The sequence below is a fragment of the Procambarus clarkii genome, chromosome 24, assembly GCF_040958095.1.
Source record: "Procambarus clarkii isolate CNS0578487 chromosome 24, FALCON_Pclarkii_2.0, whole genome shotgun sequence".
Classification (NCBI taxonomy): Eukaryota; Metazoa; Arthropoda; class Malacostraca; order Decapoda; family Cambaridae; genus Procambarus; species Procambarus clarkii.
Window position 1 is genome coordinate 2498956 of NC_091173.1, and position 144179 is coordinate 2643134.

At 41.3% G+C, this 144179-nt stretch overlaps 1 protein-coding gene across 1 annotated transcript; it reads right to left on the minus strand.

Moving 5' to 3' along the window:
• Nucleotides 1–2435: 2435 nt before the first annotated feature.
• Nucleotides 2436–68822, minus strand: rin (ras GTPase-activating protein-binding protein 2). Its single transcript, XM_045748022.2, has 12 exons — nt 68687–68822; nt 60172–60281; nt 53887–54061; nt 47550–47672; nt 39689–39883; nt 36566–36604; nt 35760–35897; nt 35347–35631; nt 22421–22592; nt 22145–22248; nt 6933–7076; nt 2436–2819 (listed from the first exon to the last, which is right to left on the minus strand). Exons 2-12 carry the CDS (start codon nt 60264–60266, stop codon nt 2580–2582), a joined length of 1710 nt encoding a protein of 569 aa, XP_045603978.2. The 5' UTR covers nt 60267–60281; nt 68687–68822; the 3' UTR covers nt 2436–2579.
• Between the last annotated feature and the right edge of the window lie 75357 nt (nt 68823–144179).

Sequence of the window (144179 nt, forward strand, 5' to 3'; positions counted from 1 at the left end):
AAGAAAAATGAAAAGCAAGGAAAAGGAAAATATATCTGGCACAATTGGTAAAGACAGCAGCAGGAGCACAAGGCTGCAAAGGGACAGAGGACTGACCCAGGGAGCATCACACTCCGGCAGCCGCCCACCAAGCCCCCTCACGACGGCAATGGGGCAGACAGGGAAGGGGGGGGGAGGGGGTGCGCCACAAAACTCTCTCCAGATGCTCTACAAGCCTTTTCCTCACGATCTTCTCCATCACCTTGCAAGTTATACAATTTAGGGAACTGGCCATAATTGTATCTGTCCTTCTGGTATGCAAGTGGGTTTGTCATCCAGTTCCATGCATTCTGTTCCCCATTTTTAAATCTCTTTCGTCTTGGCATAAAAAATTATTTGGGTTTCCTCCAAATCCATCATCTTGCTCGCTACCCTGTATGTAGCATTCCATGCTTTTCACATGAATATATGGACAGCTGAGGTCATGGCATTTTCTGTCCTCGAGTGATGTTTTGCACATGTCAGGATGGAAAAACTTACATGTTGGTCCAAATCGACACTTTCCTTTCCCAACCCACTTATGGTAAGCCAATGTGGGGCAGTGCGGCAAGTAGTTGGTTTCAATTCACAAATGATGCTTTACAACTTAGGTGACATAAAACAAAAAAAGAAAAGAGGCTTTTATTTCTCACTTTCATTCTGCATTTGTCACAAAGATTCTGACCAGGAGGAGCTGCATGAACAGACCATAAATAAAGTTGTAGAAAAAGCATTTGAACTCTCGGAAAACCTTCAATTAAATAAGATGGATCCGAGAATTATCACATTCCCCAAAGATTCAGAAACGAGAACTTTTAGGGACTGAACTGAGTAGTTTCACCGTTAAAATTAAGTTATGGATGTTTTCCTTTTTAAAACTCAGTTATTTAAGTTTAATGCCACAAGAGTTACCAATAATCACAACTGGTTAGAAACTACTGCATTCCAGGTCATGAACTGAGCAAAATTATTTTCAGACATTTTTTTAGTGATTTCTCAAGAGGATGATTAAGCTCTGGACTTTGGGTAATTAATTATTAAATCCCTTTTGTAACCATAAGAAAAGGACAGTATCAAAGCTGCCTGAACATGCAATCACTTTCAGAACACTCCATAACTGCTCTCACACTATCTAAACTAATATCACATTTCTGCACATCCATCTTTAACATGGGAACTTGCCTTTAAACGCAACCAGTAACAAGAACAAGAACAAAAAACTAATACTGATTTGTACAATAAAAAAATCCATCTTCATTATCTGAAAATCATTGCATGCTTAGACAACCTTTGAACTAAATCCTTTGGAATGAAATATGTTCATAGAGTTGCAAGTGTTGATGGTGATAAGGCTATTTTCTCCTCTTGCATACTGTTTACTACAAATGTTTAAGGTGGTTTACAACTCACACGTGAAGTATAAATGCTCCACAATTTTCCATTTGGTGAAAAACTAGCACACTACAAAAAAATTAAAACAGGTCAAATCAAGTGTAAGAGTAGTGACCAGAAGTGACTTGCTACGAACAGTGTGACCTTCGACAGCTTCCCCCCCCCCATCCCAGGCCTTCACCCACCCCCATTACCTATTGTTTTTGTTCCTCCAGCTAAAGTACCTCATGAGCAGATATGTGAAAACTATAAATTTCACCCACAACATATATATATATATGTATATATATATTTGTATATATAATAAAAATGCAGATCTGTGCTTGACCAGTAATGGCTGTATTAAACAGGTTAATATTTGAGTGTAATAATGCCCACTGACAGTAGTGCTAGAAATGTAAATGATCTAGTGTGAGCAAGGATGATTGGCCAAGTCAGATGAGCATCTCAAAATTTGTCTCCATGCTGACTGTTGCAAGAAATTGCAATAAGCCCCACAATCACAAAATGTACATCAGTCTCAGCTGAAGTAAAAAAAAAAAATCCATATTTAAATATACTATCAAACTTTACTTTGTAAGAGAAACAAACAAGCATAAAAAGTTTTTTGTTTCAATTGTGACTAGTAGCTGTTTATAATGGGAATGATCTTGGTAATCACAAACAATTTGTTTTACTGCCAAATATGAGTAATTACTATCGAGACAATTTCATCACAACCATCCAGAGAGGAAGGTTCTTACTCGTACACAACAGAATCTATCAAGGGAGGCACTAGGTCTAAGTACAAGTCACCAGTGGAAAATGTTTGTATTCACAAAATGGAAATCAATTTGATATTTTAAAACAGTTACTGAGACATAGAAGAAACTAAATTACAAAAGAAGCCACTTAAGTTATTGTGAAGTTTCTGTAACATATTTCACTTGTTTCATCTGTCATCACCTCAAGCACCAGTATTTTCAAAGTGGCCACCGTTTAGTTACATATCAAAACAGTAACGTTCACCGAGCACACCATGAAGTTGTACAATGGCTCTATTGAGGTTAGATTTAGCAGTCCTGTTCTAGATATTTGGACCACTTATGCAACCATCTGCTAAGATATGCTGCACTGGACAGAGGTTACTTGTGAGTAAGAGAGGAGGTCACAGTGACTATAAATGGTCACTAACGTCGTTGGACAAAGCCACCTCTTGGTCCTCCGGGGCCACCTCGATTGCTGTCTCGGTTGAAACCGGGTCGGCCACCACCACGGCCCTGAAGCCCCCCTGGAGGACCTTGACGTAAGCCGCCACTACCACCCATGCCGCCACGACCACTGTTTGGCCGCCCCATTCCACCATCCATTCGTAGGCGCGCTTTCTTTTCCTCGACATTCAACCTGTGTTCACCATTGAGGTGAATAGGCTATGGAAAAATATGAACATGTATAAATAAATTGTATTAGCAACCTTATGCAGACATACCTGATCTATCCCCGATCTATTCAGCATAATTTGCAGATATGTACAATCCCACCTACACCATAAGATCATTTCTATAAAACAAACAGCAGCACTCTTAGGTGGCAACTACAGTACTGTACTCCCTATTTAGTCAAATATCCTACAATTTACCTCTGTAACATTATCTTTCAATCAGCCCTATATACTACATGCTGGTCCTTTTTAGTGCCTTCATTTGCCTAGGTTCCCTTTCCCAAGCCATCTCACTTGGCCTCTTTTAATTATTTGTTTAACCATGGGTTTATCTTGATCTTTTCTTCCCCATCTTTCCTGGATGGAATTGGCCTCCATGCATCTTGTGCGTCACATTTTATTTATCCTTCCCTCTAGCTCATCCTCCCTGAAGGGATCCTGGTACTTTCATTTAAGGATCAAAATAAGGTGCCAGGCCAGGACAAATATATAACATTGTCTTATAACTGAGTATTCAAAAGAGCTAAATGTCATTCAGGATACCAATAAGAGACCAAAAGGACATAATGTGAACGATATCAAGGGTATCAGATTATTAAAAGATTCTATAGAGGGATACTAAGAAAACATAATATGCGATCATCTTGAAAACTGGGACATTCTACAGTTCCCACGACCAAGTGGGACAGACAGTTCAAACTATAGGGAACAGGGTGGTGGTCCATTAGGTGCCCAGGAGTAAGCATGTGGGGCAAATACATAAATTAGAGCCATTTCCCATGAACTATTATGGTGATAGGAGAAAGGCCAGGGAATAGGTCATCTGTAATGCCAGACCAACAGCTTTGCTAAGCATTGCAGATGCAGAATAAACAATGGGGTAAAAACACAAACAAGTAAGCCCCTTTTGGGAAATGGAACAAAGTGCAAATGGTCGCCTTAGCAGCAGTGTCCACACATTCATCTAAAGTAATACCAATATGGCTGGCAACCCTGCAAAATGTTACCATTTTAAATTTGCTAGAAATAAAAAGTCATTATTGGATTTCAACCAGCACAAGATGGGAAAAGGTTAAAGGTCTCCAGAGCCACGAGAGCAGAGTCTACCATATTGACAAGGGGACATTAACGTTGGAAAATGCTGACGAAGAGCATGCTAAATTGCATAAAATACCACTGTGAAGATGCTAGTCTCTAGGGGCATGCAGCACATATAGGTTTGGTCAGGAATGACCACTAAGTATTCAACATCGTTGGCAGACTTAGATCCATTTGTGAACAGTGTTCAATGAAAAGGCACTTCATATCAGTAGTAGTAATAGTATAAACCCTCACCAGGTGGGACAAGGCCTCTCAAAAACCTTGTCAGTGGGACCTTCCGTGGGGAAAGGTTGGAACAACATACAGTATAAGGATATTGAAAATGTGAACTGAGAGGTTATCGTGCAAATGAGCCATTCTTACAGGAAAAGGAAGGTGATAAGATGAAACAGGGCCCTCCTGAGGGGGTAACAGTCAAAGTACAGCACATGTGAGAGGATCTTGATGAAACTATGTGAAGGAGCAAAGGCAGTAATGATTAAGAAAATCATGTAGTGATAAGATGCCAGTTTCAACAGATGTTCTGGAAAGAGGAAAACAAAAAGCACCAGAGATGAGGCCTAACCCAGTATGGTGTAGACGACAGAGTTGCAGGAGAGGTAGAGAAATATGGAGGGAAGACGTAACCAAGTTCTCAGAGAACAATAAAGGAGGGTGTCATCAGCCCCCTCTGGAAGTATGCAACAAGACTAAGGAAGGTAATGGCCTTAGAGCATTCAACTCAGAGGTGAGAAACATGGGGGACACACCAATACAAATTAATGTCAAAAATCAATCTATAAAGTTTTACAGAATCTTTACATAGAAGATTACCATAGAATCAGCTTCTTCTCACGTGTCTTTTCCAGGCCACACACTTAAAATGTACAGCCCCAACAAAGCTCGAATCCCACCTGGTATCGCACTTCCATGTGCCATGGGAGGAAGAATTAGGAACAGAGTGGAGGGCAGTATCTAATAAGGTGCTGTGAATATGCAAGGCTCAAGGGAAAGGCAGATGAGACAGGCTGGGAAGAGCAGCATGGAGAATGAAAAGATTCCAGTCCGCCGTATCAAACCACCGCCGAGGAAGAGAGAGGAGGGCAGAAATGAAAGGTGGTTATGAGGATGGGAATATGGTCACTTATGGGGTCATGAAAGGCTACATGTCAAGGCTATATAAATGGAAGAGCAGCAGCAAGTCTATACCAAGTCGGCTTTCTGGAATTCAGGCGAGACAATGTAGAAGAGAGAATGAATGCCTAAATACAGCCTGGGGTATCTGTCAAAGCATTACCCCAGAGGAAATGTCAACAATTAAAATGAACCAAAAAGAGCACAAGTGCTTGTAACGAGTCCAAGAGATGTTTAAGATTAGGAAGAAAAAAGTGAAATATTGGAGAGATAAATGGAACAGATCATATCTCATTTACCCCACAAAGATACAAGGCCCAGAGAAATGAATGTTCGACGGGAAAAAAGGAAAGGGACAAAGGGAACATCTTTCTGGATCAAGAGAGCAGTAGGATCAGCCCCTGGAGACATACACAAAGCGGTGAAAACTTTGAGATCAGAAGTTGTAGCCCATTAAAAGTAACAAAAACTACAAATATTCTATTTAAAACTAGACAGTGAAAATAGAAATAACAGTAAGAAGAAAAATAAAAATTTTGGGCAGAGAAAGAACACAGGAATGTAAGAGATCAAAATTAGGTTCAGTGAAATCAGGGTTGGGGGCATAGACAACTGTAGCTTCATTTGTGTCACCAACCTAACAGCATGCTAAGGCACGAAGAATGACCATTATCTTTTAGGAAAGGCAATGAGCACCCTTCAAACTCATACATGGCAAGAGTGGGCTCAACGGGCCAAACCACCCATGCCCAAGACCAAAGAGGGTATTATTAGCATCCAAAAACAGCTATACAAGCAGGACACACAGGCATTGAGGCTGAACAGAATGCCCCCCAGCCTAAACAGTCAAAGACTCATGAATAGTCCTAAGTGAAGCTCTCCACCCTGGTGACCTGGCCTCTGGGGGGGAGGGGGGGGGGCACACTCCAGAACATGCCAAAGAGGAAACATGTCAGTGAAGCAGAAGTACTTCACCTTCAGTGCTTGAAGAAGCACACCTGGGAGAGCACCAAGAGAACATTCAGCATCACGGCTGCCCACACAATAAGCCAGCTCAAAATACGCACATGAAGCAAAAACTAAAATCTAAAAGAAAAACGACCCCGACAGGAACAAGTGCAAGGATAGATGGCACTTAGCTTGAAACATGGGAGCTTGTCACATATGAAAGACCAGGAACAGTGTCTTAGCAGAACATCAGCAAAAGAATGGGCAAGGAAGATAGATCCATGCAGCATATTGGCTGCAAACAGGTCTCCAATATCTCATGTGATTCATTTGAATGGGTCAATATAGGCAAGATATTGGGTGCCATTTGTAGGATACACAACAAATCAGCAACTTGTGGACAATTTCCCATGCCCACAGACAGGCCAGGGGCAAGGCTTTCCTGGTGACTACCTGGCTGTTTACCTTCATGGGCCTCTAATCCCATACAGCCCTCACAACCACATTGCTTTGGTAACATCAACACAAACTTCTCAAATTTTCTCATTAAAGCTTTTGCTTTTGCTGTTATTCCGGTGATATTTTGTATAATTCCTGGTAGAAGGATCAAAAGTCACGGACCTTAGATGTTCACACTGGGTTATCTAAATGTGCTAATCACATTCCTACTTTTCATTGGATTAATTATACACTCAACTAGTGTTTGCTATAAGTATAATATATAACACCTCTATTCCAAGAAGCACAATTTGAGTGTGAGGCAATCAATGGTTAAGCCCTTAATTGACTATATGCACGTAATAAAGGTGTTCTATATTTTAAAGTACTGATATCTCGCCCATTGGCACTGAAGATGACAAGTGAATACAAAATAGCACCATTTTTTAACAAATTATTAAAGACAGTAATTATACAGTTGCTAGCCTTTGTGCCCACTTACCCTACTATGAAGAGCCTTGTTAACAGAACTTTCTTCTTCAAATGTGATGAATCCAAAGTTAGGAACTTGCCCCTTTGGGCCAGTTTTACCCTTGGCTGTATTTATGCGAATGTCTACAATCTTGCCAAATCGTGAGAACTCAGCCTGAAATACCACACAATTGTATGATCTTGAATAAATCTCAATGGTTTCAAGGTTATCAGGAATATGCTATATAAAGAATACCACACAGAATTACCTAAGTTAAGCATTAAAAAAAAAAACAGCATTGAATGTAATGAAACTCCGTTTTCTGAGCGTGACCCTTCGGCTCCCCAGAGCTATACCGGGCTGATGTGTATACATTACACTGTGGCAACAGTCAATGGAAGGAGTTCTAGACCTACCGGGGACCAGAGCCAGAACCGGGCCCCCTCGAGAGAGGCACGAGGAGCAATGGCCTAAAGACACCCCTGTGTAATTGGAAGCAGTCTTTGTCTGCCATCAACCAGGTCAGGCATGCAGAAAGGCAGGAATTCCAAAACAAACTACTGCTGGTCAAATAAATTGCAAACCGAAAGCCGAACTAGCAACAGAACTCCCCAATCAAAACCAAGAAAATTAGTATGACGTCACCACAAACCCCGCGCATCCGTCTGTGCAACCCCCCCCCTCCCCGGGAGGGTCCCAGACCTCCACGCCGACAACTCTCCTCAGTTCAGAGGCCGAGCGTCAAAAAACGCAAAAAAAACACCGACCGGAGGGAGGGATGCAGAGGAGTCTCCGGGTCTCACCCAGAAAATGGCGTTTTATTACATTCAACACTGGTTTTCTGTGGAGAGCCCCTTTTGGCTCCCCGGAACTACCTAACCAAAGAAAGAAAAAGAGGGACTTACCCGGGAGGTGGTCGTCACTCGCTCCTCAACTCCTCAAAGCAAGTCAAGAAAGTCGAGACAAATGACTGCAACCTGAGACCCAAGGCTACACACGCCCGAGAAGACCCAGAAACATAAACGAGATACCTTGCAGCCAGGAACCTGTTCGACCTCCATAAGCCCCGTGCCCGAATGTCAGCCCAGGATATATTCTAAAAAACAGCAGCCAAAGTCACGAACTTACGAACGTCGTGGGCACTGGGATATACCGCGGGCTGACTGCACCGAATAATCCTGTGGACGACCTGGGAGAACCGCACCTTGGAACAGGGAAGAAGGTAAACCGGGTCCCCTGCCACGGAGGCCCTGGCGCGCAGATACTGGCGAAGAGCCGCAACTGGACACAAAACATGATGCACCCCCGGCCGAACCAACCAAGCATCGACAACCCAAGGACCCCTTCAAAAAGCAGCAGACTGATTCTTCACCATAAAAGGAGAAGGCTGCAAACGAACGAAAGGACCACCAGGACGGAAAGAGCAGAAACCCGTGCCGGAGAGCATGAAACTCCCCAACCCGACCCCCAGAGGCCAAAGCCCTCAAGAAAAGAGCCTTAGAAAAACAGTCCTGAACCGAGGGGCCCCCACAAACCGAGGAGAGAGAAAAGAGGGCACCTGGTCCAACGACCAGGACGGCTCGGGCAGCGCCTGAGCAGGCTGGAGGTGAAACAACATCCGAGTACGCTTGTAAAACGGAGCAGAAGAGACATCCACCCCGAAAGCAAGCTGCAGGGGCTCCGCCAGCGCCACACGAAACGAGGCGACAGAATTTGGCACAGGATGACGGTCCTGCAACAACTAAGAAAAAGGACAGAACAGCCCAATCAGAATCGAAGACAACCTACGAAGCAAAAATTTGCCGAAAGGACTGCCAGGAAATTTCATACAGCCGTTTAGACAAAGCTCGCAGGTGGGACACCATCAACTAAGCCACCTGATCACCAAACAAGTGGTGATACACAAGCGTCAAAGCGACCAAATGCAAAGAGTGGAGAAGATCGAACCAGCCACGTAACGGATCGGACCGATCTGCTGAAAGAGGCGGAGCCGAGGGAAGACTCTTGGTTTCAGACATTGAGCAAGAAACGCCTGAAACCAAGACTGGCCCTGCCACCAAGGAGCCAACAGGACTACTCTCCCTTGATAAGTCTCCAACCGAGCCAGGATCCGGAGCAACAACTGGACCGGAGGGAAGAGGTACAGGTAACTCCACCTTGACCAGTCCAGCCGAAAGGCATCGACCCTGACGGCCTCGCAGTCTGGGAAGGGCGCCACATAAACTGGAAGACGCCTCGATCATGCCAGTGTGAACAGGTCCACCTCTGGGCGCCCGTACGTCTGGCAGAGCCAACTGAACGAGTCCCAGTTGACCGTCCATTCCGTGGAAAGGAGAAGGAACCAAAACAGGCCGTCCGCCAGGACGTTTGATACCCCCTGACCATGAACCGCCAGGAGAGCCAAACTCTGAAAACTCAACAGACGAGTCACCCGAAGCGACCAGCCCCAAAGAACCAAGGACCGCATAAAACCCCGTGGTTCAGGCAATGAACCACCGGGGAGCAGTCCAAATGGAGCCGGATCTTTGCTCCTCGAGCGACCCAAATCCTCTGAAGCGAATGCCACACCACTGCAAACTCCCTCGCCATGCTGTGAGCTAAACGGAAGGACGAACCCCACCGACCCTGGCTGGCCTGGTGAGCACTTGTCACAAAAGCCCAGCCGAGAGACGAGACATCCGTGAACACATCGAGTGAGGGCTTGGGGAGGCGCCACAGCATAGAACCCTGAAAAACCCACAGAGGAAGCCAGCTATGCAGCAGCCGTTGCAAGGCTCCCGGGATTCGAACCCATCGATCGCAAGGGCAGCAGATGGGACGACCCTGAAGAAACGAGAACATTCACCAAAGCCAGATCCGACCCAATGGATACACCAGCACAGCGAAGTTCAGGCTCCCGCACAGCCGCTCAAATAACTGACGTGTGACCCAGGTGGCCTCCAAAAACAGTCGGAAGCGGGACCGCAGCTGCAACAGCGTCACAGGAGGGAGAGACAAGGACGCTGTCCGAGTCCCACACCAGACCCAGCCAAGTCCGAACCTGAGAGGGAACCAAAAGGAACTTCCTCCAGATCACCATAAACCCGAACCCGGCAAGCTGGGAAAGAACCATATCCCTGGCGAGCAGACACGCCAACTGGCTGGGAGCCCACACCAGCCAGTTGTCAAGGTAAGCCACAACCTGAACCCCTAACAGCAGCAAACAAGTTACCACGACCTGGTAAGGCGTGTGAACACTCAAGGTGCCAGATTCAAGCCGAATGGAAGGCAATGAAAGCGGTAAGCTTCTTGTCCCACGACAAACCCGAGCCAGTCATGGAACCCAGGATGAATCGAGATGTATACAATAAAATTATAAAACCAAAATGCGTCCGGACCCGAGACACAGTAGTCATCCGAACGGAGGGGGCAAAAGTCCTATGGATTCAGACTAGACAAGTCCAGCATGAATCACAGATCTGCAGTCCCGTTTCGGAACTGAAAACAGGTGGAAGCCACCTGAGGGACACCCTGATCCTCCTGAAGGAGGAGCGACCCAATGCCACCACAGGTCGGAGGAAACGACCCGAAATTTCCACGAATCGTGGGACCAGGGGAGAGCAAACTATGGGAGCCTCCACCCCATCACCCCGTCAATGGGGCAACCCGCAAAAGGGCCAACGACCCCTATGAGAGCCCAACCGACGCTAAGAGCGATCACTGTGCCGGCCAGAACGCCCACGGCTCCAGAAGAGGTGCTGACCCCGAATCTGGCACTACTGGCTTACGATGACCGAAGGAACCCCGAGACCTGGCACAACCCTTCCGGGCAGGACCTCCATGGCCCTCCCAGAGAATCTACAAGTCCTACAAAGGACGAAGCCGCCTGCAGAAAAAGCACCACCACAGACTGCAAACAGCAACGTACAAAAAGGTGAGCTGCCAAAGCAAGCACACCAGACCCTGGCCTGGGACCCAGCTCCTCCACACCCAGCACGAGACAGTCCGAAGACAGCTCCAGCAGGGAAAAGAAGCGCAAGAACCGAAGCGAAGTGCCCACAGGAGCACAAATCCTCGGCCACCAGGGATGCCGAAAAGGAACCTGCACGTGAAGCCGCACCTGGCTGACATCATAAGGAAGGACGGGGGCGAACTAGCACACCTTGAGGTGCTCCAACTCACCCCCCAGGAAAACCTGAACGACCGTAAGCAAATCTCGCCACTCGAGTGCGCATTCCGACAGCATGAATGCCAAGCCCCTAAAGAAGAAAAGGCAGTCTGCCAGCCAGGAAGACTCCGGCACTTTGTAACGCACCCAATAAAGAAAAAGAGGAGCCAAACTCAAAAAGAAGGCTTCATTATTGAGGCGTAATCCGGGTCACGCAGGAGGTAAGGCGCAAGGAGCCTCCCACACCTTCCTCGGTAGGATGCGGGAAGCCAAAAAACCTCCAGAAGGAGGGAACCGAAGAACCCAAGGGAACTTGGACCCGAACCCGGGGAGGAGTTGAACTCTTAACAAAATCGTACAGGGAGGATGAAAGGAAAAAACCTTCCCCCTGTAACAACAAACCCTGCACTGAGGGTACCAAACACCCAAGCAGGGACAAGTGGGGCTCAGGCCCCCCCAAGTCAACTCCTCCCCAGCCCCAGGAATCCTCCACGTCAGGACCCGGGGCCAAGCCGTCCTCCAAACCCTTTGCCTTTGGAGAAAAGCAGAGTCTACCGGAAAAGCAGGGATGAAAGGGGCTCGTTGGCATGACCCAAAAGCTCGACCAGGAGGACCAGGCTCGAATGCCTCCGCCGCTGATCCGGAAGGGACAATCCCCGAAGCCACCCGAGTCTCACTACAGTATAATTCAGCGGGGCAGCTGCGGGGCATCCGGAAAGGCAACCAACCTCACACGTTGCTGCAACTTAATTTAATTTAATTAAATTAAACCATACAAGTAAATTAATGAAATAGAATTACCTAATACATTGTCGATAACTTCAACTTCAATTATCTCTAAAACTAGAGTTTCAACATTGAGTCGGCTTCAAAAAACCAGCATTGAATGTAATGAAACACCATTTTCTGGGTGAGTCCCGGAGGCAACCTGGAGCTATCCAGGCTGAATGGATATGTATAACTTTATGACATAAGTCAAAGTGCTAGGAGTTCTTGCCTACCGGGGACCACGAGGCAGAACCTGGCCCCCCTCAGAGAGGCACAAGGAGCAATGGCCTATAGAAACTCCCCCGTGGTTGGGAACATTCTGTGTCTGCCATTGACTGGGATAGGCACCCAGATAGGTAGGCGCCCCAAAACAAACCCCTATTCTGGTTAAAATATTGCTACCGAAAGCCAAACGAGTGGACAGAACACCCCAAACAAAACTATTTAACTAGCATGACGTCATCATGTCGCAGCACCACCATCTGTGTAACTTCCTCCCCCCCCCCCCAGGAGGGGAAAGGGGGAGCTCCAGACCATCCGCGCCGGCGATCCAACCAACAGTTCTTAGGCTGGATGTCAAAATACATGAAAAACGCCGTTGACCGGAGGGAGGGAGGGATGCCGGAGAGCCTCTGGGGCTCACCCAGAAAATGGCGTTTCATTACATTCAACGCTGGTTTTCTGGGAGGAGCCCCGTCGGCTTCCCTGAGCTACCTCACCACAGATAAGTAAAAGAGGGAAGGATCTGGGAGGCGGATGCACGTGCCCTAACCTAAAAACAAACCCACAGATAAAAAGAAAAAAGCCTGCAGACAATCCGGAAGGCCCGAACCCCAGAACAGGAATGAGAGAAGGAAGGGAACCCAGGCAAACCAAAATGTGACTATGACCCAGGGGCCAAGACACGACGTGAACAGCGAAGAGCCCCAACCGAACAACAAGGAAGCACCCCTGGCCTGACCAACCAAGCAGCAACCCAAGGACCAAACCGAGGAGAACAAAAATAGACTACCCTGGCCAACAACCAGCATGGCACCAGAAACGTAAGAGCAGGCCGGAGGGGAAGCAACGCCCAAGACAGCAAGCGGAACCGAGGAGAAGGGACAGCAACACCTAAAGCAAGCTGGAGCGGCTCCTCCAGCTCCACCCAATACGAGGTGACAGCACATGGTACCAGAAGACAGTCCCGGAACAACCCCGAAGGGAAAGACAAGACAACCCTATCAGAGCAAAGAACCCTTCGCAGTGATAGGAAAACCAGAAGGACCGCCAGGAAAATCACACACCGCCGCCGAGACAAAGCACATAGGTTGAAGACCAACAATGAAGCCACCAGTGCCCAGACAAGCAACGAGAAAGCGAGACAAAAACTGAGACGAGAAAACTCGAGGGGAGAAACGAACCAGCCCTGCAAAGAGGCGGAGCCGCGGGAAGACCCACAGGATCGAACCGAATAAAGCAGCAGGGTCCTCCAGAAAGGCAAAAACCAGAAGGAATGGCTGCCAGGGAACCAGGAACCCAACCCCAGCGAGTCGAAAGAACCAACCCGAGCGCGCAGAAACGCCCTGTCCAGGAGGAACCCCCCTCCCCCCAGGACCCCTAAACGACCAACAAGGTCAACACCGAAAAGCCAGGGCCCAAGCAAAGGTCAACAAGGAAAGCGGACACCACGAAAGAAAGCGCGAGATGCAAAGCGCAAAACAGCAACCCCGTAACCCAAAGGAACAGTGCAACCAGCTTCAGCAGGGAAGAACGACTCGTGCATCTCCGAGGGATACCTGAGGGGGAACTACGCAGGACGTGAACCGCAGGAAAACAAAAGCGTACGGTCCAGGTAAAGGAACAAGGAGGACCGGAATCCCAGCTACCCATCCCAAAAAGGAAACCAGTAGGGCAGGAGCGGTGGACCGGAAGTCCACAACTCCCCACAGACAGTGCAATACAGAAGCCTGTAGTGAGAAAGAAAAAGTGAAGGAACTCGGTACCAAAACGGGACACCAGGGCAGTCCCAAAGCTGAGAAGTGAACATGGACAGAGGCCCACCTCAGCACCCAACAACAGTACAGCCAATATGCACTGACCCAGAAGCACAGCCATGTGTAGCTTAGGAGGAAAACAGAAACAAGCAGGGAAAAAAAATGAAAACGGACAAAGTAGCTGCCGGGAACGCAATGTTCAGGAACTTGCCCGAACGCCATGCGTATGAGCGGCGTCAGCGATTGTATGTAATAGATCTAACATGAAATCCATTAATATGTCCGTAAATCAACAATGTATGGACTTCCCGAATAAAAATTCATAGCAAAATGTCGGATGTGGAAAGCACACGACCAACCACAAAGCGTGAAGTGGGAGGTTGCACGCACACAGAGGGACACCATGGATATCAGGGTGCTGCCAGGCACCAAAGATAGGCAAGGAAGGAGTGTCCAGAGCAGAGACCAAGCAAGGAAGGAGTGTCCAGAGCAGAGACCAAGCAAGGAAGGAGTGTCCAGAGCAGAGACCAAGCAAGGAAGGAGTGTCCAGAGCAGAGACCAAGCAAGGAAGGAGTGTCCAGAGCAGAGACCAAGCAAGGAAGGAGGACACAGAAGCATGGACCGAGGGAAATAAGTTGTGTCCAAACATAGGGAAAAAGCCCCAGGTGCCAAAAACCAAACAAAAAGCACCGAAAAGCAGGGCAGTGCCGCACAGGACTTTAACAGAGAACCAGAGCAATATTACAACACGTTCTCGCAAATTTAATAAGTCAATATTGACTTATTAAATATGTGCATAGGTGACATACTTAACATAATAGTTTCCCTTAAAAAGATTCATAGAAAACACCGACCTAACCTAACCTACTTAGTATGTTAAGATAAGCATCTTATTGCTTTGTAATTACAATTATTACCTAACCTATAATAGGTATAGGTTAAGTAATAATTGTACTTACGAAGCAATAAGATGCTTATCTTAAGATACTAACAAGGTTAGGTAAGGTCGGTGTTTTCTATGAATCTTTTTAAGGGAAACTATTATGTTTAGTATATCACCTATGCACGTAGTTAATAAGTCAATATTGACTTTACGAATTTGCAAGAACGGGTTGAATATTACAGGAGGAAGGAAATATAATGCACGTGGAAGGGATGTGGCAGAAGCAGACTCCATACACAGTTGCAAAAAAAAAAAAAAAAAGGCCTAGGGAATCAACACACACCCCGACTGACAGTCGAGAGGCGGGACCAAGAGTCGGAGCCCAACCCCAGCAAGCACAACCAGGCAAGTACCCCTCCAACAGTAGAGAACCAGCACCTGGCCGACAGAGTCGCCAGACAGTACAACCTTACCTGCAGAGCAGACACACGACCGTGCCACAACACACTCAAGCAGACCAGGAGCAACGCCAGAGGCCTGCCCGAAAAGGTATGCGCACAAGAGGCAGTAGGTATTGTATGTACTGGAACCCGAAGAAATATGCGAAGTCGAAGGGGAAAGACTTCCAGATGTGCGTGCCCAGCAGAAGACAAGGTGCAGTACAGAGGTGAAGGAGGCGCCACTCGGAGTAACCCCCACTCCTAGAAGCAGAGAAAAGAATGAAGTGATGTCCCCACACAGAAAATCTAAAACACCCCCAGCACCAAGAGGGCAACGACTGGAGGGAGAAGACAAGCGAGAAGCCATAGAAAACCTCGAGAAACGACGCTGAACACACGGGTACACCGCCCACCAACAAACTCCCAGCACGCGAGGTATGAACCACACCACTCACCCACCAGGCGGCGTGGTTCGTACACCAGTCGGACACACACACATCATAAAGACACAGACTGAAGAGACACAACACACAGACACCAGCAAGGTGTACGTAACGAAGACGAGGAACGTCAAAACAGGAAGGAGACGACGTGAAAACAAAAGGCGAAACAGAAGCTTAAGAAGACAGAGGGGGGCGGAAGAGAATCAACGAGCCTGAAAAAGGACAAGAGGGAACCCCCACCGGAAATCAACAGACGTTCCAAGAACATTGAAAGGTACAAAGAGGTCCGTGCTCCAACAAAAACCATGACAAGCAAGCACAAACGCACGGAGGCACATACGGACAAAAAGACACCCCTTATCGAGGGACAAGCACAGATCCCGATACAAAGGGAACAGTATCGCGATGGAAGTGCGAAAAGGATGAGGAAAAAGAGGTGAAACCCCCCCCCCCCCCCAGGAAGGACGGGACCGACGGACATGAAGGAACACGGAACCGAACCCAGGAAGGGGTAGACCCGAGCCAACAAGAACGCAGAGAGGTAAGGAAAATCCCCACTCAGAGGAACTGAAAGCCCTGCACCGAGGGAACAAAGATCCAAGTGGGGCAAAACGGGGCCGAGGCCCCTCAGGCAACCCCTCCCCAACCCCGGGAACCTGGACAGCAGGACCCAGGGCCGAGCCATACCCTCAAAGCCCCAGCCTCATAAGGAAAAGCCGGGGCAGCCGTGCAAAAACTAAGGAAGGGTCAGACACTAGTCAGACCCATGCGGCACGATATAACTCTTAGAACAGCAAAGGGGGACTATGAAGCCAGACTGCCCCCCCACCAGGCAAAAACAAAAGAAAACCCCCACAAGAGGACAACGTACCCAGGCGGAACAGAGCCGGCCGCAGTTATTGGTGAAAACTAGTTGTGCAGTACCCCGCGCTCCTACCAGTGATGAAAACCATCTCCTACCCAGAGACAAACAAGGGCAACAAAACCCCAGCAGACTCCAAGGGCGGCGCAGTACCGAGCAGTAAAGGACACAGCGGAGGTAGAACCCAAGGTGACTTGTGGAAGGTGGCTCCAAGCCCCAAGGGCAGTACTCACAGGGCACCTAGGGAAGAGAGCCCTAGGCACATGCAGCCCGAGTACCGTGGAATCTCACTCCTGGCTCACACCCTTCCGGTAGAGACAGCCCACACCACAAGGCATAGAATTGAAACAAAACCAGAGCCAGAGGCACTCGACCAGCCAGTCATCACATCAGCCAAGAACTGCCGGTTGGATCGCTGGCGCGGATGGTCTGGGGCTCCCCCTTCCCCCTCCCGGGGAGGGGTGGGAAGGTGTTGTGCAGACAGCGGCGTGGCGATGTGATGACATCATACTAATTAGATAATTTTGTTTGGGAAGTTCTGTCCACTCGTTTGGCTTTCGGTACCAATATTTTAACCAAAATAGGGGTTTGTTTTGGGGCGCCTACCTTTCTGGGTGCCTATCCCGGTCGATGGCAGACAGAATGCTCCAAACCACAGGAAAGTTTCTATAGGCCATTGCTCCTCGTGCCTCTCTGAGGGGGCCAGGTTCTGGCTTGTGGTCCCTGGTAGGCAAGAACTCCAAGCACTTTGACTGGTGCCAGAAAGTTATACATATCCATTCAGCCTGGATAGCTGCGGGGAGCCGACGGAGCTCCCCTCAGAAAATCCATTTTCTGATCGATTCTCACCATTTTTACTTTTAATGTGTGCCACGTCTGTTCTACAATCCTATTAGAATGGATTTTTCATAAACTAAATGTTTTGAGTTATAAATTTGGTGCATATTTCAAATGCCATTTTGACCATTTTTTTTTTTTACAATAAACTGAAATCTATATTTTAAATCTATTGAAATGAAGATCATATTATGCTGAGAGCATAATAACACTTCATGAACAACTGGTGATACTTATTATTTTTGCAGCTGATCTGAACATCTGAAATTTTCCATATTAAATTTTATAATTACTTCTTAATTTTCTTGCTTTGCAAGTTACGTTGATGATCATTTAGACAAAGTTGGAGTGTTTGCCCAGTAGATTATGCACCAAAAATTTGAAAGTGTTAGAACGTTTGAAAAATTTAACTTATGATACCATCGGGTCCTGCCGTATATATACGCCATGCGCAGTTTAAGGGTTAACAGTGTCTAACTCTCAAAATGACAACTGTACATACAACAATTGGAGAGCATCTGCATAATATACAGATATTTCACAGTTAACAATCCATATTTTGTATCTACTGAAAAATTATAACACAAATTTAAAAATAAAAATAAACATGAAGGCATAAGCTAACTAGGCATAAACAAACATAAGAATTAGGAAACATTGCAGTAGATGTGTTGGCTTTGCCTAGGTGGGTCCTCTTTAAATTCAACCCTTTCACCTATCCAAGCTATTTCTTAAACTAGTTAAACTGTCTCAATACTAGCCAGTTTACTGGCTTGCTTACTTTACTCAATGCCAGAAAGTCTATTCCACAACCTTTACTAAACCCGTACTCTCCTATATCTTTCATAAGTCAAAATTTCTCTAGATTGTTCCCATTACTGAGGCTCTGACCTGTTCCAACAGTTTCAGAAGCTGGTTTATATTCCTAACCCACTTGAAAACCTCAATCATCTTGTACCTTTGTTCAGTTTATCTAGAGTGCAAGGAACAGTTCACCGTGTCTTCACAGGAAAGGTCCCCACTACCGTGTATTAGCCTTCTTATCTTTCTGTACAGCAGAGTCGAAGTCAGGCTTACCAGTGCCAGACATAGCACAAGGATGCAAATTGTGCTTTTGTTGTTGCTCTTATAAAATCCAGCACACGATTGGCTTAATTTCCTACATTGAAGCATTACTGTTTGCTCAGGCTTTGAATGACCTAACTATGACTTCCAACTGTCAACTTTATTTGCCCTGGACTACTACAGATGCAGTATATATCATGAAAACTGAAAATGTTAACTGTTGGAGAGTTAGATGACAATCCAACAGGCATAATGCAACAAATTCCTAGGTAGTTTCAAGAACAACTCTCAAGACAACAGTGACATCATTAATGAACAAGTACAAACAATAACCCCTACCCCCCCCCCCTCTCAATAAACACACAAAATTTATGAACCAAGTACACTAGTGTGCACAGAAATAATAAGATACTATTACAAAACAGAAACATGGATGAATCAATAGGAATCCACTAGTTAAATATCTAACAAATGAACACAATCTCACACTGACACACAAACCAGATGAGGAGCATGGGTATGGGTACACACATACTTACTCTCGTCCTAAAATGTTACAGGACCAACAGAGGGAAAGCAATCCTCAGAAATGGTAAACAACTACCCTTACAAAGAACACCTAAGAAGCACAACAGCTGGGTTTTTGGCCAACAAGCATATCATGCCAAAGTCAATCCCAACTCACCCATATCCAAGCAACTAACAAAACCTGAGAACTGTTCAGGCTTAACCCCAGCTGGCAGCCTATTTCACTCGCCCACATCCATCCAAAAATGAAGCCTCTTCAGCCTGCACCCACCACTGCAGGTCTAACCTGTAGTCCATACACACATTAGGCCTGCATTTTTTTTACTAGAATTCATAATATAGAAAAATGTTGGACATTCATATATGAGCAACAGGCCAGTCCAGATGTATAGCATTATTTCAGTTTAGGTTGACTAATCTGTGCTCAATTCTCTAATATTCTGAATCACATCAGTGAGGCATATGACCCTGCTGACCAACAGGACTCTCATTCCTAGGTGATGGAACATTCATTGTCCTCTCCTCTGGCCGAAATACACACGCGTGCACACACATCACTATCTTGCCCAGAAATGCATAGACCACAGGACGGGTGGGCGGGTAGGGTGGTGGAAATTGGTAGCTGGCTAGAAGGCACGTGGGATGAGTAGGTGCATGGGCGGGCAGGCTGGCTGGGTGGACTGGTTAGACGAGTGGGCCGGCCGGCAGGCTGGGTGGACTGGTTAGGCAAGTGGGCCGGCTGGCAGGCAGGGTGGACTGGTTAGGCGAGTGGGCAGGGTGGATGGATGCATTGGTGGCTGACTGGGGGGCAGGCAGTATGGGTTCAGGTGTGCACGTAGGCATGGGTGGGTAGGTTCGGGCCGGTGGGCTGAGTGGGTAGGTTCGGGCCAGTGGGCTGAGTGGGTAGGTTTGGGCCAGTGGGCTGAGTGGATAGGTTCGATCCGGTGGGCTGAGTGGGTAGGTTCTGGCCGGTTTTCAGTCGGGTGGGCTATGGGCAGGCTGGGGTTGACTGGAAGGGTGTCAGGCGGACTAATACAGACTGGCTGTGGTCATGCCTGATCCATCCCCTCAACTCCTCCATCTGCACTACATCCTAAACCTCCCCCCCCCCATCTCCACACCTGAACCTGCCAGAAATATCCCCCACCTCTCCACCCGCATTTAAACGGTCAGTACGGGATTAACACTATGATTCCGATCAACTGTTAATGCCTAGCTGCCTTTGACTGGTTATGAATGACTCACTTGTGACTGCCTACCTCTGACTGGTTGTGACTGACTAGCTCTGACTAGATGCTGTATAACAGAAGCAGTGAAATTTGTGAAGGGAAAAATGTAACCACTGGCCTAGTGAGAGCAAGTGTGTCAACATATTAGCCTCCAGTTTAATGCGCACTGGACTCTGTAAACTCAATACTGTATTCCGGATTTAATGGCCAGTGACTAAATAAGGAGCCAGTTAACGATCTAAAATTCGGTCATTAGAACCGACGGAAAGGCAGGTCCTTAAATCGAGTGGATGCATGCATGCATGCATGCATGCATGCATGCATGCATATTATATATATATATATATATATATATATATATATATATATATATATATATATATATATATATATATATATATATATATATTATATATATATATATATATATATATATATATATATATATATATATATATATATATATATATATATATATATATATATATATATATATATATATATATATATATATATATATATATATATATATATATATATATATATATATATATATATATATATATATATATATATATATATATATATATATATATATATATATATATATATATATATATATATATATATATATATATATATATATATATGTCGTACCTAGTAGCCAGAACGCATTTTTTGGCCTACTATGCAGGGCCCGATTTGCCTAATAAGCCAAGTTTTCCTGAAATGATATATTTTCTCTAATTTTTTTCTTATGAAATGATAAAGCTACCCATTTCATTATGAATGAGGACAATTTTTTTTATTGGAGTTAAAATTAACGTAGATATATGACCGAACCTAACCAACCCTACCTAACCTAACCTAACCTATCTTTATAGGTTAGGTTAGGTTAGGTAGCTTAAAAAGTTAGGTTAGGTTAGGTTAGGTAGGTTAGGTAGACGAAAAACAATTAATTCATGAAAACTTGGCTTATTAGGCAAATCAGGCCTTGCATAGTAGGCTGAGAAGTGCGTTCTGGCTACTAGGTACGACATATATATATATATATATATATGCATGCATATATATATATATATATATATATATATATATATATATATATATATATATATATATATATATATATATATATATATATATATATATATATATATATATATATATATATAGCCGAAAAAGATAGGTTAGGTTAGGTAGTCGAAAAAACATTATTTCCTGAAAACTTGGCTTATTAGGCAAATTGGGCCTTGCATAGTAGGCTGAGAAGTGCGTTCTGGCTACTAGGTACGACATATATATATATATCTTTTATATAGGGTTATCTTTTATATATATATATATATATATATATATATATATATATATATATATATATATATATATATATATATATATATATATATATATATATATATATATATATATATATATATATATATATATATATATATATGTCGTACCTAGTAGCCAGAACGCACTTCTCAGCCTACTATGCAAGGCCCGTTTTGCCTAATAAGCCAAGTTTTCATCAATTAATTGTTTTTCGACTACCTAACCTACCTAACCTATCCTAACCTAACTTTTTCGGCTACCTAACCAAACCTAACCTATAAAGATAGGTTAGGTTAGGTTAGGTAGGGTTGGTTAGGTTCGGTCATATATCTACGTTAATTTTAACTCCAATAAAAATAAATTGACCTCATACATAATGAAATGGGTAGCTTTATCATTTCATAAGAAAAAAAATAGAGAAAATACAATAATTCAGGAAAACTTGGCTTATTAGGCAAATCGGGCCTTGCATAGTAGGCCAAAAAGTGAGTTCTGGCTACTAGGTACGACATATATATATATATAATATATATATATATATATATATAAAAGATAACCCTACTGGGAGTATCTAATTATTGCAAATTCTACATTGGAAATAAAATTACTATACCTAATATGAAGGCTTCAAAGATGTTAGTGGACTGTTGCATTAAGATTAACAATATTAAACTAAGGTAATTAGAATGATGATGATCCTAGGTAAGTGAGAATAAACTACAGTACCTTCAGTTCTTCCTCCCCTGCTGTGTGGGGAAGGTTCCCCACAAATATCTGTTGACTGTCAGGAACAGGAGGAGCTCTCCGTCTTTCTTCACCACCTAAACTCTCTGACAAAATAAACGGCAAGATTTAATTACTATTTTTAAAATATAAGTCATTTAGTGTTCATCACATTCTGAACAAATATTTGAGAGAATACAAATTTGGCAGGTAGCCAGTCCATTAATCAGTTTTATCCAGTTTATACCCCAGCAAAGCTATAATTAAAAGAATGCTAACCTAATTCTGAATTATCTTCACCGTTGGGCCTGAATGGGCGGTCTCTTGGCGGCCCTCGTCCTTGTGTGTTCCTGGGTGCCCGTTGAATAAATCCACCACCAGACTGGGGTGGATTCTGAGCAGGATTTACACCAGCTGCTGCTGTAGCACGACTGTTTACTTCAACACGATTCTGAAAAATGAAATCGACAACCACTGTTAGTTGTGATAAAAATAAATTGAAGAGATTGAAGAACATGTGAGGAAAGTGAATGTTGTAATGGAGGCACAGAGGGGAAAATCATACTTAACAATCTAGACTAAATTCTATGCCACAGTGAACAAAATAAGATAAGAAAGAACACTTCATCTTAGTAGACTCTCAATGCTTGATACAATTCTTCAGAAGATGGAGAAAGGCAGGGATAACAGGAAAGGTACAGTACTGAGCATGGGAGTCCCTGATACAAAATACAAAGGGTCATAGTCAGAAAGGATAAGGTAGGCCAGACCAAAAAGGAGTGGAAGTGGAAGAACTCGCCCAGAAAATGGAGTTTCATTACATTCAACGCTGGTTTTCTGAAGGAAGGGTCTCTTACTCCTCAACTTGAAGTCGAGATAACTGGTTACAACCGCCGACCCAAAGTAACACAGGCCCGACGTGGCCCGGAGACATTTACAAGGTAACGAGCAGCCAGGACCCTGTTCGACCGCCAAAAACCCAGCGCCCGAATATAAGACCAAGACATATTCCCAAAGACGGCAGCAAGAGCCGCGAACTTACGGACGTCATGAGCACAGGGATACACCGCAGGCTGGCTGGATTTGATAACCTTGCGAACGACCTGGAAGACCCAACCCACGAACAGGGAAGAAGGGAAACCGGATCAACCTAAAGCGCGTCCCCGGACACAGAAGCCCTGGCGCGCAAATAACAGCGAAGCGCCGCAACCGGACACAAAGCATGATGCACCCCCGGCCGTACCAACCAAACATCAACCACCCATGGACCCCTCCGGAACACAGCAGTCTCATTCTTCGCCATTAAAGGAGATGGCAGTAAGTGAGCAAAACAATCTCCACGACCGAAAGAGCAGAAACTCCTGCGCCAGAGGAGAGCATGAAGCTCCCCGACCCGACCCCCAGAGGCTAATGCCAACAAGAAAAAGAGCCTTGGAGAAACAATCCCGGACCGAAGGGGCCATAACGAAACAAGGAGACAAAAGATAAGCGAGCACTCTGTCCAAAAACCAGGACGGCTCAGGCGGCACATGAACTGGCCGGAGGTGAAACAAAGCATGAAACAGCTTGCAAAACGGCGCAGACGTAACATCGAAACTGAAGGCAAGCTGAAGCGGCTCTACCAGCGCCGCATGATGCGAGGCGTCAATAATTGCCCAAGTGTAGTTACAGGATGAGAGCTACGCTCGTGGTGTCCCGTCTTCCCAGCACTCTTTGTCATATAACGCTTTGAAACTACTGACGGTCTTGGCCTCCACCACCTTCTCACTTAACTTGTTCCAACCGTCTACCACTCTATTTGTGAAGGTGAATTTTCTTATATTTCTTCGGCATCTGTGTTTAGCTAGTTAAATCTATGACCTCTTGTTTTTGAAGTGCCAGGTCTCAGGAAGTCTTCCCTGTCGATTTTATCAATTCCTGTTACTATTTTGTACGTAGTGATCATATCACCTCTTTTTCTTGTCTTCTAGTTTTGGCATATTTAATGCTTCTAACCTCTCCTCGTAGCTCTTGCCCTTCAGTTCTGGGAGCCACTTCGTAGCATGTCTTTGCACCTTTTCCAGTTTGTTGATGTGCTTCTTAACACTTTAGTGCGCGCGGCACTCGCTGAAAAAAAAAGCGGGTTGTGCGCGCGGCGTTCTGGGCGCTCAAGCGTGAACACAAAAAAGTTTATCATCTTTTCACGCTCCTAACATCAATTCTTGAGCTACGTTTTTCATTTTGGTATCAATGTGTTGGCAATAAAATTCTCTACAAGATCATATGCATAAAATATCACCCAAGCATTTGCTATCCCACCACGAAGTAAATAAACACAAAGATGACTCGCCGTGACACCCAAACAGGAAGTAAATGTTCATACTCTTTCGTTTGTTGCCAGCCTCACAGTCATCCTACAGCGCTTATTTTGATTTCACTGAACTCACAATAAAATTCCCCACCCAGACATATGCCTATCAATGTCTAATTATGTTCCGCACGAGTGTGGGAACTGGGCGAAGCGTTAGCCGTGATTTCAGCAGCGACGACACTGTTGTGATGCAGCGCTTTGAAAGTTTAGACTTATTTCACTGTCATGACATTATTTCTCGAGCTACGTATTTCATTTTTATAGCAATGTGTTCGCAATAGAAAGTTCTATAAGAACATGGGTAGAATTGGCCAACAGATCGTCAAATAAATTTGCGGCGAATAAAATCTTACGCGAATCTTACGCGTGTTTGTACCCGTGAGCGTAAAAAGTTTTTACTTTGCTAATATTTTTTCAAGTTTATACTTGATTCACTCCGTTTTTTTTGTTTGTATAGTGTTCGGAATAAAATTCTCTACACAGACATATGCATATAAATGTAGAATCATGATCGTGGCCAACACAAGAGTGTGTGGAGTGCGCGATTACCCTCGTTGTGTCACCAATTCAATAGTCTCTCCTCTAAGTTTCAATACATTGCCGTTTTCTCAAATAGGCACAGTGCCTATTAGAGAAAACAAAAATTTAATGGCAAACATATTCATACAAACCCCAAGTCGATCGAGTAGTAAATACCCAATATAACACGGTCCGTAAATTTACGTCGTGATCCGACAAGCGGTTAGGCAAACCGCCCTTAAGTCCAAGTCGAAAATCCAGGAAAGTGTTAAGATATGGGCACCACACAACAGCTGCATATTCTAGCTTTGGCCTAACAAAAGTCAAACAATTTCATTAGTATATCGCCATCCATGTATTTAAATGCAATTCTGAAGTTAGAAAGTGTAGCATAGGCTCTTTGCACAATATTCTTTATGTGGTCCTCAGGTGATAGTTTTCTATCTAGAACCACCCCTAGGTCTCTTTCTTTATCAGAATTCTTTAAAGATTTCTCACATAATATATAGGTTGTGTGGGGTCTATGTTCTCCTATTCCACATTCCATAACATGACATTTATTAACATTAAATTCCATTTGCCAAGTGGTGCTCCATATACTTATTTTGTCCAGGTCTTCTTGAAGGGCATGACAATCATCTAAATTTCTTATCCTTCCTATTATCTTAGCATCATCAGCAAACATGTTCATATAATTCTGTATACCAACTGGTAGATCATTTATGTAGACAATAAACATCACTGGTGCAAGAATTGAACCCTGTGGTACTCCACTTGTGACATTTCTCCATTCAGATACATTGCCTCTGATTACTGCCCTCATTTTTCTATCAGTCAGAAAATTTTTCATCCATGATAGAAGCTTACCTGTCACCCCTCCAATATTTTCCAGAACAACCTCTTATGTGGAACTCTGTCGAAAGCCTTTTTTAGGTCCAGATAGATGCAATCAACCCAACCATCTCTTTCCTGTAATATCTCTGTGGCTCGATCATAGAAACTGAGTAAATTCGATACACAGGATCTTCCAGATCGAAAACCATACTGTCTGTCTGATATTATATCATTTCTCTCCAGGTGTTCTACCCATTTATTTTTTATTAGTTTTTCCAATACTTTCACTAATACACCTGTCAATGATACAGGTCTATAATTGAGGGGATCTTCCCTGCTGCCACTTTTGTAGATTGGAACTATGTTAGCCTGTTTCCACACGTCTGCTACGATTCCTGTACACAGGGATGCCTGAAAGATCAGGTGAAGTGGAATGCTGAGCTCAGATGCACATTCTCTCAGAACCCATGGTGAAACGCCATCTGGGCCAGCTGCTTTGTTCTCACCGAGCTCCTTTAGCATATTTTCCACTTCATCTCTAGACACCTCTATCCGCTCTATGTTGTTCTCTGGAATTCTTATTGTGTCTGGTTCTCTGAAGATTTCATTTTGTACAAACACACTTTGGAACTTTTCATTTAATGTTTCATACATTTCCTTTTCATTTTCCGTGAATCTGTTTCCCATTTTCAACCTCTGGATATTATCCTTTACCTGCAATTTGTTGTTTATGAATTTGTAGAATAGGCCCGGTTCTGTTTTACATTTATCCGCCATCTCTTTTTCAAAATTCCTTTCTGCCTCTCTCCTTACTACTGTATAGTTATTTCTTGCATCTTTGTATCGCTGGTATGTTTGAGGGTTTGGCCTCTTCCTATACTGATTCCATTTTTGTGTCTTTTGGTCTCTTGCCCTCTCAATTTCTGTCGAACCAATCCTGTTTTCTGGGCCTGCACCTCTGTTTTGGTATGAATGTTTGTGTGCCTTCCTCGTATATTTTTAAAAATTTGGCATACATTTCATTTACTTCCCTGCCTAGCAACAATTCTGTCCAATTACACATTAAAAAATTTTTGAAGTTCCCCATAGTTGCCTCTCCTTAAATCGAGTTTATCAACTGTTTCAATGTCCCCATTTTCTTCTAGATGATATCTTAAAGCATAATCAATGTCTAACAGGACGTGATCACTCTTTCCCAAGGGAGGAAGGTACTGGATGTCAAATATCTCTTCTTCTTTCCTGGTGAATACCAGATCCAGTACTGACGGTACATCTCCTTCCCCCATTCTTGTGGCCTGCTTTACGTGTTGATACAAGAATGTCTCTAGAATGAGGTTCACAAATCTGCATGTCCAAAAGTCCTCCGTTCTTGCTTCACAGGCCTCCCAGTCTATTGCTCTAAAGTTGAAGTCCCCCAGTATCAACAGTCGTCATTTATCTTTATCTGCTTGTACAATAATATCTCTCATGACCATTATGAGGCCCTCTCGTTTGTCATCCAGTTCTTCCTTTGTCCATGTGTTGCTCGCTGGTGGGCTGTAGGCATTTACAATTATCAGCTTATCATCCTGATTCCAGACCTGCAATGCCATTATGTCAATATCTCGAGGGTTTTCAAATATTAACTCTCTTACCTTCAGGTGTTTTTTCACCAGTACAGCCACTCCTCCTCCCTTCATAGTTTCCCTGTCACGTCTCCAAACTGAATAGCCTCTTGGGAATATGACTTCATTTATTATATTTCCTTCAAGTTTCGTCTCTGATAATGCGACAATATCTGGGACCCTAAGCTGGATTATATCTTGCAACTCCAAAGTTTTTGACCTCACTCCATCTATGTTGGTATATACAATTTTCAAGAACATGTTCCCTTTTCCTTTGCTCTTTACTCCCCCTTCCACTACTTGTCTTGTTGCTTTGTTTTTATGTACCATTTCACAAGCTTTCCAGTCCCTGTCACTTTGTAAAAAAAAGAATTTCTGTCTTTTTCATTTCTATCCCCATTTAGATGTTTTGCCTCAATTAGGTTCATGTGTGTGTGTACATTACATATACATTATATCAATATATACTGTATATGTATGCATGTATGTATGTATGTATGTATGTATATATGTATATATGTATATATGTATATATGTATATATGTATATATGTATATATGTATATATATATATATATATATGTATATATGTATATATGTATATATGTATATATATATATATATATATACATATATATATATATATATATATATATATATATATATATATATATATATATATATATATATATATATATATATATATATATATATATATATATATATATATATATATACACACACACACTACACACACACATACACACACACACACACACACAAAGATACCTGGAACTTTAAGAACAAGAGGTCATAGATATAAACTAGCTAAACACAGATGCCGAAGAAATATAAGAAAATTCACTTTCGCAAACAGAGTGGTAGACGATTGGAACAAGTTAGGTGAGAAGGTGGTGGAGGCCAAGACCGTCAGTAGTTTTAAAGCGTTATATGACAAAGAGTGCTGGGAAGACGGGACACCACGAGCGTAGCTCTCATCCTGTAACTACACTTAGGTAATTACACACAAAAGGACGCAGCAAACAAGTTTGTCCCAGTCCAAAAGGAAAACAGTGAAATGAAGATGAGAAACCCATGGTTTAATCAGAGATGTAGGTTAGCTAAGCAGCAAAGTAAAAGGGTATGGAGAAACTACTGTATAGGAATAACAGGACACTGGAGAGCAGAGAAAGATATCAGAATGCCAGGAATGAATATGTCAGGATGAGAAGAGAGGAAGAAAGACAATACGAGAATGACATTGCAAGCAAGGCAAAGACTCAGCCTAAATTGCTGCATAGCCACATCAGAAGAAAATCAACAGTAAAGGAACAGGTTATGAAATTAAGAATAGGGAAAGAAGGATTCACTACAAACGACAAGGAAGTGTGTGAGGAACTGAATAAGAAATTCCAAGAGGTCTTCACCTTAGAGCAAGGAGAAATCCCAGAAATAAGAGAGGGAATAGCAAACCAGGAACCACTGGAAGAGTTTGAGATTACCAGCGGGGAAGTAAGGAAGTGTTTACTAGAGTTGGATGTGACAAAAGACTATAGACCCAGATGGAATCTCCCCTTGGATACTAAAGGAAGGAGCAGAAGAACTGTGCCTCCCACTCTCCGTAGTGTACAACAAATCACTGGTAACAGGGGAACTGCCAGAAATTTGGAAAGCAGCTAACGTAGTCCCGATATACAAGAAAGGGAATAGACAGGAGGCACTGAACTACAGGCCAGTGTCCCTAACCTGCATACCATGGAAGCTGATGGAGAAGATTGTGCGAAGAAAGCTAGTTGAACATCTGGAGCGAAAGAACTTTGTAACATAGCATCAACATGGGTTCAGGGATGGCAGGTCCTGCCTCACAGGGTTACTTGAATTCTACGACCAGGCAACAAAAATCAGGCAAGAAAGAAGGGTGTGCAGACTGCATATTTTTGGATTGTCAGATAGCCTTTGATAAAGTGCCACACAAGAGACTAGTGAAAAAGCTGGAGATGCAGGCCGGTGTGAAAGGGAAGGTACTCCATTGGATAAAGGAGTACCTAAGCAACAGGAGACGAGTCAGTGTGAGGGGTGAGGTCTCAGATTGGCGAGACGTTACAAGTGGAGTCCCGCAGGGGTCAGTCCTTGGACCTATACTGTTTCTGATATACGTAAATGATCTCCCAGAGGGTATAGAATCGTTTCTCTCGATGTTTGCTGATGATGCAAAAATTATGAGGAGGATTGAAACATAGGATGATAGTAGGAGGCTACAAGATGACCTAGACAGACTGAGTGAATGGTCCAACAAATGGCTGTTGAAGTTCAACCCGAGTAAATGCAAAGTAATGAAACTAGGCAGTGGAAACAGGAGGCCAGACACAGGATACAGAATAGGAGATGAAGTACTTAATGAAACGGACAGAGAGAAAGATCTAGGAGTTGATATCACACCAAACCTGTCTCCTGAAGCCCACATAAAAAGAATAACATCTGCGGCATATGCGAGGCTGGCTAACATCAGAACAGCTTTCAGGAACCTGTGTAAGGAATCATTCAGAATCTTGTACACCACCTATGTGAGACCAATCCTAGAGTATGCGGCCCCAGCATGGAGCCCGTACCTTGTCAAACACAAGACAAAGCTGGAAAAAGTCCAGAGGTATGCCACTAGACTAGTCCCAGAACTAAGAGGCATGAGTTACGAGGAAAGGCTGCGGGAAATGCACCTTACGACCCTGGAAGACAGAAGAGTAAGGGGGAGACATGATCACAATCTACAAAATCCTCAGGGAAATCGACCGGGTAAACAAGGATAAACTATTCAACACTGGTGGTACGCGAACAAGGGGGGGACAGGTGGAAACTGAGTACCCACATGAGCCACAGGGACGTTAGAAGCAACTTTTTCAGTGTCAAGAGTAGTTAACGGATGGAATGCATTAGGCAGTGATGTGGTGGAGGTTGACTCTATACACAGTTTTAAATGTAGATATGATAGAGTCCAGTAGGATCAGGAATCTGTATACCAGTTCTTTGACAGTCGAGAGGCGGGACCAAAAAGCCAAAGCTCAACCCCCGCAAGCACAAATAGGTGAGTACACACACACACACACACAGTGGCACCTCTATTAATTAGTTTAATCCGTTCTGGCACCGAGGTCGTTATGTGGAAAACTCATCTTAACCCTCAAACCGCGCATATCATATATAAATGATATCGGTGACAAAACCGAAACCGCGCACATCATTTATATATGATTTCGTGTCTAGCGCTATAATTTAAACGCCCCGCCTGGGATAGGGGCAGCTATAGTACAGCCACGACCGATAGTTGCCAGATGCCACCAAAAAAAAATCCAGGCCAACATTCTTGGGTGTTACAGCGTCAGTATTGAGCAAGCCACCAAGGCTGGCGCACGCAGCACGAGCTCACAGCACCGCTGTTCAGCTTGTGACCACAGCATCACCTACAAATACCATAATATAAATGATACTGCTATTATTTAGCAGTGATAGTATTACTGAAGCCCCCTGACTGTGATAATTACCAGGATTCTGATAATAGCAGGATTGTGGTGATATTTAGCGCTGTGCTCCATGGAGGGAGGAGTAAGGCTGTGGGAGGGAGGGTTGTGGCGTCGTTTTCTGACTCTGTGTGGCCACCATTTATTGACTGCACTCACCATACCAGCTTAGTGGTTCGATATGGTGAACACAAATGTAGATACTTATATATAACGTGTGTATAGTGTGAGATAACAGCGAGAGGAGTAGGTTGGGAGCCGCCATTTTGGTGAGGGAGGAGCGTCGTCTGCACGACTTGGCATGGTGTTTACTGATGGCCACTATGGTCTTTGGGCACCATACCAGCTTATTTGTTCAAGTATGGTGAATAAAACAGGTAGATACTTATATATAATATGTGTATATAGCGTAATAACACCACAAACAATATTGTTGAAGGACAAATATTAGTGCGTCTGGCCTTGAGGGCGGCCGCCGATCAGCTGACTGTGTGAGTAGCTACGTCTTATGGCCTTTACTCACCATACAAGCTTAGATGTACAGTTATGGTGAACAAAACATGTAAATACGTATATATAACGTCTGTGTATAGTGAATAAATACAGAAAGAGTATTGCGGGGGGTGAATGAAGGTGAGTGAGGTGGTGTTGAGGGAGGGAGTGGCAGTGAGTGGCTCGCTGGTGTTTGGCGGTCACTCCTTGTTGCTTTTTGACTCACAAGACCAACTTAGTAGTTCGTTATGGTGTACAAAACATGCAAATACTTATATATAACCTGTGTATATAGTGTAACAACAGCAAAACTATTTGTTTATTGTTTTATGAACATAATAATTGAATCACTAATATGCAAACCATAATTTTGAGTACAGCGATGGTTCACACATTTTATAATATAAATATACCACAAGTCACTGTATGGAATAATAATACTGCAAAAAAACTAAGAAAAAATCAATCAGAGACATTGAAATAATTAGGTAATAATATATTTGTGGCAACTGCCGTCTGACAGCTCGGGCGGAGTAGACCTCGTCTGGCGAAGGCTCTAGCGAAGGCTCTGCCAACGCCCCTTTTCTGCCACACTTCCCTACCCTATTGCGGCTAAAATATGCCACCTACGATTTTTTTGTTATTTTTTCCGTGATCTGGGAACAAAAATGAACACTTCTATAAGACGAAAGAATTTTTTGGATTTTTTTTTTTTTTTGCGCCTGTGGGTGTGAATTCCATTTGGGCCCCTAGCGGTTTGAGGGTTAAGAAACAAATTTCTCCATTTAAAATAAAGGAAATAAATTTAATCCATTCCACTCCCAAAAACATCCATACTTGTATGACATTTTGTTATGTAAATATAATACTGCCCATGTAAATATAAATGTTTTGTTGTACTGTTTTCATGTTTACTTTATCTTATAAAGAGTAGTTGCTGGCTTGAGGGAGACGATGGGGAGGTGGGAAGGAGGAGAGGGGTTATGGTGTGGAAGGAGAATCCACCTCTGAGTCAGGCGGGCTCTCTCTTCTTGGGAATTTCACCCCACTGGGACCAGGTTGTGGTTCACTATCACTGGCTCTTCTTTTCTCTCCTTTTGCATGAACTTATCTATTGACAATTGCTTTTGTCTTTGTTTTAGGATGTTCCTAAAACAAGACAGCAAATTGTCATTAAGCATTGTGAGAATATGGTTTCTCAAGATTCTCCCACAGCTGACTGGAATGGCTCATTGCAGTGCAGAGACCTACGTGCACAAGCCCATCTCTCTTAACCCTGGATAGTGACCTGGCATGTTGGGTATCTCCAGAATGCCCACTTAACCAGGAACACTTGCATCATACGGAGGCCGCCGTATGTCCAGGCAGGAAGTAGATACAGGGAAGTTAAGCATACTTGCCACCAAGGGTCAATGAGTACATTGGTTGGTGCCAGCGTGAGAGACGCCTGCGAGGCGACAGTGTGACCCTGGGGTCAACTTCAACCGGCGCGATGGAGAGTAACAGCTATGACGTGGTCGTGACGTGTTCATGACGTCACCACTCCTACTGATCATCGAACGGTCATTATGATTGGTTCCCGCTCATCTACTGCTATGCTATTGGTCAAATTGTAACCTTTTGTGTCGTGTGCCCACGAGACGCTCTGAGCCTCAGGAAAAAGGATTCACGTGAGGGAGCCTTTACACAGAGGACGTGTCCTGTTCTGTCTAACGGCCAATAGACTGAACTCCGTCCATTCCTCAAACGTCAAGTTAACTCAGCGTCTTTTCGATACACCCACACTCGCTCAGAATCACGATTGTGAATATATTGTTCAGAAGCTTATAGTGACAAAATCACCAGAGCGAAACAGACTGGTATCAGGTAACCCCTGGTGACAAAGATCGTTGTGAGTGACTTAGAGTGAACTAAAGCAGTGCCGCCGCCTAAGTAACCTGTGTGTGACTTTACCACAAGTGTACCTGCATGGTACCATATAATAACCTGCAGCCGCCAGCCACTCTGTCCCGAGCGTGTAGCCTCGAGCGCCCGCCGCCGCCCTCACTGTACTACGTGACGTCACCACCTTACTCACCGCCAGTACCAGTGTGTATGTGCGTGTGTGTCTGTTAAGCATACAGCACACCCTACTGCGAGTACCCTCCGTGTCTACGAGCGAAACCAGCTATCAGGCCACCTACGAGTGCTTGTATAAATGTGCCTGAGTAAATAAGAGAGGTACCCCCACCTGTAAGTACAAGATCTTGTCATTGTTTTATTGTGTCTGTGTTGATCTGAGGTATCAACCACAGTTCTCATCTTCTCATACCTGTCACAGGGTATAGGTGAATCGACGGTGAATGCGTGGTATCACTGCATTTCACTTGCCTGTGAACGTGAGCTTCACATACACCACACATTTAGTTATTGTGTGACATTATTATTGTGCATGTTATTGCCTGTCCCATTGACAGTGCCATTGTGTTTATTGCATATCATCATTACCCGAGTATCCAGTTGGAACTCTTGTGATCCCTTTGCATACCGGCAGTTAGGTTGCCGTGTTAATGATTGGCTGTCAACTGTATTAAGTTAGGTGTTTCGTCTGTAGCATATAATGGTAATCATTCACTTGCTCCTGTCAAACTTTCAGTGGATCATAGTATGGCTGCCCTACACGTTCCTAAAGCCAAGAGCCTTAGGATCGTTTCAAAGGTCTAAGTAAGAGGGGCCTCGTAGCCTGGTGGATAGCGTGCAGGACTCGTAATTCTGTGGCGCGGGTTCGATTCCCGCACGAGGCAGAAACAAATGGGCAAAAGTTTCTTTCACCCTGAATGCCCCTGTTACCTAGCAGTAAATAGGTATCTGGGAGTTAGTCAGCTGTCACGGGCTGCTTCCTGGGGGTGGAGGCCTGGTCGAGGACCGGGCCGCGGGGACACTAAAGCCCCGAAATCATCTCAAGACAACCTCAAGATAACCTGGAACATGTTACTAAGCCCATGAAAGGAAAGTGTATTTTCAGGATATTCTCAGGATATTCTTTCAAGATTGAGGATAGTTACTGGAGGTGTGAGGAAGCACATGTGTGCCCCTCCCTTGTATGCATGGCATTTATCGAGTCTTCCGATATTCTATCAACATCATGTGTCGGCCGACACATTTTCGGGCAAAGGAGTTTTCTTGGCCGGCGCAGCAGTGGTTAAGTAAAGAAAAAATCAAGAATTTAAACAAAATACAGGGTACAAGACAATCAGATCTACCCATAGAAGGAAATCAACATAAAAAGGATCTGGGAATAACGACATCTGATAACCTAACATTTAGGGAGCATAACCAAGTAAATATAATGTCGGCTAGAAAAATTATATGAAATGAGAACACTGAAATCCAAGGATCCTAGCACAATGGTCATACTATTCAAATCACTTGTGCTGTCCCACCTTGAGTACTGTACTCACTTCCCCCTTCAGAGCAGAAGAGATTGCTGAAACAGAGGGAATACAGAGAACATATACAGCACACACAATAAAGCAGTTAAATTATTGGGACCATCTCAAAGCTCTCAATGTATTCCCTGGAAAGATGATGAGGTATCACACACAGGTACCATAGAGGTATCTCACACATACATACATACATGGAAAATACTGGAAGGCCAAGTCCAAAATTTGCACAGTAAAATAACATACTAGAGTGAACGATATGGCAGGAAATGCAAAATTGAGCCAGTAAAGAGTAGAGGTGCCATAGGCACAATTAACGTGTATATGTATTTAGCATATTGCTAAATTTTGTCTTCTCATTTATCACAAAAGTGTTAAGACAAATTTAGAGAACCATCACACTTTTTTATAGATTAAGATCAAGCTCATACAATAAAACTGAATGTAAATTATAATTGTACAACACTTACAAGCTGTTGATTGTGGTGGGGTGCAGGTGGTGTTGACTGTGTGGAAGGTGGGTGAGAGGCTGCACATGTAGGTGGTGGTGTGCCACCATATCCTTGATTGCTCTTAAACAAATTTGCATATGTTTTGGGTTCACTTGATACTGGTTGTTGAACTGGATCAGGCTGGGGAGGGTCTGGATCAGGGGTTTCCTTGTGTGGAACTGCTGGTTCATCCCAGGATGTGCTCTGGGGTTCTGAAGAGCCACCCCAACCGTCAGAGACAGGAGTACCCCAACCTTCATCATCCTTTCCAGAGATAATTGTCCTTAAATCACATTATTCTTTAAGCAGAAATTATACTTATCTCTGCAACTATAATATTCTACCACATATTTGAATTTAAATTAAACCTCTCAACAATTAGATTAAATCACCTTTTCTGGAGTAGGAGGAGCTTCGGGTACAATTTCTGTTGTAGTTGGTGCCGGAGGTGTTGGAGACAAAGGCGGAGCAACAATGGGTGCACTCGTCACAACTGATGCACAGCTTACAGAAGCTGGCACTGCTACAACCTAAATGGAAATATCTTAGATTGTCACCTAGTCTGTGAGAGGGGTTAAAATAAATATCAAAGTCCTGCGTATTTTGTGGCTTCATAAGCTGGAGGAGAAGCCATGTGGTGGAGTCATTGTGTCAATTGACACCATGCAAGAGTACAGACACACTCTTCACTTACTAGTTAACACTGGATGTGTAATTAAATTTACACACACAATTGTGTGCGTAAATTTAATTTGCACATCAATAACCAAGCATTTCTAACAAAAATTGGCAAATGATCAATGATCTGTGTGGCCAAGAAAATATAAAAATAACTAACATTTTGAGGTTTAAAACATGTAAAAACTGCACTTAAAAAATGGAGTTTCAACTAAAAAATCAATTGGGAATTATGGGTTTCCTTGAATTTATGATTATATAATCTAAATCTCATTTGGTCTTGTAACAGATTATTTAGACCACTATCATTTTACATAAAAATGTAAAATTTGTATATATTAAAAGAATACACTTACTCTATGTAAAACAAAATGAATCCTAGTCAAACACTTAAAGAAAAGTGCCAACTGGACATTATCCCAGAAATTTCTGAGTGCCAGGTCTGAAGGAGTAACTTAGTCCTCAACATTCAATTATCATATCCAAACTAAATTTAATATCACCATCTTGTGGTACTTACCTCCCTTAAAGTCTGTGATGTTTGGTTTCCCCACTCAGTCTGTGAAAACAAATTGTAAATTCAATAAACTAGTCAAATGTGTGTTCAGAATGTACATTCAAGAATATAAAAATGCACAGATCTGGCAATAACACATGTAATTAAAATATATGAAATAAAAAGCAGAATATCGAAGTGGGTACATGGTCTTATGCCAGATTATCTAGCAATACAAATATGAAATTAAAACACGTGTGAACAAATCACAAACGTAATTATCATAGCCAATCTTAACATGTACACTTAGGCTTGCATGTTTTTAGAACATGAGCAATTTTGAGATATACTAATTAGCAGATAATGTTAGGAATGCAGATAAAACGAGTTCGGCTGCGATGGATGGCGAGAGGCGATGGTTCTCGTCTAGCCGTACTTGCCTATTTGAATTTGCGGGAGATGAGCTAGGCTCCTACCTCTCAACCCTTGACTGGTGTATGGGTACCAGAGTACATTGCAGATATCATGTCTATATTTAACCCTTGAAGAGTGTATACCATCTTAACACTTTCGTGCTTTGGGCCCGTGAGCGCTGCACTACCCCAGGTGGGTTTGGGTGTTCTGCGGGAGGGCGAGGGAGAACGCGGTAATTCTGAAAAGTGTATACTCCTTTCAACTTTTGTCACCTCAATTCTCATTCTAAGATATTCAATTTGGTATCAATGTGTTCGCAACAGAATTCTCTACAAGTCTAAATGCATATATAAACTCCAAAAGCCCGGCTTACCACTCACAGCAAACAGAGAAAGTGAGAGCGAGTTACCTGGGAGTGTGCAATAGCAATAAAATGTGTACACACTCTTCACTTTGGTCACCTTAATTCTCGTTCTAGATCTTTCATTTTGGTATCAATGTGTTCGCAATAGAATTACCAGCAGGAGTATATGCATATAAAGTAAAAAAAATGCAGTGTGTTCCACCCTCCGACAAGATGAACGTGGACCAGAGAGAGGGCTACGCCAACCCAAGGTACCTCTCATTACATTAGAGCGCAGTAATACTGAAAAGTGCACATCTTTTCAACTTTGTCATCTCAATTCTCATCCTAGGTTATTCAATTTGGTATCAATGTGTTCGCAAAAGAATTCTCTACAGGACTAAATGCATATGAAGCCCAAACACCCAGCGAGAAAGTGAGTGTCTTACCCAGGAGCGCACAAGAGCAATAAAATGTAATTTTATTTACATTTACAAGAGCAATACTCTCTCTTCACTTTGGACATCTCAATCTTGTCCTAGGTCTTTCATTTTGGGATCATTGTGTTTGAAATAGAATTTCCAACACGAGTATATGCATATAATGTCCAAAAGCCCAGCATACCATCCACAGCAGAGTAAGTGACGGAGCATTACCCCATACAACGCCGAGCACTAATAAAGAGCAATAAAATGGTTATACTCTTTTCAACTTTTGTTACCTCAATTCTGGTCCTAGATCTGTAATTTTGGTATCAATGTATTCACAATGAAATTCCCTACAAGAGTATAAGCATATAAAGTCCAAAACCACGACAAGACCTTCCCGAAAATGCCACTACTTTATAGCACCAACGACGCAATGCTGCGTCGTTAGTGGAACTGCTGTTGCTGTTCGGACGACGCAATGCTGTATCGTTAGTGTTAAGAAGTTCGACTCATGGTGCACATAACACCCGTAAGATGTTTACTTAGCCAACATTCGAACCCCCACCCGCGGGCATGCTGTGTTCCCTATTGGTGCACGAGGTCTCATTTAAAACATCCTCTACCTTGAAAAGTTAAATGATTTTTGGGACACTTTATGCTGAAGGCATAGTTTTTATCAATATAAAAATACAACAAAAATCTTGTTTTGAATACTATTTTTTGTGCACATACAATAATGCCCAATGTACCCTTGTGCAATGCAAAGATTAAAACACAGTCTCCGTGGTGTAGTGGTAAGACACTCGCCTGGCGTTCCGCAAACGCTTTGTCATAGGTTCGTATCCTGGCCGGGAAGGATTTACTGGGCGCAAATCCTTAACTGTAGCCTCTGTTTAATGCAACAGTAAAATGTGTACTTGTAAAATGGTTGTAACAACGATTCTTCGCGGTGGGGATCGTATTCCAGGGACCTGCCTGAAACGCTACGCGTACTAGTGGCTGGACAAGAATGTAACAACTCTTGTATATATCTCAAAAAAAAAAATCAAAGTAACTAGTTTTCCCTATAAAAAGGTGTATCTATGAAAAAGGAAAAAATCATTATCTTACCATATTTTAGTCTGGGTCAACATTCTTTTTGCCACTAGGCATCAGTGACTCCCACACAGTGATGGGAGTCAAGCACAAACAAAATGTTTAATTATATTTTTCATGAGCTATATTTAAAACTAAAGAATTGTATGCAAAAGCATGAAAATAATCAAACCTCTACACGGTATAGATCTTCATGCTGGTCCAGGAACAAATAACAATCATCGTATGATTTGGGGATTTTGTGGGGATCAGCTGTACCAGAGCTGGAGGATGTCACACTTAAAATTATTTAGTGGCCCCCATAACAGCTGGGAGATACTATAGAGATACTGGAACTGGAGCATACCTGGCGAGGGTTTCGGGAATTCTCTACTCCCCGAGCTTGCCTTAGGACAGGCTCTATGCATATGGTCTATCCATATATCCGTATTAAACATGACACAAACTGTCACACGACCATAACTACATTTTATTAAGCCATCATACAATGACAGTAGCTGTCTAAATGTTAAAAAAAACGACTTAAAAATGCAAGAGGGTTAGACGTCTGGGCATCACCCAGATTGATTCCAACGTCTGGTATGATATAAAATTCCTTTCGATTGTTCCTTAACTTACTCCATATTTTGTTGCTATTTACTAGTGTCTCCCTGTTAGCCAATACCATATCTAATATACTGTATTGTATTTAGATATTGGATCCAAAATTGTATTTTAAAAGAAAATAGCCATCTGCCATTACTAAAAATTGGTCTGCCTTCATCTCTCAATTGGTCTCCCCCCCCCCATTTTTCTGTCTAATTTATTCTACTAAGCCTCTGGTCAACTACAATGCAGGCATTATTAATACCTGAAGATCACACTTACTGGAACTGGAGTGGGAACTTGTGGAGCTACTGGAGTTTGGGGAGCAGCAGGTGGTGTTGGTTCTGGTTCAGGAGGATGAGCTGACCCATTTACCGTCGCAGACGGAGCAGTAAAATTCTGAGGTGTCATTGGAGCTTCAATGTCTTCTTCAACTTCACTCCCAGCCTCATCCCCACCTTCTCCATCAATGAACACCTGACAAAACACAAGTCAATCACAAGGAATATTAGTAAAATTCATGATCATTTACTGCATCGAAAGAAGAAGCCAGATATTTAATACCACCCTACTGTAGTGGGCAAATATCTACGTATTTTTAGGTATACAGGATGTCATCCATAACTCGAGCTTTTCTCCATATATTATACTGTAGCATACTGTATTGTCAATTTCTGTCAAAATCTGACAGGTTTGAAGTAATATCCAATATCTGAATTACTGTGGGGTGAGTTCATATTCTAAAGATGTTTTCACTGTGAGTATTGTATAACATGGATTGTTATATTGTTCATTTATGATTTTGTTAAGGGGTGCTTTTATTTTGACCAAAAATCAAAAAATACTCTAATGGAAAATTTTTGTGAAAATCTCGTAGCTTCTGGCATCATTTGTGAAAATCTCGTCGCTTAAATAATTATCTTTTGCAAGTAAATAACTCCCCCCAAAGCAAAACTGTCCACCATTGTTGTCTCGTCATTGCGGCCATACCTGATTGTTCTAACAATTGGCATTTTCAGAAAAAAATCTGAAGACTATATAATATGCTCTTTTTATTTGTTGGCGACTTCAACATCGCCTCAGGCAAGAGGAAGGTTTGTATGTGAGGGGACCATCAGTCTTGTTCACACAGGGCGGAGCTGTGGTGCGATACTGCATCATAGGACTATCAGTCTTGTTCACACAGGGCGGAGCTGTGGTGCGGTACTGCATCATAGGACCATCAGTCATTGTTCACACAGGGCGGAGCTGTGGTGCGGTACTGCATCATAGGACTATCAGTCTTGTTCACACAGGGCGGAGCTGTGGTGCGGTACTGCATCATAGGACCATCAGTCATTGTTCACACAGGGTGGAGCTGTGGTGCGGTACTGCATTTCATTGCCTTTCGTGCTGTTCCTCTGGTGTTTTATTGCTATTTGTTATTGTTGACATTTTCACGACAACGTACAAAACAGACATGGAAGAGTAAAATGGCAGGAGAATGTGCACAATAGGAGTACAAGCAGTGAGGAATGAGTGACTCCTCCAGCTGGAGCATGGAGAGAACTGTTGAAAAGCTGATGCGACGCTGTGCCACACCGTGCCACTACACAACTACTCACATATAACAGTGCTGTTATGGCACTGCCAAGGCACATGGGTCAGTGCCATTTATGACAGAGGCAATGGCTGGCACTGCCATCTATAAAATTTCTAATATTTACTTGTTTTGTAAACCTCAGCACCCAAATATTACTGCACACATACAAATAAATGTCGCTATCATAACAGGTACCAATACATGATACAACAGTGCAAATAAAGCCAGTGTATTGAAATAAATCCTAAAAAAAAAAAAAAAAGCTTTGAATGTGATGAAACGCCATTTTCTGGGCGAGTACCCGGAGGCTCCCCGGAGCTTACTAGGCTGATGTGCTAATGTCAGACTTTGGCATCAGTCATGTGTATGGAGTTCTTATGGGCCTACCGAGGACCACGAGCCAGAACCTTGCCCCCCTCAGAAGAGGCAAGGGGAGCAATAGCTTATAGAAACCCCCGTGTGGTTGGAAGCATTCTATGTCTGCCATCGACCGGGTCAGGCACACAGAAAGGAAAGCATCCCAAAACAAACCCCTATTCTGGTGAAATTATTGCTACCAAAAGCCGAACAAGTGGATAGAATTCCCCTAAAAGCAACGAGCAAACAATCATGATATCACACGTCGCCACGCCGCTGTCTGCATAGCTCCCCCCCCCCTCCCCGGAAGGGGAAACCCCAGACCCCTCACACCGGTTATCCACCCTTAGTTCTTAGGCTGGATGTCAAAAACACGCAAAAAAATTGCCGACCAGAGGGAGGGATGCTGGGGAGGCTCCAGGTCTCACCCAGAAAATAGCGTTTTATTACATTCAACGCTGATTTTCTGGGGAAGAGGGGAGCCCCTTCGGCTCCCCGGAGCTAACTACCCCACAGAGGGAAAAAAAACAACTTAGGGACTTACCCGGGAGGCGGTCGCTGCTCACTCCTCATCTCAAAGTCGAGACAACTGGCTGCAACCGCCGACCCAAAGCGACACAGGCACGACTGGGCCCAGTAATGTTCACATGGTAACGAGCAGCCAGGGCCCCTGTTCGACCGGCAAAAGCCTTGCGTCCGAATGTCAGCCCACGACATGTTGCAAAAGACAGCAACAAGAGCAACGAACTTATGAACGTCATGGGCACGGGGATAGACCGCAAGCTGGCTAGCCTTAAGGAGGAGTTTGGTTCCAAAAATGCAATAAATGAAAACTCGTTCCATTTCAATCAAACTTTTTTGACAAGTTCTAAATGAAAAGTGTTTCATCTGGTCCAAGTTTCAGCATCGTAGCATAAATAGGAAGGGAGAAAAAAATATTGAAGTAGGTGTGAAAATTATGCCAAAATGGTCAAAAACGATTATCAAACAAAAGTGTCAACTGAAATCATAGCTATAACTCTTTGCTATCACAATAGCATATATTAAACAAATATTATAATTAGTTTAATTGGAAAAAAATTTAAGTTAAAAAAAATTGATTTTTTTCCAAAAAATTTTTTCTTTTTTTTTCGGACGATTTGCATAAAACTTACACACCTGACTGCACGTAAAAAAAAGGGGGGGGAGGGGGGGGGGGATTTTTTTTCTTGACATCATTTCAACACATATTGACCTACAACTTTCACATACTTGAGTACGAATGCCAAACAATGTTTATTACAACATACAAGTAAATTCATGATTTAGAACTGCCTTATTCATTGTCGTAAACTTCAACTTCAATTATATCTATAACTAGAATTTCAACTTACTTCAGTATCCAAAAATCTAGTTTCTGACTGATTCTCACCATTTTTACATATAAGTGTGCACAGCTGTCATTCTACAATCCCTATAGAAGTGATTTTCATAAACTCTAAATGTTTGGAGTTATAAATTTTTGTTGTCTAAATTTGCGCATATTTCAAATGCCATATTGACAATTTTTTTTTACAGTAAACTATACTGAAAACCTATATTATAAATATATGAAAATAAAGATCATATGGTATTCTGAGAGCATAATAACACCAAATGAACAGTTGGTGATATTTTTATATTTTTGCAGCCGTTTTCAAAATCTGAAGTTCTTAATATTTAATTTTATAATTATTTTTTATTTTCTTGTTTTTCAAGTTACACTGGTATCATTTAGACAAAGTTGGGGTATTTGCCTAGTAGATTATGCACAAAACATTTGAGTGAGTTTCAGAAAGCTTAAAAAACTGAGCTCAAGATCACACTTCATATGACGTTTTGTGCGGTTTAGGGGTTAGCTAAGCCACCTGATCACCATACAAATGGTGATCGATGTTGAGTCAAAAAGACCAGATGCGAAGACTCTAGGAGAGGATCGAACCAGGCACGTGACGGACCGGACCAATCTGCTCAACGAGGTGGAGCCGCGGAAAAACCTTCGGGTTCAAACACCGAGCATGCAGCACCTGAAACCAAGGCTGGGCCGGCCCCCATGGGACCAAGAGGATGACTCCCCCCTGTTAAGTCTCCAAACAAGCCAGGACCTGGAGCAACAGCGAAACTGGGGAAAAGAGGTACAGGAACCCCCCCTGGCGAAAGGCATCTACCTCGACAGCCTCGCAATCTGGAAAGGGTGCCACATATACCGAAGATGCCATGACCACGCCGACGCGAAGAGGTCCACCTCCGGGCACCCAAACATCTGGCAGAACTAACTGAAGGAGTCTGCGAAGAACGTCCATTCTGAGGACAGGGAAACGAACCGAGACAGAACATCCGCCACAATATTGGACACCCCCCGAACGTGAACTGCCAGGAGAGCAAAACCCTAAGAACTCAGCAGTCACCCAAAGCAACCAGCCCCAGAGCGAAGGACTGCATCAAACCCTAGCAGTTCAGACAATGAGCCACCGGGAAGCAGTCCGAATGGAGCTGGATCGTCTATCCACGGGCGACCCAAACCCTCCGAAGGGAATGCCACATCGCCGCGAACTCCCACACTGTGCTGTGGGCTCGACGGAACGACGAACCCCATCGCTTCTGGCCGGCCTGGTGAGCACTGGTCACAAAGCCCCAGCCCAGAGACAAAAACGACCCGGGTAAGGCGCTTGAAAATGCGAGGTGCCAAGTTCAACCCAAACGGGAGACAATTAAAGCGGTAAGCGATACGTCCCACAAGAAAACCGACCCAGTCCCTGAATGAATGGATGCATTAGAACGTGCCAATGTGTGTCCCGGAGGTCCAGGGACACCATCCAAGTGTTCGGCTCCAATAGATGCTGGACCTGGGACAGTAGCCATCCAAAAGGAGGGGCAATGAACCCAGAGGTTCAGACAGGACTGGGAACAGACGGGAAACCCAGTGTCGTCCTTTCGACCACGCCAAAGCACACCCACTCGAGATGACCTGACAGCGCAGGAGAAGAGGCCTGCCCTGCTTAATACCTGCTTGATGGGATTCTGGGAGTTATTCCACTCCCCAAGCCCGGCCCGAGAAAAGGCTTGACTTGTGAGTTTGGTCCACCAGGCTGTTGCTTGGAGCGGCCCGCAGGTCCACATACTCGCCACAACCCAGTTGGTCCGGCATTCCTTGAAGAAAACAATTTAGTTTTCTCTTGAAGATGTCCACGGTTGTTCTGGCAATATTTCTTATGCTCGCTGGTAGGATATTGAACAACCGCGGACCTCTGATGTTTATACAGTGTTCTCCGATTGTGCCTATAGCACCCCTGCTCTTCACTGGTTCTATTCTGCATTTTCTTCCATATCGTTCACTCCAGTATGTTGTTATTTTACTGTGCAGATTTGGGACCTGTCCCTCCAGTATTTTCCATGTGTATATTATTTGGTATCTCTCTCATCTCCTTTCTAGAGAGTACATTTGGAGAGCTTTGAGACAATCCCAATAATTTAGGTGCTTTATCTTGTCTATGCATGCCGCATATGTTCTCTGTATTCGCTCTATTTCAGCAATCTCTCCTGCTCTGAAGGGGGAAGTGAGTACTGAGCAGTACTCAAGACGGGACAACACTAGTGATTTGAAGAGTACAACCATGGTGATGGGATCTCTGGACTTGAAGGTTCTCATAATCCATCCTATCATTTTTCTGGCTGATGCAATACTTGCTTGGTTATGCTCCCTAAACGTTAGGTCGTCGGACAACATTCCTTGGACAATATTCCCAAATCCTTGACATGCAGTTTTCCTACTATGGGCAGATTCGATTGTGTTTTGTACCCTGTATTATGTTTAAGATCCTCATTTTTGCCGTATCTGAGTTCCTGGAATTTATCACTGTGAAACATCATGTTATTTTCTGCTGCCCAATCGAAAACTTTGTTAATGTTTGTTTGTAGTTTTTCAATGTCTTCAGCAGAGGTAATTTTCATGCTGATTTTTGTATCATCTGCAAAGAATGACACGAAGCTGTGACTGGTAATTATGTCTATATCCGATATGAGAATAAGGAACAGCAGTGGTGAAAGAACTGTACCTAGAAGTACAGATCCTTTAACTGCACTCGGACTCAATTTTATTTGATTGACTGTTACTCTTTGTGTTCTGTTCAACATGAAAAGAGTATCCAGCGTCCTACTTTACCAGTTATACCCATTGATCTTATTTTGTGTGCAATCACTCCATGGTCACATCTGCCGAATGCCTTTGCAAAGTCTGTGTATACAACGTCTGTTGTTGGCTCAGGGCTCTGCGAGCCCCGAGCCCCCCCATAGGAGGCGGGGTCACCCAACACCACCACAGGCCATTGGAAATGACCCGCAGACCCACAAATTGTGAGACCAAGCATGAGCGAACAGAGCAAAGCTACCCCCAATGACCCCGTCAACAGGACGAACCGCGAAAGGGCCAACGCCCCTTAAAAGAACCCGAGCTTCGCACAGCGTGAACACCGCGCCGACCATACGATGACGAGTCTGAATGTGGCGCAGGCACCGAAACTGGCACCAGTGGCCTACCACGACAAGTGGAACCCCTCTCCCTGGCACAACCCCTCCGGGAAGGCCCTCCCCCCGGAACCTCCGTGGGACGAGCAAGTCGGACATCGGACAACAGCTAGCAGGAGTTGCCTGCAGATGCTGCCCCACTGCAGAATCAGCAAACAGCAAGGGAAATAGGACAAAGACAATCTAAGAGCCAGGGGCCCAAGCTGATTCCAAGGAGGAAGCAAGCACCGCCTGCTGACATGCAAGCCGGGAGGCATAAAACAGCGACACCACATCCTGTAGGATTGGCACAAACAGCTTCAACAAGGCAGACAACGCACATGCCGCCGATCCCAAGGCACCAGACCCAGGAACAGCTCCAAGCAGCTCCATATCCTCCTCAAGCCAGTCCACAGACAGCTCCATGAGGGAAAAGAAAAGCAAAAAAGCAAAAACAAAGCCAGCAGGCCACGAGCGTGCAAGTCCTCAGCAACCAGTGCAGCTGAAAGGGAAGGAATCTGCACGTGAAGCTGCACGACGCCCACATCCCGAGGAAGGGCAGGGGCGAACAAGCACTCATTGAGCTGCTCAAATTCGCCCCCCCCCCCCCAGGAAAACCTGGACCACTATCAATGACTTACACCACTCAAGGGTGTGAGAACGACAGAGTATGCCATGCCTCCAAAGCAAAAACAGGACAGTCTGCCAGCCAGGATGACTCCGGAACCTCATAACGAATGCAGTAGGGAAATGGAAACCCAAACCTGAATATAGACGGATCCATGAGGCATAATCTAGGTCGCGCAGGAGGTAAGACACAAAGGCCTCCTGCACCACATGAGGCGGGATGTGAGGAAGCCGAGAACCTCCGGAAAGACGGGACTGAAGCACCCGAAGGGACACAGAATCGAACTCGGGGAGGGGTAGAAACCAAATCCAATTCTTACGAACAGGATGGAAAAAAAAACATGGGTTGTAACAGTAAGCCCCGCTCAGAGGGTAGAAAACCCCAGGCGGGGTCCAACGGAGCCAAAGTTCCCCAAGTCAGCCCCTCCCCTGCCCCAGGAACCACCACATCAGGACCCCAGGCAGAGTTATCTCACAAAGCACTGGCCTCAAAAGAAAAAGGCCGGCGCAGCCGTAGAAGCCGGAAGAAAGGAGACCCACTGGTCAGATTTAGATGCTTCAGCAGGGAGAAATGACTTGAATGCCTCTGTTGCTACCCCGGAAGGGGCATCCCCTGAGACTACCTGCGTCTCAAACCATCTAAACCCTACCCCAACCCCAAACCCCTCAGACAGTTTCGGAGCCGGAAGCAGGGGGGATGCGACAACCAAAGGCAGAGCCCCCACTAGGCAGGAAAACAAAAAGAATAAAAAAAATCCACAAGAGGACAGCGTACCCAGACGGAACAAAGCCGGCCGCTATGATAGGTGAAAACTAGCTGCGCAGTACCCAGTGCCCCTACCGGTGCAAACTGCCTCTTTAGTACTTACTATTTAGTACTTACCGAGCACCTAGGGAAGGTAACCCTAGGTGCATGCAGCCCGAGTACTGAAGAACTACTCCTAGCTCGCACAACCCCCTCCCCCAAAATCACCTTGCACACAGTGGTTATGTTGGCTATTATTAGCAGTGCCGCCCAGTGGTTAAATTACAAATTTTCACTATTATATTACTAACCTCGTCTTGATAGCGGAAGATGTCATTGTGTACATAGTACTTCTTGGGGGTTTGTGGAGCCAACACAAAGGTCTGCATGAACCGTCGCATGGGATTACCATTGTTAGACAACTCTCCTGTCACCTAGAAGAAAATCATTAAAATGACAAATAACAAAATTACACTAAAAATAGACATGAGTGCAGCCCATCAAGGATGGTATCAAAGGGGACCTATCCAAGGCATTTCCCCAAAATCAAACTAAATTCTGAATATTTTAAAACTAAGCTTCACCTATTAACCCTAAACCACCGCACTGCACAATGAGCCTTGAGGCGCTCAACGGATGGTGCACAACACGCCTCAGGGATCTCTGAGGTATAGCGTACTATTCAAAACTGGCGGTGACAAACCCTTGCGATAACAAGGGTTCGAAATGGGATGCCTGAGGGCCCCAGTGATCGTCCGCCATTTTGAAAAAAAATCCCAGCATGATCCAGGACCGTGGGAAGCCCGTGTTTCAAGGAAGCAACCACATCTGACGCATCGTCTACGAGCTCCTGGTAAATGGTCAGCCGCAGTCGAGGAAAACGACTCTCTGAGAACGAAATACGCGACATGGTGTATGATGGAGTGATGGATGATGATTTAGACTACAATCCAGAGAAATACCTAACACAGGTCTGACACGAGTGAGAGGGAGAATGAGGTGGAGTAGGTCGCGAGTGTGTACAGAACACGTGCCTCACCCGGCCTGCCTCGCCACCCTGGGTCAGCACTGCTAGTCACCATCGCCATGCGTGTCCTCTAATGCGAATTAATTAGCGATAGTACTTGAGATGAATCATTCTCGGGCTTCAGTGACATAGGCTCCAATATAAGCAGTGTTGACGAACCGAGTACGAGCAGCGATGGTGTTACTAGGCGGGGTTTTGCTGCCCCAACAACATGCCGAAGCAAGCGGCAGTGTGTCACGCAGCCAGAGGACAATGATAACAGTGTTCCCTCGACATCAGGTGTTTGTGGTAGGCCTACACTATGCAGAACACACTTATCTCCTGGCATACCTATACGCAGCTCTAGCACAAGACGACAGAGCTGTATTTTTGGTTCTCGTGGTGGTGATGGCCATGGTGTTGAAAACCAAAACCATGGTTGCTCTTGTGGGAGGATTATGAGACTTTTGTTGTCCCACAAATTCCAACATTTGATAATACCAATGTTGCTTTGACACTGTTATTCCCCTATACAGGAGATGATATGACTGAAATTGACTATTTTATGGCATACTGTATTTTGACAAGGAATTCATGGACCATCTCGTTGCAGACGAACAGATATGCTCACAGCCTCATTGACTCTTGGCATTTTACCCTGCCTCATCGCATGACACGATGGAAAGACACGGCAACTGAGGAAATGTATGTGTTTTTAGCGTTGTGCATGATGAAGAAACATTCTGGAAAAACATGTGCTCTAGAATTATTGGAGCAAAGACAGCCTTGTTTCATCCCCAGTGTTTAACAGGTACATATCATGTGATAGGTTCCTGCTGCTTCTCAGGTGCCTGCACTTTGAGAACAATGATAATGAAGACAGACACGACAGACTGTGGAAGGTGCGGAAGATTTTTTAGTGATATGCGAGGAAAGTTCCGTGACTATTTTGTACCAGGACAGAATGTGGTGAATGATGAATCGCTAGTCCTCTTCAAGTTATGACCGACGTTCAAGCATCCATCAAAGAGGCACCGGTTTGGACTCTATTCGTGCTATGTGACTGAAACTGGTATTGTCATGGGCATGATACTGTATTCAGGAACAGACCTTGACATACCAGGTCAAGATCCACATGGGTTCTCCGGCAGTCGTGAAAACACTGATGGAACCGTTGCTGAACAAGGAGCATATCCTGTTCACGGACAACTACTATATAAGCCCCTTACTGAACAGATTCCATTTTGACCACAACACTGGTGTATGTGACACTGTGGAGGTCCGGAGAGAAATGCCAGTGTTTGGCATTGGTATTGCAGTGGGTGATCGCCAGCTGCAAAAGTGTGGCAAAATCTTATCAGTGCACCGGAGGGACAGACGCGAGGTGAATGTGTTGACAACAATTCACACCGGTGCCATGTTGCACATTGGCAAAGTGCACTTTGCAACATGGTTCCCAAGATATAAACCTGATTGTGTCCTTGACTACAGCATAAACATGCAGCTAGTTGATAAATGCGACATGATGCTTGTTGACATTGAGTGCGTGCGGAAATCTGTGAAGTGGACGAAGAAATTATTTTTCCGCCTCATTGACGTTGCAGTGCTGAACCGTTTCAATATGTATCTCGTGAAATCAGGCAAGAGACCCCCAATATGTACATTCAGTGCTCCTCTAGTGTCACAACTTCTCGTAAGTTTGGGAAGGAGGGCTCTGTTGCAACGCACGGGGTGCCAGCAACACCACACCCAGTTCCTGACAGACTCGGGTAACGAGAGGCTCGGTGTACACAAGCTTGGTTATATGCCAAGTTTGTCCACAAACAAATGTGTTTGTGGACACATTTGTGATGCATATAACACAGTGTCTTGGAATAGTACGGATGTTCTACTGCCAGAATATTGTTAACGTGTTCAATATACATAGGATTAGCAAGAAAAAACAATAAAAATGAATTTGCAATTGTGCAGAAAGAAATGGTGAAAAAATATTCGTGGCAACTCGCGCCAAGTTGAAGCTGGCGCACAACTGACTCCGGGAGTCTATGCTACTGGTGACCACCAAACCGTGACGTCACATGCCATTTTCTGGACCCCACTGCGGCCAAAGTAGGTATTTTTTTTATTTTATTTCAACATATGTGATGATCAGGGAAGGGTATTTAACAATTTTAGAAGTCTAACAAAATTTTTGCTAACAATTTATTTCCTGCATGCCAGAGGATAGCCATATTTGGGGGCAGAGCAGTGCAGTGGTTAACACTTGTGTTGCTCAGGGCTAATTAGTATTTGTCTCACTCAGGTGCATACCAGAAAAAATTTCTTCCTAACCTGTTAAGTCGTGTTCCCTGACCACGAGAAAAATAAAAAAAAATCAATTGTACTTGCCGACGACGTAATTGAGCCGACAATATGGGCGATGACATCACACCCTGCACGAACGCTCATGCAAGGTGCGCCCCGGAGGCGTCGCGCGTGGTCTTCAAGCAGCCACAGTTGCCACAAATTTATTTTCGCATCATTATTTACAGTGTCTAGGCGTATTTTATCAGTAATATTAGTCACTAATTGTGTTGCATATAATGTTACATCATGGTCAATGTCAATAAATGTTGCATACATCAAGTATACACATGCGCACACAAATGTTTTCCATTATGCCAATATATTATTTAATCACAATTCCTCCTCGGCCTCGTAGCCTGGTGGATAGTGCGCAGGACTCGTAATTCTGTGGCGCGGGTTCGATTCCCGCACGAGGCAGAAACAAATGGGCAAAGTTTCTTTCATCCTGAATGCCCCTGTTACCTAGCAGTAAATAGGTACCTGGGAGTTAGTCAGCTGTCACGGGCTGCTTCCTGGGGGTGGAGGCCTGGTCGAGGACCGGGCCGCGGGGACACTAAAGCCCCGAAATCATCTCAAGATAACCTCAAGATAACAATGTTCATTATTATATTTACACACAAGCACTATGCACAGGTTTTTGCACTAGTACTGTACTTTTAGAAGTCTTGGAGAGAGTGGTACTCACTGAAGCAGTCGACAGTACATAATGAAACTGCACACGCTTCACGCCATATTTGCACCAGTTTACATTTCTGATCTCTCCTTTTTGTTGTTCTACAAACTAAGCAGTCACGTTGGCCTATTGCACGCTTCCCAGCTGGTGGCAAATGTTTTAGTCTGTGTGCTTGCAAGGCCTCCATGTGAGCGAGCCTGGGTGTAGCAGCATGCTGGAACACTAGGTTCATGATGGGTCTTTGTATGCCAGGGACATCTTTACCAAACTTTGCTAATAACTTTGTCCCAAGTGTAAAAGCAAACAAACGGAAACTTGGTTTACGTACAGTTTTCACCAGATACATATTACAGCAGTTCAGGCTGCTTATGTCAACAAGATGGAAAAACACTTTTCGTCCATTTCAATGTTTTCCGCACACATTCGACAGTGCCCACCATCATGCCAGATTTATCAACTAAACACATGATATTATAGTCAAGAACACAATCTGGCTTATAAACTGGTTCTTTCGTTACATGGTTCACCTTGCCACTGTTCACCTGTTCACCATTGTACCATCATGAACGGTTATCAGCATGTTCACTTCTCTCTTGTCTTTCCCCCGAACCGAGAGTATTTGATCACATTTTCGTAGCTGGCAGTCACTAACTGCAAGTCTACTGTCAAGCACTGGCATTTCCCTTCTTCGTGGCTTTACTGTCCCAACCAATCCGGTTCTATTTTCAATCAAGAACCTAGCTAGCAATGGACTTGTATAGTAGTTATCTTTCACCCACACTACCGAGAAACCATGTTTGTCGTTACCGGGAATGTCTACATCGCTAGCTGAATACAGAATCACGTGTAACACGTATCCTGTTTCAGTCACAAAGAATTTCAAGCCAAATCTGTTTCGTTTGGAGGGAATATACTGCTTGAATGAAACACATCCTTTGAAAAGCACAAGGGATTTGTCAATCACCAGCTTCTGTGCTGGTACGTAAAAATCTCTGAACTTTCCAATCACTTCATTCATATAGTGCCTCACTTGCCAAAGTCTATCATCCTCTGTCCGGTCCTCATTATTTACAAAATGCAGACACCTGGAGTATCTGAAACCTGTCTCGGGACATATATTTCCCAAAGAAAGGTGTTGGAATAGTCAGATCTTTGCTCCAATAATCTGTGATTGCGAGTTTGACACAGTGCTTCATCAACATACATATTGCTAAAAATACATACTTTTCACCTACAGTGGTGGTTTTCCAATGCTGCAATCGTGAAAATTCTGGTCTCTCTTTTCCAATGAGATGAGCCACATGAAGGTTCCTTTGGTGTACAATACATTCCATGAGCGGCTCATCATAGAATGCTGTAAAATAATCCAATTCGCACATGTTCTCTCCATTATCAGGGAAAAGCTCTGTAATGTCAACGTCTTTATTGTCAAAGGCAGGAATTCGAGGAATAAAACCAGCACAATCACTCCACACAAGCACACCTGGTGTCCTGCGAGACGCAACAGGGGCTCAATGGCGAGGAAGCGATGCACACCTTGGACCAGGAGCTGAAGCCCGTCTACGCACAGTACGGCTGCTACGTGCACATGAGGTGGAAGCACGTGAACATGAGGGTCTTTGTTCCTCATGTTCCATGCAGTGGCGCTTAGCTGGGCGAGACGCTGCTGACGCGACAAAATCTCGCCCGGTAACACCACTGGTACTAGCACCAGGCTCGGTAACACGTTTTGATTCCACGTCACTAAAACCAGAAAAAGAGTCACTTTCCTCTGACTCGTCACCCAAAATATCCTCAGACTCTTAAATAAGCACAGGAACTGTGTGGCCGAGGGTGAATTGGAGTAGACACTGGGCGAGGTGGCATGGGTGAGCGTGTAGGCCTCGCCATGGGAGGCGGCTGTATCTCATTTTCACTGTCCGTGCTACTATCATCGGTCAATTGTGTGTAGTTAGTCCCTATCATTGTCAGAGTCATCAAAATCACTTTCCTCACCATCAGAAAATAATTCACTGGTTATTTGCTCTTGGGTAAGTGATTGCGTGGTGCGTGCCCGGGAAGTGTTTGGCCGTGCGTTCGCCATGGTGACCGCTGGGTAACTGAGGCCTCCCATGCAATGGTAGCATGAGCTGAATTTTTTTACAAAATGGCGACTCTTTACTATAGCCCCTGGGCAGCGTATGGGAGCCCCCCCTCTACCCCGCAGGCCGTTCAAATCTTGCGCAGTACTCCAAAACGTCATATGATGTGGTGCGCAAGTTATTGCAAGTTACTCAACACATCATATGATGTGTTGTGCAGTTTAAGGGTTAAAGAGTAGTTATCATAAGTTGATCCTTTGGGTAATGCAGTAGTCATGTTTTAGTTATCACCCTGTTTTTATACAAATGATGCAGTGGTTAATATTAACCACTGTGCAAATATTATAATACATGTATGTGGATGTAATGGAGTTAACCTAGACCCATGAAAAACATGCTATGGCTTACTATGGATGAGGTTATCTTGAACCACTAGCAAGCCAATTATTGACAATTCAAAATTTGGCATTTCGTGCTAGTGTTACGACCACCACCTTACCTTCAATTGTTATTCCATCCAAAACTAGTATATAAAAAAATACCTGAATAACTACTCCATCACCAAGTGTAGCTTGAGCATCAACCATTCGTATCTTGGCCCGACAGTCACGGAAATTTAGTGTCTTGATCATCTCATGTATGTCTGTTTGGCCAATAATTGGTTCACTCATGGAATTGTGGCCCCCATGCATGAATGACGAATTGTTACTGAAAAACCTGCAATTAAAAGAAGAGTATCAAGAAAATATCACAGTACTACAAAACACAATACAAGGTAAACAATTTTAAGATGGCTATATCTAATCCGCCAAGACTGCTCATTAAGAAAAACGGCTATTTCCAAAATGGCAATCCACACACTACTGAAAAAGAATTACTGTAAAAGTAAATATAATAACTTTAATACAGCTGGTACATTAACCCAACACATCTTAATTATTAATATCCCCCCTGTTATGTCCATTCATCCACTTGTAAACCTCTATCATGTCACTCCCAACTCTTTACCTTTCCAGTGAATGCAACTTAAGCTTTGTTAATCTTTCTTCATATGAAAGATTTCTAATTTGGGGAATTAACTTAGTCATCCTACGCTAGACACGTACAAGTGAATTTATATCCATTCTATAGTACGGCGACCAAAACTGAACTGCATACTCTAAATATGGCCTAACCAGAGCTAGATATAGCTGAGGAACAACACCAGGTGTCTTGTTGCTAACGCTTCGATTAATAAATCCCAGTGTCCTATTTGTCTTATTATGAACATTCATGCATTGATCCTTTGCGTTGAGGTGGGAGTGAACCACATAAAACTGCTTTAAATGTCTTTAAAAATATTTAAATGCAGAAATTGAAGATTTTACCCCAGTTAATTCACATACCTGAAACATATCACTAACATGAGTTAATCTTTTTTTCGTGTAGTAACACCACTAAACAAAGCTTAAAAACACTTTCCTCCCCAGCGAACCCAAAATTAGGTCCGCCGGGGGTCACTTGAAAATCTGCAGTTAACCTATTTTTAAGTCTGACGAACAAATATTTCTATAAAATTCAATTCTTATCTGATGAACTTGGGGATAGTATGAACACGTTTGCCATAAAATTTACGTTTTCTCTAATAGCCACATAACCTATTTGGGAGAACGGCATTGTCTTGTATCTTCTTGATAAAACTATTGTATTGTTGACACAACAAGTGTAATTGATGAAGTTTCTTTATTTGGTGCCGGTCTAACGCACCTTGAGGTTATCTTGAGATGATTTCGGGGCTTTAGTGTGCCCGGTCCTCGACCAGGCCTCCACCCCCAGGAAGCAGCCCGTGACAGCTGACTAACACCCAGGTATCTATTTTACTGCTAGGTAACAGGGGCATAGGGTGAAAGAAACTCTGCCCATTGTTTCTCGCCGGCGCCTGGGATCAAACCCAGGACCACAGGATCACAAGTCCAGCGTGCTGTCCGCCTGGCTGACCGGCTCCCCAACCCTGTCCCCAAATGTCACACAAGGCATCCTTGTGTGATATTTTATACATATGTTCTTCTAGAACATTCTATTGCGAACACATTGGTACAAAAATGAAATACGTACATAGAAAATTAAGGTCAGGACAGTGAAAAGAATATTCACTTTTCAATACTGGTTTCGCCAATGTGCAGTAACGGGTAACACTTCGCCCACTTCCCACACTCTTGCGGGTGGGCCGCGATCATGATTCTACATTTATATGCATATGTCCGTGTAGGGAATTTTATTGCGATCTCAGAGATAACAAATTTAACGCTGTAGGACAAGTGTGGAGTTGACAACCCTGAAAAGAATGGAAACATCTCGTCGGTGTTTGGAGCTCACGGCTAGTGATCCACATAGTTCCTTTATTTGGTGGTTTAAATCACGGTTTGGTGACATTTTATACACATGTTCTTCTAGAACATTCTATTGCGAACACATTGGTACAAAAATTAAATATGTACATCGAAAATTAAGGTCAGCACAGTGAAAAGAGTATACACTTTTCGTGTTGCCGCTCGATCGCCCGAAACGGTGATTCCACTTCGAGCAAGTTTTGGTCCTGTTCGAGGAGAGCATGAAAGTGTTATCAGTGCATCACAACCCGAGCTGTGTTAAACACTGCACTGCACAGAGCACCGAGGCGCTAGATCAGGGGTACGCAGAGCGCCTCAGGGTGCTTGTAGGTATTGTATGGCGTAGGATTCAAAACTCCTGCGACTACACGGCGTTCACACCAGCTTCCTCAGGACTCTTGTAAACAGAAAACATTAAGTAAAAAAAAATTGTGAGCAACATTCCCAGGTGTGAGAACCTCAGTACCGAGTGATCAACCAAGGCTGGTGCAAGCAGCATGAGTATCCCATGCAAAGACCCAAAGACCTAGCAGGCGAAGATGGGCCACCATAACTAAAGTCAAACTACGTAAAAAAACGAGGTGCCGTATTCAGCCTGAAAGGAAGGAACGGAAGCGGTAAGTTTGCCGTCCCACCACAAAACCGAACCAATCCCAGAACCTCGGATGGATAGGGGCATCCTTAACCCTTTAACTGCGTAGCGCGCCTGCAGGGCCACGTCTGGGGTGCGCTACGCGCCTCCAGGTATTTGTATTTTTCACGTTTCCCCATTTTTCATGTTTCAACCCCATTCACATGGGGTTTACATCAGTTTCCTCAGGGCTCTTGTAAACAGACGCCATCTTTAAAAAAAATCGAGGTCCACATTCCCGGGTGTAAGAGCCTCAGTACTGAGTGATTAACAAGGCTGGCCCACGCAGCATGAGCTAACAGTACTGCTGTTCAGCTTGTGACCACAGCATTACCTAAAAAGTCAAAATATAAATGTAACTGGTATTATTTAGCCATGATAGAACTGTATTACAGAAGAGCCTGACTGTGATATAAAGACTGTGTACAATGTTCAGATATCAGTGAACACAATGCTTTTCAAGATGTTCACAGTGCTAGCCACAGCACACTGCCATTGTTTGGTCCATTTAAGAATCTTGAAACGACTTCTCATGTTCCTTTACAAAATGAATTTGTGGAAAATTAATCATTTACAAGATTTAGTGACCAGGATTCTGATATTAGCAGATTTGTGGTGATAATACAATATGCGTAGTATGGTGGGAGGAGGAATCTTGGTGAGGAGGGGAAGGAGGGAGGGAGGTAGCGTTAGCTGGCTGGTGTGGCAGCCACTCGTTTGAACTCACCATACCAGCTTAGTGGTTCGCTATTGTGAACACAAATGTAGATTCTTATATATAGTTTAATAACAGTAAAAGGAGTATGTTGGGAGAAGCCATTTTGGTGAGGGAGGTAGCATCATCTGCTGGTTGGTGTGTGACTTGTTATGCAATGTATGGATGCCATTGCTGTTTGGACACCATACTAGCTTATGTGTACAGTTATCATGAAAAAACATGTAGATACTCATATATAACATGTGTATACAGTGTAATAACAGCACAAACAGTATGATGGGAGGAGGAATATTGGTGAGCGTCAGCTGACTGTGTGGCGACCTCTACTATTGTCGGGACTTGCCATACCAGCTTAGTGGTTCGCTATGGTGAACATAAATGTAGATACTTATATATAATGTGTGTGTGTATATAGTGTAATAACAGCACAAACAATAAAGTGGGAGGAGCTATTTTGGTGAGGGAGGGAGTGACACGCTGTCGTCTGCTAGCTGCTGTGTCACTTGTCATGCAGTTTTTTGTGGCTACTGTGTTGTTTGGACACCATACCAGCTTAGTTGTACAGTTATGGTGAACATGTAGATACTTATATAAGTGTATAGTGCAGCAACAGCAGTATGTTGGGAGGAGGAATGTTGTCGAGTGATGTGTTGAAGAAGGGAGGGAGGTGGTGTCTGCTGGCTGGTGTGTGGCGACCCCTCTTGTTTGGACTCACCATACGAACTTAGTGCTTCACTATAGCGAACAAAACATGCAGATACTTATATATAATGTGTGTATATAGTGTAACAGCAAAAATATTTGTTTATTGTTTTATGAACATAATAATTGAATCACTAATATGCACACCATACTTTTGAGTATAGCAATGTTTCACACATTTTATTATATAAATATATCACACAACACTATTAAACAATATTACTGGCAAAAAAAAAAAAAAGACATTGAAATAATTAGGTAATAGTATCTTTATGGCAACTCCCACCCGACAGCGCGAGTGGAGCAGACTGCCCCGGGACGCCTACTCTGTCAACGCCTCAATTTTGCCAGACTTCCTTGCCCTATTGCGGCCAAAATGTCACCTACGATTTTTTTTATTTTTCCTGTGATCAGGAAACACATTTTAACAATCTTGTAAGGAAAAAAATCATTTTTTTATTTTCTTGTGCCTAGCAGTGTTGCAGGCTAAAATCACAAGAGCAGCCCACGGGTTAATGGAGCATGCATAGTGCTTTTTTTTTTTTTTTTTTTTGCAGGGATATTCCTGCACGGGCCCTAATCCTCTGGCTGGTCCACTAAGTGTTGCTTGTTTCTGTTTTACTTGGGTGGAGTATGATTATTTATGACTCGTATGGTCGCTTGGGCGGAGTATGAGTATTTATGACTCGTGTGGTCGCTTCAGTAAGATTTTGCCATATGTGTTTAACAATTTCTTCTGCTCTGTTGAATCTAAGTTGAAATCTTAATGGGTTTGTAACTGTGCACTGTGTTAGATAATGTTCCAGTGGTCTGTCGGGCATTTCTCCACAGTGCTGAACTGCATAGTGCTGAATATTATGATCATGTAATTTTTGCCTCGCCAATAATTGTCATAGTTATGACTGATATGGAATTGTTACCAATGATTGCTGTCATATGTTATAGTCAAAATGACCAATACATAATAAATTGTGATTTTCTTATTTAATAGACTAAAATGGATTATGCTGAATTTGTACTTACCTAAATGTTCTTTAGGGTTATTATTTCTCTACACTACTCTCCTGGTTAAGTCACAAACCTTTATATACATTATATAGTGGATGTAGGCCCGTCAATTTTTTTCTTGGAAAAGGAGGGGGGGGGGGAGGTGGTCTGATAAGTCAAACTAAATCCTTTATGGAATGAATAGACCTTGTCCAATAAGCTGTTCCAATCGTGACTGGATATGTAGTCTTGATTGGACATTTGGTTGAATCCTCTCAGCTACAAAAATTAATAAACTTGTGTTCAAAAATACATTTCCTACTTCACTACACAAAAAAACAAAAATTGTATCGATATTATCAATAAATATTACTTAATATGAGTACTGACCGTAAGAACATAGGATTTAAGGAAACTGCTGAAGGCTTTATTGGCCCATATAAGGGAGGGCCTACTTATACCCAACATAAGAACATAACCAAGTGGTTTTTGCTCCCATTGTATTTAGCACACATTTCCTCAAGTCACAGTGGGAGGATGCAATATATATTCAGTGAAATATAACAGGAAGAGAGGATGTTTAGTGATTAGCCACAAAACCTAGACAAAGCAGAGGTGGCACTACAGCATCTTGATGGCCAGCCCCCAAATTATGTATCTTCTAGAAAGGTGGAGAATGGTGGGAATAGTAGGCAAGATGCCTGGTCAGTAATGCTAACATATAGTTGAAATAACTGGACAAAATAAAAACAGGTCAGAGAGTGTAGTTAGCTCAAACGAGGACACATCATAAATGTGCACTGCATCCCCCCTTTTGAGCACCAAGCACAGTCCAACCAATCCTCGACAAGTCCATTACATCCAGCGGTCAACCCGAGATGCATTCATAAATTTTAACATGCTGTTCATTCAAAATGGGAATTTTCTCAAATAAAGATTAATATTAAAATATATTAGCATATTGTGCATATATAGGCATAGGTTAGGTTAGGTGTTTAGGTTCTGTTGGGGATTATTTGTATTTGTTGTATGTGAGTGAAGCATTTACAGCGTTGTGGTTCAAACAAAATTCGTCAGTGAAGCACTTGTTAGGGAAGTGTTTGAACGAAATCAGTTGCGAGTCGTGTGTAAACCATTTTTCATTCACAAACAGGAGGTTTGGCAGGTGAATGGAATCACTTTTGGGTCTTTGTTTGGAGGACGGGCTGCAGAGTCTGCTGCGTCACTCGGTGCTCGGTCATTGGGACTATTGCTTCACATCCAAAATAACCAATTTACAATTCTTCAAAAAAAATTCAGATGATCAGGGTAGATATTTTAACAATAAAAGGCAATTTTTTCCTGTGCATACAGAGAATGCCTCTTGAAATGAGTGCACAGCGCAAGAGTTAACAAATCATGCCAATTATGTTCCACTCACCGATGAAGGTGCATGGGGGCCTTGTTGAGCACCGTGTAGTACTGGCGCACAAATTCAAGGCCGACACATTGCGGTGATGGGGTTTCCATGACCATCCTCTGCTAGAACTCCTGCAAAGGTATGAACAAAGTTAAAAACTTAGGTTTAAATTGTAGCCAATCAACAAGGGCTAATCTGTCATTATGAAGATAAAATATAATGAGCAGTAATGAGAGTAGGATATGCAATAATTAGTGCTATAATGAAAATCTGGAGCAATTACTGAAAGCAAATTAAAACAGGGTTTAGATGGTGGAAGAAATGGTGGTGATAGCAGCAATAGTGATGGTACATATAATATTGGCAGCAATGGTGGTGGTTGTTGGTAATGGTATTAATTGTAATGAAGGTATTTACCTAGTTGTGTTTACTGAGCAAGATCCAGCTATTAGTCCAGCCATATAGCTACTGTACCTGCCACAATTATACCACCTGATTTTCCAGCTGTTAAACCTGTTCTTGAAACGGTTAAGAGATGGTGATGTCTACCCTCTATGGTTCAAGCTTATTCAAATTGTTTACTACTTGCTGTATACAAGCATTTCTAAATATTTATCTGGAAAATGCATACCTGTACTCATCTACTACTATAAGAACTCATTAAGATTCTGCTAACAACATTCTTTGGATAATCTGGCCAAAATAGATTTGAATTTCTTAAAACTACTAAATTCAGCCAGAAATCCAAACTACTGGATTTTGCAGTTTGGTTACTAACTGACATGTGGCGACCTCTGTTTATAACACAAACTACAATACATTTAAAACAATGCAATTAACAAAATATAACAATTAAATTACAACAAGTAATTGTTAAAAACAATGTACATGATGCATAGTATATTTTCCTGCTAAAATAAGGGACTATTTGTCCAGCTGACAGCCAACATAGGTTGTGTCCTGAGCTGACCCTGTAAACCTGTGCACTATTGTCTTCAGCCCGTCCTCATAAGGTTTCCCCATCATCAAAAAATTCTTGTACTAAATTTTAAATTGTCCTCTCCTAACCTACCAGAGGACCCAAAACAGAAAACGGGACAGTATGTGAATTTCGCGAGCCGCTACCATTTTCTAGTACAACAATTTTTGCCCTTAATTAGGGGCCTGTGGCTGAGTGGTCAGCGCTATAGATTCGTAGTCCTGTGGACCAGGGATCTATCCCCGGCAAAGGTGGAAACAAATGGGCAGAATTTCTTTCCCCCTGATGCCTGTTACCTAGAAGTAAATTGATATTAGGGAGTTAGACAGCTGTTACGGGCTGCTTCCTAGGGAGTTGTGTAACAAAAAGTAGGCCTTGTCGCGGACCGGTGCGGCGAGGACGCTAAGCCCCGAAATCATTTCAAGATAACCTCAAGATAGGTAAAGTATGCATCAAAATGCATCGCCGAATTAGGAGGATGGGATGTGAATGTTACCCTAACATAACTTTACCCCATTATTCCTATTGATCTCATTTTATGGGCTATCACTCCATAGTCACATTTATTAAATGCATGGTCACACTTATCAGATGCCTTCACAAAATCCATGTATATATAAGCATCTTGTTTTTCTTCTAATTCTGTGATTTTGTCAATGTGATTGAATAATTGCAAACATTGGGGTCGTCCCACAATTATTGTCAGGGTTTTACATGTACTGTATAATGCAAGTAAGGATATAACAACCTTCAGTGATTGTAATGGTGTTTACCTTGACCCATGGGAAAAACTACTATTTTATGGTACAGGTATAAATGCGGTTAGCGTCATCCTCATCGTCATAAATACAGTATTACCAGGGGAATACGGACATAGGGGGAATACGGGGGGGGACGGGTATTGCCGTACTCTATACAAATTTCTTAAAGTCAAGAAACGAAGCTTAATACTTCCCACTATTAACACTTTTGCGTAAGTGGGACACCATCCATGTCCGTAATTTTTCTCACAGATGTTCGGCGGGGATGCTGGTCGCGTTCCAAATTAAAATATTAATTAAAATTTTCATTTTTATGAAGGCACAATGTCATGGCATAGCTGACTATCTTTCAAGGTTTATAATCCAAATAAACTTATTAAGTATGGAGTAAAGCTGTGCATGCTTGCTGAATCCACTACTGGTTTTATGTATGATTTTGAAGCGTATGCCGGAATTGGGAAAACAATGACCGAGATAGTTATGGGCTTGATTGAACCCCTGAAGAACAAAGGTTGTCATTTATATATGGATAACTACTAGAACTCTGTAAGACTCGCAGAAAGCTGCTTGAACAAGGAGTATACACATGTGGTACTCCTCAGATTGCAGCGTGGTGCACCCAAACATCTGCACCTCAAAGCAAAGGGTAAATTTTTGTTTGCTGTTTGTTTGTAGCTTGTTTGCTACAAGTCTGGAAAAAGGAAGGACACCAAGTATAAATGCAAGTCGTGTGGTGTGGCACTGTATGCTGCACCGTGCTCCAGCTTGTACCATCGCAAGACGGCATACTGGGTGGATAAGCAGTAATGCTTTCCACCAATTCACTCAACCTATGAAACGTGTGTTGTGAAACTTCAGGAAACCTTTTCCAGGAGCAGGTGGAGTGGTTCAACAAAATGCTCTACAAACATCATTGAGTGGTAAGTAAAGACACTGTTCTTTTTTTATAAATATGATATTGGGGTTTATACTTTATCTTATTGGTATCGGTAATGTTGTTCTTTCATTTGCCCTTGTATGTATATATCCCTTTAGAGCAGTCTATTGCGAACGATGATACCAGAATGAACAACGTAATACGAAAATTGATGGTATCAATCTGAAAAAAAGAGTACAGTGGTACCTCGGTTTACAAAATGCCCCTCTTTACAAACTTTTTGGGTTACGAGCCTGATTTCTTCTGAAAATTTGAATCAGGTTACAAACTTTACCTCGGGATATGCGTATGGCCGACCTAGCGCGTGATGGTACGGCGATCGTGCCTCAGTTTCCCAGTGCCTCCCGCCTAGTGACTATCCCGCCTGAATTCTTTGCAAGGATTTACAGTTTCTTTTTGGAATTTTGGCTATTTGAAGATAAAAGTTGTCATTATATATCTTGCCATGGGTCCCAAGAAAGCCAGTGGTAAGGTTCAAGGCAAGAAAACAATGTGAGAATGACCACAGAGGAAAAACATGAGATCATTCGTAAACATGAAAATGGTACTCGTGTTGTTGAACTAGCTAGGCAGTATAACAAATCTTCAGGGGGGGAGGAGAAGGAGGCAGTAGAGAATGTCCCTTCCTCATTAACACTTTCGCGCTATCTGGACGCGCCGGCGCGTCCCGTTTCGTCTAACGCTAACGCATAGTGGACATAAAGTTGAGTCCTCTTTTAAAATATTTGTATAAAATTCAATTTCTATCCGATTTACTTTGGGTTTGTTTCAAACTGCGCGCTATGAGGCTCTCTTTCTCACCACTAGGCTGCATGGTACAATAAGTTCATGAAAGGTGTGGATAACTTCGATCAAATGGTATTTTGTCCCAAACGGGTTGCAGGTGGGTGACTTTAGCCGTTTATACTGGTAATGCTTCCCCCATATCATGTATTATATGCATATGTCTGTTTAGGGAATTTTATTCCGATCAATATACAACCAAAAATAACTGTGTGCAACAAGTATAAACTTGACAAACATAACAAAAGTAAAAACATTTCGTGTGTGTTTGACGCTCACTGATATGTTCCAGCGTTGTTTTATATTTGGCGCTATTCTAACTTACGCTTTGTTGATATTTTTTACCTATGGGCACATAGAACATTCTATTGCGAACACATTGACACAAAAATGAATGACGTACATAGAAAATTAATGTCATGAGAGTGAAATAAGTATAAACTTTCAAAGCGCCGTGCGTCGTCCCGTCACCGATACCGGGTAACAATTTCACAACTTCCCACACTCTTGCGGGCGGGCCGCATCATTATTCTACGCTTATATTCATATCACCGTGTTGGGAATTTCATTGCGAGTCCATTGATACCAAAATTAACGCTGTAGAATAAGTGTGGAGGTGATTACAATCCCAAGAGTAAAAACATTTTGTTGCTGATGGGCGCTCACGGCGAGTCATCTTCGTAGTTATTTATTTGGTGCTGGTATCCCTATACGTTTCGTGACTTTTTTTACTGATATTCTTCTAGAGAATTTTATTGCGAACACGTTGGTACCAAAATGAAATACGTAGCATGAGAACTAAGGTCAGAAGAGTAAAAAGAGTATACACATTTTTGTTTTTACGCTTAAGCGATAAAAACGCTGCGCGCACATTCGGTTGGCTGAGTGACCTTTGCGGAAAGCGCGAAAGTGTTAATTAAGAAAATGTGTGCAGTATGGGAAGAACTGCAAAGTTTTGCTGAAAATAATCACCCAGATAAAGCTTTAGCAGGCTGTTGCATTGATCTTATTAATGACAAAGTGATTCTCACTACAGACAAGTGTTACAAAGGGAAAAACAATCTTCAAGACAAACAATGAAAAAATCATGCAGTGAGCCAGAAGCAGGTCCTAGTGGTATGCAGGCAAAACGTGCCATAGTGTGTACCCCCAGAGAAGTCATCACTGCCTGATGTTATAATGGAAGGGGACTCCCCTTCCAAACAGTAACACCTCTCCTCCTCCCCGTCTTCTATATGCCAACAGGAGTCATCAGTAAAGGTAATAGCTTGTACATATTTTTGTAGTGAAGATTTGGGTGAATTAGGTATAAAAATTTACTTTGGAGTGAATTTTTGGGGGGAGTCAAGGAACGGATTAATTAATTTCCCATTATTTCTTATGGGGAAATTAGCTTCGGTTTACAAATTTTCGGGTTACGAACAGTCTCCGGGAACAGATTAAATTTGTAAACCGAGGTGCCCCTGTATACACATTTCTGTAGGGGTGTTGTGGGTGTGCCAATGGGTGTACACTAATGGAACGGTTAACGCTTGGCTGACTTTCGGCGTTGTTGTGGGTGGGGTGCGCCAGGGTTTTGGACTTTATATGCATATGTCCCTATAGAGAATTCTATTGCGAACACATTGATACCAAAATAAACGAGGTAACACAAGAACCGAGGTAAGAAAACTGAAAAGAATATACACATTTTAACGCTGTTTCGTGCTCACGGCTAACGATCGCCCAATTTTTGTGCTTGGTGCGGGTGGCACGCCGGGCTTTTGGACATTATATGCATATACTCCTGTGGGGAATTCTATTACGAACATTTTGATACCAAAATGAAACACATACAACGAACGTGGAGGTGAGAAAGCAGAAAGAGTATACACATTTCAGTGTCACCACACAATTGCCCGTAATGCCAGGGGCATGAGCGGGAAGTCTGGGGGGCTCATGCCCAGAGCACAAAAGTGTTAACTACCTCAAATATGATGGAACAGAATTTGAGCAAATTTGTCATAACACAAGTGGAGGTTACGTAAAACCATGTTTCGATCAATTATGATTTTCATGATCTAGACAAATGGCTTTTACAATAATTAATTCAAGCAATTTTCCCACGATAGATGTTAAACTAATTGGCCGATAGTTTGATGCATGGAATCGCCCTTTAAAATCAACACATTAAAAAATCTTCACAACTTTGGTTATCTTGAGGTTATCTTGAGATGATTTCGGGGCTTTTAGTGTCCCCGCGGCCCGGTCCTCGACCAGGCCTCCACCCCCAGGAAGCAGCCCGTGACAGCTGACTAACACCCAGGTACCTATTTTACTGCTAGGTAACAGGGGCATAGGGTGAAAGAAACTCTGCTCACTGTTTCTCGCCGGCGCCTGGGATCGAACCCAGGACCACAGGATCACAAGTCCCGCGTGCTGTCCGCTCGGCCGACCGGCTCCCTTGGTATCCTGCTAGATGGTAATGATTTATTAACATGCAAGACGAGAGCTCAACAAGCTGCTCTTTACATCCTTTAAGAACCCTGGCAAACACTTCATCAGGCCCTTGGGACTTTTTTGGCTCTAATTTCTACATTTATTTAAACTTGTCAACTAGTCCTCTTCACCACCTACATAAGATTGGTTCAATTGAGGGTATAATAAGTTTTTAGTAAATACAGAGTAAATACTTTAAAATACAACTCATTTTTTTGTCATTATTAGTTATATACCTAACCTGTTTCCAATTTTTAGTGGATCAGTCTTTTTTTCTAATCTTTATTTGAAACATCTAAAAATAACTTTAGGATTTGTCTCTATCTGACCTGCTATATGTAGTACATAGTTTCTATTTGTTTTTTTCTTATTTCTTTTTTAAATTTTTTAACTAGTTTGACAAACTGCTGTTCTATACTGACTTTCCCATTCTTAATCCTTTAGTACCGAGCCTTTTGACCAGTGGGTCTTGATACTACAGTCAGGCATTCCCTCTTTAACACCCTAGATAGATAAGATGCCTGAAGCACTTATCTGGGGTCACAGGAAAGTCAACAGATTTTCTCTAAATTACAGTTGTATATTCAGTAAGGCAACAATGTCTGGTGCTGGCTTGCATAGCTAAAAAAATTAAAGGCATGTATCTCAAAATGTATCGCAGCCCCTGTGGCGCAGTGGTAAAGCACTCGCCAGCACTTCGCGAGCCCTTTAGCCTGGGATTGTATCCTGAACAGGGAGGATTGACTGGGTGCCAATCCTTAACTGTTCACCACTGTTCATCCAGCAGTGAATGGGTACCTGGTTGTTAAACAATATATTCTGGAGAAAAATTTTGATTAAGGACCTACCTGAAATGCTATGCGTGCTAGTGGCTTTGTAACAACTCTTGTACATATAAATAAAAATTAATTAAAAAAAAGTCATAATTCCAATAAAATACTTCCAGGAACACCAACAGATGCATGTTTTATTTTTATTTATTTAATTTATATATACAAGAGTTCTTACATTCTTGTAAAGCCACTAGCACGCATAGCGTTTCAGGCAGGTCCTTAATCCTAATTTTCCCCTGGAATACGACCCGCCAAATTGTTTAACAGCCAGGAACCCATTCACTGCTGGGTGAACAGAGGCTACAGTAATGGATTCCCTGTCAGTTAAGTCAATCTTCCCTGACCAGGATACAAACCCAGGCCAAAGTGCTTGCAAAGCACTGGGCAAATGCTTTACCACTGCACCACGGGGACTGAAACTTTGTCACTTTACTTTCACAACTTTTGTTTAGTCCTTACCTAACTCTTACTATGCTTCAGGAATGTGTACGATATATACTCTAGTACAAAGTCTCAAAAGTTAAAATGCATGCTATATAATTTATATTTATAATGCAAATGTAGACTGCACCACAAGATTATGATCACATCAAATCACCAACTTTTATCCACTAATTGTTGGCTTATGTTCGTCTTACACCAGAGAAAATGACTTCAAAACCCTCCAAATTAAATGGAATTCTTGTACACAGTCAATACCAAGAAATGCATTAAAAAAATTCAGATCATACATTGCACAATTTACAGGATTTCAATGACTGTGCGCAGACAACTTGTGGAACATGCAGAGGGTAAAATGCAGTGATAAATGCAGGGTGGTGAAGCCCATACTCCAGGGCAGCCCCCCCCCCCAACCCCACCCATTACACCCACAATAACCTAATGAAATAACTAAGAGTGGGTAGTAGCCAGCCAGGTGATAGGTAGAGGAGGGTGAGTGTGAGGCAGGGGGGGTGAGGCAGGGGGGTGAGGCAGGGGGGTGAGGCAGGGCTGTGAGGCAGGGCTGTGAGGCAGGGCTGTGAGGCAGGGCTGTAAGGCAGGGCTGTGAGGCAGGGCTGTAAGGCAGGGCTGTGAGGCAGGGCTGTAAGGCAGGGCTGTGAGGCAGGGCTGTGAGGCAGGGCTGTGAGGCAGGGCTGTGAGGCAGGGCTGTGAGGCAGGGCTGTGAGGCAGGGCTGTGAGGCAGGGTTGTAAGGCAGGGGTGTAAGGCAGGGCAGTGAGGCAGGGCTGTGAGGCAAGGCTATGAGGCAGGGTTGTAAGGCAGGGGTGTAAGGCAGGGCAGTGAGGCAGAGCTGTGAGGCAGGGCTGTGAGACAAGGCCGTGAGGCAGGGCTGTGAAGCAAGGCTATGAGGCAGGGGTGTAAGGCAGGGGTGTAAGGCAGGGCGGTGAGGCAGGGCCGTGAGGCAGGGCTGAGGCGAGGCCCGGATGATAAGACCACCCCATGCTTACTCACCCCCGTGTTTACCAAGGGGAAAAATTACAATTCCACGTGTTCTCTGAACAAATATATTGGAGATTAGAGGAAGTATCCAAGACCTCAGTGTTTCTGCCATGAAATCCAACGTACCTAAAAGACATGTGGCCGATGTGAAACACAAAGAAACTGGGTGCAAGACTTGACACTTTGCTCCAGCGATGGAGACACCGGTAACTAGTTCTCTTCATTTCACTCTTACTTTAACCCCAGAGCCCAGAGATCACCAATTATGGCTCTCTTAACTGCCCCAACTAACCCTTCTCATCCTCCAAAACTCACAAACTTACGTACTTTACGAGCGAGTAGAGATATGCTAAAATAGGTGACGTATTTTGCTGGTGTAATATGGCTGTTTGTGGATATGCGTAATGGCGAGCGCGCACCGCGGGACCCGCACCCAAAAACTCACCACGCGGTCTCCCTCGCGCGCGCTTTGTCGACGAGATGCTCACCTCAACCCGCCTCATTTAAACTCTCACTCACACAATCTCATCCATACTGACACTTTTTCTTGCATTACAAATACAGCTTAAACTAGATAAAAAGCATACCTGCCTTCAGAGGAAAAGGTTAGAGTTTAATGAGGGAGAATTAAGGGGTCTTGTTGGTCATATTAAGTCTTGGTATGATACTTATAAGCCAGTTTCGGCAGAAGAATTTTATGAAGGTCTAATTAAGGAGGTAGATGTATTTAATGCAACATTGAACCGGAAAACATCTAGTATTAAAAAGCATCCCCCCAGAAAAGAAAATTATACACATGACAAGATGCTTAAGGGGTGGACATTAACAATGAGGAGAGCTCACAGGAATTGGAATAGGAATGGTAGGACTGAGGAAGGGAAGAATGCTTTACTGGCAGTTGCTAGGCTGTGTGGGGAGAAGATAAAGGAAATTAGGAGCAAGTATTGGCAGGAGTTTGCAGAGAAAGTTGGGAGTAACAGAAACTTGAACGAAATCTGACAAGACGTAAATAAAGTAAGGGGTAAAAAGCATAATTTTGTTGCACATCCTGACCCGCAAGGAATTGCAAATTGTCTCGTAAATAAAGGGGCGGAAGCTGCCAAACTTAGTTCATTACCCGCTGTAACGAGAGAGTCGTTAGATTCTTGGAAAGATCTAAGAAAGATCTAAGAAAGGATTTTATACTTACAACAGGTAACAGTGGTGATGTCACTTGCACAGGTATTACCAGAGAAGAACTCGATATAAACGATTCTTCGCGGCAGGGAATCGTATTCCAGGGACCTGCCCGAAACGCTACGCGTACTAGTGGCTGTACAAGAATGTAAAAACTCTTGTATATATCTCAAAAAAAAAAAAAACTAATAACGGCGATTAAAGTTGGGAAATCTACCGCCCCTGGGGAGGATGGAGTAACTTATGAAATACTTAATGAACTTGCCATTATGACGAAAACCCAATGTTAGACCTCTTTAATATTAGTTATAAAGAGGGCAGTATTCCCAGTAAATGGAAAAAAAGCTATGATCATGCCTATCCCTAAAGCCAATGGAGAGTATAGACCTGTAATTACCTAAGTGTAGTTACAGGATGAGAGCTACGCTCGTGGTGTCCCGTCTTCCCAGCACTCTTTGTTATATAACGCTTTGAAACTACTGACGGTCTTGGCCTCCACCACCTTCTCACTTAACTTGTTCCAACCGTCTACCACTCTATTTGCGAAGGTGAATTTTCTTATATTTCTTCGGCATCTGTGTTTAGCTAGTTTAAATCTATGACCTCTTGTTCTTGAAATTCCAGGTCTCAGGAAGTCTTCCCTGTCGATTTTATCAATTCCTGTTACTATTTTGTATGTAGTGATCATATCACCTCTTTTTCTTCTGTCTTCTAGTTTTGGCATATTTAATGCTTCTAACCTCTCCTCGTAGCTCTTGCCCTTCAGTTCTGGGAGCCACTTAGTAGCATGTCTTTGCACCTTTTCCAGTTTGTTGATGTGCTTCTTAAGATATGGGCACCACACAACAGCTGCATATTCTAGCTTTGGCCTAACAAAAGTCATGAACAATTTCTTTAGTATATCGCCATCCATGTATTTAAATGCAATTCTGTAGTTAGAAAGCATAGCATAGGCTCCTTGCACAATATTCTTTATGTGGTCCTCAGGTGATAGTTTTCTATCTAGAACCACTCCTAGATCTCTTTCTTTATCAGAATTCTTTAAAGATTTCTCACATAATATATAGGTTGTGTGGGGTCTATGTTCTCCTATTCCACATTCCATAACATGACATTTATTAACATTAAATTCCATTTGCCAAGTGGTGCTCCATATACTTATTTTGTCCAGGTCTTCTTGAAGGGCATGACAGTCATCTAAATTTCTTATCCTTCCTATTATCTTAGCATCATCAGCAAACATGTTCATATAATTCTGTATACCAACTGGTAGATCATTTATGTACACAATAAACATCACTGGTGCAAGAACTGAACCCTGTGGTACTCCACTTGTGACATTTCTCCATTCCGATACATTGCCTCTGATTACTGCCCTCATTTTTCTATCAGTCAGAAAATTTTTCATCCATGATAGAAGCTTACCTGTCACCCCTCCAATATTTTCCAGTTTCCAGAACAACCTCTTATGTGGAACTCTGTCGAAAGCCTTTTTTAGGTCCAGATAGATGCAGTCAACCCAACCATCTCTTTCCTGTAATATCTCTGTGGCTCGATCATAGAAACTGAGTAAATTCGATACACAGGATCTTCCAGATCGAAAACCATACTGTCTGTCTGATATTATATCATTTATCTCTAGGTGTTCTACCCATTTAGTTTTGATTAGTTTTTCCAATACTTTCACTATTACACTTGTCAATGATACAGGTCTATAATTGAGGGGGTCTTCCCTGCTGCCACTTTTGTAGATTGGAACTATGTTAGCCTGTTTCCACCCGTCTGCTACGATTCCTGTACACAGGGATGCCTGAAAGATCAGGTGAAGTGGAATGCTGAGCTCAGATGCACATTCTCTCAGAACCCATGGTGAAACGCCATCTGGGCCAGCTGCTTTGTTCTTACCGAGCTCCTTGAGCATTTTTTCCACTTCGTCTCTAGACACCTCTATGTGTTCTATGTTGTTCTCTGGAATTCTTATTGTATCTGGTTCCCTAAAGATTTCATTTTGTACAAACACACTTTGGAACTTTTCGTTTAGTGTTTCACACATTTCCTTTTCATCTTCCGTGAATCTATTTCCCATTTTCAACCTCTGAATATTATCCTTTACCTGCAATTTGTTGTTTATGAATTTATATAATAGACCTGGTTCTGTTTTACATTTGTCCGCAATCCCATTTTCAAAATTTCTTTCTGCCACTCTCCTCACTGCCGTGTAGTTGTTTCTCGCATCTTTGTATCGCTGGTATGTTTGGGGGTTCGGCCTCTTCCTGTATTGATTCCATTTTTGTGTCTTTCGGTCTCTAGCCCTCTCGCAATTTCTATTGAACCAATCCTGTTTCCTAGTTCTGCATCTCTGTTTTGGTATAAATTTTTTTGTGCCTTTATCATATATTTCACAAAACTTGCCATACATCTCATTCACTTCCTTGCCTAGCATCAAGTCTGTCCAATTATACTCACTAAAAAAATTTCTAAGGTCACCATAATGTCCTCTCCTGAAGTCTGGTTTTTCAACTGCTTCAACCTCCTTATTTTCTTCCAGCTTATAACGCATTGCATACTTTATTCCCAAAAAGACATGGTCACTTTTACCCAAGGGAGGAAGGTACTGAATGTCAAATATCTCTTCCTCCTTCCTGGTAAATATCAAATCTAGCATGGAGGGAACATCCCCTTCCCTCATCCTCGTAGCTTGTTTAACATGTTGATACAAGAATGTTTCCAGGATGAGGTCTACAAATTTACAGGTCCAAAAATCTTCTGTTTTAGCTTCATATGCTTCCCTGTCTATGGATTTCAAGTTGAAGTCGCCGACTATCAACAGTCGTGATCTATCGTTATCCGCTCTCGCTATAATCTCTCTCATTATTGTTATAAGACCTTCACGTTTACTATCTAGCTCCTCCTTTGACCATGTGCTGCTTGGCGGTGGACTATATGCATTTATCATCATTAGTTTATCATCCTCATAGCAGATCTCTAGTGCTATTATGTCAACTTCTTGTGGATTGGCAGTCATTATTTCCTTCACCTTTAGGTGTTCTTTTACCAGCACAGCAACGCCACCGCCTTTCCTAATTTTTCTGTCCCGTCTCCAAATTGAGTAGCCCCTTGGGAATATGACCTCATTTAAAATTACATCTTCAAGTTTTGTCTCCGTGAGTGCAACAATGTCTGGTGTCTGCAGCTGTATTACATCACTTAACTCCAGTATCTTCGATCTCACTCCATCTATGTTGGTGTATGCAATCTTCAGGAACTTGTTCCCCCTCTCCTTATTCTTCACTCCCCCTCTCTCTATTGATTTTGTTGGTTTGCCTTTATGTACCACTTTACTGGTTTGCCTACCCCTATCACTTTGTAGAAAAAATAATTTATTTCTTCTTCATTCCTGCTCTCATTTAAATGTTTTGCCTCGGCGAGGTTCAGTTTCAGCTTCTCTCTATCTTCTTTTGAAAGATCTCGTCTTAACGACCACCCTTTCCCATCCTCATCACTTTGCAATTTTCTAGCATTCCTTAGTACTTCTTCCATCTGTTTGGCACCGTTTAGGGTGATCCTCAAAGGTCGATCTTTCCCTGTTACGTACCTGCCTATTCTCCTGTAGTCGCACACATTCTCTATGGTTGTAAGACCTTCCACGAGACCAACAATTTTATCTACTACTTTAGCTTCTTCTACAACTCTTTCTGACCTAGATGTTATCGTCTTTTCTTTGCAGCCAAAAATGATCAGGGACTTACTCCGATCAACTGTGTTTTGCACCAACTTCGGGTTAGATGCCAATTCTTTCCTCACTTCTAGCCTAATGTTTGTTTTATCTTGGTTGCTGCAGTGTTTGACTTCCTTTACTGCTTCTTCTATTTTTTCCTTCTCCTTGGCCACTTGTGCATAAGTGAGTTGCATATCTTTCTTGCACTGTTCTATTCCCTGTGTAACTTCCTCCATCTGTGCTGACAAAAGCTGTTTCTCCTGTTGAATTTCCTTGCCTAACCTATTGTAGTCATTTATGTTTAAATTTACTTTAACTTCTTCCAAAGCTATTTTTAAGAGTTTATTTTCTTCTTCCATGGCTTTGCAATTTGTTTCCAATTGATTCTTATCCTTGCGCAAGTCTTTCACTAAACCCTCAAGACATAAAACTTTGCTATTCAAATGGTCATTACTTTCTTTCAATTTACTAATTATTTCTACATGAGAGCTCACTATAGTATCTAAATTTACCAACTTGTTATGTAGACTGCTAATATCAATGCTTTCTTCATTGAATCCCTCAAAATCAAGCTCTGTTTTGTTTTTCCCCTTGCCAGTGGCCATCTTGAATGTTCTTCTCTGCACTGTAAACACTAGGGCAACTTTTTCTCATCCGATTTTTCACTTCCCTTAGCACTTTCCTGTTATCTCACCTATTTTTCAAGAGCACTATACCTTTATGTTCTCTGGGACACCACTCACTACCATCAACCTGTACTACAATACTTAGGATTGTTGAAATATGCTGGAGCTCCTCTGCTGCAAGTGTTGACTCTAGGGGTGTCCATTAACCTCGTGTTTTTGTAAAATGATGGAGAGGATCATTTTAAATAGACTTTTATATTTATTTATTTTTATTTATTTATATATATACAAGAAGGTTCATTGGGTTTGTGAGAATACATTGAATAGTACAGTATTTACAATGTTTAAAGCCACTAGTACGCGCAGCGTTTCGGGCAGGTCCTTAATCTAACAGATAATTTTAAGTAGGTAATTTCTATCAGAATTGATAAATGATAACAAATACATTGCAAGAGAAAAATGAGATGAGAGAGCTTAGTAAGTATATTAAAGCACATTGTTATATTAAAGCTCTGATTGATTATATTGACAACTTTATTGGTAATTTAAACAAGATTAATAAACACCATACAGCAGATTAACAACACATATAAGACAGCAATGATCACAATGGTAAAGATGTTCAGATTGGGTGCATAAAGATTGGGAGACTGGGTAGCAATAGATACAGATAAACAAGATTAATAAACACCATACAGCAGAAAAAGGTATATAATAGGTGATCACCTATAATAGGTCACCTATAATAGGTGATATATAATAGGTGATCAGCTGTCTAGTAATTTGTTCGGGTTCCTCAGAGGAAAAAGTACCTCTGATTGTATTATTAAATGTCTAGCTAATGAAAATGATTATTATAGAATTTTTATTGATTTACAAGGAGCTTTTGATAAAGCCAACAAAGAGGTTATTATATATGAATTAGCTAGTCTTGGTGTTAAAGGGAGTCTATTGCGCTGGATAGGGGATTATCTTTACGAAAGGAAGGCTCAGGTGTGGTATCAAGGTTGTATGTCAGGTGTGAGATCTTTTGAACTCGGCACACCTCAGGGAGGAGTGTTGAGTCCCACCCTGTTTAATGTACTAATGAATAAGATAACATCTGAGAGATACTCAAATGGGGTAACTCCGATCATATATGCTGATGATATTTTGTTTCAGGGCAAAGATATTTCAAAGGTTCAAACAGTGTTGGACAATTTCGGAAACCTGTGTCACCATATGGGACTGGTGGTTAATGAAAACAAAACTAAGTTTGAATGTAGAAGTACAAAATGAAGCCATAAGAATTATCTTAGGATGCCCAAGAAATGCTATGATTGAGATAATGAGGATAGAGTTGAATCTGCAGAGTATTGGGGATAGAATTGCAGAGATAAATGTAGCCTCTGCCATTAGATTAATGAGAGGTGGGGGAGCTAATGAATTAATCCAATATAAAATGCTATGCCCAAGATTACCATTCTGACACACAGACGTCACGTCCTTCACTCACCAGACCACTCCACAAGTGATCATTTGAAATTTCATCATGGAATTCCAATTGACTTATAATCGATCCAGCAATGCTGCTCAGAGTAGGAAAAGACCATCGATAATGGACACCAGTTCCGAAAGTGACGACGAGTGGCATCACGTGACTAAGGCTAACAGGACAAGCCACTCCATGACGACCCATCGCCCATTAATCTCTCCAGCTTCTCCAGCTCTCCCAGCGCCTCAGACTAGATCTACGTTTCCGGTCTTCAAAGTGCAGCACACGGAAGGTAAGTCTTCCTACGCTACTGTAGTGGACCTGGAAAAAGAGTACCCCCAGCTCCAGGTCAGGGCAAAACCTAATCTCAAAGGAGAATACATTCTGAGGCCAAAAGACGAGTCGGCCGCTACGATTCTAAAAAATTATGCAAAATGTGAGGAACTGAAACCAGAGGATAAAATAAGTAAAGTCATTGTCCTCCATTATCCCTTGCATATGGGCCTTGGCCATCTCGAAAAGCTGAACTATGTGGTGTCAGCAGAGAGATGCCAAGTACGAACAAAACAAGAAACTCGGCAAGTCCTTCTCACAGTAAGAGGACGGATCCCGGAAAAACTTGACCTTGGAATCTGGGGGGTGTTCCAACACAGGCCTTACACCCCAGAACCCCTAAGATGCTTTAGATGTCAGAGATTTGGGCATCACAAAGATAGCTGCCAACGCCCAGTGAGGTGCGGAGTCTGCAGCCAGCCCCATGATACAAAAACATGTATTGATAAATTCAAGGCAAACCACCCTGTTCAGGCAAAATGCCCAAATTGTTCCAAGGCACATCATGCCTGGAACTTGAAATGCCCTGAAAGGCTCAAAAGGCTTCAAACGAACCCCACCACGCCAACAGCGGAGCCGAAACCCCCACCAAAACGAATACCAGCTCCCATGCCCACTAAAACCGCGTGGGGTCTACCCATTCAGGAAGAGGGGGCACACGGCCCTTCACCATCGGCCATGGTGAAGGGTGAGAAGACAGTACAGGACAAAAAGAAAGATGGAGGACACAAGACTCATGTTCAAAGCAGTCGGCCTCCCATTTCATCCAGCAAGCACACTGGGGCCAATAGGAGTAGCAATTCCAGTGCCAAAGTTACCACCGAGAAGGGTCTAAAAGCCACTAGGCCCTCAATCTGCACAACATTAAATAGTGCTCCCACTGAACTGAACGCTCTCTGGCCAATGCTCAAAACTTTGGTCACTGAGTTAATCGAAAGTCTGCTGTCTTCACATGGAATAAAGCAAACCACAGAGACTCGGAAGACAATTGAGCACAAGCTCAAAAAATTCGAAGATGTAATATCCACACCGTCAAGACAGCAGGGCAAGAGGCACCCCCATAAAAAGCAGATAGAGTCCAGGTCGTCGGAAAGCGACATTGATGAGGCAATTTCAGGACCACTAAGAACCTATACCCCAATTGCAACTTCCATGGCGTGTTCATCAGACTCCATGGATACCACGGAATTATCAGCACATTCCAAGAACCTAGAATTCTAAAGATCCTGCAATGGAATGCGCAAGGACTGCGCACTAAATTGCAACACTTGCAATGCATAGCAGCAACCAAAGGCATAGACATCCTGATACTACAGGAGAGCTTGCTTCGACCCGGATTAGAACCTAAAATCTCAGGCTATCGAGGCTTCTTCCTTCCATGGATCAATGGGCAATCCAGGGGATGTGCAATCTATGTAAAAAGTGACCTGATCTCCAAATCCATAACCAGCCCACCCAATTGTGGAGCAGGGACAGAGGTAATGGGAGTCACCATTGAGCTAAGACACGACAAACTTGAAGTGTTCAATGTGTACAGGTCTCCACAAGCCGAAATGGATCTCTCTGTGTTATTTGGACACGCGACAACAACAAACACAATCATTTGTGGAGATTTTAATGCCCATCATCGATTGGCACTGGGCTCGAACAAAACAAATGAAGCCGGCATACACATTACACATCTACTGGACCAGCTTCCAGAAATACAAATCCTAAACAAGAATGAACCTACCCACATCCAAGGAGGCAGATTAGACCTAACCTTCGTTTCAGCCTCCCTAAGAGATGCAGCAACATGGTCAGTTGAGCCCACACTCACAAGCGACCACTATGGGGTCCAAATTGATCTTCAGTTAGACCTACCCACCCCACCTCCGCCTCCATCTGAAGCCTGGAACTTTGCTTTAGCAAACTGGGACCGATTTCAAAACCTCATTTCAGAGTGGCAAAGAAACTATGATCTTCCCGAAGACATTAATCAGGCAGAACAAGAATTTGTCAAAGCGATTCAAAGTGCAGCCAACCACTCAATCCCACTGAAAAAACAGTCCACCGGACACCATAAAGATCATTGGTACTATTGCGAACGCGTCAAAGAACTCAACCATAGACTCAATAGAACAAGAAAGCTATACAAAAAGCAGCCAAGTGACCGCAACAGGATCTTACTTTGTGAGGTCAAGGAACATGTACATCGAGAGACCAGACAAATAAAAGAACAAAAGTGGCTAGAATGGTGTTCACACCTGAATGAACACACCTCTCTCGGGGAGATGTGGCAGCAAATTCACCGAGCCAAAGGGAATAAAACACCTAAAGCTCCACACCCCAAAGATCCTCAACAGGAAGCCGAAGTACTGGCAACCAGGTTTGCAGAGAGAGCAGCCAGCAATCAACTTCCACCAGATGTATTAGCAGTACAGACCGGACTAGAGGAAGAAAGGTGGCACAGAATCCTTACAGCATGTGAAGAAGTCTCTGACACTAATGCCCCCTTCACACTGGATGAGCTCAATCGGGCAAAGAAAAACTCCAAGGATACATCCCCTGGAGCCGACAAAATAACCTATAAAATGATTAGAAACCTCGGCCCAGAGGGAGACGCTGCATACCTAAGGTTAATTAATTTAGCCTGGACTTCTCAAACTAGACCTTCTGCTTGGAATAGAGCAGACATAGTGCCGATCCCAAAACCCAAAGATCCAGCTAATCCCAGGCCCATCTCTCTCCAAAGCTGTGCAGCCAAGACGGCTGACAGAATGGCACTCAACAGACTGGAGTGGAAAATGCCTAAACTGCACCATGATATGTATGCCTATAGAAGAGGGGTTGGCACAGTGGAATGTATTACAACTCTGTTAGCCCACTTGAATGACAGACCAGGAATGCTGATATTCCTGGACCTCGAAAAAGCCTTTGAACTGGCTAGCGCCCCAGCTATTCTCTGCTGCCTCATTGACAAAGAGGTCAGAGGCAACCTGCTCTCCTGGACCAAAAACTGTCTCATAAACAGAGAAGCAAGAGTAAAACTTCATGGCACAGTCTCTGAGTACAAAAGACATGAAAATGGTACACCGCAAGGAGGTATTCTTAGCCCTCTTCTCTTCAACTGTTTAATGGAAAGAATAATGAGGTTGAAACTCCCACATCACTGCAGGCTGCTAAACTACGCGGACGGCTTTGTCATCATCATAAAAGGAAGGGATGCGGCGCGCCTTGCACCCAAATGCTTAGACTGCATCAGTAAAGAGGCAAAACAGATTGGGATCAAACTCAACCCCTCAAAGTCAAAGGCCATGCCCATAAAAATAGCGAAGCCCAACATCCAACTCACAGTACAGGGTCAACCAATAGAATGGGTCGACACCTATCAGTATCTAGGAATCATCCTGGACACACACATGAATTTTAATGCTGAGGTCACATACTTGAGAGAGCGATCTGCGGCCCGGACGGCAATCCTCAGGTCGCTAACCTCCCTTTCTGGAGGAGCCAATCTGCAAGTCCTTCGCACATACTATGTACAGGCAGTCAGATCAGTGATCGATTATGCCGGACCTGCACTCACAAATCTATCACACCAACAGTGGAAAAAGCTTGAAGTTGCCCAAAACAATGCTATGAGAGCTGCACTGGGAGCCCCCATGTGGACCAGGCTTGAAACTCTTAGACTGGAGACGGGTTTGCCCTCTCTACAAGAAAGAATATCACAAAGGACAGCTACAATTATCAGTAAGATAATTATTTCTTCTGATCCAATCCCAGTACGGCAGGCCTTGGTGGTTGGACTAGGCCAAAACAATGGAAACTCTTGGGTTGCAAGAGCAGGAAAAGTCCTAAACAGACTACATTTAAAAAACATGATTCTTGATAGAGAGGGTGATCATCCACACCCAAATTACACTCCTTCCGCGCCGTGGGAAGAGCCTACTTTCAAAATAGTAATAGAAAGTCTCCCAATGAAAAAGGCTGCCTATGATCCGACAATCCTAAGGCGCATACGAGAAGTAACGAAGGAGGAGACCAGCAGTAAAGGGACCTCGTCTTGGAGAGTTGTTAAAGACAGGGGCCTTAAGAAGACTTTGATAAAGCCGCCTTCAAACGCCATAGCAACTTCTAATTCATTTGACGTTTTGGAGGACGAGTGCTGTGGAGAGACTGTGGATCGCGCAAAAGGGAAAGCAACGAAGAGAAAGGAAGCGCAGGCCCCTCAGAAAGTAAAGGAAGTACCTAAGCAAACATTAGTTGTGGGAGATTCCCAGATAAGGTATTTGGATAGAACGTTTTGTGCTAGAGATAGGGGGAACAGGTTAAGGGTTTGCTATCCCGGAGCTGGCATTGGTGATATTATAAACAACATGAATGATATTATGGCTGGTAATGGGAACAATCCCATTATTTGCATTAGCGTGGGAGGAAATGATGTTGGTCGAGTTAGGAGTGAGGAACTGATTCAGAGGTATAAAACAGCCATAGAGTTAGTTAGGAGCAAGGGAGGAATCCCGATCATATGTGGCATTCTTCCAAGAAAGGGAGTGGGAAATGAATGGATATCGAGGGCACTTGGTGTCAATTGCCGGCTGGAAAGATATTGCAAATCAAATGCAATATCTTTCATAGACAACTGGGAACACTTCTATGGAAGAAATGAAATGTATGCTCGTGATGGGGTGCATCTATCGAGAGCTGGGGTTGTTGCTGTTGCGAACTCGTTAGAAGAAGTGGTTAGAGGTGTTTGTTTGGGTTTAAACTGTTAGTAGATAGAGGTATGGGAATTGATTTGGAGGAAGGAGGTAATAAAAGTATGTGTTTGTGGGAGAAAGGAATTGGCAAAACGATCAGGGAAAGAGAAGGTCCGCAAAATAACAATTCACTTAGGGTATATTACACTAACAGTAGAAGTCTAAGAAATAAAATTAACGAATTAAATGCTCTTGTCTGCACAGAAAAAATAGATATTATTGCACTTACCGAAACGTGGATGAATGTAGAAAATAGAGAACTATTAGCTGAATATCAAATATATGGATTTAAACTATTTCACACAGATAGATATATTAGACGAGGAGGTGGAGTAGCCATATATGTTAGGGACAATTTGAAATGTAGTCTCAAAGAGGGAATCAAAACAGAGCCACACACAGAAACTATTTGGATTGAATTAAACGAAAAAGCTAATAATATTATAATAGGAGTAATATATAGGCCACCAAATTTAGACAGAATGGAAGCAAAGCATCTATGGGATGAAATATCTAGATCATCTAGATCTAACAGTATTTATGTCATGGGTGACTTTAATTTTAGCGGAATAAACTGGTTGAACAAAACAGGGAATAGTGAAGCAGAAGATTTTCTAGAATTAATTGACGATTGCTTTCTTACGCAACACATTAAGGAACCAACACGGGAAAATAATATTTTAGATTTAGTGTTAACTAACAGGGAAACGCAAATTAATGACATCGAAATAGGGAGTGAGCTAGGGAGCAGTGATCACAAAGAAATCAGATTTAGCATAGAATGGAATAGACCAGTAGGAGAAAATTCTGTTAAAGTGCCAGATTTTCGAAAAGCTGATTTTAATAGCCTAAGAAATTTTTTGGGTCAAATTGATTGGAAAGTCTTGGGTATGGGGTGTGGGCCGGTCTTGGAGCGAGACATGAACCCAGCGATAGGTGACTTAAATGGGGATTTCGATGTGGATTCAATATATAACTTATTTAAGAATATTCTAAACAAAGCACAGGAACGTAGTATACCATACAAATTGAATAGATCGAATACTAATGACCCAAAGTGGATAACAAAGAATTTGAAGAACCTTATAGGTAAAAAGAGAGCTTGGTACAAAAGGATTAAAAATGGGGAGGTCACTTTAGAACAGGAATTCGTACAACTGGTTAGAAATGTTAAAAAAGAGATAAGGAAAGCAAAAAGAAACTATGAAGTTTGCATAGCAGGGCAAGCAAAGACAAATCCTAAAGGGTTTTTTCAGTTATATCGTACTAAGACTAGGGAAAGGATAGGTCCATTAAAAACTGAGACAGGTCAAATAACAGATAGTGATGAAGAGATGAGTAGTATTTTTAATAAATATTTTGTATCTGTATTTACTAAAGAGGAACTTAACAATATGCCTTCAGCCGAACAAGTCTATGTGGGTGGGGACGAGGACAGGTTGACGAGTTTAGCAGTTACCAGGGAGGATGTTCTTAAACAAATAGTAAAACTCAAACCAAACAAATCCCCAGGGCCGGATGAAGTGTTTGCCAGGGTGCTTAAAGAATGCAAAGAGGAGCTTTGTGACCCACTGTCAACCATATTTAATAAATCAATAGAGTCAGGCAGAGTGCCAGAGTTTTGGAAAGTTGCTAATGTGATACCAGTTTTTAAGAAAGGAGATAGATCACTTGCGTCTAACTATCGACCAATTAGCCTAACGTCTATTGTGGGAAAGTTACTCGAATCTATAATAGCAAATAAAATTCGTCTTCATCTTGAAAAACATAAATTAATAATTGAGTCGCAACATGGTTTTATAAATGGCCGTTCATGTTTAACAAATTTGTTATCTTTTTATTCTAGCATTGTTGAGGCAGTTGATAGTGGTAAGGATTGCGATGTTGTATACCTTGACTTTAGCAAAGCTTTTGATACAGTGCCACATGAAAGACTGATTAAAAAGATAGAGTCTCATGGTATTGGGGGTGCTATATTAAGCTGGATTAGGGCATGGCTATACCAAAGGAAACAGAGAGTTAGTATAAATGGAATCAAGTCAGACTGGGAAAATGTTGTAAGTGGAGTGCCTCAAGGCTCTGTCCTGGGACCTCTGTTGTTTATAATATATATAAATGATTTAGATTCAGGTTTGAGTAGCAACATTTGCAAATTTGCCGATGATACGAAAATCGGTAGGGAAATTAATTCGGAGGAGGACTCACTATCACTTCAAGTTGATCTAGATAGGGTTTTGAAATGGTCAAAGGATTGGCAGATGCAGTTTAATGCTGATAAATGTAAAGTTCTGAGGTTAGGTAATGATGATAGAGTTACAAGATACGAGCTAGATGGTGTTGTGATTGCGAAGTCGGATTGCGAAAGGGATCTGGGAGTTATGATTAGTAAGAATTTAAAACAAAAGGATCAATGCATAAATGTTCGTAATAAGGCAAATCGGACACTTGGATTTATTAATCGCAGCGTTAGTAACAAGACACCTGGTGTGGTTCTCAAGCTATATCTTGCTCTAGTTAGGCCCCATTTAGATTATGCAGTTCAGTTTTGGTCGCCATATTATAGAATGGATATAAATTCACTTGAACGTGTCCAGCGTAGGATGACTAAGTTAATTCCCCAAATTAGAAATCTTTCATATGAAGAAAGATTAACAAAGCTTAAGTTGCATTCACTGGAAAGGCGAAGAGTTAGGGGTGACATGATAGAGGTTTACAAGTGGATGAATGGACATAACCGGGGGGATATTAATAGGGTATTAAAAGTATCAACACAGGACAGAACAAGAAACAATGGATATAAATTGGATAAGTTTAGATTTAGGAAAGACTTGGGTAAATACTGGTTCAGTAACAGGGTTGTTGATTTGTGGAACCAATTGCCGCGTAACATTGTGGAGGTGGGGTCCCTCGATTGTTTCAAGCACGGGTTGGACAAGTATATGAGTGGGATTGGGTGGTTATAGAATAGGAGCTGCCTCGTATGGGCCAATAGGCCTTCTGCAGTTACCTTTGTTCTTATGTTCTTATGTTCATAATAGAAGAGCAAATGTATAGCATAGCAGTAGCAGGAGCCACCCACATCTTCACAGACGGATCGGTGGACACAGAAAATGAGAGTGCTGGCGCTGCTCTTTGCACGACCAGCGTTCAGGCATATTGGAGACTGGGAGGACTAGTATCATCAACCCAAACTGAGCTGTTCGCCATACAACAGGCATTCGCATATGTGATTGCACAAAACACTCAAAATGCAATCATACACACAGACTCAAAAGCTGCACTTCAAATACTAGGACAAAAACAGTGGAAAGATAATGTGGAAATAATTACCACCATTTTGTATCTTGGAGCAGTCGCTAAAGGCAAAGGACTCAACATAACTTTAAACTGGATCCCATCCCATATTGGAATCCCATTAAATGAAAAAGCTGATGAAATTGCTAAATTGGCAACTCGTCATCCAGTGATACATAAAACAATTCAACCCAGCCTAGAGAACATAAAAAACATCATCACCAAAAAACTCTCACATCTCAACAAAGCCTACCTGCACCAGAGAATAGCTGAAGGTTCGCCATCTGCAACATGGTATCTTCAGGCAACCAAATTAGAAAGGTTAAATATCCCAAAAGGAATCCACAGGGAAATAGCAGTTAGGCTATATAGACTACGTCTAGGTTACAGATGCAACTGGGAGATTGGTGAACCCCGACAGAGAGAGTGCATCTTCTGCCAAACTGTCACAGAAAAGCCATTACTTCACTATCTTCTGGAATGTGAAGCAACCAATGACCTTAGAAGAGCTTTAAGAGTTCCTGAATCATGCAGTGGCCACCCTGAAGCCATCAACACAGCCACTCTCCTGGTCAACAAAGGTGTCCAGCAGCTGGACACCCTCATAAAGACTGTGAAGCAGTATCCTCCCCCACGATAACAGCTTGATGGTTAAATGCAACCTCAGAACACTGGGGGAAAAAAAAAGAAAAAAGAAAAAAATTAATAATTACGGGAGACATCTCCCGTCACGCAGGGTTCAGTTGCACCTCCACAAATCTCCAGTATCAGCTCTCGATACTGGTAATGGCTCAAAAGGGCCACCACTTACGGGCTATTCATGCCCGTGCCACCTTTTGGGTGGCTTAATCTTTATCAATCATCAATATCATTACCATCCTGACGGGAGACATCTCCCGTCACTCAGGGTGCAGTTGCACCTCCACAGATCTCCAGTATCAGCTAATGATACTGGTAATGGCTCAAAAGGGCCACCACTTATGGGCTATTCATGCCCAAGCCACCTTTTGGGTGGCTTAATCTTCTCTTTCTTTCTTTCTTCTATTACCATCCGAGTGCTGGCGGGGAAGTGGTTCAAATAGCTTCGGCTATCACTTCCATTGTCCGGTCATGATGGTCAAGTGGATTAAGGTGTCCTGTACATACCAGTTGCGTTGCTCCTGGCAGTATGGGTTCGAGTCACTTCAGGGGTATCAGTTTTCAGTTGCATATAATCCTGAGGACCATTCAGGCTTGTTCGCATTTGTGTTCTTCACGTGTGCCCCAAAGAATAGGGTGATTTGATAGAATGCTATGCCCAAGATTACCATCCGAGTGCTGGCGGGGAAGTGGTTCAAATAGCTTCGGCTATCACTTCCTTTGTCCGGTCATGATGGTCAAGTGGATTACAGCGTCCTGTACATACCAGTTGCATTGCTCCTGGCAGTATGGGTTCGAGTCACTTCTGGGGTGTGAGTTTTCAGTTGCATATAGTCCTGGGGACCATTCAGGCTTGTTTGCATATATATATATATATATATATATATATATATATATATATATATATATATATATATATATATATATATATATATATATATATTATTAAATATGACCGAAAAAGTAAGATTAATAATTCTAACACGAATTTTCTCAATCTTTCGTACATTACGCTTCACTGTTGGAGGTAAATCAAAAATCACTTCTCCAAAATTCATTTTTATTTCTAGTCTGACGCGACACGGGCGCGTTTCGTAAAACTTATTACATTTTCAAAGACTTCACAAATACACAACTGATTAGAACTTGCGTTTCTCTGATTTTATATCTACATTTGAGTGAGGTGGGAAGGGTGATGTGGCATTAACACAAGACAGAACAATAGGGGATATTAATAGGGTATTAAAAGTATCAACACAAGACAGAACAGAAACAATGGGTATTGAATAGAAGTGTTTGTAGAAAGCCTATTGGTCCATATTTCTTGATGCTTCTATATTGGAGCGGAGTCTTGAGGTGGGTAGAATATAGTTGTGCAATAATTGGCTGTTGATTGCTGGTGTTGACTTCTTGATGTGTAGTGCCTCGCAAACGTCAAGCCGCCTGCTATTGCTGTATCTATCGATGATTTCTGTGTTGTTTACTAGGATTTCTAGGAGAAATCCTAGAAAATTTCTAGTTTACTAGGAGAAATCCTAGTAAACAACACAGAAATCATCGATAGATACAGCGATAGCAGGCGGCTTGACGTTTGCGAGGCACTACACATCAAGAAGTCAACACCAGCAATCAACAGCCAATTATTGCACAACTATATTCTACCCACCTCAAGACTCCACTCCAATATAGAAGCATCAAGAAATATGGACCAATAGGCTTTCTACAAACACTTCTATTCAATACCCATTGTTTCTGTTCTGTCTTGTGTTGATACTTTTAATACCCTATTAATATCCCCTATTGTTCTGTCTTGTGTTAATGCCACATCACCCTTCCCACCTCACTCAAATGTAGATATAAAATCAGAGAAACGCAAGTTCTAATCAGTTGTGTATTTGTGAAGTCTTTGAAAATGTAATAAGTTTTACGAAACGCGCCCGTGTCGCGTCAGACTAGAAATAAAAATGAATTTTGGAGAAGTGATTTTTTATTTACCTCCAACAGTGAAGCGTAATGTACGAAAGATTGAGAAAATTCGTGTTAGAATTATTAATCTTACTTTTTCGGTCATATTTAATAATATATGTCTACAGGAAAGACTGCTACCAAAATATATATATATATATATATATATATATATATATATATATATATATATATATATATATATATATATATATATATATATATATATATATATATATATATATATATATATATATATATATATATATATATATATGTCGTACCTAGTAGCCAGAACGCACTTCTCAGCCTACTATTCAAGGCCCGATTTGCCTAATAAGCCAAGTTTTCATGAATTAATTGTTTTTCGACCACCTAATCTACCTAGCCTAACCTAACCTAACTTTTTCGGCTACCTAACCTAACCTAACCTATAAAGATATGTTAGGTTAGGTTAGGTAGGGTTGGTTAGGTTCGGTCATATATCTACGTTAATTTTAACTCCAATAAAAAAAATTTGACATCATACACAATGAAATGGGTAGCTTTATCATTTCATAAGAAAAAAAATTGAGAAAATTATTAATTCATGAAAACTTGGCTTATTAGGCAAATCGGGCCTTGCATAGTAGGCTGAGAAGTGCGTTCTGGCTACTAGGTACGACATATATATATATATATATATATATATATATATATATATATATATATATATATATATATATATATATATATATATATATGTCATATATATATATATATATATATATATATATATATATATATATATATATATATATATATATATATATATATATATATGTCATATATATATATATATATATATATATATATATATATATATATATATATATATATATATATATATATATATATATATATATGTCGTACCTAGTAGCCAGAACGCACTTCTCGGCCTACTATGCAAGGCCAAATTTGCCTAATAAGCCAAGTTTTCCTGAATTAATATATTTTCTCTAATTTTTTTCTTATGAAATGATAAAGCTACCCATTTTATTATGTATGAGGTCAATTTTTTTTTATTGGAGTTTAAATTAACGTAGATATATAGCCGAACCTAACCAACCCTACCTAACCTAACCTAACCTATCTTTATAGGTTAGGTTGGGTTAGGTAGCCGAAAAAGGTAGGTTAGGTTAGGTTAGGTAGGTTAGGTAGTCGAGAAAAAATTAATTCATGAAAACTTGGCTTATTAGGCAAATCGGGCCTTGCATAGTAGGCTGAGAAGTGCGTTCTGGCTACTAGGTACGACATATATATATATATATATATATATATATATATATATATATATATATATATATATATATATATATATATATATATATATATATATATATGTCGTACCTAACAGCCAGAACGCACTTCTCAGCCTACTATTCAAGGCCCGATTTGCCTAATAAGCCAAGTTTTCATAAATTAATTTTTTTTCGTCTACCTAACCTACCTAACCTAACCTAACCTAGCTTTTTTTGGCTACCTAACCTAACCTTACCTATAAATATAGGTTAGGTTAGGTTAGGTAGGGTTGGTTAGGTTCGGTCATATATCTACGTTAATTTTAACTCCAATAAAAAAAAATTGACCTCATACATAGTGAAAAGGGTTGCTTTATCATTTCATAAGAAAAAAATTATAGTAAATATATTAATTCAGGAAAACTTGGCTTATTAGGCAAATCGGGCCTTGAATAGTAGGCTGAGAAGTGAGTTCTGGCTACTAGGTACGACATATATATATATATATATATATATATATATATATATATATATATATATATATATATATATATATATATATATATATATATATATATATATATATTATTAAATATGACCGAAAAAGTAAGATTAATAATTCTAACACGAATTTTCTCAATCTTTCGTACATTACGCTTCACTGTTGGAGGTAAATCAAAAATCAATTCTCCAAAATTCATTTTTATTTCTAGTCTGACGCGACACGGGCGCGTTTCGTAAAACTTATTACATTTTTAAAGACTTTAGTTCACAAATACACAACTGAATAGAACTTACGTATCTCCGATTTTATATCTACATTTGAGTGAGGTGGAAGGGGTGATGTGGCATTAACACAAGACAGAACAAAATGTGGTATTAATAGGGTATTAATTTCATCAACACAAGACGGAACAAGAGTATTAATAGGGTATTAATTTCATCAACACAAGACAGAACACGAAACAATGGATATTGAATAGAAGTGTTTGTAGAAAGCCTATCCGCTCCAATATAGAAGCATCAAGAAATATGGACCAATAGGCTTTCTACAAACACTTCTATTCAATATCCATTGTTTCGTGTTCTGTCTTGTGTTGATGAAATTAATACCCTATTAATACTCTTGTTCTGTCTTGTGTTGATGAAATTAATACCCTATTAATACCACATTTTGTTCTGTCTTGTGTTAATGCCACATCACCCCTTCCACCTCACTCAAATGTAGATATAAAATCGGAGATACGTAAGTTCTATTCAGTTGTGTATTTGTGAACTAAAGTCTTTGAAAATGTAATAAGTTTTACGAAACGCGCCCGTGTCGCGTCAGACTAGAAATAAAAATGAATTTTGGAGAATTGATTTTTGATTTACCTCCAACAGTGAAGCGTAATGTACGAAAGATTGAGAAAATTCGTGCTAGAATTATTAATCTTACTTTTTCGGTCATATTTAATAATATATGTCTACAGGAAAGACTGCTACCAAAATATACTAATATATATATATATATATATATATATATATATATATATATATATATATATATATATATATATATATATATATATATATATATATATATATATATATATATATAGGGGTACCACCACTGGTTTAATTAAAGGGACCCACATCCTCGAAGAAGAAAATAAATAGTGTTCAGAGAAGACCTTGTGGATTCTCACTGAATACTTTAATCTTTTCCTCTCCTACCACCCCTATTATTATTATTTTTTTTTTTATTTGATTTTATTGCAATGTTTATATATATATATATATATATATATATATATATATATATATATATATATATATATATATATATATATATATTATATATATATATATATATATATATATATATATATATATATATATATATATATATATATATATATATATATATATATATATATATATATATAGGACACTACAGCCGAATTAAAAGCAAAAGTCAACAAACTGATCGAAACTGTGAACGAAAAGAAATCCGGACTCCACCTGCCAAAGATCATTGGGGAATATAAACCTGGATATGCGTATGGAAATGTCAAGACGCACAAGCCTGGAAACCCACTTCGGCCAATCATTAGCCAGATACCCACACCCACGTACAGACTGGCGAAGCGACTCAACGGCCTGCTGACTCCTTATGTTCCTTGCGCCTTCAGCCTGAAGTCTCCAAAGGAATTTGTTGACTTACTGCGGGGCGCACGGGCCACAGGGATAAGAGCCTCGTTGGACGTAGAATCGCTGTTTACCAACGTACCTGTGGACAAGACAATCGGAATGATAGCCGACAGAGTGTATCGTGATCCAGCCTGTACTCCTCTTGACATACCAGAAAATATTCTGAGGAAACTACTCCAAGCTTGTACTAAAGAGGCACCCTTCTTGAGCCCGGATGGACACATGTATAAGCAAGTAGATGGGGTCGCCATGGGTTCTCCCCTAGGTGTCCTGTTTGCAAACTTCTACATGGGTACGATCGAGCAAAAAGTCTTAGTCGACATGAACTTGAAACCGGCCATATACTGCAGGTATGTTGACGACATTTTTACACAGGTACCTGATGTCAGACATCTGCAGGAGCTGAAGGAGGCATTTGAGCAGAGTTCCGTGCTGCGTTTCACTTACGAGATGGAAAAGGATGGGAAGCTGCCCTTTCTAGATGTAACAGTCATGGAAAAGGGCGGAGGTTTCCACACTGCAGTCTACACTAAGGAAACAAACATAGGAATGTGCCAAAATGCCAACAGCGACTGCCCTGACAGGTACAAGAGGAGTGTTGTTAACGCATATGTCGACCGTGCTCTCAGCCACAGCTCAGAATGGAAGCAAGTCGACGAAGAACTCTGTAGGGTAAGGCAGGTCCTAGTCAATAACGGCTTCTCCAATGGTTTCGTCGAAGACATCATAAGAAGGAAAGTGAAAAGCCATGCAACCTCTGAAGAGACAACTAACACAACACCTGTACCCCCTATTAGACTATTTTACAGGAACTTCTTTTCCACAGCTCATAAAACAGAGGAAAGGGTCCTGAAAGATATTGTTAATAGAAACGTTATCCCGACAGACAAAAATCAGAGGATACAACTGACGATTTACTATAAAACCAGAAAAACGGCCAGCCTACTCATGAGAAACTCTCCAGACACAAAACAGAACGCTTTAAAAGAGACTAACGTCGTCTATGCCTTCAAATGCCCACTTGGGGACTGTAAGCTCCAAAAAACCCAGTATATAGGCAAGACAACAACATCTCTTTCTAGGCGTTTAACGATGCATAAGCAACAGGGCTCCATTAAGGAACATATAATCTCTTCCCACAACCAAACCATCGCCAGAGAAATCCTAGTAAACAACACAGAAATCATCGATAGATACAGCGATAGCAGGCGGCTTGACGTTTGCGAGGCACTACACATCAAGAAGTCAACACCAGCAATCAACAGCCAATTATTGCACAACTATATTCTACCCACCTCAAGACTCCGCTCCAATATAGAAGCATCAAGAAATATGGACCAATAGGCTTTCTACAAACACTTCTATTCAATACCCATTGTTTGTGTTCTGTCTTATGTTGATACTTTTAATACCCTATTAATATCCCCTCTTGTTCTGTCTTGTGTTAATGCCACATCACCCCTCCCACCTCACTCAAATGTAGATATAAAATCGGAGATACGTATGTTCTATTCAGTTGTGTATTTGTGAACTAAAGTCTTTGAAAATATATATATATATATATATATATATATATATATATATATATATATATATATATATATATATATATATATATATATATATATATATATATATATATATATATATATATATATATATATATATATATATGTCGTACCTAGTAGCCAGAACGCACTTCTCAGCCTACTATGCAAGGCCCGATTTTCCTAAGAAGCCTAGTTTTCATGAATTAATTGTTTTTCGACTACCTAACCTACCTAACCTAACCTAACCTATCTTTTTCAGCTACCTAACCTAACCTAACCTATAAAGATAGGTTAGGTTAGGTTAGGTAGGGTTGGTTAGGTTCGGTCATATAACTACGTTAATTTTAACTCCAATAAAAAAAAATTGACCTCATACATAATGAAATGGGTAGCTCTATCATTTCATATGAAAAAAATTAGAGAAAATATATTAATTCATGAAAACTTGGATTATTAGGCAAATCGGGCCTTGCATAGTAAGCTGAGAAGTGCGTTCTGGCTACTAGGTACGACATATATATATATATATATATATATATATATATATATATATATATATATATATATATATATATATATATATATATATATATATATATATGTCGTACCTAGTAGCCAGAACGTCGTACTCGGCCTACTATGCAAGGCCCGATTTGCCTAATAAGCCAAGTTTTCATGAATTAATATATTTTCTCTAATTTTTTTCTTATGAAAACGCGTTTCGTTCTTATGAACGCGTTTCGAAATAACTTAAAAACGCGTTCAAATGTCGCGTCAGACTAGAAATAAAAATGAATTTTGGAGAATTGATTTTTCAATTACCATCGACAGTGAAAAGAAACAAGAAATATTGAGAAAATTTGTATTACAATTATTAATCTTACTTTTTCGGTCATATTTAATAATATATGTCTACAGGAAAGACTGCTATATATATATATATATATATATATATATATATATATATATATATATATATATATATATATATATATATATATATATATATATGTATATATATATATATATATATATATATATATATATATATATATATATATATATTAGTATATTTTGGTAGCAGTCTTTCCTGTAGACATATATTATTAAATATGACCGAAAAAGTAAGATTAATAATTCTAACACGAATTTTCTCAATCTTTCGTACATTACGCTTCACTGTTGGAGGTAAATCAAAAATCACTTCTCCAAAATTCATTTTTATTTCTAGTCTGACGCGACACGGGCGCGTTTCGTAAAACTTATTACATTTTCAAAGACTTCACAAATACACAACTGATTAGAACTTGCGTTTCTCTGATTTTATATCTACATTTGAGTGAGGTGGGAAGGGTGATGTGGCATTAACACAAGACAGAACAATAGGGGATATTAATAGGGTATTAAAAGTATCAACACAAGACAGAACAGAAACAATGGGTATTGAATAGAAGTGTTTGTAGAAAGCCTATTGGTCCATATTTCTTGATGCTTCTATATTGGAGCGGAGTCTTGAGGTGGGTAGAATATAGTTGTGCAATAATTGGCTGTTGATTGCTGGTGTTGACTTCTTGATGTGTAGTGCCTCGCAAACGTCAAGCCGCCTGCTATCGCTGTATCTATCGATGATTTCTGTGTTGTTTACTAGGATTTCTCTGGCGATGGTTTGGTTATGGGAAGAGATTATATGTTCCTTAATGGAGCCCTGTTGCTTATGCATCGTTAAACGCCTAGAAAGAGATGTTGTTGTCTTGCCTATATACTGTTTTTTTTGGAGCTTACAGTCCCCAAGTGGGCATTTGAAGGCATAGACGACGTTAGTCTCTTTTAAAGCGTTCTGTTTTGTGTCTGAAGAGTTTCTCATGAGTAGGCTGGCCGTTTTTCTGGTTTTATAGTAAATCGTTTTATAGTAAATTGACGATTTACTATAAAACCAGAAAAACGGCCAGCCTACTCATGAGAAACTCTCCAGACACAAAACAGAACGCTTTAAAAGAGACTAACGTCGTCTATGCCTTCAAATGCCCACTTGGGGACTGTAAGCTCCAAAAAACCCAGTATATAGGCAAGACAACAACATCTCTTTCTAGGCGTTTAACGATGCATAAGCAACAGGGCTCCATTAAGGAACATATAATCTCTTCCCATAACCAAACCATCGCCAGAGAAATCCTAGTAAACAACACAGAAATCATCGATAGATACAGCGATAGCAGGCGGCTTGACGTTTGCGAGGCACTACACATCAAGAAGTCAACACCAGCAATCAACAGCCAATTATTGCACAACTATATTCTACCCACCTCAAGACTCCGCTCCAATATAGAAGCATCAAGAAATATGGACCAATAGGCTTTCTACAAACACTTCTATTCAATACCCATTGTTTCTGTTCTGTCTTGTGTTGATACTTTTAATACCCTATTAATATCCCCTATTGTTCTGTTTTGTGTTAATGCCACATCACCCTTCCCACCTCACTCAAATGTAGATATAAAATCAGAGAAACGCAAGTTCTAATCAGTTGTGTATTTGTGAAGTCTTTGAAAATGTAATAAGTTTTACGAAACGCGCCCGTGTCGCGTCAGACTAGAAATAAAAATGAATTTTGGAGAAGTGATTTTTGATTTACCTCCAACAGTGAAGCGTAATGTACGAAAGATTGAGAAAATTCGTGTTAGAATTATTAATCTTAATTTTTCGGTCATATTTAATAATATATATATATATATATATATATATATATATATATATATATATATATATATATATATATATATATATATATATATATATATATATATATATATATATATATATATATATATATATATATGTATCTATATTTAAGTATTCCTTAAGTAATACTTAAAGAATTTATGTATTCCCTTATATCCCTCAACAGACTGAACAAAAACCATCTAATTCAAATCAAATCAAATCAAATCAAATGTTTATTTAGGTAAGGCACATACATACAAGAGATTTTACAAAGAGTGATGGATTTATAGATAGAGCTAGTACATACAATGCCTAAAGCCACTATTACGCAAAGCGTTTCGGGCATGAAAAACTTAAATGACTAAAGCTTAATACTAATTGAGCATAAAGAATAAAATGAGTTGAGAACAAATAAAAAAAGAGATAAAAAAGGGGGGAACATAGCTGAAAAAGCAGCACAAATACAATTCTGTCGACAAACAGCGCTATTAAAAAAAAAACAGACATTGGTTGACAATAGAGGGGTAAGGTAGGTTACAGGTAATTTATTAGGTATAGCTTCGTTTTTATCTTAAACTGGTTGAGAGAGGTACAGTCTTTAACATGGTTGGGAAGGTCATTCCACAATTATCGCAGGGGACTTTAATATTGACCTCTGCGAGCCTGAACACCCTACTGCTGCTAGTTTCTTCAACTGTATGAATTCCTGCTTCCTCATACCCTTAATCACTAGACCAACTAGAATCACTGACATTACTGCCACGACTCTAGATCACATCTGGTCCAACATAACCTCTCCGCATACTTCAGGGATAATCATCGATAGCACTACAGACCATTACCCCACATTTCTCTTAACAAACATTAACAAACCACCTCTAGAGAGAAGGGAGATAAGCTTTAGGCTGCACAATGAAACTGCTATAGGCAATTTCATAGCTGCTGCTGATAATGTCAACTGGGAGTCCGAATTAGGTAACATAGGAGACATCAACCTAGCAGTGCAATCTTTTCTTCAAAAAACTCTCAGCCTTTATAACACTCACTGTCCTATGCTAACGAAGCAAGTCACAACTAAAAAGCTTAACAATCTTTGGCTTACAAAGGGAATACTTAAATCCACTAATAAAAAACATGACCTCGAGAAGAAGTATAGGTTAGGAATCGTCTCCAAAGAATTTTCAAAGAATTACTCATCATTGCTATCTAAAATAATTGGAAGAGCCAAAATTAAATACTACGAAGATAAATTTACCCAAATAAAGGGCAATATTAAAAAAAACATGGAGCACAATTTCTCAAATATTGGGATCAAAGAAGATTTTAAATAACAAACCAATACTCCTGTCCAATAACAATGGTCAGCTTACAGCCTCTGATACAGCTATTGAGTTCAATAGGTTCTTCTCTTCCATTGGGTCATCCCTTGCTAATGATATTCCTTCTTCCAATACTGATGTTCAGGACTATCTTACAGGTAACTATCCGCAGTCTCTGTACCTACCGTTTGTAAATTCCACTGATGTTAATGAGATAATCCTTTCCCTTAAAACCAAGTCTAGTGCCCTTGAAATACCAACATTTATTTACAAAAAAAACTCCAGATCTTTAGCCCCTGCTATTGCATTGCTCTTCAACAAGTCACTTGAACTCCAAACCATTCCAGATATTCTAAAAAAAAGCGAGAGTAACCCCTGTCCACAAATGTGGTGATCTCACTGATGTCAACAACTACAGACCTATATCAATCCTGCCAAACTTGTCAAAAATATTTGAAAACTAATCTACAAGCAGCTTTACTCTTATTTGGGCAAACTCAATATACTTAGCTCTTGTCAATATGGCTTCAGACCCCAAAAAAGTACTAATGATGCACTTATTAGTATGATTAACTTGATACATTCAGCTCTTGATAAAAATGAGTTCCCTGTTGGGTTATTTTTTACGCTTTGCGTAATAGTGGCTTTAGGCATTGTATGTACTAGCTCTATCTATAAATCCATGAACTTTTGTATCTTATATATATATATATATATATATATATATATATATATATATATATATATATATATATATATATATATATATATATATATATATATATATATATATATATATATATATATATATAGACGCCTCGAGCCTCAGTGCCTCAGTAGTGCCTCGCAGACGTCTGCGAGGCACTACAAATCAAGAAGTCAACACCAGCAATCAACAACCAATTAAGGGGCCATCGTACCAGGATATAAGAAATTGTTGTAGGGTATTCATAATTTATTATCCTGATACATGTGAAAGGTGCTGCACCTAGGCCAAGTTTCAGCATCTCAGCCTAAATAGAGACAGAGAAAAAAAAAAATTGAATTTTTCAACCGTGTTCAATTGATTTCACAGCCCACAATTGTGAACCAAAATCATTTCTATGACACGCAGGTATGACCTTACTATATAATAAAGATTTGCATGTCACATCATTTTCCCAGATGTATTTAGTGCAATAATAGAGTTTAATAAAAGTTTCCCAAAAACGTATGCAACAAAATGAAGTGTATCATTATTTATAAAATCAATAAATCTACGTAGATAAGAATAATGACATCCGTTTATAGAGGCGTAAACTCTACATATAATGTGCAAGTTTCATGTAAATTGAAAAATAAATAAAGGCTGTGAGACCGGATCTAGTTGTGAAAGTTGGAGTTGCGTAGTAGCGCGCGCGACAAGTTACTCTACTCGCGGTCACTCGTGACAATGCGTGATTTACGCATTGCGGGCAGCTCGTACCTTCTATGGAGAGCTCGCATGCATCTAGCTTTCAATGCTTGTCTCTTGTTCGTTTGGTAAGTCATATTGCAGTACAAATAACAATAATAGCATGAGTTCTGGGAGATAGTGTGAGAGCGTGTCAGCGATACAACCACCCCCCACGAGAGACACAGAGTCACTGATGGGGCTGAGCCACATACCACCCTCTCTCTCACACGATACTGTTGCCAATGAGTGAGTTTATATTCATTTCATGCATAACATGTTATTTTCAACGCTATTACGAAAAATAAGACTTCTACAACGTAAGATACAATACCCCACGGCGCACTCACGCCGCGAGGACCAGATTCACGAAAGTTGCAGCGGGAAATTTGACTCTAATTACGTTAATTTTCAAGATATCATTAAACGGTTTGGACCACAGTGTTGCCAGAACGTTGTATTATTTTTCGTAATTTTTCGTAAATATTTCATTTTTCTTCGGATTTTCGGTTACCATCACCCATTAATGCACAACTATATTCTACCCACTTCAAGACTCCGCTCCAATATAGAAGCATCAAGAAATATGGACCAATAGGCTTTCTACAATTACTTCCATTCAATACCCATTGTTTCGTGTTCTGTCTTGTGTTTGAATTTAATACCCATTCAATACCCATTGTTTCGTGTTCTGTCTTGTGTTGGAATTTAATACCCATTCTTGAAAGTTCGTTTTTCACCTCATCCCCCTCACCCAAATGTAGATATAAACCTCGAAGATGTGTAAGCTCTATTCAGTTTCAGTTGTGTGTTTGTAAACTAAAGTCTTTGAAAATGTAATAAGTTTTACGAAACGCGCTCAAGTGTTGCGTCAGACTAGAAATAAAAATGAATTTTGGAGAATTGATCTTTGAATTACCATCAACAGTGAAAAGAAATGTAAGAAAGATAGAGAAAATTCGTGTTAGAATTATTAATCTTACTTTTTCGGTCATATTTAATAATATATATATATATATATATATATATATATATATATATATATATATATATATATATATATATATATATATATATATATATATATATATATATATATATATATTATTAAATATGACCGAAAAAGTAAGATTAATAATTCTAACACGAATTTTCTCTATCTTTCTTACATTTCTTTTCACTGTTGATGGTAATTCAAAGATCAATTCTCCAAAATTCATTTTTATTTCTAGTCTGACGCAACACTTGAGCGCGTTTCGTAAAACTTATTACATTTTCAAAGACTTTAGTTTACAAACACACAACTGAAACTGAATAGAGCTTACACATCTTCGAGGTTTATATCTACATTTTAGAGAAAATATAATAATTCAGGAAAACTTGGCTTATTAGGCAAATCGGGCCTTGCATATTAGGCCTAGAAGTGCATTCTGGCTACTAGGTACGACATATATATATATATATATATATATATGTCGTACCTAGTAGCCAGAACGCACTTGTCAGCCTACTATGCAAGGCCCAATTTGCCTAATAAGCCATGTTTTCCTTAATTAATATATTTTCTCTAATTTTTTTCTTATGAAATGATAAAGCTACCCATTTCATTATGTATGAGGTCAATTTTTTTTAATTAGAGTTAAAATTAACGTAGATATATGACCGAACCTAACCAACCCTACCTAACCTAACCTAACCTATCTTTATAGGTTAGGTTCAGTTAGGTAGCCAAAAAAGTTAGGTTAGGTTAGGTTAGGTAGGTTAGGTAGTCAAAAAAACATTAATTCATGAAAACTTGGCTTATTAAGCAAATCGGGCCTTGCATAGTAGGCTGAGAAGTGCGTTCTGGCTACTAGGTACGACATATATATATATATATATATATATATATATATATATATATATATATATATATATATATATATATATATATATATATATATATATGTCGTACCTAGTAGCCAGAATGCACTTCTAGGCCTAATATGCAAGGCCCGATTTGCCTAATAAGCCAAGTTTTCCTGAATTATTATATTTTCTCTAATTTTTTTCTTATGAAATGATAAAGCTACCCATTTCATTATGTATGAGGTAATTTTTTTTTATTGGAGTTAAAATTAACGTAGATATATGACCGAACCTAACCAACTCTACCTAACCTAACCTAACCTATTTCTGTTGGTTAGGTTCGGTTAAGTAGCCGAAAAAGTTAGGTTAGGTTAGGTTAGGTAGGTTAGGTAGTCGAAAAACAATTAATTTATGAAAACTTGGCTTATTAGGCAAATTGGGCCTTGCATAGTAGGCTGAGAAGTGCGTTCTGGCTACTAGGTACGACATATATATATATATATATATATATATATATATATATATATATATATATATATATATATATATATATATATATATATATATAACTGAAAACTCACACCCTAGAAATGACTCGAACCCATACTGCCAGGAGCATTCTGCTGGCATACAGGACACCTTAACCACTGGACCAACACTACCGGACATAAGGAGGTGTGTGCTCTTTGATAGTAATTGGGCTGACCACATAGCTAGGTTACGCCAGTTGTTCGCAATCTTGAAAAAGGCAAATCTTACCTTAAATGCAAAAAAGTGTCATTTTGGCCAAAGCACAGTGACATACCACGGTTATGAAGTGGGCCAAGGAAAAGTGTTACCTCAGCAAGATAAAATGAGTGCCATTCTCGTATATCCAGTGCTAAAGTCTAAAAAGGACGCTCAAAGATTTACCAGTATGTGTGCGTACTATCGACGCTTTTGTCAGAACTTTTCCAGTGTTGCCACTCCTCTCACAGACTTGTTGCAGAAGGCTGTTAAATTTAAGTGGTCATCAGACTGTGCAGAGGCATTTAAAAATTTGAAATTGATCTTAGCTTCCGCCCCAGTGCTTGCTAGTCCAAGGTTCGACCGACCGTTTAAAATTCATGTTGACGCGTCTGACTCAGGTGCTGGTGCAGTGTTGTTGCAAACTGGGGATGATCAGGTGGAACACCCAGTATATTATTACTTTGTGAAATTTGACAAGGCGCAACGCAATTATTCAGTGGTAGAAAAAGAGGCGTTGGCGCTAGTGTTAACATGTAAAAAGTTCGAAGTTTACCTCACAGGTAATGTAGTGGAAGTGTACACGGACCATAACCCACTGGTCTTCCTCACTCAGATGAAGGGTAAAAATAAACGCATCCTCAGGTGGGCGTTGTACCTACAGGACTTCAATCTTTCCATTACCCACCTACCAGGCCGACTCAACGTGATGGCCGACGCTCTGTCCAGGTTGCCGGAATAACATTCATCTAGGCCACAGGAAGCCATTTACCATCTGTCATGCTTTAGTTATTTTTTTTTTTAGGTTCTCATGTGACATTAAATATTCCGTGTCCAAATTATTTACTTCCCTGTTGTTGTTTTTTTTCTTTCAGAGCACTCCTTTGTATTTTTTCTTGCAGAGAAATTGTTTTTGATTGATTTTTTTTTGTCATATGTTTTTTCTTTTTATTCTCTGTATACTCTTATAAAAAAAAAAAATATATGACTACTATTCTAGTGGTCACATTTTTTTTTTCTCTCTGAAGGGGGGAGGAGTGTTACGACCCTGGGTTCTTCAGTGGAAACCAGAGGTCAAAATTGAGTTATTAAACTTTCCTATAGTATATCTGAGCGCAACTCTATGCGTCATTGTTTGTATCTTCCCTGCCAGACGTAAGACTATTCTTGTTTCTCAAAGAGCATTTAAAGACTGAGCTCTGGGTTGATTATTAAATAATAACATAGGCACCAACTATGTTTACTAATACTCTAATCATTTGTAAAGTAAACCTGAGTAAACTTGGTATAGGGCTGCGGTACGATTAGTTGAGCAGTCTGCCGGCAGCAGCCAGCTGGGAGGAAGGAGACTGAGAATCCATCTTTTTCTGAGCTGGCGTGGTGTGGACAGGAACCTCCTACCCTTCCTCTTCGTTTCCTTATTTCTGTGTCTTGTTCAAGATAAGTACCCCCTGAGTTATTATGCATGTCTGGCATACTCATGTTCTATGTGTAGAGTAGTATATTTTGTGTGTAGTAGGTGTGTTTAGAGTTTATATTACTAGTTATTCCAAAGGGGGTTCCATTGGAACCACGTGGTCCCCTACCCTAAGCTGACTCTAACTTCAAGTTATTCAATAGTAGAGCTTTACCCTAGCTTGTGTTCAGTGTAAAACCTTGTATCCTGCTCATGTGGACCAAGGCTTTTAACGTAAGTTAGTGTGGTAAAGTTATTATTATTATTGTTATTGGTGTGAATGTATATGGGGGGCTGTTAAGGGGTTAATAAATAAGTACATGAATTATAAGAGTATCGTTCTTCCTGTGTAGGAGATCTTGATCATTCCCTAGACTGACCTTGTTGTGTAGCCAAGTAGTCAGCACTACTTCTAGTTTCCATGGGGGCCGGGCCTTACTGATCTCCCCAAATAGATACATCTTTAGTCTGACTGACCTTACCCCTAATAGTACCAGTTTCTCCATAGCAAGAACACCATATTTATTTATAACACCCATGCAGCTAGCCAGGTTTGGGTTCCTGGTGAACTGGCACAAGTCCCATCTGGTTCCCTCTCGGGTTCGGTCTTGGCTGGGTCTTGTGTGAGATTCTCGGACCGCTTCCTTGTCTTTCCCTTCAGAATCCCTCCTTCGCCTGTTTCTGACAGGCTCCCGGGTCACCCCGAAAGTTGCTCAAGGGTCTGTGCAGGCGCTTGAACTTTGCCGTGTTGGTATACTCACCGGGTCGGGTGTGGCTTCGTCGGGTGTTCTGGTTCCTATGGATGCCACCCCTTCTGCCTCTCTCGCAATCGTTGGGTCTGGCCTCCAGGGGCTTTGCGTCGGTTGCTGCGTTGCCGGCTTTACAATACAATACATTACAATACAATACAATACAATTTTATTTAGGTAAGGTACATACATACAATAAATATTTACAAGGATTGTTTAACTTATAGGTATAGCTAGTACATACAATGCCTAAAGCCACTATTACGCAAAGCGTTTCGGGCATGATAAACTTAAATGACAAGCTTAATACTAATTGAGCATAATGAGTAGAATGAAAACAAGAAATGAAAACATAGATGAAAAAGCAGCACAAATACAATTATGTCGACAAACAGCGCTCTTTAAAGAAAAAACAGACATTGGTTGACAATAGAAGGGTAAGGTAGGTTACAGGGAATTTATTAGGTATAGCTTCGCTTTTAACTTAAACTGGTTGAGAGAGGTACAGTCTTTAACATGATTGGGAAGGTCATTCCACATTCTGGGCCCCTTGATTTGTAGAGCATTTCTAGTTTGATTAAGTCGTACTCTAGGAATATCAAAACTGTATTTATTTCTGGTGCGATGCTCATGGGTTCTGATACAACCTTCTATGAAGCTTTTGAGATCAGGATTGGCATTATAGTTTAGCGTTTTATATATGTATAATACACATGAGAGAATGTGCAGTGACTTAATGTCTAACATATTCAGAGATTTAAGTAGGGGTACCGAGTGATGTCTGGGGCCAGAATTGGATATTGTCCTAATAGCAGCTTTGTGTTGAGTAATTAGAGGACGTAAGTGATTTTGGGTAGTAGAGCCCCAAGCACAAATACCATAGTTGAGATATGGATAGATAAGGGAGTAATAGAGAGTCACCAGGGCAGGGCGTGGTACATAATATCTGATCTTAGAAAGAATGCCCACAGTTTTTGAAACTTTTTTTGATATGTTTAGAATGTGTCCCTGGAAATTAAGCTTGTGGTCAATGAGAATGCCAAGGAATTTGCCATCTAATTTGTTACAAATTTGGGTATTGTTTATTTTGAGATTTATTTGATTAGAGGATTTATTGCCAAACAGAATATAAAAGGTTTTGTCAATGTTAAGGGTGAGTTTGTTGGCAGTTAGTCACAGATGGACTTTATTTAGCTCAGTATTTACTGTGGCATTTAGAGCAAGGGGATCAGGACTGGAGTAAATGAAGGTTGTGTCGTCAGCAAATAGAATTGGTTTGAGGTGTTGGGAGGCATTTGGAAGGTCATTAATGTAGATGAGAAAGAGGAGAGGGCCAAGTATGCTGCCCTGGGGAACACCAATGTTGATGGGTAGGGTGGGAGAAATTGTGTTATTCACAGAAACATATTGGAGCCTGTCAGTAAGGTAGGATTTGAGGTATTGTAGGGAGTGTCCTCTGACTCCATAATGATGTAATTTAAGAAGAAGGTTTTGGTGGTTGACAGTGTCAAAAGCTTTACGCAGGTCCACAAACAACCCAACAGAGAACTCATTTTTATCAAGAGCTGTATGAATCGAGTTAAGCATACTAATAAGTGCATCGTTAGTGCTTTTTTTGGGTCTGAAGCCATATTGGCAAGGGCTAAGTATATTGAGTTTGGCTAGATATGAGTAAAGCTGCTTATAGATTAGTTTTTCAAAAATTTTTGACAAGTTTGGCAGGATAGATATAGGTCTGTAGTTGTTAACATCTGTGAGATTACCACATTTGTGGACAGGCGTTACTCTCGCTTTTTTTAGAATATCTGGGAAGGTTTGGAGTTCAAGTGACTTGTTGAAGAGCAAAGCAATAGCAGGGGCTAAAGATCTGGAGGCTTTTTTGTAAATTAAAGTTGGTATCTCCTCAAGGGCACCAGACTTGGTTTTAAGGGAAAGGATTATCTCATTGACGTCAGTGGAATTAATAGGCTTTAGGTACAGAGACTGTGGATAGTTACCTGAAAGATAGTCATTAATGTCTGTACTGGAAGATGGAATATCATTTGCAAGGGATGAACCAATGGAAGAGAAGAACCTATTGGACTCAGTAGCAGAATCAGAGGCTGAAAGCTGACCATCGTTATTAGACAGGAGAGTCGGTTTGTTATTTAAAGACTTCTTTGATCCCAATATTTGAGAAATTGTTCTCCAAGTTTGTTTAATGTTGCTCTTTATTTGGGTAAATTTATCTTCGTAGTATTTAGTTTTGGCTCGTCTAATTATCTTAGACAGCAATAATGAGTAATTCTTTGAGAATTCTTTGGAGACAATTCCTAACCTATACTTCTTCTCAAGGTCATGTTTTTTATTAATAGATTTAAGTATTCCCTTTGTAAGCCAGGGATTGTTAAGCCTTTTGGTTGTGACTTGTTTTGTAAGCATAGGACAGTGGGTATTATAAAGGCTAAGAGTTTTTGAAGAAAAGATTGTACTGCAAGGTTGATGTCCACTATGTTACCTAACTCGGACTCCCAGTTGACATTATCAGCAGCAGTTATAAAATTGTCTATAGCAGTTTCATTGTGTAGTCTAAAACGTATCACTCTTGACTCAAGAGGTGGTTTGCTAATGTTAGTTAAGAGAAATGTGGGGTAATGATCAGTAGTGCTATCGGTGATTATACCTGAAGTAAGCGGAGAGGTTATGTTTGTCCAGATGTGATCGAGCGTCGTGGCAGTGCTATCAGTGCTTTCTCTTCGAGCTTTTCGGGGTTCAGTGCCGGCACCTCCCCAAGCCCTTGCTCGATGTTTTCACGGACATGTCGTTTCTTGATTGGGGTTTTGTGACCAGTGCTCACCAGTCCGGCCAGGGGTGGTGGGGTCCGTCCTTTCGTCGAGTCCACAGTATGGTGCAGGAGTTTGCGTCTGTGTGGTTGTCGCCCTGGAGGGATCGGGTCACTCGTGGCTCAACGACCCGGCTCCATTCGCACTACTCTCCGGTGGTTCATTGTCTGAACCGAGGGGGTTCTCTGCGGTCCTTTGCTCTTTGGGGCTCGTCGCTTTGGGTGACTCATCTGCTGAGTTCTCGGGGTTTGGCTCTCCTGGCTATTCACATTCAGGGAGTGCCCAACATCCCAGTGAACGGCCTGTCTCAGTTCATTCCTCTGTCCACGGATTGGACGGTCGACGCCAACTCGTTCTGTTGGCTCTGCCAACAGAACAATTCTGTTGGCTCTGCCAACAGAACAATTCTGTTGGTTCAAGCTCCTAGAAGTGGACCTCTTCGTGTCGGCTTGGTCGAGGTACCTTCCATTGTATGTGGCGTCGTTCCCTGATTGCGAGGCTGTCGGAATCAACGCCTTCAGGCAAGACTGGTTGAGGTGGGGTTACCTATATCTCTTTCCTCCGGTTCCGCTGTTGCTCCAGGTCCTAACTCGCTTGCAGACATACCAAGGGAGAGTAGTCCTTCTGACTTTTTGGTGGCCGACCAGCCTTGGTTTCAGGTGCTGCCTGCCTGGTGTCCGAACCCGGAAACTTTTCCGCGGCTCCGCCTCTTTCAGCAGATCAGTCCAGTTCATTACGAGGCTGGTTCGATCTTCTCGAGTCTTCGCATCTGGTCTGTTTTACTTGATTCTACCACCATTTTTATGGTGACTAGGTGGCTTCTTTAATGGTGTCCCACCTGCAAGCTTCATCTCAGCGACAGTATGAGGTTTCTTGGTGGTCTTTTAGGTTCTTTCTGACCCTTCATCGTGTTACTTCTATTTCTTTTCTGGTTATCTTGTCCTTTATTTCGTGTTTGTTTCAGGACGGTCATCTTATGCCGAACACTGTCGCCTCATATCGTGCGGCGTTGGCGGAGCTGCTGCAGCTGGCGTTCAGTGTTGATGTTACTTTGGCGCCGTCCCGTAAGCTGTCTCGGCCATTGTTTCACCTCCGGCCTGCTCATGCGCCGCCTGAATCAGCTTGGTCTTTGGATCGGGTGCTCTCCTTTTCCCTCTTCCCCTCAGTTTGTGGTGGCCCCTTTGGTTCCAGATTGTTTGTCGAAGGCTCTTTTCCTGTTGGCATTGGCTTCTGGGGGTCTGGTAGTGGAGCTTCATGCTCTCCTTCAGGGCAGGGGTTTCTGGTCTTTTGGGTTACGTGATCGATTTGTTCGGCTACAGCCGTCTCCTTTTTTTGGCGAAGAATGAGACTGCTGCTTTCTGGAGGGGCCCCGTGGGTTGTTGATGCTTGGTTGGTAAGGCCGGGGGTGTGGGAACCGACCTGTGAGATTTATATTTATTTAATTTATATGAATTTATATTTACGTTAATTTATATACTTCGATAGCAATTTGTATAATGATAAGTGGACTGTATTTCTGCAATAATCTCTTAATCTCACAAATCGATCCTCTACACATTAGGGGGGTTTATTAAATTAATATATATGCAGCCAATCAAACTACAGTATTAACTACATACATTGAAAAGGTTCCTTATCTTATAGTACAGCAGGTTAGTCCACCAGGTATAACTAGGGTGTAGACACCAAATTATCCTCTTTGAGGTAGCTTCCATCACCCAGTAACTGGTGCACAAAGTCTTCCTCCTCGTCTTGACCTGTCAAAAGGGCGCTAACTGTGAAGCCAGATACCTATATATGACAAGTTATTTCAGAGAAAATACTGTACATGGAACATTGAAGACCTGGCTTAATTACCTTTAGTTTGAGGCGATTTCGTGATCTAACCAGTTCACCCTATATCCTGACATTAATGGCCATAAATGAATGATAAACGGGTTTCGGATAGACACTTAACTTGAATTTGTAGACAGCGTGTTGATAATGGTACACTTTTAGTTTCCATAACACTACGTCCAAGTAAATTTAACAGGAGCCGAATTTGCTCCCGTGAGCCTCTGGTCTAGTATAAACAATGGCTGCCCTCCTTCCTCACTGACGCCTGGCTTACATTGTCCAGATTTCAGAAAGTGATAGAAGGGTCACATTTACTCTACTTTAATATCGATAATTAAGTTAATTTATATAAGATGTTTTTATGATGGTAAAGTCCAAAGACTAATGTATTTAAGAATAATTCCCAGCAAAATAGCTGGTGAATTATAATAGTATGTGGTGATGATATCCCGTTTTCTATAGACAGTAATTCCACTACAAGTTACGTTTTCTATGGTTAACTTGTTTATACAACACAGCTATTATCTGTCTGTATGATATATTAAATTGTGTCGGATTTTCCGACATAATTCCCCAGGGGCTGCTCACGGGTCGAAGTCCTAATTAGAACAGACGAACACCGATACTCCTCCTTCGAATTATTTGATTAATTTGATGTTAGTAGTTAGTAATCACACATTTGTGCGTCTGTTCGTACAGGACGGATGTCCCGTACTAGAGTTGCAGGGGTTAGAAGTCTAATGCGATTTCATTTCCCTGTCAACTCTTGAAAGGCTAATATTCAAGCCTAATTACATATTATTTAACCCAGAAGACTGAATGTGATCAAGTACTGCAGTCAAGTATGATTCAGGGACTGCAGTGAGATCAGTGACGTTAGATATAACTTGAAGTTTCTTCAGGTAACTGGTCACTGATATATAAACACTGAGGCCCATGGAATACATCTTGATTAAATAATAAATGTATCAAATCAGTCATCAGATTTATTGGGGTTTAATTTAGTTAATTGATTCAGAAGATTGAATAGCTCATCATTAAAGTAAAGTATAGTTCTGAGACTGCAGTGGGTTCAGTGACATTGGTCGCAGTGACTTGTAGCTGTTTTAGGCTACTGTTCACAGATTTGCCACTGAGGCCTCATGAACTCATCTTCAGCTTTAAATGATGATACTAACTTCAACCTCTGTTGGTATAGTCAGCTGTAATCTCCTTAGTATAATGCTACTGGAGAAATATAATCAGCTGACAAATTTAGATTTCTATTGGTATTGTTTATCTGCAGGCATAGGTCTCCTCAGGCTTGATACTGGGCCTGAGAGTAATTTACCTCCTGCAGAGTTTAACATGGTTATGCCCTGATATTTAGTAGGGCCACCGATGAATTGATGGTAGTAATCTGTCCCCACAAGGAGAGCTATTTGGCATTTGATTTGCTCAAATTTACCTGCAGCTGCTTGATAATAGCTTTCCAGGTCAGCATAATCAACTTGAGATTGTTGTGACAAATCTTCACATTTCTTGATCTGTCTTGTTAAGTGGCCTTTAAGACCTGCAAGGGTTCTTTTCATTCTCCCTGCATTATCCATACTGGCTAGTTGGTAAAGCCTTGTGGGACTTGTACTTGGGCTGCTCATAATACTGAACAAGCTCTAATGGTAGCCTAGGGTAAATTCTGCACTCACTAGGCAATAATCCTACCTCTACTAGAGGTTAGCACTTAAAATTAATACACATTATATATATACAATCATACACACTAATGATTTGAGTGATAAACCAGTGTCACTGGAAGTACCTTTAGGTTAGCTCTTCTATATCACCCTAGGATGGAATTGACACTAATTAATCACTCAAAGGTGTAATGATCATAAGTAAATTATTATATATACAACTCAACTCGAGTTGATAAAAATTACACCCAAAATAGGGTCTGCACCATTCATTAATGGTGTTAGGTTGTTGAATATAGTACAATTGACTATGGTAATAATGGGACTAGGATGAGCAATAATAGTTCAACTAGTCATATCCTACCCTGTTGTGGGTTGGCAATTAGTAAATATTATACTGTGATCACTAGTGCAATATATATTAAATAATTCTCTATTTTGGAGAAATAATATACACAATTATTGATAATAGCCTCTTAATTAGCCTCTATGAAACTTCTAATATTATCAAGAAGTATTAAATATTATTAGTGACCTCGCGAAATAAACTCCACAAAATTCGTGGATAATCTCTCGCGAAATTTAACACCACAAAATCCGTGAACAATCTTGCGAGGACACAGCCACTAATTTGGCTGGCTTCTATATTAGCGCTGTCATTTCACAGAATAACACTCCACCAAATCTGTGGGTGTACATGAAACCGCTGACTAAGGCTTAACTGAACTGAGCGGGGCTCGTGAACTCGCACGAGTCAACGCCGCCGTCTTGACTGGCTTTGTTTAAATCACACTGCTCTAGTTTATTTAATGAATCCACTGGTTAACTGGTTCATCCGGTACTAAGATGACCAAATGTGGGTTCAAAGGATCAAATAATCCGTCATCCGGATCGAAGGACCAAATAATGTGGGAACCGACCTGTGAGATTTATATTTATTTAATTTATATGAATTTATATTTACGTTAATTTATATACTTCGATAGCAATTTGTATAATGATAAGTGGACTGTATTTCTGCAATAATCTCTAAATCTCACAAATCGATCCTCTACACATTAGGGGGGTTTATTAAATTAATATATATGCAGCCAATCAAACTACAGTATTAACTACATACATTGAAAAGGTTCCTTATCTTATAGTACAGCAGGTTAGTCCACCAGGTATAACTAGGGTGTAGACACCAAATTATCCTCTTTGAGGTAGCTTCCATCACCCAGTAACTGGTGCACAAAGTCTTCCTCCTCGTCTTGACCTGTCAAAAGGGCGCTAACTGTGAAGCCAGATACCTATATATGACAAGTTATATCAGAGAAAATACTGTACATGGAACATTGAAGACCTGGCTTAATTACCTTTAGTTTGAGGCGATTTCGTGATCTAACCAGTTCACCCTATATCCTGACATTAATGGCCATAAATGAATGATAAACGGGTTTCGGATAGACACTTAACTTGAATTTGTAGACAGCGTGTTGATAATGGTACACTTTTAGTTTCCATAACACTACGTCCAAGTAAATTTAACAGGAGCCGAATTTGCTCCCGTGAGCCTCTGGTCTAGTATAAACAATGGCTGCCCTCCTTCCTCACTGACGCCTGGCTTACATTGTCCAGATTTCAGAAAGTGATAGAAGGGTCACATTTACTCTACTTTAATATCGATAATTAAGTTAATTTATATAAGATGTTTTTATGAAGGTAAAGTCCAAAGACTAATGTATTTAAGAATAATTCCCAGCAAAATAGCTGGTGAATTATAATAGTATGTGGTGATGATATCCCGTTTTCTATAGACGGTAATTCCACTACAAGTTACGTTTTCTATGGTTAACTTGTTTATACAACACAGCTATTATCTGTCTGTATGATATATTAAATTCTGTCGGATTTTCCGACAGGGGGTGCATCATGTGTTGTGTCCGGTTGTGGCTTTGCGCCCAATGGCCTCAGTGACCGAGGACGTGCTTTGGGTTGACCCGGTTTCCCTTCTTCCCTGTTCCAGGGTTCGGGTCTCCCAGATCGTCCGCAGGGTTATTCGGTCTAGCCAGCCTGCAGTTTATCCCCGCGCCCACGACGTTCGTAAGTTTGCTGTGCTTGCTGCCGTTTTCGGTAACATGTCTTGGATTGACATTCAGGAGCGGGGCTTTTGGAAATTGAACAGGGTCCTGGCCGCTTGTTACCTGGTCAATGTCCCTGGGTCTGGTCGGGCCTGTGTTGCTTTGGGTCGGCAGTTGCAGCCAGTTGTCTCGACTTCGCACTGAGATGTGAGGAACGACAGCCCCCCCCCCCCGGGTAAGTCTGTTTGTTTTTCTCTTTGGATAAGTAGCTCCGGGGAGCAGGTGCTCTCCCTCCAACTCCCCCCTTGCCCCTCCCGTGGAGGGGAGGAGGGTTGCGCAGACGGCGGCGCGTTGGTAACGAGATGACGTCATGCTCGTTTTCTCTTCATGGGGAGTTTTTTCCTTTTGTTTTTTCTTTTAAAAGCAATTCTTAACCAAAATGGGGGAAGGGGGTGTTTTAGGGCGACTATCTTTCTGGGGTGCCCGATCCGGTCGATGGCAAACATAGAGTGCTTCTAAATTATATATAAGGTGTCTCTATAGGCCATTGCTCCTCGCGCCTCTCTGAGGGGAGGGGGGGGGCAGGTTCTGGCTTGTTGGTCCCAGGTAGGCCTAGAACTCCAGGTACATTGACTGATACCCAAGGTATGATGGTATGATGACTGATGCTCCGTATCAGCCTAGATAGTTCCGTGGAGCCTCCGGGTCTCACCCAGTAATTGCGTTTCATTACATTCAATGCTGGTTTATTGCATCTATGTATGCCATATATGTTCTCTGCATTCCCTCTATTTCAACAATCTCTCCTGCTCTGAAGAGGGAAGTGAGTATTGAGCCAAGTACTCAAGACAAGGCAGTACAAGTAATTTGTATACTATTACCATTGTGATGAGATCCCTGGATTTGAAAGTTCTCGTAATCCATCCGATCATTTTTCTGGCTGACGCAATATTTGCTTGGTTATATTCCCTAAACTTTAAGTCATCAGACATATTCCCAAATCCTTTACATGCTGTTTTCCTACTATGGGCACATTTGAATGTGTTTTGTACCCTGTATTATGTTTAAGGTCCTCATTTTTACCGTACCCGAGTATCAGGAATTTATCACTATTAAACATGTCATTTTCTGTTGCCCAGTCAAAAACGTTATTACTATCTGCTTGAAGTTTTTCAATGTCTTCAGCAGAGGTAATTTTCATGCTAATTTTTGTGTCATCTGCAAAGGATGGTACGAAGCTGTGACTTGTATTTTTGTCTGTATCTGAAATGAGAATAAGGAAAAGCAGTAGTTGCAAGGACTGTACCCTGAGGTACCGAGCTCTTAACTGCGCTTGGACTCGATTTTATATGGTTGACTGTTACTCTTTGTGTTCTGTTCGACAGAAAACTGAGTAACCAGCGTCCTACTTTACCGGTTATTCCCATTGATCTCATTTTATGTGGTATCACTGCATGGTCACATTTATCGAATGCCTTTGCGAAGTCCGTGTATACCACAGTTGCATTCTGTTTTTCTTCTAATGCCTCAGTGACTTTGTCGTAAAGGTCAAGTAGCTGCGAGAGGCACGATCTTCCCGCTCGAAATCCATGTTGGCCTGGGTTGTAAAGGTCATTGGTCTCCATGAAACTGGTGACCCGACTCCTAATCACTCTCTCAAATACTTTTATTATGTGGGACGTTAGTGCAACTAGTCTATAATTCTTTGTCTATGCTTTACTCCCTCCTTTGTGTAGAGGGGCAATGTCTGCTACTTTAAGCACATCTGGTATCTCCCCCGTATCCAAGCTCGTCCTACACACTACATTGAGTGCCTGTGTTACTGGCACCATGCATTTCTTTATAAATATTGAATTCCATGAATCTGGACCCGGAGCTGAGTGCATGGGCATGTTTTCAATTTCTCTTTTAAAATTTGCTACGCTCCTGTTGATATCAGTTATATGTACAGGGGTTTGGATATCACGCATAATTAAAGAAGTTGTTTGGATCTTCCACTTTCATGTTGTTTATTGGAGTGCTAAACATGTCCTCATACTGCTTTTTTAGGATCTCACTAATTTCTTTGTCATCATCCGTGTATGAACCTTCATTCGTACGAATAGGTTCAATACTGGCAGTGGTTTTTGCTTTTGATTTCGCCTATGTGAAGAAATACTTTGGATTTTTATTTATTTTCTGAATTTCTTTCTGTTCTGCCTTTCTTCAATCTGATATGAGTGTTTCAATTCCTGCTCGATTTCTTCAATCTCCCCGTTTAAACTATTTCTTCTTTGTAGGAAAAGTCGTGTCTGCTTAAACATTTCAGTTATTTTTTTTCTTCTTTTTTAATGTCGCCTGGGTTCTCATTCTACCTTGGACCTCTTTCTGGCTTTCCTCAAAGCAACATGTTTCAGACAGACTTGATATGCTTCCAAAGTCAGTTTTTCTATTCCGTCTGTAGGACAGTACTACTTAGAACAGTTTCCCATGGAATATTTATTTATTTATTTATTTATTTATTTATTTATTTATTTATTTATTTATTTATTTATTTATTTATTTATTTATTTATTTATTTATTTATATACAAGAAGGTACATTGGGTTAGAGAGAATACATAGCATAGTATTTACAATCTTGTAAAGCCACCAGTACGCGCAGCGTTTCGGGCAGGTCCTTAATCTAACAGATAATTTTAAGTAGGTCAATTCTATGAGAATTAATAAAATGATAACAGATACATTGCAAGAAAAAAAATGAGATGAGAGAGAATAGTTAGTATATTAAAGCACATTGGTATATTAAAGCTCTGGTTGATTACATTGACAACTTGATTGGTAATTTAAACAAGATTAACAGACACCGTACAGCAGATTGGTAGCACATATAAGAAGACAGCAATAATCACAATGGTAAAGATGTTCGGATTGTGTACATAAAGATAGGGAGATTAGGTAGCAATAGATACAGTGCAATTTTAAAGCAACAAAGTAAAAAAAAAAACTATGCAGATGAGAGTAGGTACTTTTTAGCTTTGTTTTTGAAAACAAGGAGGAAGGAGGAAAGAATCGAGGCAATTACAGAAGCACCACATTGTCCCCCGAGCTCAAAGCGGCAGCTAAAAGCCTTCGTGAGAACAAGGAGATAGTTGTCAGGAGAGGTGACAAGTCGCCAATATATGTCATTCTTAAAAAAGACGAATATCTGGCGAAAATGAACCTCATACTCTCTGACCAAACTAAATTCCAAAGGGTAACGAAGGACACTACAGCCGAATTGAAAGCAAAGGTCAACAAACTGATTGAAACTGTGAACGCCAAGAAATCCGGACTCCACCTGCCAAAGATTATTGGGGAATATAAACCTGGATATGCGTATGGAAATGTCAAGACACACAAGCCTGGAAACCCACTTCGGCCAATCATTAGCCAGATACCCACACCCACGTACAGACTAGCGAAGCGACTCAACGGCCTGCTGACTCCTTATGTTCCTTGCGCCTTCAGCCTGAAGTCTCCAAAAGAATTTGTTGACTTACTGCGGGGCACACGGGCCACAGGGATAAGAGCCTCGTTGGACGTAGAATCACTGTTCACCAACGTACCTGTGGACGAGACAATCGGGATGATAGCCGACAGAGTGTATCGTGATCCAGCCTGTACTCCTCTTGACATACCAGAGAATATTCTAAGGAAACTACTCCAAGCTTGTACTAAAGAGGCACCCTTCTTGAGCCCGGATGGGCACATGTATAAGCAAGTAGATGGGGTCGCCATGGGTTCTCCCCTAGGTGTCCTGTTTGCAAACTTCTACATGGGTACCATCGAGCAAAAAGTCTTAGTCGACATGAACTTGAAACCGGCCATATACTGCAGGTATGTTGACGACATTTTTACACAGGTACCTGATGTCAGACATCTGCAGGAGCTGAAGGAGGCGTTTGAGCAGAGTTCCGTGTTGCGTTTCACTTACGAGATGGAAAAGGATGGGAAGCTGCCCTTTCTAGATGTAACAGTCATGGAAAAGAGCGGAGGTTTCCACACTGCAGTCTACACTAAGGAAACGAACATAGGAATGTGCCTAAATGCCAACAGCGACTGCCCAGACAGGTACAAGAGGAGTGTTGTTAACGCATATGTCAACCGTGCTCTCAGCCACAGCTCAGAATGGAAACAAGTCGACGAAGAACTCTGTAGGGTAAGGCTTCTCTAGTGGAGAAGCCTAGTCAACAACGGCTTCTCCAATGGTTTCGTCGAAGACATCATAAGAAGGAAAGTGAAACGCCATGCAACCTCTGAAGAGACAACTAACACAACACCTATACCCCCTATTAGACTATTTTACAGGAACTTCTTTTCCACAGCCCATAAAACAGAGGAAAGAGTCCTGAAAGATATTGTTAATAGAAACGTTATCCCTACAGACAAAAATCAGAGGATACAACTGACGATTTACTATAAAACCAGAAAAACGGCAAGCCTACTCATGAGAAACTCTCCAGACACAAAGCAGAACGCTTTAAAAGAGACCAACGTCGTCTATGCCTTCAAATGCCCTCTTAGGGATTGTAAGCTCCAAAAAAAACAGTATATAGGCAAGACAACAACATCTCTTTCTAGGCGTTTAACGATGCATAAGCAACAGGGCTCCATTAAGGAACATATAATCTCTTCCCACAACCAAACCATCGCCAGAGAAATCCTTGTAAACAACACAGAAATCATCGATAGATACAGCGATAGCAGAAGGCTTGACGTTTGCGAGGCACTACACATTAAAAAGTCAACACCAGCAATCAGCAGCCAACTAATGCACAACTATATTCTACCCACCTCAAGACTCCGCTCCAATATAGAAGCATCAAGAAATATGGACCAATAGGCTTTCTACAATCACTTCCATTCAATACCCATTGTTTCGTGTTCTGTCTTGTGTTGATGAAATTAATACCCTATTAATACCACCTCATCCCATCCACCTCACTCAAATGTAGATATAAACAAATCGGAGATGTGTAAGTTCTATTCAGTTGTGTATATGTTAACTAAAGTCTTTGAAAATGTAATAAGTTTTACGAAACGCGCTCAAGTGTCGCGTCAGACTAGAAATAAAAATTAATTTTGGAGAATTGATTTTTGAATTACCACCAACAGTGAAAAGAAATGTACGAAAGATTGAGAAAATTCGTGTTAGAATTATTAATCTTACTTTTTCGGTCATATTTAATAATATATGTCTACAGGAAAGACTGCTATCAAAATATACTATAATATATATATATGTATATATATATATATATATATATATATATATATATATATATATATATATATATATATATATATATATATATATATATATATATATATATATATATATATATATATATATATATATATATATGTCGTACCTAGTAGCCAGAATGCACTTCTCGGCCTACTATGCAAGGTCCGATTTGCCTAATAAGCCAAGTTTTCCTGAATTAATATATTTTCTCTAATTTTTTTCTTATGAAATGATAAAGCTACCCATTTAATTATGTATGAGGTCAATTTTTTTTATTGGAGTTAAAATTAACGTAGATATATGACCGAACCTAACCAACCCTACCTAACCTAACCTAAAATATCTTTATAGGTTAGGTTATGTTAAGTAGCCAAAAAAGTTAGGTTAGGTTAGGTTAGGTAGGTTAGGTAGTCGAAAAACAATTAATTCATGAAAACTAGGCTTATTAGGCAAATTGGGCCTTGCATAGTAGGCTGAGAAGTGCGTTCTGGCTACTAGGTACGATATATATATATATATATATATATATATATATATATATATATATATATATATATATATATATATATATATATATATATATATATTTTGTTCTAAAGTTGTATACTTCACTCTCGTGTTTAGGAGAGTTGTGCCTTAAGCATAGACACAGTGTTCTCCCATATTAACAGGGACTTGATGAAATAAACGTATAAATGACCCCTCACTTGCTCTAGTGCTCTTGGGAGGTGGTGATCTTTGGGGTATATAAATACTCCGAAATTACCATCTCTTTTAAGGGTCTGAGCAGGTGGTGGAGCGGGTTAAGGCGTACCTGTTATGCCAGTTGCTGGAAGGCTTCTGTGCTGGCTAGGGTTCGAGTCTCCTGGTGGGAAAGTGTTCTAAAGATATATATATATATATATATATATATATATATATATATATATATATATATATATATATATATATATATATATATATATATATAGCTGGGAACATCAGTGAAATCCCATCCAAATGTATACAAGAACGCCTCCCATGCCCTTGCGCCACCAATAGCTCTGCTGTTCAACAAATCCCTTGAGTGTCACACCTTTCCTGATATCCTTAAAAAAGCAAGAGTAACGCCAGTTCATAAAGGAGGTAATCCGGCAGACATAAACAACTATAGACCAATATCGAACCTACCCATACTATCAAAAATATTTGAAAAAATTATCTACAAACAGCTCTACTCCTATCTCGTAAAATTCGACATTCTTAGCCCCTGTCAGTTTGGCTTCCGCTCCCAAAAGAGTACCAACGATGCAATTATTAGTCTCCTTGATATAATTTACTCAGCCCTTGACAAAAATGAGTTTCCGATTGGACTCTTCATTGACCAGAGAAAGGCCTTTGATACTGTTAATCACGATTACCTCTTATGTAAACTCCATCATTATGGAATCCGAGGCCATGCACTGGACTATATCCAATCCTATCTTAATAATAGACACCAATGTGTAGCCATCAATAATATAACCTCTCCCACTCTACCAATAACCGTTGGAGTGCCACAGGGCAGCATCTTGGGACCTCTTCTATTTCTTATATACATCAATGATCTGCCTAATGTCTCTAACATTCTGAAACCTATTTTGTTTGCTGATGATACTACCCTCATCTACTCCAACCCCAACCCACACACACTAAATAATGTTAATAATAAATAATATGGATTTATGCCCGAAACGCTTTGCGTAATAGTGGCTTTAGGCATTGTATGTACTAGCCCTAACTATAAATCCATCACTCTTTGTAAAATCTCTTTTATGTATGTACCTTACCAAAATAAACATTTTGATTTTGATTTTTGATTTTGAATTTTGAACTAAAAAAAGTCCACTTATGGATGTCAACCAACAAACTAACACTTAACATAGAAAAGACCTACTACATCTTATTTGGAAGCAAATCTACAAATGCAATTCAGCTTCAGATAGACAATGTAAACATTAGCAATAAAAATGATGGAAAGTTTCTTGGCCTATTCCTAGACAAGAGACTCAACTTCAGTACCCACATACAACACATAACTAAGAAAGTCTCTAAAACAGTTGGTATACTCTCCAAAATCATATATTATGTACCTAACTCTGCTCTCATCTCTCTATATTATGCACTAATCTATCCCTATCTCAACTATGGTATCTGTGCATGGGGTTCAACCACTGCAAACCACCTCAAGTCCATCATCACCCAGCAAAAATCTGCTATCAGAATAATATCAAATTCTGCTTTCAGGCAACACTCAGCCCCCTTGTTTAACTCCCTAAATATGCTAAACATAATCTCACTCCATAAATTCTCTTGTGTCAACTACATTTACAAAACCCTGTTCTTAAATGCAAACCATGCTCTGAAACTCTTCCTGGACAGATGTAATAGGACCCATTATCACCACACCGGAAATAAATATCTCTTTGATATCCCCAGAGTGAAACTTAATCTGTGTAAACACTCTATGCAAATAAAGGGACCCAGTTTATGGAACTCACTCCCTATTGAATTGAAAAGCTGTCCAACTTTTACATCATTCAAAACCAATACTAAAAAGTACCTAATTTCATTTTCATAGTTTTTCACCTTTTGCCTTAAAATTGCACTGTATCTATTGCTACCCAATCTCCCAACCTTCATGTTCCCAATTTGAACATCTTTACCATTGTGATCATTGCTGTCTTCTTATATGTGCTGCCAATCTGCTGTACGGTGTTTTCTGAGGTTGGAAGAAAACGTGCTCAGATTGGGGACTTGTTTATTTTATAATGGTAAATAATAAATTAATATATAATAAATTAATAAATAATAAATTAATTATTATTATTATATAATAATTAATAATAATAACAAATAGTATAATGATAAGCAATTATTTTTAATGAATCAAATAGCTAATTAGGATGAATGATAAATAATTATTGACTAGTGCATAACAATAAAGTATTAAGGAATAACTATAATGAATAATCCTTATAATGATAAAGTAGTAAATCAATTACAATTAATAACTACATCCATAGGTAGTAAATGGAAGTTTCATTAATTTAATTACACTAATTACAATTCATGGGAATATTTCTTAGCTATCTGCAGGCTTATCACTTTGGGGGTTCCGGCGGAGCACCCCCAACCCCGCGAGGGCCAGCGGCGCGGAACCCCCAACCCCGAAGGGCGAACGCGGCGGCTGGCCGCTGTAACTAGGAATGTGTGTCGACCTCATGGGTGCAGTAGTCTGCCCTCGGGCTCCATCCCTTTTCCTTGTTCATCAATGGTGTACCTTGTGCGCCTTCCGTAGTCGGTTCTGGAAGTATTAAGGCAGTAAGGGTGGGCAGAAACGGGCATGCAGTATGAACGTGACGGGCAAGGAACCTAGCTACCCCTTAAGGGTACTGCTGGAATTAGTTTCTAAGAGGAGGGGGACATTTCCGGAAGCGAACTGGGCAAGTGTCATTAATGGATAAAGCCAGGGTGATACCCTGCAGAAACTCTGAAAAGGAACACTGGCACAGGGAATAGGAGTGACTAGAGGGGAAAGGAAGAGAAAAAAGGTCTTCCAGGAAACTAGTCTGTAGCGAAGTGAGGTAACTATCAAACCGAGCAGAACTTTAGCGGGAAAAAAACCCAGACAAGTAAAAAAGGTTGGGGGGAGGGGAACCAGTTACCGTATCTGGGTCAAGGGCAGAAGTTTATCCTGGGGGGGGGGGGGATCTAGCAAGTAATAATTCATTTCAAAATAATCCAATAGAATAGTATAGAACAATAGAACAGCCCAACATAATCAATATTTATATGACCAATATGTATACAATATCAAATCAATATATAAATAAAACCATAAATCAAATATAAGAAACAGGTCTTAAGGCGTAACTGCGACATGCTTGCGTCCAGAGTGACACGAATTATAAGGATGGTAACCGAGTCCGTTACAGTGATCTCCATTGTATGTTGGCCTCCGAAAAGCATGTTAAGAGCTGAATAGTTAGCCTAAGAAACTGTCTTAAGAGGCGTAAATGAGTTTAGTGTGAGTGTCAATGAGCATTCTGCGAGCAGCAGTACCCCAAGAACTTCAAGATCTGGGGATCTGAGGCAAAGAGAAATGGACACCAGGAAGGCTAGGGATCCGTAAATGTAAAATAATTAATGTAATTAATATAGTAAAATATCAGAAATAAGGACGAAAATAGTAAACCAACTCCCAGATTCATAATAAATTACTACGGACGAGATGGAAATAAAAATTGAATGACAGTACTATAAATTAGTATAGCAACTAATGAATATATACATGCACACATACATACATATATATATACATATACATACACATACACACACACACACACATACACACACACACACACACACACACACACACACACACACACACACACACACACACACATATATATATATATATATATATATATGTCGTACCTAGTAGCCAGAACGCACTTCTCAGCCTACTATGCAAGGCCCGATTTGCCTAATAAGCCAAGTTTTCATGAATTAATGTTTTTTCGACTACCTAACCTACCTAACCTAACCTAACCTAACATTTTCGGCTACCTAACCTAACCTAACCTATAAAGATAGGTTAGGTTAGGTTAGGTAGGGTTGGTTAGGTTCGGTCATATATCTATAATAATTTTAACTCCAATAAAAAAAATTTACCTCATACATAATGAAATGGGTAGCTTTATCATTTCATAAGAAAAAAATTAGAGAAAATATATTAATTCAGGAAAACTTGGCTTATTAGGCAAATCGGGCCTTGCATAGTAGGCTGAGAAGTGCGTTCTGGCTACTAGGTACGACATATATATATATATATATATATATATATATATATATATATATATATATATATATATATATATATATATATATATATAACTGAAAACTCACACCCCAGAAGTGACTCGAACCCATACTCCCAGGAGCAACGCAACTGGTATGTACAGGGACGCCTTAATCCGCTTGACCATCACGACCGGACAAAAGGAAGTGATAGCCGAGGCTATTTGAACCACTTCCCCGCCGGCACTCGGATGGTAATCTTGGGCACAGCATTTTATCAAATCACCTCATTCTTTGGGGCACACGTGAGGAACACAAATGCAAACAAGCCTGAATGGTCCCCAGGACTATATACAACTGAAAACTCACACCCCAGAAGTGACTCGAACCCATACTCCCAGGAGCAACGCAACTGGTATGTACAGGGACGCCTTAATCCGCTTGACCATCACGACCAGTTGCATTGCTCCTGGGAGTATGGGTTCGAGTCACTTCTGGGGTGTGAGTTTTCAGTTGTATATAGTCCTGGGGACCATTCAGGCTTGTTTGCATATATATATATATATATATATATATATATATATATATATATATATATATATATATATATATATATATATATATATATTAGTATATTTTGGTAGCAGTTTTTCCTGTAGTCTTTCCTTTAATTATATATATATATATATGCGAACAAGCCTGAATGGTCCCCAGGACTATATGCGAATGAAAACTCACACCCCAGAAGTGACTCGAACCCATACTCCCAGAAGCAACGCAACTGGTAACTACAGGGCGCCTTAATCCGCTTGACCATCACGGCCGTCAAAAGGAAGTGATAGCCGAGGCTATTTGAGCCACTTCCCCGACGGCAACTCGGATGGTAATCTTGGGCATAGCATTTCACCAAATCACCTCATTCTTTGGGGCACACGTGAGGAACACAAATGCGAACAAGCCTGAATGGTCCCCAGGACTATATGCGAATGAAAACTCACACCCCAGAAGTGACTCGAACCCATACTCCCAGAAGCAACGCAACTGGTAACTACAGGGCGCCTTAATCCGCTTGACCATCACGGCCGTCAAAAGGAAGTGATAGCCGAGGCTATTTGAGCCACTTCCCCGACGGCAACTCGGATGGTAATCTTGGGCATAGCATTTCACCAAATCACCTCATTCTTTGGGGCACACGTGAGGAACACAAATGCGAACAAGCCTGAATGGTCCCCAGGACTATATGCGAATGAAAACTCACACCCCAGAAGTGACTCGAACCCATACTCCCAGAAGCAACGCAACTGGTAACTACAGGGCGCCTTAATCCGCTTGACCATCACGGCCGTCAAAAGGAAGTGATAGCCGAGGCTATTTGAGCCACTTCCCCGACGGCAACTCGGATGGTAATCTTGGGCATAGCATTTCACCAAATCACCTCATTCTTTGGGGCACACGTGAGGAACACAAATGCGAACAAGCCTGAATGGTCCCCAGGACTATATGCAAATGAAAACTCACACCCCAGAAGTGACTCGAACCCATACTCCCAGAAGCAACGCAACTGGTAACTACAGGGCGCCTTAATCCGCTTGACCATCACGGCCGTCAAAAGGAAGTGATAGCCGAGGCTATTTGAGCCACTTCCCCGACGGCAACTCGGATGGTAATCTTGGGCATAGCATTTCACCAAATCACCTCATTCTTTGGGGCACACGTGAGGAACACAAATGCGAACAAGCCTGAATGGTCCCCAGGACTATATGCCTCGGCTATCACTTCCTTTTGACGGCCGTGATGGTCAAGCGGATTAAGGCGCCCTGTAGTTACCAGTTGCGTTGCTTCTGGGAGTATGGGTTCGAGTCACTTCTGGGGTGTGAGTTTTCATTCGCATATAGTCCTGGGGACCATTCAGGCTTGTTCGCATTTGTGTTCCTCACGTGTGCCCCAAAGAATGAGGTGATTTGGTGAAATGCTATGCCCAAGATTACCATCCGAGTTGCCGTCGGGGAAGTGGCTCAAATAGCCTCGGCTATCACTTCCTTTTGACGGCCGTGATGGTCAAGCGGATTAAGGCGCCCTGTAGTTACCAGTTGCGTTGCTTCTGGGAGTATGGGTTCGAGTCACTTCTGGGGTGTGAGTTTTCATTCGCATATAGTCCTGGGGACCATTCAGGCTTGTTCGCATTTGTGTTCCTCACGTGTGCCCCAAAGAATGAGGTGATTTGGTGAAATGCTATGCCCAAGATTACCATCCGAGTTGCCGTCGGGGAAGTGGCTCAAATAGCCTCGGCTATCACTTCCTTTTGACGGCCGTGATGGTCAAGCGGATTAAGGCGCCCTGTAGTTACCAGTTGCGTTGCTTCTGGGAGTATGGGTTCGAGTCACTTCTGGGGTGTGAGTTTTCATTCATATATATATATATATATATATATATATATATATATATATATATATATATATGTATATATATATATATATATATATATATATATATATATATATATATATACATACATATATATATATACATACACATACATACACACATATACATACGTATACATATACATTCATAAGCAATAAATAGTACCTTACAAATATAACGAAGTTTTCACTATGAAAATGTAAAAGAGAGACATAAGCACTAGAAGGATAGGGAAAAGCACAAAATACTCCTTCCAAAGTACGAGGTCGCAGGACCATTAGCCGGCTAACAGGGCGGGCCCGCCCAGCTAAGGGCTCCACAGGGGCCCCGGCTAAGGGCGTAACGGACTGGCTCAGCTAATGGGCCTAGTACAGGGCCGACCGAGGGCATGGCGAAGAATGCCAGAGAAAACGATAACAAGTAAAGCAGAGGGAGGGTAGAAGTAAGGCGACTAAAACCCGGACCTAATAATAAAGAACTTAAATAAGTAGTAGTATGATACAGTAGGAACTGTATAAATAGATAAATAAGTAAATGTCCCACACTGGGGAGGAGGAAGTAAGCAGGGAAACCCTAACCTTAACAAACCAACAATAACGTAGCATGCACAACACGAACACTAGTGGTCAACAAGGGCAAAATAAGGGCTTAACAAACAACAGTTGCCAAATGTAAACTGTAAAATCCTGCCTCTGAACATCAGCAGCTGGAACACCTGCAGCTGGACATTGGCAACTGGTGCATCGACATCTGCCAAAGATAAATAAATAGTGGCAACTGGCTACCAGGGAAAACTTCAGTTATAAGTAGAAGTCCAACTGCAAGACAATTAGGGACCATATAGAACCTGGGAGCCAACAAGGGAGTGGAGAGTATCTTCGGCCGCTGCCGAAGATACAAAATTAGCGGCAACGGGTCAAGGGGGAAACTGCAGCAGTAAGGGAAGTGCGACTGCAGAACAGATCATGCTCAAAATAATGCTGGAATATAACTCTTTAGAGAAAACGGGATTAATGCATGAAGCTGAAATAAGTTACAATCAAATACAATAAACTGAAAGGAGTGCTAATAGGTACAACGTCGGCTGGAACGCTTCTGCTGGAACTTCGGGGGCTGGCGCGTCGGCAGCTGGACCCTTGGGAGCTGGAATGCAGTAGGATGGGCATTATCAGTTGGGACCGCTTCAACTGGAACATCAGGAACAACTTCAGCCGTAGCATGGGAGCTGGTCCAACAACCGCTGGAACGTCAGCAGTTGGACCATGTCCCACCTGAACAGCAGCAAGCTGGGACAGCAACAGCTGCACCCACAGCAGCTAGAACACCGACTGCCGGGAATGTCAGCAACCAGAACACCAACAGCTGCAGCAGTTGGACACCAAAATTGAGCAAGAAGTACGTAGGAAGAGAGTGGTGGCTCGGACACTAGGGTAGACGGCTGGACCAGCTGCAACAGACGCAACCGAGCATCGGCCGCTAGAACACAGTGACACGTCCCAGGAAGAACGTCGGCCGGACATCAACCCCTGAACGAAGGCAGCTAAGACGCCAGTGGCTGTGAAAACCTTCCGGGCTACACCGGGCAGACAACACATCTGGATAAACCAGCGGCCTGGAAGGCTGCATATTTATATGACCAATATAAATATGATACCTGAATAACATCGCCGGCTTAACTCATCACAGGAAGAACGTCGGCTGGACATGAACCCCCGAACGCAGACAGCGAAGACGGCAGCTGCTATGACAACCTTCCTGGCTACATTGGGCAGACAACATGTCTGGATAAACCAGCAGCCGGGAGGCTGCAGATTCTTTCGGGCTACACCGGACAGACAAAACGTCTGGAAACTTTTACTGGTACTGGTAAACGAAACTGGTACTGTCTAGCTGTCAGTACTTAATAACTTAATGACAAAGTCAAGAAAACAAGTATAAAGGTAAAACAGTAAGTAAAATGACATGCATTTAAGCAATGCATAATTAGCAATAAATTGCTGAAGGAACTAATCATAATACGAGTCTAAGATAAACTTAAAGGGAGAGGCATGAGGCCCGAAGACAGCGTCTAGGACATCCTAGCTGACTTTACTTAACTTGAAGGTGAAGCATAAGTTAAACAAACAATTTGCTGAGGAAACTAAACGTAAATGCAGGGCCAGAATAAACTTAAAGCAAGAGGCAAGGGGCCCGATCCCTACAACTATCACATCCTAGCTGACTTTACATAATAATTTAAAGGCAAAGCAGAAGTTAAACAAACATAAATGTAAAACCAGCAAAAGAAACATGCAGCTTGACACTGCATAAAATTCATTAATAAATTAAGGAAACTTATGGAAAATACAAGTCCATAAAAACTTAAAGCGAGAGGCCGGAGGCCTGTGACACTGCAGCTAGCATAACCTAGCTGACTTTACCTAATAACTTAAAAGCAATAAGCAAAATGTTAAACAAACATAATTGTAAACCAGTAATAAATAATACACATGCAGCAAGACGCTCCATAATTTGCGGGAATAATTAGCTGATGTAACTAAACGTAAATGCAGGGCCATAATCTTAAAGCAAGAGGCAAGGGGGGGGGGGGGCGTACTCCGCGCCACCAAACTGAGTTACTTCAAATCAAATAAAATCAAATCAAATGTTTATTTAGGTAAGGTACATACATACAAGAGATTTTACAAAGAGTGATGGATTTATAGATAGGGCTAGTACATACAATGCCTAAAGCCACTATTACGCAAAGCGTTTCGGGCATGAAAAACTTAAATGACTAAAGCTTAATACTAATTGAGCATAAAGAGTAAAATGAAAACATAGCTGAAAAAGCAGCACAAATACAATTCTGTCGACAAACAGCGCTCTTTAAAAAAAAACAGACATTGGTTGACATTAGAGGGGTAAGGTAGGTTACAGGGAATTTATTAGGTATGGCTTCGTTTTTAACTTAAACTGGTTGAGAGAGGTACAGTCTTTAACATGGTTGGGAAGGTCATTCCACATTCTGGGCCCCTTGATTTGTAGAGCATTTCTAGTTTGATTAAGTCGTACTCTAGGAATATCAAAACTGTATTTATTTCTGGTGTGGTGCTCATGGGTTCTGATACATCCTTCTATGAAGCTTTTGAGATCAGGATTGGCATTATAGTTTAGCGTTTTATATATGTATAATACACATGAGAGAATGTGCAGTGACTTAATGTCTAACATATTCAGAGATTTGAGTAGGGGTACCGAGTGATTTCTGGGGCTAGAGTTAGATATTGTCCTAATAGCAGCTTTGTGTTGAGTAATTAGAGGACGTAAGTGATTTTGGGTAGTAGAGCCCCAAGCACAAATACCATAGTTGAGATATGGATAGTTAAGGGAGTAATAGAGAGTCACCAGGGCAGGGCATGGTACATAATATCTGATCTTAGAAAGAATGCCCACAGTTTTTGAAACTTTTTTTGATATATTTAGAATGTGTCCCTGGAAATTCAGCTTGGGGTCAATGAGAATGCCAAGGAATTTGCCATCTAATTTGTTACAAATTTGGGTATTGTTTATTTTGAGATTTATTTGATTAGAGGATTTATTGCCAAACAGAATATAGAAAGTTTTGTCAATGTTAAGGGTGAGTTTGTTGGCAGTTAGCCAAAGATGAACTTTATTTAGCTCAGTATTTACTGTGGCATTTAGAGCAAGGGGGTCAGGACTGGAGTAAATGAAGGTTGTGTCGTCAGCAAATAGAATTGGTTTGAGGTGTTGGGAGGCATTTGGAAGGTCATTAATGTAGATGAGAAAGAGGAGAGGGCCAAGTATGCTGCCCTGGGGAACACCGATGTTGATGGGTAGGGTGGGAGAAATTGTATTATTCACAGAAACATACTGAAGCCTGTCAGTAAGGTAGGATTTGAGGTATTGTAGGGAGTGTCCTCTGACTCCATGATGATGTAATTTAAGAAGAAGGTTTTGGTGGTTGACAGTATCAAAAGCTTTAAAAAATAAAAAAAGGGGGGGGGGCATGGCAGAAATCAGCAATCGTACAAGTTGGTGAAAAAACAGCATTAATTAATTGTTTCAAAATTGCAAGACATGGGTTGACATTTAGGGGGTTTAGTTTTACTCTTAAACTGGTTGAGAGGTGCAGCCTTTGACATGGTCGGGAAGGTCATTCCACATTCTGGGCCCCTTGATTTGTAGAGCATTTCTAGCTTGGTTAAGTCCTACTCTTGGAATATCAAATAGGTATTTGTTTCTGGTGTGGTGCCCATGAGTTCTGTTACAACCTTCTAGGAAGCTTTTAAGGTCCGGATTGACATTACAGTTCAGAGTGTTAAATATATAGAGTACACCAAACTTGATACAATAATTGTAAGTGACTCCTTATCATCCTTAAATGCTCTCAACTCTTTAAGACATAACTGTAACATGCTCGTGTCCGAAGCTAGACACAAATACAACAAAATTATTAAGGATGGTAACAGAGTCCATTTCATGTGGTCTCCATCTCATGTTGGCCTCCGAATGCATGATAGAGCTGATAAGTTAGCCAAAGCCTTTAAAGGAGCCGTTGAGTGTAACCTTGGATTGTCAATGAGCAATCTGAGAGCAGCAGTACACCGAGAACTTCAACAAGATCTTGTAGATCTGAGGCAAAGTGAAATTGACACCAGTAATTCCATCTATCATCATACTATCATGCAAGAGGAGCCACACATCTATGGTTCATCCAATAAAATCAGCAGACTTCTAGATGTTACTGCTGCTCGGCTTAGACTCGGTTACAAGTATCTCTGGGAATTCTCATTATCTGCTGATGTAGACCTGACCAAATGTAAACTGTGTCAACAAAATTATTCGCACACCCTCCGTCACTATGTGATAGAGTGCGAAAAGATACGTGAATTTAGAGACAATTCTATAACCAATGTTCCAGCGATGTGTCAATATTTAATTCAAAATGATCTGCTACCAGAAATTTTAGCCAAATATCCCCAGTTTGCTAACTGTAGGTAGTAACTAAGTGATTGTAACCTATCCACCGCTGCCCACTGGATGGGGGGCGGTGTGCAGGACAAACATATAAGTTTTGACACTAGCTCTCCACATATCTCCACATATCTCTCCACAAAGCTGCTATTAGGACAATATCCAACTCTGGCCCCAGACATCACTCGGTACCCCTACTCAAATCTCTGAATATGTTAGACATTAAGTCACTGCACATTCTCTCATGTGTATTATACATATATAAAACGCTAAACTATAATGCCAATCCTGATCTCAAAAGCTTCATAGAAGGTTGTAACAGAACCCATGAGTACCACACCAGAAATAAATACAGTTTTGATATTCCTAGAGTACGACTTAATCAAACCAGAAATGCTCTACAAATCAAGGGGCCCAGAATGTAGAATGACCTTCCCAACCATGTTAAAGACTGTACCTCTCTCAACCAGTTTAAGTTAAAAACGAAGCTATACCTAATAAATTCCCTGTAACCTACCTTACCCCTCTATTGTCAACCCATGTATGTTTTTTTTTGTTTTTCAAATCAACGCTGTTTGAATGTAATTTTCTGTAATAATTTGTAATTGTATTTGTGCTGCTTTTTCAACAATGTTCCCCCCTCTTTTACCTCTATTTTTATTTGTACTCAACACATCTTATTCTTTTTACCCATTAGTTTTAAGCTTTAGTCATTAATGTTTTTCCTGCCCGAAACGCTTTGCGTAATAGTGGCTTTAGGCATTGTATGTACTAGCTCTATCTATAAAGCCAACAAACTTTGTAAAATCTCTCTATGTATGTACCTTACCTAAATAAAAATTATTATTATTATTATATGTCAGTTGCTTAATTTAGAACCTGTACTTGAGGTCGATCTCGAACCCATTGTTGATGTGACGACTTATATTGAATTTTGTAACTAGCTCATCAAGATTGTAACTTGCTTAGCTAAATGAATTGTGGGGTTCAGTCCCCTACCAACCATGTTAAAGACTGTACCTCTCTCAACCAGTTTAAGTTAAAAACGAAGCCATACCTAATAAATTCCCTGTAACCTACCTTACCCTTCTATTGTCAACCAATGTCTGTTTTTTTTTTAAAGAGCGCTGTTTGTCGACAGAATTGTATTTGTGCTGCTTTTTCAGCTATGTTTTCATTTTATTCTTTATAATAATAATAATAATAATAATAATAATAATTTCTATTTAGGCAAAGGTACATACATAAAGAGATTTTACAAAGTTTGTTGGCTTTATAGATAAGAGCTAGTACATACAATGCCTAAAGCCACTATTACGCAAAGCGTTTCGGGCAGGAAAAAACACTACTGACTAAAGCTTAAAACTAATGGGTAAAAAGAAAAAAATGCGTTGAGTACAAATAAAAATAGAGGTGAAAGAGGGGGGAACATTGTTGAAAAAACAGCACAAATACAATTACAAATTATTACAGAAAATTACATTAAAACAGCGTTGAATTGAAAAACAAAAAAAAACATACATGGGTTGACAATAGAGGGGTAAGGTAGGTTACAGGGAATTTATTAGGTATAGCTTCGTTTTTAACTTAAACTGGTTGAGAGAGGTACTGTCTTTAACATGGTTGGGAAGGTCATTCCACATTCTGGGCCCCTTGATTTGTAGAGCATTTCTGGTTTGATTAAGTCGTACTCTAGGAATATCAAAACTGTATTTATTTCTGGTGTGGTGCTCATGGGTTCTGTTACAACCTTCTATGAAGCTTTTGAGATCAGGATTGGCATTACAGTTTAGCGTTTTATATATGTATAATACACATGAGAGAATGTGCAGTGGCTTAATGTCTAACATATTCAGGGATTTGAGTAGGGGTACCGAGTGATGTCTGGGGCCAGAATTGGATATTGTCCTAATAGCAGCTTTGTGTTGAGTAATTAGAGGACGTAAGTGATTTTGGGTAGTAGAGCCCCAAGCACAAATACCATAGTTGAGATATAGATAGATAAGGGAGTAATAGAGAGTCACCAGGGCAGGGCGTGGTACATAATATCTGATCTTAGAAAGAATGCCCACAGTTTTTGAAACTTTTTTTTATATGTTTAGAATGTGTCCCTGGAAATTTAGCTTGTGGTCAATGAGAATGCCAAGGAATTTGCCATCTAATTTGTTACAAATTTGGGTATTGTTTATTTTGAGATTTATTTGATTAGAGGATTTATTGCCAAACAGAATATAGAAAGTTTTGTCAATGTTAAGGGTGAGTTTGTTGGCAGTTAGCCACAGATGGACTTTATTTAGCTCAGTATTTACTGTGGCATTTAGAGCAAGGGGATCAGGACTGGAGTAAATGAAGGTTGTGTCGTCAGCAAATAGGATTGGTTTGAGGTGTTGGGAGGCATTTGGAAGGTCATTAATGTAGATGAGAAAGAGGAGAGGGCCAAGTATGCTGCCCTGGGGAACACCAATGTTGATGGGTAGGGTGGGAGAAATTGTATTATTCACAGAAACACATTGGAGCCTGTCAGTAAGGTAGGATTTGAGGTATTGTAGGGAGTGTCCTCTGACACCATAATGATGTAATTTAAGAAGAAGGTTTTGGTGGTTGACAGTATCGAAAGCTTTACGCAGGTCCACAAATAACCCAACAGGGAACTCATTTTTATCAAGAGCTGTATGAATCGAGTTAAGCATACTAATAAGTGCATCGTTAGTGCTTTTTTGGGCCTGAAGCCATATTGGCAAGGGCTAAGTATATTGAGTTTGGCTAGATATGAGTAAAGCTGCTTATAGATTAGTTTTTCAAAAAATTTTGACAAGTTTGGCAGGATTGATATAGGTCTGTAGTTGTTAACATCAGAGAGATCACCACATTTGTGGACAGGCGTTACTCTCGCTTTTTTTAGAATATCTGGAAAGGTTTGGAGTTCAAGTGACTTGTTGAAGAACAAAGCAATAGCAGGGGCTAAAGATCTGGAGGCTTTTTTGTAGATTAAAGTTGGTATCTCCTCAAGGGCACCAGACTTGGTTTTAAGGGAAAGGATTATCTCATTGACGTCAATGGAATTAATAGGCATTAGGTACAGAGACTGGGGATAGTTCTCTGTAAGATAGTCCTTAATGTCAGTACTGGAAGATGGAATATCATTAGCAAGGGATGAACCAATGGAAGAGAAGAACCTATTGAACTCAATAGCAGAATCAGAGGCTGAAAGCTGACCATCATTATTAGACAGGAGAGTCGGTTTGTTATTTAAAGACTTCTTTGATCCCAATATTTGTGAAATTGTTCTCCATGTTTGTTTAATGTTGCTCTTTATTTGGGTAAATTTATCTTCGTAGTATTTAGTTTTGGCTCGTCTAATTATCTTAGATAGCAATAATGAGTAATTCTTGAGGAGTTGTCTTGGAATGAGAATTCTTTGGAGACAATTCCTAACCTATACTTTTTCTCAAGGTCATGTTTTTTATTAATAGATTTAAGTATTCCCTTTGTAAGCCAGGGATTGTTATGCTCAATTAGTATTAAGCTTTAGTCATTTAAGTTTTTCATGCCCGAAACGCTTTGTGTAATAGTGGCTTTAGGCATTGTATGTACTAGCCCTATCTAAAAATCCATAACTCTTTGTAAAATCTCTTGTATGTATGTACCTTACCTAAATAAACATTTGATTTGATTTGATTTATGTGACAGCTTACTATCCAAAACCACCCTTATGAGTGAGTGTGTGAGTAATTACCTAAGTGTAGTTACAGAATGAGAGCTATGCTCATGGTGTCCCGTCTTCCCAGTACTCTTTATCGTATGATGCATTGAAGTAAGTAATTATCAAAAGAAGGCACCAAACCGGGAAGGCTATGTAGCACCATCAAATGTGCGGATTAATCAGAAGGCGCTAAATATCAACAAGAATGCCATTACGAGAACAGGGACGCATAAGGCGAACGATATCAAAAGTATCTGATTCACCAAGAATTCTATCGAGGGACAATTGACCGTGAGGGATGGTCAGAAAGCAAGACACATGCTTGTCCTGGAAGTCAGGACATTCAACAAGGATATGCACGACTGTAGGAGGGACAATGCAATGTGGACAATAAGGAGCAGGGCGGCGCTCCATTAAGTGACCATGAGTTAAGCGAGTATGGTCGATGCGCAACCTTGCCAGAGCTGTTTCCTTCCGCCAGTTACGGTGGCAAGAGGAAGGCCACGGGAACACACTACGCTTAAGAGTACGCAGTTTGTTACCAACAACCCTGCCAACAGGCAAGGATGGAGGAATGAATAACTGGGTAAAAGTCGGAATGAGGAACACCTTTACGGGAAACGGGACAAGAGTGGACAGCCTCTCTAGCGGCAGCATCCACACACTCATTTAAAGAAACACCAACACGGTTGGGAATCCAGCAAAACTCTATGGATTTAAATTTACTAGAGATTAGAAACAGCCAATGTTGAATCTCGACGGCTACCGGATGGACAGGATTAAAGGAACCGAGAGCCATGAGGGCACTACGAGAGTCAACGACAATCACAAAGGAGGATTGACAACGAGAAAGCAGGAGACGGAGAGTATAGAGAATAGCATAAAGTTCCGCAGTGAAGATGCTAGCCTCCCTTCGGAGGCGACACATATAAGTGCGGTCAGGAAAAACAACAGAGTAGCCCACACCGTCCGCAGACTGAGACCCATCGGTGAAGATGGAAACTGAGCGGGAGTGTGAAGAAAATTGCTCGAGGAAAAGACATTTCAGAACTGTAGGAGGGGTAAAAACTTTAGGAATGTGGGTAAAGGATGGACAAAACCTCGTCAAGGGGACCCTCCACGGGGGCAAGGAAGGAACAATACGAGGAGAAATATGAGAGATGAACTAAAATAGAGTCCTGTAAGGGAGACAGCCGGACAGAAAGAGGGAGGTGGTGAAGAGGAGCAGGAACTACAGGAGGGGTAAAAGTCAAAGCACAACAGAGGCGAGAGGAAGGATGTTGCAAGGACCGCGCCAGATAGCGAAGACAGTAGCGATCACAGCGGTCCTGGAGAGAGCGGAATTAAGCCAGTGTCAACATAAAAGCTGAGGGCGGGTGTCGAACGAAAGGTACCAGAGCTGAGGCGCAACCAGTATGGTGCAAAGCATCAAGACGGCGAAGAGTAGAAGGAGAAGCAGACGAGTAAGCAGGGCAACCATAATCGAGTTTAGACAGGACGAGAGAGGAATGTAAAGAGTGGAGCGTGCGCCTATCCAACCCCCCCCCCCAAAAAAAAAAGTATGGGACAAAACCTTAAGGAGGGAAAGGGCCTTAGAACATTCAGCACGGAGGTAAGAGATATGGGCCAACCAAGACAAATGGGTGTCAAAGATTAACACCAGAAGCTTAGCAGAATCCTTGTATACAAAGGGATTACCATAAAGTGACAAAGAGGGATGAAGAATGAAATGCTTCCGAGTAAAAGTCATAGCACAAGTCTTGGACGTAGAGAACTTGAAGCCATGATCGGTGGCCAAAGACGACACAGCATCAATCGCAAGTTGAAGCCACCGTTGAAGGAAAGGCGAATCATCACCCCGACAGCAAAGGGTAAGATCGTCGACATAGAGAGCGGATAAAAACACCAGAAGGAAGGGAGGAAAGACGATCATTGAGGGCAACTAGAAAAAGAGTAGTGCTCAGAACACTACCTTGCGGTACACCCTCATATTACCGAAAAGGGGCAGAGAGACCGGCACCAAACCTCACACGAAAGGAACGACGAGAAAGGAAACTTTGGAGAAGGGGAGGAAGATTCCCACGAAGACCAAAAGAATGAAACTGGGACCTAATATGATACTGCCAGGTGGTGGTGGTGTAAGCCTTTTCCAGGTCAAAAAGGACGGCAACAGTGGAGGTCTTCGCAACAAAAGCAGTACGAATATAGACCTCCAAGTTCACCAGAACATTAGTTGTGCTGCGGTACTTGCGAAACCAAATTGAGAAGGGGAGACGTGGTGATAGTGTTCTAAGAACCACATCAAACGAACGTTAACCATACGTTCAAAGAGTTCGCAGACACAACTCGTGAGGGCAATAGGGCGGAAGTCCTTAGGGGATGTCCCAAGAGACCCTGGTTTCCAAACAGGGAGGACAATGGCATCGAGCCAATCCGTAGGGACTGATGACGACTCCCAGACCCAGTAAATACTGAGACGTGCAGGGAGGGAGATGGCAAAGCATCTCATAATGAACGTCATTGGAGCTCGCCGGCGAAGAACTGCAGAGGGCCAGGGCAGACTGAAGCACAGAGAGAGAGAAGGGATCATTATAGGAAAGTCTGAGATGGGAGGAGAAATCCAAAGGACGAGATTCAAGAACAGGTTTACGAAGAAGGAAAGATTGAGGAAGATGAGAACCAGAGCTAACAGAAGAAAAGTGGGAACCCAATTCGGTCGCGACCTGCAACGGGTCCGCAACAAGAGTACCACGAAGATGAAGGACTGGCGAGATATTGGGAACGAACTTACCCACTGTCTTGTGGATACACTTCCAGATCAGCGGTAGAGGCGTTTCGGACGTAATGGTGGAGACATAAGACATCCAACATGCACGTTTAGCTGTATGGATGGTCCTACGGGCCACCGCACTCGCCTTCCGAAACAAAAGAAAAGACTCAGCCGTCTGCCAGCAACAGTGTCTCTTCCAGACTGCACGCTTACAGTGGACAGCCCGAGCACAGTCCACATTCCACCAGGGAACGCACTTCCGCATTCCCAGAGAGTATGAGCGAGGAATAGAGCAGAGGGCAGCGTCGAAGACGGTGTCATGAAAAAGGAGGAGGGTGCGAGGAAGAAACAGAATGGAGAGATTGGAGATAGTAGCACAGAGGGTAAAGAGGCACCAGTCAGCCTCGGCAAACCGCCACCTAGGAAAGGAGAGGGGAGGGTGAAAAAGAGAAAAATGTAACAAGGATGGGGAAAAGGTCACTACCATAGAGTTCATCAAGAACCCGCCACATGAAATCTAAGTAAAGAGACGACAAGCAAAGAGAAAGATCAAGACAGGAAAGGGTGTGAGTCCCAGAGTCCAAATGAGTAGAAGAGAATTCAGAAGAGACAGGAAAGAAGAGAGGATGAACAGTTCGAGAAGGTGACCCCTAGTATTTGTCAGAACATCACCCCAAAGGGTATGCCGACAAGTGAAATCACCTAGCGGGAGCACAGGATCCGGCAAGGAGTCCAAGAGGTGTTTAAGATCAGGAAGAGAAAGTGGGACATTTGGGGGAAGATAAATGGAACAAACCATGTACCATTTACGCACAAAGATATGAGCAGCAGAACAGTGGAGAGTCGACGGAAAAAGTAAGAGGACGAAGGGAACATTAGAGCGAATCAAGAGAGCAGAAAAGTTATGGGCCCCAGCAATAGCTGGGGGGGGGGGGGAGACAAAAGAATAGCCACGGAAGCGACCGGGACAAGCACCAAGCATCGGCTCCTGGAGACAGACACAAAGGGGTGAAAACTGTGAAATTAAAAGTTGGAGGTCAAGGAAATTGGCGTAATATCCACGAATGTTCCACTGAAGAAGAGACATCAACAAGAAGAGAGAAGATACCAACAGAGAACAAAGAAGAAACAAAGGAACACAGCATGTTAAAGAAGGGCATGGGTAAACTGAGTAGAGGAGGAGGGAAAGGAGCGGGAGGGCAGACCAGAGGAGGTGGACAAGCAGGGTCCAGAGGAGAGTAGACAACCAAGAGGGGCGATCAAGGAGAGCAGGAGGATGAGGGGCAGAAAGCGGGGAGCGCACCTCAGCAAGGGCAGCAACCGAGACGGAAGCGGGGCCAAAGAAACCTCCACAGCAGGAACAGGGGGCTCAAACCCCGAAATGGGAGGGGGATGGAACGATAGAGGCAGAGACAGGGGTCAAAGAAGAAAGCGAAGCCTTCTTATCCGCAGGGGAGAAGGAAGGAAATGAGCCAGGCTTTCGCTTCTGACTCAGAGACAGGTGTCCCAGCAGCAATGTACTGGGCAACAGACTCGAGCGTCTCAAAAGGAGAAGAAGAATGAGAACGAATAGCGATGGACATCAGCTCACACAGACAGGCAGCGTGGATAGCCAAGAGATGGAGGAGAATGATGCAAAGGAGGATCAGAGGGAGAGGAGAAAGAAGACACAGGAGACATGACAGACTGAGTAGAAAGAAGGGGAACCTTAGACAGAGAACCAGGAGGGGGACCCTCCAGGACAGAACGTAAACGAACAGGAGAGGAGGTGGTGGGCGTGTCCGGGGTCCAAGGCCTGGAAACGGTTGCGAGACTGAGGAAGAGGGGCAGGACGAGGAGAAGAGTGCAACACACGAGCATAAAAGCCGCCAGCGAAAGGTGGAGACGATGAACTTGGCACCTCGCCTCAGGAAAAGACAAACGGTCCCGGTGTTTCAAGTTGAGGATAGCTGCCTCAAGTTTGTAATGTATACACGTGCGGGAGAAGGTAGGGTGGGCCTCACCGCAATTGAGGCAGCGGGCCTGGGGAGAAGTGCACTCCAAATTAGTGACCCTCAATCCCACACATGGGACAGAGAGAAACAGGACTAGGGCATTTGAGGGCACCATGCCCAAACCTCCAGCACTTATTACAGAGCTGAGGAGATAGAATATACTCCTGAACAGAGCATCTAGCACCAGCAAGAATGACAGAGGGCGGAAGGGTCCTACCATCAAAGGTAATCTTCACAACCCGAAGGGGCAGACGGCGACGACCACGAGGGGGACGAGTAAACGTATGCACCTGAAGGACAGAATGGCCTTGGGCCTCGAGGATATGCTTGATATCCTCGTGGCAGTCCTTTAGATTTCGAACACCGGTTGCAACATTGTGCGGTAGGAGAACAGTGCTAACACTGGCATTTAACCGAGCGTTCTTGGAGACCCGAACAAGGGTCTCGCCAATGCAGGATAAGGCGGCCAAGCGGGTGGCCGCATCCTGAGAAGGAGCAGCAACGACATGTGTACCGAGACAGGTGGGATTGAAAGTAATAGAGGCATCTACTGAATCAACAAGATGCCTATGAAGGGAAAAATCGTCAGGAGGAATTGAATCCAAAGGATGGAGGTCAAAATACTTAGTCCACTTAGCAGGACCAAACAAGGCATGGTACGAATTAGTATGGGATGGGAACATATGAGAGCGGCCGTGGCGGGGACGGTGGTGAGAACCCCCTAGAGAGAGACAGGACATAAGGTGTAGTAGTCACAATGAGAAATGGAGCCGCGCAAGGGGGATGAGGCGGTCACCACAGAGGGCTTGGGGCTCGACCCAACCACAGAGGAGGGAGGGGAGCAGAAAATGGTAGTCCGGTCTGGGCCTAAACAGGGCCCCATAGCGGGGGCTAAAGAGCCTGGTCTTCCAGGACAAACCGACTCAGGGGCCTGGTCGCCCACCCCATGACCCTGGGTAAGATAAGTCGAGTCGTTATCCATGCATCTATCAATTCAAAGGTTTTGGACCTGGAACCAAGGGATACCACCTACCAGAGCAGCCCGGGAGGCCGAGCTCGGGCCAGTGCAGGAAGGGTGCGTCGTCCCCAGTGGTGCTTCCCCTTTCCAACAGGGAAGTCCCACTACATCGTCCATTCTCCCACACTGGTGGCTAAGACCCCATTCTCCCTATCGCCCCAGTCTGGACACCCAACCATCCACACAGGGCAGCCCCTCACGGATGACCCCTCCAGCGGGTGGTCCGATGGCTCACAAGGCCCCTATGGTGCCGTTCTGCACGTACACCACCCAGAGGGGGCAGGAGAGGGGGAAAAAAGCAACCCACACCGGTCCCAGGAAGGTGTACGCGAGCCCCTCACCACGGCAAGGCGACACCACCGATGGGATGACGCTTTTGAAACTACTGACGGTTTTGACCTCCACCACCACTTCGCCTACCTTGTTCCAACCGTCTACCACTCTGTTTGGGAAAGTGAATTTTCTTATATTTCTTCAGCAGCTTTGTTTAGTTAGTTTAAATCTATGACCTCTTGTTCATGAAGTGTTGGAAATAACCAACAGTTTATTTTCCCTTAACTCCTAATGCTAACATTTACTAATAACACTAACATGTAGAATTAATATCGTTAGTGTTTCTATAGTAAGGCATAATTTTGCCAGAATCTTCCCAGCCATCATGACGCCGTGTGTCAGATATCAGGCTGAAACATGAAATCTTCTACGTTGTTGGAGATTTATAGAGTTCAGTTAATTGTCATTTCTTTCTAAAAATATTGTTCATTATGAAAGAAATAATCATTTCGCGTACTTATGTAAACTGGACTCGACCATTCAACCAAATTAATTATATCAGTAAAAATTACTGTGACGTAAATTAAGTACACGTCGACCCTTCTCGTTTAATTTGTGCAATATTAATTAAATCTATTGCCTTGCGAGAAAAGGTATTATTATTCAATATACAGTGGTACCTCAGAACAAGAGTGTCCCTGTATGCGAGTTTTTCGGAATACGAGCAGGATTTCCTCGGAAAATGTGTCTCGGAAGGCGAGGGTTACCTCAGAACACGAGTTTGTTGATACGTGTACAGGCCGACTAGCGCATGGTGGCACGGCGATCGCGCCGCAATTTACCAGTGTCTTGCGCCCAGTGACTATCCCACCTGAATTCTTCACAAGGATTTACAGTTTTTTTGCCATTTGAGCATAAAAGTTGTCATAATATATCTCGCCATGGGTCTCAAGAAAGCCATTGGTAAGGTTCAACCTAAGAAAATAGCTGTGAGTAGAGGCAGTAGAGGATGTCCCTTCTTGATTAAGAAAATGTGTGAAGTATGGGAAGAACTGCAAAGTTTTGTTGAAAAAACTCACCCAGATAAAGCTGTAGCAGGCCATTGCATTGACCTTTTAAATGACAATGTGATGTCTTGCTACAGACAAGTGTTAAAATGTAGGGAAAAACAAGTGTCTTTAGACAGATTCTTAGTAAAAACAAGCAAGTCCTAGTGGTATGTAGGCAAAATGTGCCAGTGTGTGCATACCAGTGAAGTCCTCACTGCCTGATGTTATAATGGAAGGAGACTCCCCTTCGAAACAGTAACACCTCTCCTCCTCCTCACATCTTCCATACACCAACAGCAGTCCTCAGCAAGGGTAAGTAATAACTTGAACATAGTTTTGTAGGTTTATTTAGATGAATTAGGTATAAAAATTTAGTTTGATGTGGGGTTTTTGGGGTAGTCAGGAACGGATTAATTCATTTCCCATTATTTCTTATGAGGAAATTAGCTTCGGAATACGAGTTTTCGGAATACGAGCCGTCTCCAGGAACGAATTAAACTCTTAAACTGAGGTACCCCTGTAGTAGTATAAGTTGTACTCCCTTATTTCCCTAAATAATTACTAGTAAATCAAATTAGTTTAAGCTCGAGAACGCTATGGGCGTCTCTGCGCATGCGTGTCCGAGCATCAGGGGATGAAGGCGTCTCTCTATGACACGACTCCGCCACGAGCACATATGCACATCTGCAGGCGGCAGCCATTGTAGTTACCAACACGTGGTCGTACAGTGTTAATTACTGTGTAATCTCGCGTCTGAGAAGATAATTACATCCTGTAATCGAGCTTCAACAGCAGTGAACATCAGGGACTATCAGACGTGATATCGGAGAACGTAAATGTTTCAACAAACCTACGTTAAGTATTATTTTTGGATTTGAGTGCACTTAGTCTAAAATTATTACTGTAGGTAGTTCTCCGTTATGTTACCAACCACAAACCCAATGTTAGTTTCATTCCACGTTATTCTTAAGTTTTCAATGAATAGTGGAATAATTCTCTAGCCTAGTCAAATATTATTACATCTTACATTCATGTACAGCCACTAGTACGCGTAGCGTTTCGGGCAGGTCCCTGGAATACGATCCCCTGCCGCGAAGAATCGTTTTTTCATCCAAGTACACATTTTACTGTTGCGTTAAACAGAGGCTACAGTTAAGGATTTGCGCCCAGTAAATCCTCCCCGGCCAGGATACGAACCCATGACATAGCGCTCGCGGAACGCCAGGCGAGTGTCTTACCACTACACCACGGAGACTGATCTCTGTGATTGCAGCGTGTTAGTGAGGACAAGCTGAGAAATTCTTCCTCTACACACGATTTTCCCTGCTGGTGTTTCATCCATTATTTGGGTGATGCAATCACATCTACGAGTATTCGAACTGTGAAATGGGTTAAGTGAAATCTTCTTACAGCTAAGCCCTCTTTTTGTTATTTTGTAGATTTCCTTTGATTTCCTAATATTGTCTCTAATATGTGTTCTACATTTATTATACATACGAGATTCTAAGATAATTCACTTATTTAATATTTGTTGCCTAGAGTATAGCAATTTTTACACACGTAATTTCCTATGATTCCCAAAATATTTCATAGGCTTGATTATCTCAATATATTATAATCACATAGAATCTACATTTAATTTCTGATTCTATAATCTTTAATGTTGTAATTAATCAACTGGTGACAAGCCAGCACCAGTTCCTAGATATATATTTATTTCTAATAATACCCCCAATGTTGAGTTTGAGGATTTTAACTCTTAATTAATTATTATTAGTCCACTTATGCTCTTCAAATAATTACCAAATAATCTATCATCCATAGGCACTGGTATTTCAGTGTCAGCTTTAAAATTCATTTATATGTTTTCCCTCTTTTCTCAAAAGTGGGTGGTCCTTCGAGTATTTCGATTCTTCTTAATTAATTAAATATTATTATATCAGAGTTAAAGTTTCCATTCATCAGCATGAAGTTCCAGGTCTCAGAAATTATGCCCTATCAATTTTATCGATTCCCATTACTATTTTTTCCGTAGTGATCATATCACCTCATTTTTTTTATCTTCTAGTTTTTGCATATTTAATGCCACTAGCCTCTCCTCGCAGTTCTTTTCCTTCAGTTCTGGGAGCCATTTAGTTGCATGTACAAGTATTTGCACCTTTTCCAGTTTGCTGATGTGCTTCTCAAGACATGGGCACCATACAACCGCTGCATATTCCAGCTTTGGTCTAACAAATGGCGTGAACAATTTCTTTCGTATTTTGCCATTTATGTACTGCATTTAAAACCAATTCTGAAATTAGAAAGTGTAGCATAGGCACCTCACACAATGTTCTTTATGTGGCCCTCAGGTGATAGTTTTCTATCTAGAACCGCCCTTAGATATCTCTCTATCAGAATTCTTTAAAAGATTTCTCACATAATTTATAGGTTGTCTGGGGTATATGTTCTCCTATTCCACATTCAATAACATGGCATTTATTCACATTAAATTCCATTTGCCAAGTGGTGCTCTATATACTTATTTTTGCCCAGGTCTTCTTGAAGGGCATGACAATCATCTAAGTTTCTTATCTTCCCTATTATCTTAGCATCATCAACAAACATGTTCATATAATTCTGCATTCCATCTGGTTGATCGTTTATGTAGACAATGAACATTTCCGGTTCAAAAACCGAACTCTGTGGTACTCCATTCGTGACATTTCTCCAGTCCGATACACTGCCTCTGATTACGGCCCTCATTTTTCTGTCAGGAAAATTTTCATCCATGCTAGAAGCCTACCTGTTACTTCTCCAATATGTTCCAGTTTCCAGAACAACCTCTTACGTAGAACTCTGTCGAAAGCCTTTTTTAGGTCCAGATAGATGCAGCCAACCCAACCATCTTTCCTGCAAAATCTTAGTGGCTTGGTCATAGAAATTGAGTAAATTTGTTACACAGGATCTGCCAGGTCGAAAACCATATTGTCTGTAATTATGTCGTTTTTCTCCAGGTGTTCTACCAATTAAGTTTGATTTTTTTTTTAATATTTTGTTCAATTCACTTGTCAATGATACAGGTCTATAATTGAGGGGGTCTTCCCTGCTGCCACTTTTGTAGATTGGAACTATGTTAGCCTGTTTCCACACATCTGCTATGACTCCTGTACACAGGGATGCCTGAAAAATCAGTTGAAGTGGAATGCTGAGCTCAGGTGCACATTTTCTCAGAATCCATGGTGAAACTCCATCTGGACCAACTGCTTTGTTCTTATTTAGCTCCTTGAGCATTTTTTCACTTTGTCTCTAGACACCTCTAAGTGATGTATGTTGTTCTCTGGAAATCTTATTGTGTCTGGTTCTCTAAAAATTTAATTTTGTACGAACACACTTTTGAACTTTTTGTTTAATGTTTCACACATTCCCTTTTCCTTTAATCTGTTTCCCATTTTCAACCTCTGAATAAGTGGGTAAAATATAAAAAGCAACAGCATTTTTAGTGGTGAATTTTTTTTTTTAAATGTTACAGTATAACCTACCTGGCAGATCACTTTGAGCATTGTAACATTGGTCAACATTGTAAGCAAGTTTCATGTTTTATAATAAGTATGCAAGTTCTGAATTACAAATTTTGTAATATTTACATGTACAGTACAAAATTTACACAAAAATTATTATATATTTATGTTTGCTGACCTTATGACATTTTATTTAATATTTTAAACATTACATAGGCAATTTCCAAAATGAAAATATAAGCATGTTTAATTAATGTGTAATGTAGATGATCAGACCGTATACAATGGAGGTCTGAAATTTAAATGGTGTCTAATTAATTAGAATACACATACAAATGGACAGCAAAATACAACATCAACAGTAAACTATATTATATATATATATATATATATATATATATATATATATATATATATATATGTCGTACCTAGTAGCCAGAACGCACTTCTCAGCCTACTATGCAAGGCCCGATTTGCCTAATAAGCCAAGTTTTCATGAAATAATTATTTTTCGACTACCTAACCTAACCTAACTTTTTCGGCTACCTAACCTAACCTAATCTATAAAGATAGGTTAGGTTAGGTTAGGAAGGGTTGGTTAGGTTCGGTCATATATCTACGTTAATTTTAACTCCAATAAAATTTTTTTTACCTCATATAAAAAGAAATGGGTAGCTTTATCATTCCATAAGAAAAAAATTTGAGAAAATATATTAATTCAGGAAAACTTGGCTTATTAGGCAAATCGGGCCTTGCATAGTAGGCTGAGAAGTGCGTTCTGGCTACTAGGTACGACATATATATATGTATGTATATATGTATGTATATATGTGTATGTATATATGTATATGTATATATGTATGTATATATGTATATGTATATATGTATGTATATATGTGTATATTAGTATATTTTGGTAGCAGTCTTTCCTGTAGACATATATTATTAAATATGACCGAAAAAGTAAGATTAATAATTCTAACACGAATTTTCTCAATCTTTCGTACATTACGCTTCACTGTTGGAGGTAAATCAAAAATCAATTCTCCAAAATTAATTTTTATTTCTAGTCTGACGCGACACGGGCGCGTTTCGTAAAACTTATTACATTTTCAAAGACTTTTAGTTCACAAATACACAACTGAATAGAACTTACGTATCTCCGATTTTATATCTACATTTGAGTGAGGTGGGAGGGGTGATGTGGCATTAACACAAGACAGAACAAAAGGGGATATTAATAGGGTATTAAAAGTATCAACACAAGACAGAACACAAACAATGGGTATTGAATAGAAGTGTTTGTAGAAAGCCTATTGGTCCATATTTCAAGAAATATGGACCAATAGGCTTTCTACAAACACTTCTATTCAATACCCATTGTTTGTGTTCTGTCTTGTGTTGATACTTTTAATACCCTATTAATATCCCCTTTTGTTCTGTCTTGTGTTAATGCCACATCACCCCTCCCACCTCACTCAAATGTAGATATAAAATCCAAGATACGTAAGTTCTATTCAGTTGTGTATTTGTGAACTAAAAGTCTTTGAAAATGTAATAAGTTTTACGAAACGCGCCCGTGTCGCGTCAGACTAGAAATAAAAATGAATTTTGGAGAATTGATTTTTGATTTACCTCCAACAGTGAAGCGTAATGTACGAAAGATTGAGAAAATTCGTGTTAGAATTATTAATCTTACTTTTTCGGTCATATTTAATAATATATATGTGTATGTATATATGTATATATGTATATGTATGTATATATATATATATATATATATATATATATATATATATATATATATATATATATATATATATATATATATATATATATATATATATATATATATATATATATATATATATATATATATTTTGTCGTACCTAATAGCCAGAACACACTTCTCAGCCAACTATGCAAGGCCCGATTTGCCTAATAAGCCAAGTTTTCATGAATTAATTGTTTTTCGACTACCTAACCTAACCGAACCTAACTTTTTCGGCTACCTAACCTAACCTAACCTATAGAGATAGGTTAGGTTAGGTTAGGTTAGGTAGGGTTGGTTAGGTTCGGTCATATATCTACGTTAATTTTAAAGCCAATAAAAAATGTTGACCTCATACTTAATGAAATGGGTAGCTTTATCATTTCACAAGAAAAAAATTAGAGAAAATATATTAATTCAGGAAAACTTGGCTTATTAGGCAAATCGGGCCTTGCATAGTAGGTCGAGAAGTGCGTTCTGGCTACTAGGTACGACATACATACATACATACATATATATATATATATATATATATATATATATATATATATATATATATATATATATATATATATATATATATATATAATCATGTTAGGTTACAGCATTGAAAC

Excerpts from the sequence above, each read along its gene's own strand:
- rin (XM_045748022.2), bottom strand. The coding sequence starts at position 60,266 with ATGGTCATGGAAACCCCATCACCGCAATGTGTCGGCCTTGAATTTGTG. Across the intron at positions 35,632-35,759 it reads CTCCTCCTACTCCAGAAAAG|GATGATGAAGGTTGGGGTAC; the intron begins GTGATTTAATCT and ends ATCTCTGGAAAG. Across the intron at positions 7,077-22,144 it reads CAGGGGAGGAAGAACTGAAG|GCTGAGTTCTCACGATTTGG; the intron begins GTACTGTAGTTT and ends GTGGTATTTCAG.